Here is a 143,689-nt window from a genome sequence, read left to right as displayed (position 1 = left end):
AGATGCCTTTTGAAAAAAGCACTTTGGGGGAAGATCAGATTATGTTTACTCTTCATGCTATATTGTGCTGTGCTTTGTCCTTTTGTTTACTTTGTTTTTTTAGTCCTATGCCACCCTCCCAGAATCCCTATTTATGAGCTGGGCAGCCGTATAACTAGAATAAGTAAATGTAACTTCATTACCACACATTTAGGTACCTCTCAGAACGGGGTCTCATCGATGGCCGGGGCCCAGTTCGATTCCCTCCTGCCTACGGTCCTGCCGAGCGGGATGTCATCTACAAAACCTTCAGCCTGGATGGATGGGCTGGGCGCAGCGGCCACGATGCCCCCATTATTGCTTATGATGCCCTCCTGGGTGCTGGGAGCAGCTGGGAGCAGCTCTGTGGACGTTCCATGTTCCATGGTGGTGAGTGAAAACCTCCCCTGTAAAATGCTTGACCCTAGAACTAGCTGACAATGTGCTGTTCCAAACACACACACACACACACACACACACAATAGGTGTTAGGAGTCTTTATTAAGGCTTCCTTACCTTCCTTACCCTCAGGGCAAAGACAAAGGCAAGGCAAGAACACACAGCAAAGAAATGGACATGTCGTTCCCAGCATCATTTCGCTTCCCTTACTGAGCTAAATAGCTGCTTCTTGATGCAGTTCATCAAGAGGGGTGAGGCTGCCTCCTCCTGAGTAATCTGGCTGACCTTCTTTATGCCTGCCTCCTCTCAGGCCTATATGTTCTCTGATCTAGAGGAGGAGGTAGTTCTTCTTCATCTCCATCAACCAGCTGGATGCCCTCCCAACCCAAAGCCTCTGGGCTTCCCATCTGCAGCTGTGCCTCTCCTGTCTCTAACTCAGCCGGCTACTTGTCCGGTTTTTCCCCTGTGCTCAGCTCCTTCACTCCTGACTCATAGCTCTCTGCTACTGGCACATCCTTCTCTGAACTAGCATCTGTAGAGATGTCTGGGGAAGCATTCAGAGGAATTATTACAGCCGCTCATAATCTCTCTCTCTCTCTCTCTCTCTCTCTTTGTATGTTTCCCATGTCCTCCAGGAGACAGTGACTCCACAGGGGTGATCGCAGCTTGCTGCTGGGGCCTTACATATGGTCTCCAAGACATCCCATCTGGAAATCACATGGAACTGGAATACCGAGACAGGATGGTCTCTGCAGCTGACTCTCTCTATCGCCTGGCTTGGGAGCAGGGGTCTGTTTGAGAAGCCGTTCCCATATCTAATATCCTCAATTCCTGGGAAGGCATAAGCTGAAAACTTTCAATAGATTGAAAACTGCTGCTTTCAAAATAAATTGTAGCTGTATTCTGTCTTGCTTTTATGAGCAGCAAACAAGTTCGGCATCCATTCCTATTCTGACACAAGAATGCCAGCAGTGCTCTTATTAAAAATAAATTATCATAAATATATCTAGGTGCATCACCTTTATTAAAAAAGCTAATAATGAAGCCTAAAATTGCAGGTAACACAGGCAGAGGCATTACAAGGTGATGTTCATATTTTAGCATGGCATCTGTGCCTCCTTTTGAAGTTCAGGCAATCATGCTTTCTCATTTGTTTATTTTTTTATTTGTAGCCCCACAATTATTGCTTTTACAAAGAGGGCAGTATATTTACTGCCTTGAGCCATTTGTAAAAATAATGACAGGATAGAAAAATAACTAATGGTCCTCTCACAATAACATTCCTGTAAACTGACTTGGGTTGAGATAGAGTGACTGGCCCAATTCACCCAGATGGCTTTCATACCTAAGGAGAGAAAAGAATTCACAATCTCCCATTTTCTAGCCTACTGCCTTAACCACTAGATCAAACTGGCTCTTCAGTTTGGCTTTTTAGCCAGAGCCCTTTTTAAAAAAAATGTGCCTATTCATGAACTAAACAATTGGGAGTGTATTTGGAGTTCTGTGGTGTTGGCAAGTGTTAAAGCAACAAGCCTGGATGGGAAAGGGGAATATGCAAAGTATTTTAAGGATGTTCTGTCTTTTCTCTCATCTAATCAATATCTTGTTGCTTTCTGAGGCATCAATTTTACAATTAGAAACCCCACCCCGCAATAAACATGTTTTCACTTTGCCTGAAGTTCTTGTGATATGGGGGGGGGGGGAAGAGGCATGAAAAAGCTACTTTGCAAAATTAATGTCTCACAGGTTTAGAGATCACTTTCTTGTCATCCATGCCACTTTGGATGCCTGAGATTTAAAGGCAACACCTGGATCTTTAAACACTGGGCTGTTTACCAGACCAAAGAGGTGGCAGGTCCAACCTCATAAAACAGCCCAGGCTACAGGACACCTGAGCCAGCCTGTCTGAATAAACTTGCATAACAATGTTCATTGGCAAGGTTTCATTTGTCAGAGCTTACCCCTGGACTTTGACTTTGCTTGGACTCTGGAATAGTCAGGGCATTGACTGGCATGAAAAATGCTGAAGCAGCAGTAAATGGGGCAAAAGGAGGCAGGGCAGTTGCTGCAAAAAGCTGCTTGGAAGAGAAAACAGGAAATCTCCAGCATGGAAGATCTATAAAGAACAAATTGTTCACCTCTCCTCTTCAAAACCAGAATGCTTTATGTTCCTGAATCTAAAGCAGCTTCACTGGGGCATCCTACATTTTTAAAAATAAAAGAAAGCAAAGCTATAAAATGCAACAGTTTTGAAATATTCAATCTCTGCCTCAATTAAGAAGTGGTAAACTCTAAACCTGGTGTGCCTCCTTTTTAATTCCATTGTTTATCTCTGCTGTGTTTGGGGAATCTCTTGTTCATTTTACCAGTCATGATTTATATTTAAATCATATTTAAATTGAACCACTGCGACCCTTTTTAATATTTCCTACCCTCCCCCCACCATTGTTCAACCAACTTGCCAAGCCCTTTTGCTATGCAACTCAACTGAGAATGGAATGGCACAGTGAATGTGGCCGTAAGTTGCCTAATACTTGCACCATGCAGAGTACACCAACAGATGTCAAATATTCTCTTCCTCTCCCTTCTGTTGTATGAACTGTGTTCCCCAGGAGTTCTTACAATCTAGATCTGTAGCCAAAGATGCAGTGGGTGGGTTGGGCTTTCTCACATATTTTCTTAACTCAGTTGTACAATTAGAAATCTAAATAAGCCCTTTTTTAAAAAAAAGATTCCCTGACTTCCTTATGAACCTTTGGAAAGTGCAATGCAAAGTTTTCCCATTGACTTTGCTTGTCAGAAGCCAGTTAGGAAGATTGACTTTGGCAATCCCATGCTCTCAGGATAATGCAACCGTCAGAAATGCACAGTGGCTGACAAGTGCTGTAACCACAATTATGTGACTGTAGGGATGTTGCAATGGCCATTGTCTTTATTCAGCAGTCATTCTAACTTTGAAGGGTTGCTAAGTAAAGGGCCATAATTCAAAGACTTCTTGTATATCAGCATTTCAATACTATTGAAACTAAAAAGGTTTTCCTGAGTGTGGGTTATTTCCATATGGAAGGGGAAATCAACTCCTCCATCAATTGAAAAGTGGTCTACAGAGATCAGATTGATCGTCTACTGGCAAACCAGACAGTTTGGTATGACAATTGAGGTACTGGCCTAGAAAGCAGGAAAATGTTTTAGTCCAGAGTTTCTCTCATTTCTCGGTATCAGATAACTCCTTTGATCTGGAAAACCTTCTCTCTAATCTCCAAGGTATCAATGGGTGCTGTGATTGCCCAGTGGTGAGGGAAATGCACCTTGTGCCCTATCTAACAAAATGAAATTCAACATAGAGAAAAGTAGACTTTTACACTTAGGCAAGAAAAATCAAATGTACAGCTACAGATTAGATGGAACATACAGATTAGCAGTAACTGTGAAAGGGACCTTGGAGGACAGTCACTTAAATATGAGCCAGCCATGTGCAGCAGCAGCAGCAGCCAAAAAAGCCAACACAATCCTAGGTTGCATTAACAGAGAGATAGAATCAAGATCACGGGAAGTGCTAGTACCACTTTATAAAGTGAGAACAATTAACCAAAGGAACGGCTTGCCTTCAGAGATTGCGGGTACTCCATCACTGGAGAAGAGGCTAGACAGCCACTCTCCTGCTTGAGCCTAGGGTTGGACTAGAATGGTGTTTTTCAACCTTTTTTGTGCAAAGGCACACTTTTTTCATGAAAAAAATCACGAGGCACACCACCATTAGAAAATGTTTTAAAAAAATTAACTCTGTGCCTATATTGACTATATATAAAGTAATTTTCCCACGGCACACCTTACACTATATCACGGCACATTAGTGTGCCGCGGCACAGTGGTTGAAAAACACTGGACTAGAAGATCGCAGAGGTTCCTTTCAATTCTGTTATTTATCCATATTATTGTTTCACATCTTCAATGACAGCCCCAGGAATGAAACCATTTAACCATTTCAAGGAATCCAGAAGCCTTAGTTCCTCTCTGTTACATTTCTGTTCAAATAGATCCCATTTTCTTCACCAGAGACCCAGGATTACTAGACACACACAAGGGCTCAGCCAAGATGTTTTATTTTGGCACCAAGGCAGGCTTTTTTTAGTGCAGCCACCCTAGGAGGTGGCTATGAAGAGAGAGAAAGAAGTGACGTAGAAAGCTTAACCCCCCTGAGCCAAGATGGAAACTTAAGGCAGAAATACTGGACGCCTTTTCCCCTCCAGCGGTTGGATTAGAAAACTGTTCAGAGGATGATGGAATTCTCTGCAATCTGGTGGCTTTGGGAAGCATTTCAAACCCCAGATGGTCCTCAGAACAGGCACTGTCAATTTAATATGAAGTGTAAGACAGACGTGGCCAAGCAAAGGTTTGAAATAGCAAGGCATGTTGGGATTGCCAGCCCCAATAGATGGAATATCAGCTGCAGAACCAACCTAGTTAGTCCCCAGTCCCAGGAAACAAGATGTACATTTCAAGATTTCTTTCACAGAAGATTGCATGTGGTGAGAGTCCCAGAGCATTGGGCTCAAGGTCAAAACAAAATGTCTCCCCAAAAAGCAAACCATGATGAGATGATTGAAACAAACTGTGATGAGATGATTGAAGCAAACCGTGATGAGGTGATTCCAGCAGAACAATATCTCCAAAGGATAATGGCGAGAAGGGATTGACATCAGCACAGCATGATGAAATGGGGCACATCCAATCAAGCAGGAGTCTCTATGGACAGACCATGATTCTGTTTGTCCAGAGAAACAGATGATGATGGGAGATTTTGCATGATTTTGACTGACTTCTGGGATCCTAGGAAAGTAAGTCATGGTGATCAAAGGCATTGGTGATATCCTTCAGGTGGTATCAAGAGTTCCTCGCAAGGATAAAGGAAGGCTTCAAGGTTTAACTGGAGTCTGTGCAAGATACAGGAAGTTGTTGGAAGTTGCAGCTAGGACTCCACGGCAGCTGATGTGGGTGCTATAAACACCCCCAGGCAGGTCATTAAGTACCCCTGTGCTCTGGAAAAAAGAAGAAAAATGAAATTAGAAGAGCCTTTAATAAACTATTTTTCAGACCTGGCAACTTTTAAGGTATGTGGATTTCAACTCCCAGAATTATCTGGGGAATTCTGTGAGTTGAAGTCCATATATCTTAAAGTTGCTGAGCTCAAAAAACAGATGATATAGATAGATAGATAGATAGATAGATAGATAGATAGATAGATAGATAGATAGACAGACAGACAGACAGACAGACAGACAGACAGACAGACAGACAGACAGACAGACACATATATGTATACACACATATATGTGTACACACACACACATACATTCACATGTATATTAGCCCCTGCCATTTTCTTTGATTGACAAGCTCTCCTCTACTGAACAAAAGAAAGAGGGCAGAAATCAGCTGCTATCACTACATGTTTCTTTTCTTTGCAGTTTGAAGGCCAAATATAGCCTTTTAGGTTGCTGCCTTGGTGTGCATATTTTCCAATGAGACAGGCCAAGACAGGAATATCATTTAATTACAATTTATTCAGAACATCCTGATTAAAGGGGAGCCTCCCATTCAGATCCTTAGCTTATATTCCATTTTATAATTAACACATCAAAAAAAAATGCAAGAGGAAAGCTGATTGGACAGGATGAAAGCTCTCCTTTGCACAGTAAATCAACTACGTGTAGTCAAACATGTTACATCCATGTCCATTTAAATGAGTTCTGGTAACAAAGGGTGTAAAATTTAAGATGTTAATAAGAAAAAAGGTTGTTTGGAGTTCACGAAGAGACAAATCAGATACCAATTAGCGTTAACAAACTCCAGAACACCCTATTAAGTCAAACATGATCCTATCCTATCCTGGCCTGGGGAATTTATCTTTTCAATTTAGGAATGTTAGAAACCATCAATCTATCCACACAGCAATAGGATAAAAAGTTTTCCTACATTCCAGTCTGCAATGGTTTGGTAAACCTTTATCACAATTTTAAAAAGAGAGAAAAATAAATTAAAATACAATACAAAACAACTATATTAGTTAATAACAATACAACAAACTCCATGATGTTGATACCACAAAGTCCATGTTGTGTGGTCCTCAAGTTCCTGGAGACTAAACACAGGGTGCAAAAAAAGAAGTTCCATTCACACATATCTGCTAGTCATTCATGACTCTAGGGGGCAGTGTTCATCTCCATTTCAAATCTGGAGAGCCAGCGCTGTCTGAAGAAATCTCTGTGGTCATGTGGCTGGCATGATGAAACACTGAAGGCGCACGGGATGCTGTTACCTTCCCACCAAGTGGTTCCTGTTTTTCTACTTGCATTTTTACATGCTTTCGAACTACTAGGTTGGCAGAAGCTGGGACAATTAATAGGAGATCACTCACTCATTACGCGGCTCTAGGGATTCGAACCGCTGAACTGCCGACCTTTCTGATCGACAAGCTCAGCGTCTTAGCCACTAAGCCACCGTGAAACACCCGCCCTATTACAAAGCTAAGCCCTTTCCTGCAAGGATTAGCAAAGCTACCTTACCATGAGAATTCTTCTGTCAATGAGTCGACACAAGTTGTTCCGACTCCCACCAGCTACAATGTAGTCATTGCCAAGGAAGTGGCAAGTATATAACTGAGGGGAAGGCAAGAGAAAATTCTTCATTAAACTAATCAAAAAAGAACCTTATTATCATTTTTTTTGCCAAGAATGATCAGCTTTCAGTTGGCAGATGTGTATCAGTGATGGGTTTCAAATTTTTTAGAACCTCTTCTGTGGGTGTGGCCTGCTTTGTGGGAGTGGCTTGCTGGCCATGTGACTGGATGGGAGTGGCTTGCTGGCCATGTGACTGAGTGGGAGTGGCTTGCCAGCCATGTGACTGGGTGGGTGTGGCCAACTTGTAAAATGTGGTGAAACTCACTTAACAACGCTCTTGCTTAGCAACCAAAATGTTGGCTCAGAAACTCTGGCATTTGAAGCACGCAAGTCTTAAAGCTGTCAAGTTATAAGACTCTTGCACACCTAACCCTTTAGAAAACAAAAACCCCAGGGGTGTTCAAACTTGACAGCTTTAAGACTTGTGGACTTCAACTCCCAGAATTCCTCCTCTCGCTCTTCATCTGGATGTTATGCGGATGGACGGGGGGGGAAGGAGCTGGAACCGGTTCTAAACTGTAGGTTTGTGGAACCACTTCTATAGAAGAGGTTAGAACTTGCAGGAACCCACCCCTGATGTGTACCCTTAAAATCACACTGATACACAATCTAAATAAGTAGACAAGACTACATGATGGGGCGACAGACAGAAGAAACCAAGGCTGTTGAAATGAGGCATTCTCACTTTTACTCCCCAATCCTGGAAAAGAGTTTTCTTGCAAATATCTTCCGCCCCCTTGCTATTGCAGGACTGAGAACCAGCAGCAGAAAATACCAATTCTACCCACACTCCAATTGAAAGATTGTGGTATGAAACAGTCGTGGTGATCCCAGTGGTTTATAGACATGCTATATTCAAAAATCTTGGATGGCCCTTAGAAAATCTGCTCATTGGCAAATTTTCCATCTGTCAATTGCAAAAGGCCATACTGCTTGGAGCCACTACTATAGTATATATACCATATACTATGTTCAGAGGTGGTTGGTCCTGGTTCAGGCTGGATCAGGCAAATCGGTAGAAGCGGCGACGGGAGAGCTCCACCCACTCATCTGGATGCTTCTGCGCATGTGCAGAAACATTACACACACACATGCACGAGTGCGCCCGAACCAGTAGTTAAAAAATTGGCAACCCACCACTGATTATGTTGATACATTGCAATGCCCTAAGTTCTTGGGAAGAACTTGATGTGTAAGCAGCCAAAACCAGCTAAAGAGCTGGCAGCTGTGATTTCACATTGTTGGGCACGCAATCATAAAACAGCAGTCTGGTCTGGTTTGTTTTTCAGAGGAAGAAAAAAAATTGATTGGGCAGTGACCATTTATCCATCCTCCTTTTTCTAGGAAAATAAGGCCAGCATGGAAAACCATTAAGCCACTATTCCCATTACAAGAACTACAAGGGCTGCTGAAGTCCAAAAGCCAGGAGAAGGATAAGAGGACAGTTCCCTCTGAAGAGGAAGTGGGCTACGAGAGCTCCAAATTCAGAGAACTTGGTCTTGCACCACAGCTGGGGCAAAATGAACAGTCTTGTGGAAGAAAGGTAATGGTGTCAGATTACAGGGTTGGAGAGGTTTAAGGTGGAAATTCAACTTCAATGGATAATTAGAATGACAGAAAAAAATACTGCATAATGTATACTGTATACCTGCACAAGTCAAAAAGAGGGCTGTGAAAATATCTACAGACTTCCTCATATCCTGGACATAAATTGTTTCAACTTCTACCCTCCAAATGACGCTATAGGGAACTGAATACCAGAACTACTAGACACAAAGACAGTTCCCCCGCCTCCCATATACCATTACTCTGCTAAACAACCACTGTAATTCCCACAATATTGTCAAATAATTTACTAAGATTGCATTACTATTATTCTTCTCTTCCTTCCTAGTATCTATCTCTAACCACTTATGACTATAACCATGTTGCTTGTATCTTTCAATTTATATTGTTTTTATTTGTTTCCTAGTATGATTTGATAGCTTATTAGTAACCTTGACTATCACTAAGTGTTGTATCTTTTTATTCTTGATGAATGTATTTTACTCTCCTTATGTAAGCTGAGAGCATATGCACCAAAGACAAATTCCTTGTGTGTCCAATCACATTTGGCCAATAAAGAATTCTGTCTGTCTGTCTGTCTGTCTGTCTGTCTGTCTGTCTATCTCTATCTATCTATCTATCTATCTATCTATCTATCTATCTATCTATCTATCTATCTCTTATTCTTCACTTCCTTCCTAGTGTCTATCTCTTCCCACTTATGACTATAACCATGCTGCTTGTATCTTTCAACTTACATAGCTTTATGTGTGTACTAGTACGATTTGATAGCTTATTAGTAACCTATGACTATCGCTAAGTGCTGTTTCTTTTACTCTTGATTAATGTATCTTATGTACACTGAGAGCATATGCACCAAAGACAAATTCCTTGTGTGTCCAATAACACTTGGCCAATAAAGAATTGTATTCTATTCTAAATATTAAATCCAAGTGGATTTTGCAGTGAGAAGATAAGAGAAGGGGTTTCATGCGTCTTATAAATTTGGTGGTTTGGTAGCTATTTTCAGAAAGGAGCCCTATTGAAAAATGTATGATGGGTTAATTTCATTCTTCTCCTTGCTGGTTATAGTTTATGCGAAATGACCCAACACTTCTGGAGACCCCAGGCATTGAGAAATGTTGGCTTCGTCTGAGTTTTGGGAATAATGAGAAATAGTTCTTCAACCTGTGAGTGACCCCGAAAATCTTCTGGAATGTCCATTATCTTGCCACATGATTCAGCATCCCAAATCTAGGGTAGAGACAAAAAAATATGTATTTGTATTTCATTATCTGGTTTCTATATTGTATTTCCAGATTTTAAACCTATGGCTTGTCAGAGAAACGTTTTGTGAGTTGGTTTCTGAACATTTCATTACCAGGCTAGGTAACATCTGCAGCGGAATTTAGGGGATGACAGTGTCAGTGTTCTTCTGTTCATGAGCCGAGGTGGCGCGGTGGTTAGGGGGCAGTACTGCAGGCCACTTCAGCTGACTGTTATCTGCAGTTCGGCGGTTCTAATCTCACCGGCTCAAGGTTGACTCAGCCTTCCATCCTTCCGAGGTGGGTGAAATGAGGACCCAGATTGTTGTTGGGGGCAATATGCTGACTCTGTAAACCGCTTAGAGAGGGCTGAAAGCCCTATGAAGCAGTATATAAGTCTAACTGCTATTGCTGCTATTGCTATTATTATACGGGCTTCCGGTGTGATCAGTAGGTCTTGTGATGGGGAGGTCGCATCAGGTGAGGGTCATGTCAGGGGAAGGTCTTGTGATGGGTCAGGTGTGGGCTGCCTCAAGTGAAACATTCAGAAACCAACCCACAAGCTCGGAGAATGAACCTTTGCCCTCATCCTTCGCCCGAGCTACATATATTCATCCTTATTGCAAACCTATTCACCTATAATGCTAAGCAATAAATCATGCCTGACAAAGCAAAATGACAGGTTTTAAATCTCTAACCAATCTTAGTGTGATATTTAAATCCAATGAATCAGAGGTAGTATTCAGCTGGTTTGCACTCAATTTGGTGAGCCGGTAGGGGAAATTTGGCCTGGATCGCCAAACTGGTAGCGAATTCTGCTTGACCATACCCCATGCCCAGTTGCCAGTCAGTCACCCCACCCACCCGGTCACTGCTTGCTCACCCTGCCCACGTGGTCACTGCTTGCTCACCTTGCCTGCCAGCTTGATGCTCGCTCCGCCCATCCCAGCCCTATACATGTTGCCTTTGCTTTGTGACGTGGCCCAGCTACTCGCCTTGCCAGTCGCCTCCATCCCTTGTCTGCTCTGCTCAGCTCACCAAAGGTAAGTAAGCATGCTGCCTGCTCCCTCTTCACCTTGGGTCAGGGGCCCCAAGGATTTGCCATTCCCTGAGGCCTCAGAGCAATCGCCCGCCTCGGGTGGGGCAGGAAATGTGCCATTCCCTGGCTCCAGCCTTGCCCCAGAGTCACCACCAGCTCACCACCTGCTCTCCCTTTACCAGTCGCACACATCTCCCAGAGGTGGGTTGCTGCCAGCATTACTGCCAGGTAATTTTGCATGCACCGAAAATAGGTAGGTAGAAATTTTTTCCTACCTTTTTCTTTGGGGGTGGCTTGGTGGGAAGGGTCATGTGACTGAGTGGGCATGGCCGTAAGTGACGTCTAATTGGCCACTCCCTATCAGACACAGGATGCCCCTAGCCACGCCCACAGAACTGGTAGTAAAAAAAAATTGAATCCCACCAGTGCAATAAATGTACTGCTCATTCATGAATTTTATAGAGCTTATAGAATTACCTGAAATGTGTATAAATATACGACACATCTGCTGTTTAAAGGGACATTTGAATGATTCATATTACATCACATCTCATTTATCTTGAGCAGTAGAGTCAAACTGGAGTTCCTGCACATATATGTTTTACTATATAATGCAACAATAGAAAAGTGATCTGGGAGGATTCCCTGCAAATTCGTTTCACTCTGCACAAGGAAATATTGTTCTACGTCAACTTTGGAGCTTCAGAGATGTCTTTTTGCCACTCTTACCTGCAGGGTATTATGCCGCCTCCAGGATCCCGTCAAAATCTGTGAGCCCATTTTGTCTATTGACAGAGCATCCCCACAGATATGGGGCCCTGAGATACGCCTGTGAGAAGGGCAGAGCAAAGGAGGGAAAAATGTAAGAACAGAAGCTACAGGAGAAGAAACAATAGCTTAGAGAAAGAAAGAAAGAAAGAAAGAACGAAAGAAAGAAAGACAGAAAAGAAACAAAGAAAGAAAGAAACAAAGAAAGAAAGAAAGCAGAAATGGAAGATGGAGGAAGGAGGAGTGTGGAGAGTCCCCAAAGGATGAAGTAAGAGTACTGAATGGAGAAGTAGGGGAGATATTTAGGCCTACCGTTGCGAATGTGGAAGTTGTGTGCTCCAAAACTAGAAGGAAAAAAGGCAGAAAAAAAATGTTGTTAGATAACTTCACACCCTCCAAGGCCCACTTGATAACATTTCCCTTGCCTGATCTATCAACTATAGCAGTGGCCTCCAACCTTTTGGGCACTAAGGACCAATTTTGTGGAGAGGGGTTTTCTGTGGACCTCAGGGGCCGTGGTTTTGTGTGCTGCCTGCATCTCACAGAGGAGACTGTGCTTGTTTGCATGGGCCAGTTTCTGGCATTCTGCCGCCCAGTGCTAGTCCATGGCTTGGAGGTTGGGGACCCCTGACCTATGGAATGATTAATGGCGCCTATGATTCCGGGATGCATTTTAAGGTATGTCTCTTGAGACAAATTACACAATCTATAAAATACGTATACATCAGTGGTGGGATTCAAATAATTTAACAACCGGTTCTCTGCCCTAATGAATGGCTGGGTGGGCGTGGCTCAGTGGTCATGTGACTGGTGGCCGTGGCCAACTCAACGTCACTCACGTCAATGGGCGCTTCATCTTAGCAGTTACAATGTAGTAAGGGTTAATGGGAGAGGCAGTTTCTGTAAACAGGGCAATAAAGATTAGGCTAGAAATAACACCAGAATGTTTCCTTCCTGCCTTCCTTACAGGATTAGCCCTGTAAAGTGGAAAGAAACAAAAGGAGATTTTTTCCCCCAACAACTGGTTCTTCGAACTGCTTAAAAAGTTAACAACCGGTTCTCCCCCAATAGGTACGAACTGGCTGAATCCCACCACTGGTATACATCCATCCTTTTGATTTTTTATTTTATTTTATTCCAGTCCTAGGCTGCCCAAAGCCCAAAACTCCTTGTGGCCTGCAGAGATCTTCCTACCAAGTTGGCAAACCTAAACCTTACAGCTAAATTACCTATTTTGGACTACATGATTAAAAATTTAAAACCCCCCACTTTTTTCTTTTAATAATGTTACACATCTGTTGGAAGCCACCTGACCAATCTGCTGAAAAATCCAGCCTCATCCCCTCCAGAGATGGCACCACATTGCTACCCATCTGTCTGTAATCTTCACCTGATGCCCTTCGAAGATCAAATTAAAAAATATATATTTTAAAGATTCCCCAAAGTTGCACTCCCATAGTCCACACCTTTGGACCTTTTAAACATGGAATGGGGCAGGGGGAACCTAATCTTTTCCTTAAAAAAAATCCATACATCCCCCCCCCATTATAGAGACAAATGACTTATTTTTAAAAAGAGGCTGGGGGTGGAGATGGGGATATTAATAGCTGTGGTGGCACAGTGGTTAGAATGCAGTATTGCAGGCTAATTTCGCTGACTGCTAGGAGTTTGATCCTGACTAGGTCAAGGTTGATTCATCTTTCCATTTTTCTAAGGTTGGTAAAACTTGAATTGTTGGGGGCAATATGCTGACTCTGTAAATAGCTTAGAGAAGACTGTAGAGCACTATGAAATGGTAAATAAGTAAATGCTATAGTTATTGCTATTAAGCTCCACCCCAATCTTCCTATTTTGAATCAAACCAGGAGTCACCAACCTTTCGGATCTCAGGGACCACTAAGTTCATAATTTTAAATCCTGTGGACCACTAATATGATTTTTTAAAAAAGATAAATAGTATTTAGTGCAATATAAAAAATGCAAATAATTTTTCTGCGGACCACCAAAATTTTCTTGCGGACCATCAATGATCCACGGACCACTGGTTAGTGACCACTGAATCAAACCACCATGAATGAAGGTGGAGCAGCACCAATGGGTATTTTGCATATTTTCTCCTTGCATTTGTGTGCAAAATAGTGGTCAGCCTGGCTGAGGTTTTGGGTTGTTCAAACCTGGAGCTCTACAATAACTCTGATATTTTCAGGATAAGACACTACCAGCAGCCCCCCACCTCCAAATAAAAAAATCTGGGATGGGTGAAGTGAGAATTATTCCCAGGCAGGTTTTCCTTTTAAGGTATGTCCTGTAAATATTTTTATTTATTTTTCATGGGCCATTTTCTGTACTGGATCCTGAAATTTCCATTTGCCAATTCTCAACCCCATAACTGCTCAGCAGCACAACCCATGTTCCTGGTTGAGTCCCAGAGTTTCACCTGCACGGTGTCATCCCATCCTCCAGAAATGAATTGTTCATTGTTTTCTGGGAAGAAGACCAAAGCATAGACTCGGGACATATGCCCGTCCATCACAGTTGGGGAATCGCTGGAGGAAAAAGATGGATATAGTCAGCTCTCTGAGTTAGTCCAGATCAGGAAACCTAAGTTATGCATGCAAATACTATTTTTATCATAAGGCTGTAATAACACAATTTTGCAAATTTGAATGAGCTTGCTCCCTCCCTCCCTTTATCTTCATGTGGTCTACAGAGAATCTTGTCTGAGACTCAGGTTACCGTTCTATCCCAAACTCAGAGTTCCTTTGACCTCCAGTGACCTTTGAATGCCATGACCAATCAATCACATGGCCTCATGTGACCTCCAACCAGCACGACTTCCCACCCATGTCATCTTTGCATCATGTGACCTGTCAACCACACAGCCAACCAACCACATAACCACACAAGACCATTTAAAAGCAGAGGAGAACTGAAATGAGAAACTTCAACCAACGTTCTGCTGATGACTTTACCTACCCTGGTGACAAAATGTTCAGAAGCCAAACAGCGACTTCGGGGAACCAAACCAACAATAACAGCTACAAATATTTTCTTTTATCTGACTGTTGTCTTCGTTGGAGCTCTTCCTCCTGTTACTTCTGCCCATTACAATTGCACTTAAAAGCCGAAAACCATCCACAAAATTTCCTACTAAACTCATTATTTACCGTATTTTTTGGAGTATAAGATGCACCAAGATTTTGAAGAGGCAAATTAAAAAAAAAAGTTTTTGCACTCTGCAGACCTCCCCAAAACGGTCCATTTTTTTGTCAAAAAAAATATGGCATGCATAAGCTTTAGGAGGCTTATAGAGTGCTCCTGGGAGCTGCGGGGGACAAAAATGAGCAAGAAATGGCCCGTTTTTCACTTGTTTTTACCCTCCCCAGGAACACTCTGGAAGCCTCCTAAACACTCTGCATGTCCATTTTTGCAAAGGGGGCGGGGCTTCGGAAGGCCAAAAATGCTGTATTCAGTGTATAAGACGCACCCAGATTTTCACCCTCTTTTTTGAGGGAAAAGGGTGCTCTTATACTCTGAAAAATACGGTGCTTCTTACAATTTCTGACCCTCTCAAGAGCTAATATCAAAAACTTAATAGTGTACCTGGGCAAAAAATTCTGCACTTTATTCAAGGTCTGAGTGTCATACATGTAAATTCCAGGTCCTGCTCCACTTGTGAGAAACTTGGAGCCGGAAGGATTGAAACAAGCCGCGAGGGTTTGGTGATCTTCTGTGATGGTGCACACGCAGGTGTGAGTAGAGACATGCCATAGTTTCACTTTCCCGCCAGAATCTATGGTTGGGGGAGAGCTCAGAGATGTAATGACATTTATTCAACTGTAGAGAACATTCTTTTTCATAAGGCAGCAGAAGTCAAAATGGAGCACAAATAGGAAGACTCCTTTTCTGACTTAAACAACTTTGCAAAACATCAACAATTAGACGATCAAGAAAAGTACAAATGGCAATGCTAAATAGTTCCATTCTCATACCAAGCTAAACCAAATAACAGAATAACAGAATTGGAAGTGACCTTGGAGGACTTCTAGTCCAATCCCCTTCTTAGGCATGAACCATTTCAGGCAAATGGTTGTCCAATCTCTTCTTAAAAACTTCCATTGTTGGAGCATTTACAAATTCTGGAGGCAAGTTGTTCCATTGATTAATTGTTCTAATTACCAGGAAATTTCTCCTTAGTTCTAAGTTCTAAGTTGCTTTTCTCCTTGATTCCACCCATTGCTTCTTGTCCTGCATTGGAGAATAGGTTGGCTCCCTCTTCTTTGTGGCAGCCCCAGAGATATTGGAACACTGTTGTCATGTCACCCATAGTCCTTCTTTTCAATAAATTTAACATTTATTTTATTAGAAGGCTTAGTAATATTCAGGACAGTGCATATTCCAAACAAACAAAAATGAATACTGTGTGCACGAAGTTGCAGTCAAACTTCACCATATCAGAAAAGAGTTACTCACAGGTGGTGAGTAAGACGTCTCCATTGTGGGCAGGTCCACGGGGCATAAAGTGCAGCGAGGTAGTGGGAAGTCCTAGGGTTGTTGTTTCATTATCAGCAAGAATGTGATGAAGTGATCCATCATTGACAGAAAAAACCTTCAGCACAGGAGAGAAGACAAAAAAAATATATCAAGAATAAACCTCGAAGGCAGGTGAGAATAAACTGGGCACAGGAGAGAAGAGATATCAGGACGACAGGAGGTTAACAATTTACACTTGAGAGACCGCCTCCTGCCAATTACCTCCTTGCGACCGATTAGATCGCATAGATTGGGCCTCCTCCGAATTCCATCTGCCAGTCAGTGTCGACTGGCAACTACACGGAGGAGAGCCTTTTCAGTTGCAGCTCCGACCCTTTGGAACGATCTCCCCGTGGAGATTCGTACCCTCACCACCGTCCAGGCCTTCCGCACAGCCCTTAAGACCTGGCTAGCTCGTCAGGCCTGGGGATAAGATCACAACCTGCCCCCTCCCGAATATTGAATGAATGTTGTGTACTATTTTATTCTTATGTATTGTTTTATGTTTATTGTTTCGTATTTCCCCCTCCCTTATTTTATGTAAGCGGCCCTGAGTCCCCTCAGGGAAAAGGGCGGCCTATAAGTATTAATAAAATACTAAAAAATACTAAAATACAAGAAATGGATAATAGTCACTTAGCAACAGTATTATTAACTTAACTGCAGTGATTCACTTAACAACTGTGGCAAGAAAAGTCATAAAATGGAGCAAAACTCACTTAACAAATGTCTTACTTAGCAACAGAAACTTTGGGGTCAATCATGATCGTAATTATCTGTATACTGTTGGAGATCTAATTGTAATGATAATATGAGTCCATCAAATCACCATTCATTGCAATTCTGTGTAGATCTACTATGTTTCCCCGAACATAAGACAGGGTCTTGTTTAATTTTGACCCCCCCAATAAATACTTGGCCTTATTTTTGGGGTGGGCTTATTATTTTTGAGGTGCAGGAGGCTGCTGCTGTGTTGCAATAGGGAGGGTTTATTTTTGGGGAAAGGCTTATTTTAGCGCATGCGCTCAAAAGCCTGATCAGGCTTATTATCCGGGGAGATCTTATTTTTGAGAAAACAGGGTACTTAGATGCAAGTCCTTTGGAGTTTGGTGGTTTTACTCTTTGCTAAATATATTTAACATTGCAAAACTCTGATTAGTATAATTGGTTATATTTATTATCTCCTTTAGAATATCAAAAGTGGCGGATGAGGGGTTCTCTCTTCATTGTCAACCCCTTTGAGGTGATTGAGAAGAAGGCACTGGCCCAAAGTCATCTGATGGGTTTCCATACATCAGAATAAACTTGCATCTAATTTTCCCCACTCCTAATCCAACATTATAACCTAGTGTTTCTCAACCTTGGCAACTTGAAGATGTCCGGACTTCAACTCCCAGAATTCCCCAGCCAGCATTCGCTGGCTGGGGAATTCTGGGAGTTGAAGTCCAGACATCTTCAAGTTGCCAAGGTTGAGAAACACTGTTATAACCACTTCATCACATGAGCTCCTCTGTTGTTGTAAATTATCCTTTCTTTAGTTCTGTAATGCTTTGATGTACTCATGATTTTGTTTTCAAGCAAGCGTTGTGCAGAATGCTTTGAGCTTGCTGAAAATCTGTGATGATGGATCAGATGCCAAAAAAGAAAGGGCAAAGAATTTTGTAATCTCTGATCTCGCTCATCCTCTGCTTTTGATTTCCAGCAGGCAGAGGTGGGTATTCAAAAACTCTACCAGTGTTACAAGCCTGTTGCTTTTCAGATGGAAATTGAACTACACCTCAGCCTCTTGGAGTATGTAGCACACTTTGGAGAGGGAGCCAGGTAAGGTAAGGCCACTGAACATGGAAGCCAAAGAGTGTGTGTGTTTGTGTTTGTGTGTCAGGTGCGACTTCATTTAATAATCAGGAAAGAAACCACTCAACTCCATTTGATTGAAATTAAGTGTACTTTTACTAATTACAAATGAACAGTAGCGAAGCGAAGCTGAATCTGGTTAATTAGGTGTGAAAGCAAAGAATATCATGTATAATTCAATCCCCTCCCCTTGGCACCCCAGTCCATAGTCCAATTATAATTCACCCAACTGTCAGGTGGGAGATATCTTCAAAAAACATCACCAGGATGGAATACTGGACAGTTAACCTTGGCGGGAAACTCCCTTCCTCCGCATGCGCAATGAGATGGTCAGACCAGCGTCTAGAATCTTCCTCCAGCACATAATGATTCCCTTCCCAAATACCATGCCCCCACTCCCCGTTTCAACGGCAGCCGAAGCAGCAGCAAAGCAGAGGCTGACAGTGTGTGTGTGTGTGTGTGTGTGTGTGTGTGTGTGTTCGTGTGTGTGTGTGTGTGTGTGTGTGTGTGTGTGTGTGTGTGTAGAGTTAGGAAGGCAACTGCGGCTTTTCAATTTCTGCTTGGGAACTCTTTTTTTAAAAAAATATTTGTTTATAATATCAAATATAAAAAATACAAAAACAAATAGGAAAAATAGGTGAAGAGTGCAGAAAAGAAGGGAAAAAGAAAGAAAAAGGCATTGGCTTCTGACTCCCTTGGTACAGTAAAATAAGATAGTAAACATCAAACCTCAACTTTTGACTTTTACATAGTAGTATAAACTAGCCATTTCTAAATCAACAAATCTATCTAATTGGTAAAACCCAAAATCAAAGTTTCATTTTTTACCATCTCAAGCAGAAAGTCCAGAAATGGTTTCCAAGTAAAAACAAAAGTACTTTTTTTTTAAAAATCAAAGCAGTCTGCTTACTCCAACAACTTTTGCAGCCATTCTTCCATTGTGACGATGGAAGTGTCCTTCCATTTTTGAGCTGCGGCTATGCAGTTGAGATCTCTCTCATACACACACATATGTAACATATATGTGTCATATATGAAAAAGAGGCAGAGCTTCAGTTGCACGAGTGTGGCCGTGTTCTTCACTTTTTTGATTGCCCCTCTAGGGACAACCTTAGTTTCTGGAACTTTCCCTGCCTGACACTGACCTTAATGGCTCCAGTACGTAATCCTGCTGCAACTCTGGTCCCATCGTTATTGAACTGACAGCAGAGAAGCTGATCTCCACAGTCTCTGTTTGGGAAGGATGACCAAAAATATTCGCATTTAGTAGCTTTCCTCTTTTGTCGCTGATGATAATAGCAATGCTAAAATCCAGGAACCTCCCATTTCAAATTACAGAGGTTGAAAATCCAACATATTTGCAAGCTGTTCACACCAGATAAATAAGTCATAATTTTTTAAAAGGATTCAAATATAAGCTGAACAGAAAACAAAATAATAGCCCAGCCATAAACACCAAAGGAATAAATCAGGAAGTCAGGCAGAAGGTAGCCAGAAATCTAACAATGCATCAAGGTCAAACCGAAAAGCCTTGCCATGTCATAGCTGTAGGAATTGCCAGGAAGGGATGTTTTTTTTACAGCTGCTTCTAAAAATGCTGGCTTAGAGCAGCATCAGCCTGATCTCTGCTGAAACATGTGAGCCAGCGTTAAACAGTTTTGTACAGGAAAGGATGCTCCTTACATAAGGACACCAGGGATGGGTTGCTAGCAGCATTGCTGCTGGTTCGGTGTCCCAAAAACTTTGCTACCCACATGTGCACGTTTGCAAATAAAAAGGTCTGTGTATGCGCAAAACCTTAAAAAATGAAAAAATAAATAAAATTTTCCGCTGAAAATTGTTCAATGCATGCACAGAACTGAAAAACAAGATGGCAGCTCTATAGGGGAACCGGTTCAGGGACATGACAGGCATGGGTCGCTGCTGGTTCCAGCGACCCAGATCACCAAGTTACTACCTGTTTGGCCGAACCTGTAGGAACCCCCCTCTGAGGGACACCCCCACTTATCCAAAGCTTTAAACAACCAGCACTTTGACCTCGTCTCAGCCAGCTAGAAACCATCTGTTGATGGGAAGAAGAAAACATCATCATCACCTCCTTCACCTAGTTACCTACATTGTGTGAAGGAGCCGAAGATCACCAGATATGGAGGGGCTGCTGGTAATGGTATCTTGGGGTTGGGTGCTTGGCCCTGCAACGGACAAGCGCCCCCGGCGTCCAGACTGCATGGCCTGGGGGGTGCAGGTCTTCAAGGAGAAGGACAAGAAGGGAGTTAGACATTTTGCTGGGTTTTTACATTCCTATTTTCTCAACGGATTCCCAACATTCTGGGGGAGATTGAACAGTTCAGCCTTGGAGCATGCATGTTGCATTCAGGAGCCCTCTGAGTCGCCTTTTAAACCACAGATCTCTCCTTCAGTGCCACTACATTTAGGATAAAATACCGAGTTAGGTGAGCAAATATACTGTGACGCCAAATGGCTACCACCCTTCTTTACATTCCCTGACCTCCCAGGTGATTGAGCCAAGAGCCCTTTCCCTCATCCATGTCTTTAATTCCAAGTCAACCACTTGCCAGCTATGCAAAGTTCTTCCCATCCCAACATCCCCATGTCCCACACTCCCAACTGCCTATAAAGTCTCCTGCCCCTCATCCCTGCACCAGCCTTTCTCTCTCTTCCGCTCTCTTTGGTTCTATTCCAGCTCCTAGCAACCAATGAAGGAGAAGGAAGAATCTACCTGGTTACTATGACAGCTGTCAAGGAAGGATGAAGAGGCTCAGTGGCTGGACCCACAGCCTGCTGTCTTCTCCTTTGTCTTCTCCTACATGTGTGTGGCTGATGTGTGTGTGTGTATGTCCTGAGCGAGATGGTGAGTATCAGAGACTGGGCTCATCTCCCTTGAGATAACGAGATAACTTTACAGAATAATAAGAGTGGGAAGGGACCTTGGAGGTCTTCTCTGCTGAGACTCTGCTCAGGCAGGAAACCTTAGAGTTGCCGCCACCTTTTCTCCAATTTTAAGAAGCACACTTAGGGGTTGATTTAGGTCATGACTGTTCTGAAGCTCTCAAGGTTCAAATGAATCTACAAATTAGAGCCAATTCAGGTGCAGCTGGCCATAGCAGTATTTATGTTAGCACAGTGGTGGGCAGACTTTTTATGGCTAAGGGCCATGTATTTATATGCCAAGTGGACAAACCCTATTTCTTACAGCTCGGCTTTTGACACCATTTTGCCAGACATCCTTATCGAAAAGTTGGCTGACTTGAATTCCCCTTCTCTCACCTGTGATTGGATTAAAGACTTTCTGATGGACCAGTCACAAACCGTGAGAGCGGGGTCTTTCACATCCTCCTCCCTGAAGCTCAGCACTGGCTCTCCTCAGGGCTGTGTGCTCATTCCCTACCTGTTCTCCAGTGACGTGCAGTGAGGTTTATGGCTGGTAAGGCACTGACACAGGGGTTTCAAATTTTTTTAGACTTGTGGACTTCAACTCCCAGAATTCCAAAGCCAGGCATGCTCAGTTCCGATTTAAAGCGACAGCATTTTTTCTCCTTTGTAAAATAAGTTTTCCTTCATTCTTTTTCTTCTCCCTCCCCCTCCTTCCTCCCTCCCTCTCTCCCTCCCTCCCCCCTCTCTCAAACAGACACACGCACACAGAGAAGTTGGACCCTCTCTCACTCACTCACTCTCAAACAAACACAAACACAGAAGTTGGATTGGATATATTTTCCAATGACTTGAAAGCAGATCCTCCACTATACCCCCCCCAATTCCCCTGCTGCCTTCCGATCCGAGCCTTTGATTGGAGGTGGAGCCACATTGCCTTTTCAAACTTGTAATCAGTGAAGTTGGGTTTATATACTTTTATGCAGCTGTTTGTGTTTGTGTGTGTGTGTGTGTTCTCATTGTACACATACAACTGCATATCTTCCGATCCATCTAATATGATAATAAAGTTTGCATGATGATACCACTCTACTGGGTCTTATTACAGGAGGAGACAAATCAGTATACAGGGAAGAAGTCCAGAGGTTATCCACATGGTGCTCATAAAACAACTTGCATCTAAACACGAGCAAGACAAAGGAGATGGTATTAGACTTCCGGAAGCATAGAGAGGAACCTGCCCGACTTTACACCAAGGGGGGCTGTGTCGAGAGGGTTTCCTCTTTCAAATTTCTGGGAGTCTATCTTAGCCAAGATCTCACCTGGAAAAATAACATGATCCAGGTAGTCAGGAAGGCTCAATAGAGACTCCATTTCCTTAGGGTCTTGCAGAAAAATCAGCTAGAACAATGGCTGATGACTTCCTTTTACTGGTCTATGACAGGAAGTGTCCTTACATATTGTGTTATGGTATGATATGCTGGCTTGACAGCTGTGGACAGAAAAGCATTACAGAGGGTGATGAGCACAGCACAAAAAATTATGGGCTGTCCCCTAAAACCACTGGATGAAATCGCCAGGACCTGTTGCCTCAACAGAGTGAGGATACAATAATATAATACAATAGCAGAGTTGGAAGGGATGTTGGAGGTCTTCTAGTCCAGTGTTTTTCAACCACTGTGCCGCGGCACACTAGTGTGCCGTGACATAGTGTAAGGTGTGCCGTGGGAAAAACACTTTATATATAGTCAATATAGGCACAGAGTTAAATTTTTTTAACATTTTCTAATGGTGGTGTGCCTCGTGATTTTTTTCATGAAAAAAGTGTGCCTTTGCACAAAAAAGGTTGAAAAACACTGTTCTAGTCCAATCCCCTGCCTAGGCAGGAAACCCTATATTGTTTCAGACAAATGGCTATCCAACATCTTCTTAAAGACTTCCAGTGTTGGGGCATTCACAACTTCTGGAGACAAGCTGTTCCACTGATTAATTGTTCTAACTGTCAGGAAATTAGTTTCCACGCATTGCTTCTTGTTCTGCCCTCAGGTGCTTTGGAGAATAGTTTGACTCCCTCTTCTTTGTGGCAGCCCCTGAGATATTGGAACACTGCTATCATGTCTCCCCTAGTCCTTTTTTTCATTAAACTAGGCATACCTAGTTCTTGCAACCGTTCTGCATATGTTTTAGTCCCCAGTCCCCTAATCATCCTTGTTGTTGTTCTCTGCATTCTTTCCAGAGTCTCCACATCTTTTCTACATCGTGGCAACCAAAACTGAATGCAGTTTTGGAAAATCCTCAGGGATGATTTACACCCTGGTCAGCACTTTGTTATTCTCCTACCACCGAACAGGAGATATAGAAGCATAGCCAGATGAACAAATAGGCTGAAAAATAGTTTTTATCCATGGGCTATCAGACTTCTGAACACAACATAACACCACAGTTAGGTTTAATATGATAGACTCGCAGGGCCAATGCAACATGCAACATGTTCATACCGATAATATAATATAATATTACATACATATAGGTACATGGGAATGTGTGTTAGTTATTACTTCTTTGGGTTTAGGAATTCTATTTCTTTATTGAATTATTGAGATGTATTTTGTCTTTTGGGGTGGGGGGGGGCTACACCAAGAGATGCTCATTCAATTTCATTGTATGCATGTTGTGCATTGACAATAAAGGTTTGATTTGATTATGTGGGGTTTTCCTCTGAGATTTGGAGAGTGTGGAGGTTTTCTATATTTTTACACCTAAACTTTTTTTTAAAAATAATTTATACTGTGGTGGAGTTTTAAGTATGTATTTGGGGGGATGTGTGCTCTCAAGACATTGTTGATTCCTCATGACTGCCTGGACTAATCCCCACAATTTTCTTGGCAATAGTTTGCCATTGCCTCCTTTCCAGGGCTGATAGAGAGTGACTGGCCTACCCAGCTGTATTTCTGCCTAAGCCAGGACTGGAACACACACTCATCCAGTTTTTAGCCTGATGGCTTAATTGCTATCTATCCTTTTCTACACCATTTTAATGTTCTGGAAGCTTCCGTCTCTTCCATAATTCCTGAGAAGCCAAGCGGGTCCAGGCTGCCAATTTTCACCGCGTGGCCGATGTTAATCTGGGCAAAGGAGGAGAGATTTATTCTACAGATGTCACAGCCTGGAGAAGAACAAAAAAGGCCTGGATGGAGGAGGGGTCGGAAATGAAGGAGAGATGATCTCTTTCTCCCTCTATAAATCAGCCTCTTCAAAAGAGCCCTTTTTCCCCCGCTGCTGAAGATTGGGTGCCAGGCAGGCTGGCTGGGGACTTGGCGACTGGACTGGGACCCGCATCTCTCTGTACCATGCAGAACAGCTTGGGACCAGCATGCATCTTCTTGCGCAAGAACATTGCTGACAAGCAGAGGGTATGGGTCAACTAATGGGGACTGGGTCATAGGAATTGGTGGGGTAGCCCTACAGGTTAGGGAAAACGCACCAAACTGGACTTCTGCGTTTTTTTCAGTAAAAGCACAATTAATCAAAAGTGGTCCAGGGCAGGATTGTAATATTCCCAGGTTTCACTCCCTGCCATAGGAAAGTATTTTGTTTTTAATTCAGGATGCGCAATAGGAATGGATCACGGGTCCAAATTAGGCAGAAGACAGTAGAGGTATGGAATGGTGGTGGGAGAGATAGATAGATGTCTGGGTTTTCTTCAAAAGAAATCTAAAGAAACATTCCCCAACCTTTTAAAAATGTATTGAGCTCTGAGCCCCAAGCAATTTGCCCAGAATGATGGGTGTTGTAATTCAACTGTACTGTAATTCAACTGTGGGAAGACAATACTGTAAGTAGGAGAAGGTTGACCAAGATAATTGTATTTTACAAGTTATTGGTAATTGATTAATTAGATTTAATTTAGCATATGATGAGAACATGACAGAAGAAAAGTAAATATATGTACATATGTACATAGAGAGAGAAAGGCAGCTGAAAAAGACATGATTGCTAATGGTTTTATCTCCACTTGTGGCAAATCACATAGGATTTACAAACAATGGAGATGACAGAAATATAAGTTTGGTTCATGTGAAGTGATGCTTATCTTCCAACTTCTCTTTGGTTTTCTAGTTGGACGGCTTGTTCCAATCACTAGCAAAGTTTACAAAAAAAAAGCTGAATCTTTTTTACCTCTGTTGTAAGCATCTTGGTTTAGGCTGTTTCCTCAAATAATCTTCTTTATTTTCTTAATCAAAGCATCCGTAGTCTATTGCAGCCTGATCCACAATCAGTAGCTAGCAGATACCTGAACTATCTATAAGACTTGCTCTCCATTGCATTTATTCATCTCATTGAGGAAGGATCCAGTGAATCAGAAAGCCCAATGGCTTTAGCTTTTCCATCTCCTGATAGTTATTTGGGTTTTAACCTGCTATTTTGGAATACTGCTAATTTCTTGTCATTCAGTGCAATGTTTTCCATTGGCCCAGGACAAAAAAAAATGCTTTAGTTGAGTTGTTATGGTTGGGGTCAGTTGGATGGAGAGTTAAGTATAGAATTATGGTGACTAGGTCCTTGATTTCTCCAATTCCCCCCCCTCAAAAAAAAAGGGAGCAGTTTTTTTCTAAGTCTTGGCTTCTGAGTTCCTTGTTTATGTCCGTCTATTGCAGTGAATGTCTTTCTGCTATTTCTTTTTTGTTTTTTTGTTACAGCAACGTGAACTGAGTGGAGATGAAATTGAAGGTAAGTGCAAACTTCTGTTTGTACACATATATGATTCTGACTAATATATTAAACTAGTGCTCCAAGATATGCTGAATTCCTTTGGAAGGTTAGGAAAGATTGAAGAGACATCAGTAGCAGATAATCTTCCTTGAGAAAGTGTGCTCTCAGAACTCTCCTGGAGACTATTAAAAAAAACGAATAGTTTTGTGCTGAAATGAATTCACGAAGAGGGATGGTGAAGAAAGTGCCTTTCTGGACCTACTATTTGAAATCTAACTTATAAAAATAAAGGCAGAATTAGTTTAATTTTCTCAGTAAATGCAGCTTCAGTGGGAGGTCTCTAATTGGAAAATGGACATAGAATGCATGAAGCAAAAGCACATTATTAACAGTGTTTAAAACAATGAGATTCATGGGCTAGGTTGTTAAAACATGCTTGCTTGTGTAACAGTCAATCAATTAATGATGTTTCTGTGTCATTCTGCTCCAAAATGGCTCCAAGCTAAATACAAAAGGTTAACAAAACACAAATGATATTGCCAAGCATGCAAATCATATTATGGTTTATGTGCTGATCTGGTATACATAGTATGCTAAGGAATGAGCTCCCACAACACTCTGAAACTTAAATTACTCAAGTATGTTATGAAAACCCAGCTATGATTTTATTTGATTCTTTATCATCGTCGTCGTCATCATCATCATCATCATCATCATCATCATCATCATCATCCTCATGCAAAAACAGAACTCTGTGAAGCCTTTCAGGAGTTTGACAAGGACAAAGATGGATACATCAGCTGCAAAGATCTGGGTAACCTCATGAGAACAATGGGGTACATGCCAACCGAGATGGAACTCATAGAGCTGTCTCAACAGATCAACATGAATCGTAAGTGCTTGTTGGGAAGAATGAGGGAAACCTAAGTCTGAGACTCTCCAGATATCTCTGGACTCCAACTCGTATCAAGTAGCCAATACTAAGTGATGGGAAATATACTTCAACCACTGTTGGGGATCTATGAGTTCCCAATCATTGTCTTATCTTTGTGTGCAGTTGTCTCTGAAGGAAAGCTCCTACTTCGGGGCGCGGGGGGGAGCTGAAGGTTTTTTTTTTTAAGGGAAGTTACTACTGGCTTTTGGAAACCATGGTATAAATTGGTTAAGACTGAAAAGTCTGTTTCGGATCTACTGAACAACCCTGGCCAGTGATTGTCCTTCAGGGATAAATTACACAGGATGTTTATACATCCTGTTTAATTTGGCCCTTTTTTTAAATGAGCAAAGATCAGCTGCTGAAAGGGATGATTACAGAAGAAAGGAGAGATTCCCTTTTACTATACTACAAGTCTTCTCTTCTGAAACAATTATTTGCATTGGGAAGAAAGTTCCCTCCATTTTGTTCCCACAATAAAATAATGGCTAAGGGAAAATATTTTTATAAAGACTATAGCAAGTCCAAGGGCTTATATTAATTCTTTCTTGCCCCAGGATCCTATTCTCCAATTTTTAAGGGAACAATAATGGGAAACTTCTTCTGAGTTCTTTCAACAGTAGTTCGATTAGTAGATCACATTATTTCAAAAATAAAATGCATTTATTATAATTAATGCCATTCCTCTTTCCGATAGAAATGATCTCATATGGTCTCTGATCCAGGTGTTTACCAAATCCAAAACTAAATTATTAACATGATGCTTTGGGGCTCACTTAGGAAGTGCGAGGATTCAGAATTGATCTGTTTCCTATTATTTTCTCCCATATATTCTGAAAAAGCTTTTAATCAAGGAACTGAAGTAGAAAGCAAAATATCTAGGTGCTCTTGTTGGTGATGGTTTTTTTAAAAAAAAATCCACTTTAAGCAGTAAATGTCACTTTTCTCGTTGCAGTTGGGGGACACGTAGCTTTTGATGACTTTGTAGAGTTGATGGCCCCAAAACTGCTGGCAGAAACAGCAGGCATGATTGGCGTTCAAGAGATGAGAGATGTCTTCAAGGAGGTAAAAACAGATGGCAGGACACAGGAGTTAGATCCAGAAAGGAAAGGTAGATTAGATGGGCACTCCTTATCCTAAGTTTATTTCCTAATTTCTTGATCTGAGCAAAACTTCACCCTGACCAGCATCTTCTTATGGTTGTACAAACAAAATGTAAGGACAATCTACCCTTAGCCATAGTTTCTGCCTGTCTGGTTTTCTGTAGGAGACTGCCTCTTGTAGAGAGTAAAGAAAACGACCTTGACAGAGAGAAATCAGATCCATTCCCAGAGAAGTGAATAATTCAAGGCCACTTCAACCTGTGGGGAAAGAGGAAATGGCTCAGACTTCCCCTTAGTTCCTTCTTTGTGTCCCTCTATTTGGGATTTGTTTATTGTAGTGACGTGGTACCTGAGTGGCTAAGATGCTGAGCTTGTCAATCACAAAGGTCGGCGGTTTGAATCCCTAGCGCCATGTAACGGAGTGAACTCCCGTCACTTGTCCCAGCTTCTGCCAACCTAACATTTTGAAAGCACGTAAAAATGCAAGTAGAAAAATAGGAACCACTTTGGTGGGAAGTAACAGTGTTCCGTGCGCCTTTGGTGTTTAGTCATGTCAGCCACATGACCACAGAGACGTCTTCTGACAGTGCTGACTCTTCGGCTTTGAAATGGAGATGAGCACTGCCTCCTAGAGTCGGGAATGACTAGCACATATGTGTGAGAGGAACCTTTATCTTTATCTTTATTTGGGGAGGTGTGTGTGGGGGGGATAAAGCACAATCAGACTTGCAAGTTGCCATTACTATAGCAGATTTCATATTCTGAATCCCCTTTCAAGTTATTTTCTAAGTCGGGTGTACATAGTGGAGCTAACAGCTCCTAATGTGTTTATTTTTATAGACATAAATATAGGAGTCAGACTAAAGTTCAGGGCATATCAAAACACCCCTTTTAAGAACAGTCTCTCCAAACCATTGCTGAGGCTAATTTTTGATCCTATATGAAATTAATGTCCCCCTTAGGGGAGATGGAGCTGATGACATAGAAGAGGGTATGCTATGCCCAGCTCATTTAGTTGCTTTTGACTGATGTGAGCGTGCTCTAATCTACCAAGTCTCTTGTGGTGCGTAGTGACTGACAAATGTGGATGTCATATTTATTTCCTTCCTGGATGCTCTGAAATCTGTATTGGTAGGTGGGATGTGATAAATTGCACAGAGTGGCAGCATTGACCAAAGTGGGAAGGGTGTCTTCAACAATTTTAGCAGTTGTCATCTCCCCCTCCCCCAAATGTAGCTTGTCAGCAGGTTGTATGGATTATATGGCTTCCATATAAAGGTGAAGTTTCCTGAAACTTTTCTCCCAAGACTTGATCCACAGAATGGGGTAATAGAAGCTAACTTAGGTACAGACAATTATGTGACTACATAAGGGACTATGCTGCCTGAAATGGGTCACACACACCCCAATTCAGCTAGGGATGTGTTCACAGCTGTGGTGGCACTGGCTAAAGCCAGCTTCCAGCTAGCTATCTAAGCTTAGCATCTTATCCAGTCCTAACCAACATTTGAAAAGGGATTATTAGACATTTTTGTCCCACCAGTACAGGAATTTTTTAATCTCTGTATATTAATTGCCCTGTTAACACACTGCCTTGTTAACAAGGACAAATAGCAATTGGTTATGTGAACCAAGCAAATTAGTTCTGGTATATTTTGTGCTGCCTCTTAGACTAGATAATAGCACGCTCCATTGGCTATCTGGATAGATGTAATGCCTATGGAGGCCATGGATATGGAGAGGCTTAACTTCCTTCTCTCTTCCTCAATGAAATTGCTCATCCCAACATTCCCTTTCAAAAGTCTGAAAGAGAATTCCGTAAATTGCACTTCCAGGACATCCGGAGAAACCCAAATGGAACAATGTTTCTCAACCTTAACTGTTTGAAGGTGTATGGACATCAGCTCCCAGAAATCCCCAGCCAGCCATGGAAAGTCATCTTGGAGGCTCTAACCTTGTGCTGTTAAAATTAAATTTGCAAAATTTAAACAGGTCTCATTCAGCACAGAAAAGGATCATGCTAGCTAAATGGTGATATTTGTAGTCCATGCTTGGAGAGTGAAAATGGTCTAAGGAAAAGAAAAAGAAAAAACTACCAGAATCTTGATAATTAAATCTGTAATGTCACCTATGGAAAGTGGAGGTTTGGAAATTAATGCTTTTCCAGCTAAGATCAAGGCATCTATTTCCAATTAGCATCTGCCTTGTCACATATGTACGAAAGCTGTGTTCTTTCTAAATCACATCAAACAGTCCTACTGTTAATATAAAGTGGTAGGTGATCATAGTCAGTTTATGGCATCTGGAAGGGAGCAATTCCTGCACTGGAGGGTAATGTTTAATATGTTCCAGAAATCTGAGAAATAGAATAGAATAACAGAGTTGGAAGGGACCTTGGAGGTCTTCTAGTCCAATCCTCTGCTCAGACAGAGGGTTGTCCTATCTCTTACAAAATTCCAGTGTTGAAGCACTCATAACTTCCAGAGGCAAGTTGTTCCGCTGATTAATTGTTCTAACTGTCAGGAAATTTCTCCTCAGTTCTAAGTTGCTTCTCTCCTTGATTATTTCCATCCATTGCTTCTCGTCCTACCCTCAGGTGCTTTTGAGAATAGGTTGACTCCCTCTTCTTTGTGGCAACACCTTAGATGTTAGACCACAGCTATGGTGATTGCTCTCTCAAATGCCATTACTACATTGGTCCGCAGCTAGTCCTCCTTTTGGTTCTAATATAGAAAATATGCATGTATAATCTGAATAATTCTGGATCTTCTTTCCAGTTTGACACAAATGGGGATGGCAAGATCACCTTGATTGAACTGCGTCAGACCATGCAACGGTTGATGAGTGAGACAATGACCCCTCAAGAGATTAACGATATGGTGAAGGATGCTGACGTTAATGGAGACGGGACTGTGGATTTTGAAGGTGATATATTGCAATATAAGATTGATGGAAAGAGATTACAGGCTTAGGGAAATCAGGGTGAGAGATTAAAGTATTAAAGCTCTAGAGAGATAGGATTTAGAAGCACAGAGTGACAAGATACAGGCTTAAATGGGTTTGGATAATAGATTTAGAAATTTATTTATTGTGTTGTTCCAATTTCATGGAGATTGGCTGCAATTTCCCCCCACCCAGAGCAGATTTTTGAAGTTTGAATGACTAAGGTAAATATTATAGTAATATTTCTTATTAAGCTGTATATGTCTCTTTTCTAAGAGTTTAGTGTGTTCCATCTTTAAAATGTAAAAAACAGGAACATTCTAGTGGCACCCCAATCCATCCCCAACCCCTTTGCATTATAATTGTATTGAAAATATTTATTACCAGAGATCTGAACAAGAGACGAAGAGAGGGGGAAAAACTTTGAACTGACTGCTGATTGAGGGGTGATACGAGTTGAGGTTAGCAGTTTGGAAAGATTAGCCTCTTTTAGTAGAAAATCAGAAGATCACATCTTAAGATCTTAACATGAAGGCTCTGTGCATGTGCCATTTCCATAGTTTTATGATATAATCAAAGGAAATTTGATCTGTACCTAATCAGGCAACATCATAAATTTAGATCAGCTTATTATTCCTTAACAACTGCAAAAAGGGAGACCTTAGTTGCTTTAATTCCCCTATTGTCACATTCCTGACAGTTATGTTCATATCAGAGACAGAAACTAGTTGAGATCATTAAGCAAACTTCATGGATGGAGTAAGGATTTGATATTAAAACAACCTATTGTAAGTGTACTAATATTATCTCTCATGATATTTCCCTTACAGAATTTGTCTGGCTGATGTCACGCTGATGCAATCATCGGCCTTCCTCTACTTTCAAGGAGTGAAAATACACACCGCACTTTAAAAATAAATAAATAAATGCGCATTCTTTTAGTTCTTGAGTTTCAAAAACAAAAAAAAAGTATGCTTGCACAATTTGGTGTACCCTATAGTCATATTTTAATCTGCTTCAATAAGGTGGCTTGTGAAAATCCTACCTTTATTTTCCACTCAATGTCACCAACCAGAAAGGGCTGGACTGGACACCAAATCCTGTGTTTAAAATCTAAAGAGGCAAGGTTAAGAAAGTGGGCAGGTGCCTCCCAGAGTAGCCACCTTTTGAATTTCCCAGATGACAGATTACTCAAATGGAGATGTTCCCTCTGGGGAACAACTTGACATTCAGGATATTTTTGAATTATCTGATTTCCGGAAGACCAGGAGAACTGTGTTAAAAAATGGCCACCTGAAAGGTTAATGGGATGAAGTAGAAGTGTAGGATGAAGTAGTGAGAGAGCTTCCCCCTGCTTTATTCTGGGCCTCTTCATCTCACCAACTTGTCAACCAAGTTATTTTTGGACATAGCTTTACTAATATTCCAGAAGACCTGTAAAGTAGTGTCCAAAAATATCTCAGAGGACGGGTCAGTGGGATAGAAGAAGCATGTGAGTTTAAGAGGAGGGAAGCTTGCAGGGCATATCAGAGGAGAATATTCCTAGTTCAACCATTGTCCATTCCAGCAGTCTATCATCCAAGCTATTTTTGGATACAGGTCTACTGATCTTCCTCTTTCTTGGGAAAGGGCACACTTGCAGAATTCTTCTCTATTTCATTTCAGCTGCCAATTATCTCTAAATGGCAGTGCTAGCAGCATTTGGCAATTGCTAACAGCCCCTACAAGCATCCAATTGAATACACAAGATGATTTTGGAGATGCAAAAGGTCTTCATTCCTCAAAGAAATAAGGAACCAAGGCTGTGTAAGAACTCTTGTTGGCAGGAGCCATGGAAAGCCTGTAGGGCATTTATTTAGAACAGAACCGGCAACCCACAGCTAGAAAAATCCAGCTCTCATTTCTAGCTTGATTATAGACAGTGATAGTCCTGTTTTTTTTAAATTAAAGATGTATCACTTTTCTTCGGGATTGAAAAATGCATATTAAAAACAGAAACTATTGTATTGCAGAAGAATGCTAAATATGTTTGTATAAGAAGCCTATGTAATATCTGCCTGGTGCTTTGCAAAATACTGGTCAGGTATCAGTAGGCCAGTGCTTCTGTGGAAGCCATGTATCTGATCTCTCCTTCAAACCCAGTAAAAATGATCAAGGAACATAATGGAAAGAGGCAACTAGAGGAAAGGAGTCCAAGGTTGTGTTTGCAGAATCTGAGAGGGGCTGATAGGAACTAGGTAGAACCAACCCATGGCACTTCATTAAGAAGTCATCATGGGATGTTCTTACAAGATGACTTGGTTCAGAAGAAGCAAAACACTACTGATAAACTGGCATTGCCAAAGACAAATGGCTTCCCAGGAAGTTGGAGATGAGATAAAGGCACCATTATGGAAACATGTTCTCTAAAAATGATCATAGAATATCTTCAGTTAATCGTAAGGATGGATGGGCCCAAGGACTGGAGAGACCCAGAGTCATCTACTCTTGGCCATGGGAAGTTAACAGGTGATTCTAGCTGTCACACTCAGCCCAACCTAATCTGTCTTGAGCTGTATAATATGAACAAAAGACCTTGTCTAAACTGGGAAGTGAGGTTAAATAACTCAGTGTATGCAAAAGATTGGGGGAGGAAACAAGTAGATTTCTTAAATTCTTCCCAAATCATGGATAAACAACTTGAAATCCATATATAACCCCAAACCCTTTTTGTAACGTAAAATTACATTACTTAAGAATAGAATAGAATAGAATAGGAATAGGAATAGACTAGGAATAGGAATAGGAATAGGAATAGGAATAGGAATAGGAATAAGAGTAGAGTAGAGTAGAGTAGAGTAGAGTAGAATAGAATAGAATTGAATTGAATTATTTATTAGCAGGGTGTGATTGGACTCACAAGGAAGTTTAAACAAAACACCAATTTTCAGAAGTGCATCCTAAAATGGGGGGTTTTAAGCCTTCACTAAATGTCATACAGCCATTTTCTATTAGTATCCCTCCTGATCCCTATAAAAATGGTATTTCAACATCACTGCCATGTACCTACATCTATTTTAAAAAATGTGCAACTCCCTCAGAAAAGGATTCCTCTTCAATCCCTGCTTTGCAAATCTTGGCAGAACTCAGGGTTTCCTTTTCTCATTATCTTTCATCAGATCAGTCTTCTATTGTACTAATGTACAATAAAGTCTTCCTTATACAGAATTCTCTCAGGCTGCAAGTGGCGCATTTCTAACAATCCAACAACCACAATTATCAGTTGCCATTTGCAGAGGTCAGAAACATTGTCCAACAAGTCAAACGTGACCCTGACCAAAATGGTTTTGCATTTGATCCATTGCCCTAACGACAGGAATGAAGAGATTAAACGTAGAACAGACAGTTTGTGTAACTTGAAAAATATGGAAACTTTTGAAAAACTCTGCTGAGAACCTGAGCATCTGTATTTGAGTGTCATTGCCCAGGAAAAGCATGTGGGCCTTCTGATGTTCCCAGGACCTTGTTTAACCCGGCCTATTCCAAGGATTACAGCTCCAGGCTGGCTGGCTTCCATCAATCACCTTTTTGAGATTAAGAGCTGTGGGAACCAAAACAGCTGCTGCCACCCCTCCTTTCCATCCCATCAAATTATGAGGGAGGTCCAGAAGAGAAGCTGATGATATCAAGGGTAAGCCAAGGTAATGACTGTCCCTAGAACAGGAATGCTCCTAAATTTTTGCTTTTAAACTTAGCCATCACCTCACTGAGCCATTCCCAGATAATGAGGGATGCCCGATAAAGGAAGGATTTTTTCATTGGCATCCTCAAAGCCCACTTTCAACTCTTCTATTTATCTCAGCTTTAAAAAACAAAGTTACAGGTTTTCAGAAAAGGAACTTGGTCAACACAATTTTAATACAGTCCTGCTGTGGCACCCAGTTCTCCCTACATCACGGTTTTTCGTTGTAGCCCACTGGCAAGAGAAAAATCCCATTTGTCCTGATTACTGTCTTTAACTATTTTTAGGGGAAAAAAACAGCTGGTTTTAATCCAGTTTAGTGCTGCCTGTATGTGCGGAGATCTAGTTTGTTAATACCTAAAATTCATTAAGTCCATTATATAAGGGCACAACCCTCTTCTTTCTCCCACCCCCCCTCATTCTGCCTTGCTTAAACAGGTCAACACATATTCAAACTACAACACACATTAGTTAGGAAACAGCAGAAAGCTGCTGTCAAACATAACAACACATTAAATCTCTACTGCAATTGCATCACTGTGTAGGGTGACCAAGGAAACTGCTAAAATCAGATGGCAGATATAAAATGAGGAGTCCGCCCAAAAATGATTAGGTGACTGGAGGTTTTAACATACGAAGAATGGTTGCAGAAACTGGGTATGTCTAGTGTAGTGAAAAGAAGGATTAAGGGTGACATGATAGCAGTGTTCCAATATTTGAGGGGCTGCCACCAAGAAGAGGGGGACAACCTTTTTCTGAAGCACCAGAAGGAAAGAGAAGAAAAAATGGATGGAAACTGGAGAGGCAAACTAGAAGTAAGGAGAAATTTCCTAACTGAATGACTAACCAGTGGAACTGCTTGCCTTCAGAAATTATGGGTACTTCATCACTGGAGGCTTTTAAGAAGAGACTGGATAGCAACTTTTCTGGAATAATATAGGGTCTCCTGCTCAAGCAAGGGGTTGGACTAGAAGATCTCCAAGGTTCCTTCCAACTTAGTTATTCTGTTATTTTGAGTCAATCCTGGAATCAGGAAGACAAGGGAACAAGGCGTGCCTTGACAAATTGCATTCTCTCAAATGGTATAATATGCATTCTATAGCACTTTAAAACTTGTGGAAAGTTTTGCATTTGGAAAAAAATGGGGAGACCAGAAAGATAAGGCAAATTATTCCCACTTCTTCTCTGTTGTGGATTGCTTTCAATGAACTTGATTGTGTCACTGATGATTAAAAATTCACCTGAAACTCAACCTCAATTCCAACCTTGGAAAGTGGGAAATGGATGCTTGCAGAATGATTGCATGCAGGCTATTTCCATCTCTGGTGCAAACACTGAATTGCTATGTCTAAGATGGGCACTCAGTACTGTAAGCAGTAATTGTTAGGAAGGAAACATGCAGTTGAGTTGCACAATCTTAATATTAATCTTTACAATCTTATTTAAAAGTATCAGGGCACTGAACCTCCACCAAGCACTCCACAATTGATTGCCATCGCCAAGAGTTTCCTTAGCTGGCAAACTTGGTTATAAGCAAATAATCTTCAGTCAATATTGAAAATTCTTTTGAAGAAGAAAACAGAGAAGGAGCTAAAACACCAAGCTAATATAAACTAACCCATAGAAACCCATCTGGGATTTGGAGTAGATCAGTGGTTCTCAATCTGGGTTCGTGGACACGGCGGGGGGGGGGGCTATAATGTCATCACAGGTGGTCCATGAAGGCTTGAAGAAATGTTATGATTTAAATTTTGAGTCTTGGTGGTACATGATGATGGCATGTGTGGCACAAAAGATATTTAAAGGGGGTCCATGGTGAAAAAGAGGTTGAGAACCACTGTAGTAGAACATCAAGGCTTTCCAAAATCAATACTTTTAAAAGTATTATTAAAGCACTGTGATTAAGAAAATTTGAGGCAACCAGGAATAGACTTGACACTTACAACAAATAAAACACTAGATACTTATTCCATCTTTCTTTTTTAAATGGATCTTCTGCAATAGAAAAAGGAGTGGAAACCCCAGTAGGAAAGCACAGGAAGTTGAACAAATGTAATAACACAATATCTTAGCCTCCTGTTAGATCTTGATTTGGAAGCAACTATGATTCTAGAAAAAAAGGGACGGTCTTTAGTACATGCAAATTCCATCAGGGCCTCCTTAAAATCCGCCTCCACAGCTCCATGCGAAGGAGATCCCGTTCTTTTCGGATCCCGAGCAGAACACTCTGGTTCTCGTGAGCACGCCGGATCAGGTAAGGGATAACCTCTTCCACAGATCCATAGGGGATAGATTTGTAGATGGCAAAACCTGCTTGACCTACACTTGGCCGGAGGGTGAAAACCAAATTAGAGAAAGGAGGTGATTATATCACAGGAAGAAATGAAAAAATCATGAAGGGCATGGAACAATACTCACCTAATGCCAAGGACACTTGGTCACACATACCCAGCAGCTGCCCAAAGCTAATGGGTCCAGCATTTTTGTTGATGCCCATCTGTGACATCCTTAAGAAGATAAAACAAACACAGACACAACGATGGGCATGAATTTATTGTAGAATGGCATAAACTGAAAGCCAGAAGTCCCAAAAGTGCTCTTGAAAAAGCACCTTTGGGACAACTATGACCTGGAAGACAGAGAATCCCTATAGACATGTAAGCTAGAAGACAATTCTGGAGTAAGCTCATCGGCAGGCTTCTACTAAAGAGATGGATATTCCAAAATCTGCCAGTTTGGTATATGGCAAACAGAACGAATACACTTGTCTCCTATTTTTCCCACAACAGCAATCTTTCAAGGTGGGTTAGGCTGGGAAAGAGTGACTAGCCCAAAGTCACCCAGTCAGCTTTCATGCCTAAGGCTAGCCTAGAACTTAAAAGTTTCCTGGTTTCTAGGTCAGAGCCTTAACCGCTACTAGACCAAACTAATTCTCATGTTGCTGAATGTCAACCCTCAGTATCTCAGCTTGTATGGCCCAAAGTGACAGATTCTGAGAATTGTGACTCAACAAAATCTTGAGGGCTCTAGGCTCCCTCTGCTACTTTATGCAAATCACATAACCATAAATATCAGTTTCATTTTTTTTGTCCTAATTTCTCACACGTTTGAGGAGAGCAAATGACTATTTACTTGCCTTTAATGCGCACTAATGTTTCTCTGGTTATTTTGACCTTTCCCTCTCAGTTGTGTTAAATTGGAAAACATGTCAATCCTTGAGCACAAAGTTTGTTGCTTCTGGTCCAATCCTCTGCTAAAGGCAGGAGACCGTGTACCATCCTGGTCAAATGATTGTCCAGTTTGTTTTTCAAAACATCTAATGATGGAGCACCCCCCAACTTGGGAGTCCGGCTATTCCATTGATTAATTGTTCTCACTATCAGAAAATGTATCCTTACTTTCAAGTTAAATCTTTCTTTAACAAATTTCCACCCATTGGTTCTGGTGCTTTGTACAATAAGTCAATCCCCTCTTTCTGTGACAGCCCCTCAAGTCCTGGAAGATGAATGCCTTGTCAGTCTTCAGCTATATGGACAAATTCCTAGAATTCTGAACAATGTCACTACTGAGTAAACAAGGTTGACGCTTAGAAATGTGGAGGGCATATGACTTGAACCAGTGATCTAAATGAAATTTTTCAGGGTTCATAACTTATTGCCTTATTTCTCCTCTTCCTCTTTGCTTTCACTTTTTCAGTTTGCTACTTGTGTATGCAATTTCTTGTACAAATCATTTAAGGAAGTAGAAAGGGCTTGTTCACAGAATCATGCAACATCAATCAATCAATCAATCAATCAATCAATCAGAATAGAGCTGGAAGGGACCTTGGAGGCCTTCTGGTCCAGCCCCCTGCTCAAGCAGGAGTCCTTATACCATTTCAGACAAATGACTCTCCAGTCTCTTCTTAAAAACCTCAAGTGATGAAGCACCCTCAACTTCTGAAGGCAAGCTATTCCGCTGATCGATTGTTCTCACTGTTAAGAAGTTTCTCCTTAATTCTAGGTTGCTTCCCTCCTTGATTAGTTTCCATCCATTGTTTCTTGCCGTGCTCTCTGGTGCTTTGAAAAATAAATTGACTCCCTCCTCTTTATGGCAGCTTCTCAAATACTGGGATCCTGCTAACATGTCCCCCTTAGTCCTTCTTTTCTTTAGACTAGCCAAACCCAATCCTGTAACCGTTCTTCATATGTTTTTAGTCTCCAGGCCCTTAATTGTTTTAATTGCTCTTCTCAGCACTTTTCCACTCAATATATTTTTGTAGATGTTTTATTTGTAGATGTGTTATTACACTTTTCCCCCCTCACCTCTTTTTCGTTACTATACCTTTGTACAGCATGTGTCACAGAAGCTTCATTGTGTGTAGCCACAATCATCTCAAATCTTTCCTTGACTTGAGATACTTGGTCCAAGCCAAAATCCAGACAACGGCGGTAACTGTTTGCCAAGGAAAATGAAAGGGGTGGAGGGGGGGGGTAGGAAAGGGAATGTTACTACAGGAGGAGATTCTCAACAGAAATCATACAAGTAGCACACAGCCTGACATAACCAAGGCTCAAAACAAAAGAACTGTTCTAATGAGAAAAAAAATCCTCACCTTTCATTGGTAGCTTCCCAGCTTGGCTGTACAGGATCAGGGTACCCCTTTTCCTTTGCCAATTTCCGTTCTTTGTTCAGATAAGCCCCACGGACCAGCTTCACTCCAAAGCATACCCCCAGGCGTCCTGCAATGGCCACATCTTGCTTCAGGTGCTCCAAAGTGCCCTGGAGGAAAACTTAACTAGGTTAACAAACAAAACAACTGCTATGGAATGTTTTTAAAATTGCCCTAGCACCACTTAATTGTTCTGATGAAAAGAGCATTTTTTTATTTAATTCCCAGGTAGACGTGTGATGAAAAAAATACAAAGGAGGAGAGATTCTAGGAATAGACCAGTGGTGGGATTCAAATAATTTAACAACTGGTTCTCTGCCCTAATGACCATCTGGGTAGGTGGGGCTCAGTGGCCATGTGACTGGATGGGCATGGCCAACTCAAGGTCACTCAGGTCGATGGGCGCTTCACCTTAGCTGTTACAATGTAATAAGGGTTAACCGGAGAGGCAGTTTCTGTAAGCAGGTCAATAAAGATTAGGCTAGAAACAACACTAGAATATTTCCTTCCTGCCTTCCTTACAGGATTAGCCCTGTAAAGTGGGAAAAAAACCAAAATGAGATTTCTTCCAACAATCGATTCTCTGAATTACTTAGAAAGTTACCAACCGGTTCTCCCGAATAGGTGCAAACTGGCTGAATCCCACCACTGGAATAGACCCAGGGATGGGCTTCAAAAATGTCAGCAACAGGTTCTTGCCCGGATGCTGTGTGAGCATGGCCACCAGGACGGGGGGGGGGGATTTTTTCCTTCGGAAGTCTGGAAATGGGCCTGTTTCTGGCCTTCCGGAACTTCCAGGAGGCCCATTTTTCCCCCTCCCCGAGCCTCCGTGTGAGTCCTGCACTTTCCTTGCATCCAAAACGAACCACATGGAGACTCTTGGGAAGGGATGGGAGGGGTCAGCTTGGGGTGGGATTTGGAGGTTCTCCGAAGCAGCCATAATGTTAGCTACGGTTTCTCCTGAACCTGGGTGAACCTGTAGCAGCCCACCCCTGAATAGACCCACCTTGAGATACGCTTGATATGTATTCCAAATCCAAGGCTTTTGGGTGTTCCAAGTAGCCATCATTGCGATGGTGACTAATGTCAAGGCGGGATTGATGTAAGTGTATTCTGCATCTACCAGAACCCGGACTCCTTTTTCTACAGCATACTATATGGAGAGAAGAAAGGCCACATGATTCATACAGAAGACATATGATTGATTATCCTGCCTTCAAATACTGGGGTTGCTGAAGATTTTATTTAGTTCCATTCAATCCCCCAGAAACCTACTGAGATTTAAGAATATGTTATTGTATAGTAAAGAACCACAGATTCCTGAAGGTTCCTTTGCAAAGTCCAACGGTGAAAATAGACCTCTGTAAGGCATTTTCTCCCAACTATAGCGATGTGGAACATTATGTTGCAGACGGATATTTTCAAGCAGCAGCCAAAAGAATCAAATATGTGGTGTAAGAAGAGTTTAGAATTTCTAAATGCACTTGGTTAAAACCTGGGCTATATTTTGGTAGGGGACTTTCATCTTTGTTTCTGACAAAGCTACAAAAAAATTGTCCCTTTGCTCCCATCTAATGGTAATCTGGTTTTATGCATCCCAAATACAGTATTCTTGATCTTCACCTAGTTTTCCTTTACCTATTTCTGCTTGCTAAGTAACTGTAAAGGTATATTTGATTATCTGGTAAACCTGCTAATGTCTAAAACACAGACAGGTAATTACTGGTATGCCCTGCAAATACTTTGGATTGCAGCTGTCAGAATGACATTGGCCATTCTGGCTAGACTGGATAGTAGTATTTCTTCTTCTTCTCCATGCTGAAAAAAGCAGCCATCTCTGCATCTTTTCCTATGCGGTTCCCTTCTTTAACATATGTGATGAAACCATCTGTGAAACCTTGCTATATCCCCAAGTTTAATCCAGCCCATCCTGATTTCTGGATGGTTTCCCACCAGCTGATGACATTCAGAAAACAGGAGGGCAACACCAACTATTTTCCTTCACACAACTTACACCTATGTCATCAAGATATGTGGCAGCAACACAAAGAAAAGGTGGTAGATGCAGGATAAAGATCACAAACGGGGAGAGCAAATTTTATGCTGGAAAGCTCTTTGCTGATTCAAGAATGAGAAAGAATTCAATAGTGAGGAAAGGGCCCATATCAGCCATATGTCTCATCCTGTTCAAACCAGAAGTTCTCTAATTTCTCATTGCAACTGCAATCCTTTGTGATTCTACGGAGGAATTATTGAGTCTGTCATCTGCACCTCTATAACTGTCTGGTTTGGTTCTGAAACCTAACAAGACAGACACAGACTTCAGAGGATAATCAGAACTGCAGAATTACTGAATTACAGAACAATTACTGCCAGCCTGCCTTCCATTGAGGACCTGTACACTGCATGAGTCAAAAAGAGACCCATGAAAATATTTACAGACTCCTCACATCCTGGACATAAATCGTTTCAACTCCTACCCTCAAAACACCCCTATAGAGCACTGCTCACCAAAACAACTAGACACAAGAACAGTTTTTTCCCCCAAACGCCATCACTCTGCTAAACAAATAATTCCCTCACCACTGTCAAACCATTCACTAAGGCTGCATTACTATTACTATTAGTCCTCTCATCATTCCTATCACCCATCTTTTCCTACTTATGACTGCAGGACTGTAACTTTGTTGCTTGTATTCTTACGATTTAAATTGATACTGATTGTTTCCTGATTGCTTATTTGTACCCTATGACTATCATTAAGTACCTTATGATTCTTGACAAATGTATATTGTCTTTTTATGGACACTGAGAACATATGCACCAAAGACAAATTCCTTGTGTGTCTAATGACACTTGACGAATAAAAAATTATATTCTGTTCTGTTCTGTTCTATTCTGTTCTGTTCTGTTCTATTCTATTCTTCTGTGCATTCAAAATATTACCAACTTTTTTTGTCTTGTTTCTGAATCTGGGTTTTTGTATGATCTTGGGAAGGCTGACATCTGGCACGTCAAGGAATGGAATAGGGCCATTATCCCACAACTGAAAAATTCTGGCTACTGAAAAGGTCACAATCACCTTTCTCAATCAGTGAAATCAGGATAAACAAGTTTTTTTTTTTTAGCCTCTTGCACAAAAGAGAGAAGGGCAAAGGGATTCAAAAAATCAACTGCAACATACATACTGAAGGGACAGGACTGATCATGAGGTTGTGGTTGCCATTTTTTAAATGCTACTATGGAAGCTCATTCCATCTAATTGTAAGGCTAAGGTTGATTTTGATTGTTAATGTTTGGCAAGGAACATATAAGCCTCTGTCCAAAGGACAACAGCTGAGTTAAAACAATCAATTGGGCACAACCCAATTATTGGGCTTCAGTATTGGATCTGTTGTTGACAACTCAGGTTATGACTTTGCAATTTAATAGCAATAGCACTTAGACTTATATACTAATTCACAGCTCTCTCTAAGCAGTTTACAGTCAGCATATTGCGCCTAGTAATCTGGCTTCTCATTTTACCAACCGAGGAAGAATGAAAGGCTGAATCAACCTTGAGCTGGTGAGAATCAAACTACCAAACTGCAGTCAGCAGAAGTGGCCTGTAGTACTGCATTCTAACCACTGCACCACCACAGCTCATCAAGCTTTAATACTGTTGTCAGAACGAGTTATATTTTCATAACTTCATGGCCTAAACCAATGTAAATGTCATGGGTGAAACTTTAGTTGGTTTGGTACCTGTGCTACAGAATTCAGGCGCCTCAATGATTTTTGGAAATGTTGGTTTTCTTCTTGGGACAAGCAGCTGAAGGCAACTTCCTGGTAATGGAAGAGAACAGACAACATATACATTTAAAAAACAATTCTTTGTCCATAGAGAGAGTGAAAAGGATAGAATCGAAGCAAACAGGGAAACAGATAAGAAAACATGAAATGGGATCTGCTCACATGTCCTGACATGGCAGCCATGACTTTTTCGATGCTGAGGTCCGATATCCCCTCCTTGTTTTGTAAACAGAGGGTAATTGTTTTCTGTGAAGAGAGAGAATAAATCCATGCTAAATAAAATCAGAGTACTTGTCTTCATTCTCATCTCATACTGCAGAATTAGGAACCAAAATGATGACTTTTTTTATAGTCAAGGAAATATAGGTAGCCCCCGATTTACAACCACAAGACAGCCCAAAACTTCTGTTGCTGAGACATTTGTTAAGTGAGTTTTGTCCCATTTTACAACCTTTCCTGCCAGTTATTAAGTTAGTAGCATGGTTCTTAAGTGAATCTGTCTTCCTCTTGACTCTGCTTGTCTGGTCACAAAGTGTGATCACATCATCCCAGGACATAAATATGAGCCGTTTGCCAAGGGTCCAAATTTGGAGACCTGTTTATGGATATGTTGCAATGGTAGTAAATGTGAAAAACAACGTAAGTCACTTTTTTCAGTGTCTTTGTAATTTTGAACGGTTACAACCATTCACTAAACAATAACTAAACCGGGCAATAAGCAAATTGTTGAATATTACCTGTATTATAGCTTTGCAAATTTTTCACTTAAATCTCCTTCCCATAAGCTGAAATCTAGCACACTTACATCCTCTCCTTGTTTAATAGTCACATTTTATTCCAGAAAAATGGTCACTGAACAAAATACTCACTAAAATGACACTAAGGAGCGCCTACCATGACCACTGGTTGCTGGTGCCTCATTTATACAAAAGTTCTTTCTTGCAGCAGCTCCAGTGTGACTCTCTGACGTTGTTAGACACAGATATTTGAACATAAGTGATTGTAAAATTATTTTTTACTACCATTTACTAGCATTTAATACCACTGTATTTGTGAACGATGTCTGCCTCAGGTAGTTACTATATGAGAACTGACTGTGCTGGATTGGAGGTAGACCTTGCTTATCAACTGCCTTATTTACCAGCCATTCAAACTTACAATGGTGCTAAAAAAAATAACTTCAACAATCAGTTCTCTCTTTTATGACCATTGCAGATGTCCCCACAGACACATGATTGACATTTAAGCGCTTCACAGCTGACTTTCAACAAGCAGAATCAAAGGAGAAGCCAGCAGTAAGATTGCAAGTCATGTTATGTCTCACTTAACAACCCACAATGATTCAATTAATAACAGAATGGGAAATGACATTGTTAAGTCCATCATGGTCACTTGCTTAACGACCATATCACATAATGACAGTTCCAATAAGTGAGGACTATAGGGTTATTTTACCTAAAGTGCTGAATTTAGTTTGACCAGTTTAAAAAAAGGAATGAATCCATCATGATGTTTGTCAATTTTAAGACACACAAGCTTTTCACATGGACCTGTCAATTTCAGTTCTGGAAATTGAAATCCTTGTGTCTTAAACTTGTTAAGGTTGAGAAACACTGCCTTAATATACTTAACTCATTCAGCCGTTTCTGCTGGCAAGGTAACTGAGCAAAGATCATATTTTGGGCGAATACAATGCCTCCATCCGCTTTTTTTGAAAGAAATATGTAATATCCCATGTGTCCTTCCATCAAAAGAGCAGGGTCTTGGCTTCATAACAGTGATAGTGCCTCCTCAGCCAACTGGGACACAGCAGGCATGGTGAAATTAGCCATATCAGCCAATCCACATTTGGGAATCATGTTCCACCTTACCCTGCTTATCACTGAGCGCTCAATGGAGTAGCTAGTATTCATAGCTTCTCTTTCATTTCAGATTGTTTTGCTGGGAATGGGGAGCTGGGAGGAGTTGGTAATGCCAACCGCTTGGGTTGGTGTTTGCACACCAAAACTAATTGTGTTAATATTGTCTTCAAAGTATAAACTAACTCCATGCTCTCAATATGCTACTGCTTGAGGCATCCCAAAATACTCACACAGAGTTCAGCTGCCATCAGGGCTGTCACCTTCAGTTGCATCATGGGATTGGGGGCACCCCCCACTGAGAGATCCAGGCAGGTAATCATGGAGTGGGCATTCTTGTCGTACCACCCTTCCCTGGTGAGGAGAGAGCAGAAGGGTAGCACTGGAATCCTTTCAGATCTGGCTTTTGGTATTTCTTGTTGGTTGCTCACCAACTCTTATCTATCTAATGCCATCCTTTTCCTCTGGATTTGGTTTCATATGATTGCTATGCTAGTATGTGATGGAATATTGCACCTATTTGGGTGGTGTCAAGTTTAAGATGGGTGGACTTCAGTCCCCAGAATTCCCACACTGACTGGGGAATTCTGGGAGATAAAGTTCACCCATGGCCATCTTGCTGATTATTTATTTATTTATTTGTCCTGGAAAAGTTTCTGCAGGGTTTCTTTTTGGCAAGATTTCATTCATTTTCATTCATTCAATGAATGAATGAATGAATGAATGAATGAATGAATGAATGAATGAATGAATGAATGATTTCAGAAATGGTTTTCCATTGCCTTGCTTTTTTTAGGGCTGAGTTAAGGATTGACTCAAGGTCATCCAGCTGGCATTGTGCCTAAGGTGGAACTAGAATTCATGGTCTCCCAGTTTCTAGCCTGATGCCTTAACCAAAGTAACTGTCCTTGGGGGTATACAGACTAGGAACTCTGAAGAATCCTTATGACCTAGAGAAGGAAACATGGTAGGGAAGTCTGATTTATAATGAGAGAGGTGATTTATATTAATTAATGATGAGACTATGAGTAATACTTAACCAGGAAAATTCAACAGAGTTTCCAAATCTCCCAGCAAAAATCAAAATTGCTGGAGGAAGGTAAGGATATTCCTGCCCCCCAAAAAACAGGCTTTATTCAGCTGGTCAATTGGACTTGTGGGGCTTTCTTTTCTCTAGACTCAGAAAAAATTAATTATTCTCATTTTTTTTCTAGTTTTGAGTAACAGGGTTTTGTGCATTACATCAAAGCTTACAGTAGTCAAAGTATGAGAAATTACTCTTAACACTGATAACCACTTCCTCAAACAGAAAGCCAAGGTTATAGATATCTCTGTATGGTCTTAATACATACTGGAAACACCGGAAGAGGATGTATGAATCATGTTTCCCTTCTTAAGCTCAAAAATGTGTGACTCTTTTCACCTTTTCAGAAGACTTGTGAGCTCTCCATATCTCCATAAAACACCCCCTCAATGATTTACCACCCACAAACTGCCAGGTGGCTAATTTTTTTTGTACTGTAAAGAAACCTTCCCTCACTCCAATGTCCACCAGATGAATTGGAAAACATCTACCATTATCTGCCAGTTAGCAAATCCAGGAGATGATGATGGATAACGTTTGAAGAATGGTATAACACCTGAAATGAGATTCACTCTTTATTTATTACTAAAATAGTTATAATAACCGGAAATATTGTGGGGAATAGAGGCAAGACTTGGGAGAAGGGCGGCATATAAATCTAATAAACCTAAACCTAAACCTAAACCTACATCTACCAGTACAACTTTTTTTAAAAAAGAACTTGAATCAAAATGTTATGCCTTTATACTGTACAAAAATTTGGAGCTGCTGTGTGTATAACTCCCATGACCAAAACAGAATCCTAAGGATTCTAAAATAAATCCAAAATTAGGATCACATAAAATGTTCTCCCAATCCCTGAATTTACTCTCTTTCTGCAGATATGTATTCTTCTAGGTACAATTTTTCTCTTCTCCATTTTTTTTTCTAGAATAAGCTCTACTGTTAGGTAGATTAAGATTGGTGTCTAAAGTGACATATGTTTATCACCTCAATTGTTATTTATATCGCAACCAACTATTAAAGCTCAGGTTGTAGTGAAAAACACATCTGTAATAAAATTGAAATAAGATTATGTGGTCATCTGGTCAAGAATTGGCAGACCACTTTGCCTTATCTTTTTCCATCTGCTCAAAAACTGCTCTACTGCTAGACTAACTATCACCTCTTCCTTCCTTACCCTTCTTTTTCCTCTCCTACATCTTCTTCTATGGGGACAGCAAGGAGAGGCCGGACCCCCAAGTGTTGGAGTCTTTGCAGTGTTTCTTTGATCTCTTTGTGGGTCTCGCCAGCCACAAACTGCCCATACAAAGTAAGACGAAGTGCAGAGGTCCAGAGACGACGTCCCAGAATATGCCGAGTGAAAGAAAGGAGCTTGGAGGAAAAAGAGAAATAGAGGCTGTGCGGGCAATTTCCAGATGTGAAGCTGTATTTACTTGGAAAGGGAACCCTGAGTAAAGCTACCCGATTTGGCCTGAAAAATATCCAGATGATGGAAACAAAGAGAGTTTTCTACATCCCTTTTCCTCCATCTAGTGATTATCTGGATTTTTGTAGGCTCAATGGTGCAGTCCATCTTGAGACACCTAAAAAGTTAACAGATGGACTATAGATTAACTGTTAACAAATTAATTACTACAGATAATTTATTCCAATAAAGATATAATTTGTGCATCTGGACAATGGACTTTAGTCCAAGAAAAATGTCTACCAATTGCCGTTTGTTAGTCTTTAACACCAATTATTAACCTGCAATCTATGCAAGAAGTTGTCATAACTATCTTTAATCCTTTGTGCAAGTGTCACAAATAATTTATGACTTATTCTGCACAAATTACTGCAAATTACAATTTATTCTAAAAACTATTATCACGTCCCCAATCAATAGAGCACTCAGTTTAAGCCATTGGGGGCAAATTCCAGGGTCATGCTCATGTGGAGATACAAGGGGACTTCCAAAACTTAAACCAAGTTACATGTTTATCATTTTAACTGATCTCCTGATAAGAACATTAAAATTATTCTCTGGTACAGCCTTCCAACCACACATCATAGAAACCCAAGATTATTGATGACAATTGAGACAAAATGGGTTATGGGTTAGATCAGGAGTCAAAATCTCACCTTTGGTGCTTTCTGCACCAGCCATGGAGAAGAACAGAGAAAGAAGACCAGCAGTCCACGACTGAGTTCCCACTTGGTCTTGAGGCGGAAAACCTTCCCATCATCCAGGTTCAGTGAATTAGAAGAAGATTGGGGTTTCTTTGAAGCAGTTTCGGGGATTGTCTTGGAAGATGAGGATTTCTGGGTTGTCACTTGGGGGCTCCAGAGGGTTAATACCCTCCGGTGCATGAAACGAACCCCACAATGCAGCATGCCACCAGCTCAGTCTGAAGGGCACAGTGCCACCTTTGAGAATGTAGCATCTGGCGTTTATCCCATTGCGTATGGGAACAAGCTGGAAAGATGGGGAGGGTGGAGGAAAGAGTGCAAACACAGCCCAGTAAGGTGCAGTTTCAGCACATTATTGGGGGTAAGTGGGAAGCAATTCACTAGGGCAGAAAACCTGCTAAGGAGAAGTCATTCATTAACATGAAGATTCCTGGCATTTCAACCTTATTGGCTTATTCTATTCTTTTCTGCAACATGGTAGTTTCCAGATCTGTTCACTTTCTATAATTCCCAGCAATTATATTAGATGGGAGAATATGGAAGGTGAAGTCCAAAACACCTGAAGACCACAGATTAGGGAAGGCTCCTGTGAGATTCAGAAGGAGCTTGACAAATCTGAACATTGGGCACTATCTAATAAAATGAGATTCAATGGTGAAAAGAGTAAGGTTCTACATTTAGGAAAGAACAACGAAATGCACAGGTACAGTATAGGTGGTATCTTGCTCAATAGTAGTAACTGTGAAGGGATCTTGGAGTCCTAGTGGACAACCATTTAAATATGAGCCAGCAGTGTGCAGCAGCTGCCAAAAAAACCAACACAGTTCTAGGCTACATTAACAGAGGGATAGAATCAAGATCACGTGTTGATATAAAGTGTTAATACCACTTTTTAATGTCTTGGTAAGGCCACACTTGGAATACTGCATTCAGTTTTGGTCGCCATGATGTAGAAAAGTTGTGGAGGCTCTAGAAAGAGTGCAGAGAAGAACAACAAAGATGATTAGGGGACTGGAGACTAAAACATATGAAGAACAATTGCAGGAACTAGATGTGTCTAGTTTAATGAAAAGAAGGACTAGGGGAGACATGATAGCAGTGTTCCAATATCTCAGGGGTTGCCATAAAGAAGAGGGAGTCAAACTATTCTTCAAGGCACCTTCTTGTTCTAACAAGAAGCAATGGGTGGAAACTAATCAAGGAGAGAAGCAACTTAGAACTGAAGAGAAATTTTCTGACAGGACAATTAATCAGTAGAACAGCTTGCCTCCAGAAGTTGTGAATGCCCCAACACTGGAAGTCTTTAAGGTGTTGGACAGCCATTTGTCTGAAATGGTATAGGGTTTCCTGCCTAGGCAGGCGGTTGGACTAGAAGACCTCCAAGGTCCCTTCCAACTCTGCTATTGTATTGTATTCTAATTTCTTTAGAGTGGAAGTTAGCACTGATATTCCTCCAGATAGAACCAAACTATATTCCAGAGCATTTCTTGTCATTTGATTGCCAAGAATCAAAAACATTTCATATGAGTTGATTCTCAAGTATTTATGTTTTTCATATTTTTCTGTTTATCAAGAGCACAGTGGTTAGAATGCAGTATTGCAGGCTAACACAGCTCACTACAAGCAGTTCAATCCCGATCGGCTCAAGGTCGACTCAGCTTTCCATCCTTCCAAAGTCAGTAAAATGAGGACCCAAATTGTTGTGGGAAATATGCTGACTCTATAAAACACTTAAAATGGCTGTAGAAACGGTATTTAAGTTTAAGTGCTATTGCTGTTTATTATCAAAGGATTCAATTATTCTCATGATAATTTGGATCCTATGCATTTGGAATTCTGTTGTACCTTTTCCCCCATTTAACTCCATAATGTCCACAAACTATTGGTCCTCCAAATATGGCAGATAAGAACCAATGTCATCCTCTCTAGCCATCTGTGGAAAATGCTCTGTTGATAGCTATTTTATGTAATGGAACATCTGCTATTTGTCTCATTTTATCAATTGTCCATGAAAACCAAAAGTGGAACTGTCAAATGTACATACAACCATTTGAAATTTAAAATGTTTTGGACCCGAGATAGCTGTTGAGTTTGAAACGGCTTGTTTTGACTTTGCCAGAAATGTTCTATACTGACCATTTTTTTGTTGTTTGTTGCAAAGTCGATCCAACTCATTGCGACCCCATGGACAACCTTCCTCCAGGCCTTCCTGTCTTCTACCATCCTCTGAAGTCCATTTAAGCTCACACCTACTGCTTCAGTGTGACGCCATCCAGCCACCTCATTCTCTGTCGTCCCCTTCTTCTTTTGCCTTCCATCTTTCCCAGCATTAGGCTCTTCTCCAGTGAGTCCTTCCTTCTCATTAGGTGGCCAAAGTTTCTGAGTTTCATCTTCAGGATCTGGCCTTCTAAAGAGCAGTCAGGGTTGATCTCCTCTAGGACTGACCGGTTAGATCATCCAAGGGACTCGCAGGAATCTTCTCTAGCACCACAGTTCAAAGACCTCAATTCTTTGGCGCTCAGCCTTACTTATGGTCCAACTTTCACAGCCATACATTGCAGCTGGGAAAACCATAGCGTTGACTATATTTTGTTGGCAGGGTGATGTCTCTGCTTTTTAGTATGATGTCTAGATTTGCTATAGTTTTCCTCCCCAGGAGCGTCTTTTAATTTATTGGCTGCAATCCCCATCTGTGGTGATCTTGGAAGCCAGGAAATAAAATCTGTCACCACCTCTATTTCTTCCCCATCTATTTGCCAGGAATTGAGAGGGCTGAATGTCATGACCATTTTAGAATTTTTCAAGCTCAGAAGACTTCTAATAAGACCACAAGATCAGTGTTGTTTTGTACCCAGAAGACACAAATTCAAAATGTTTCACTCACTAATAGTCAACAGAATTGGAGGAACACCAGGATGAGAAAGGCTTGCTGCAAGCAGAAAGATGCTGCCTTTAGAATAGGGTTTTCCAGCGTTTATGCCATTTTTAAGATGCATGGACTTCAACTCCCGAAATTCAACCCTAAAGAATCTGATCACTACATTTCAAAACACCTTTTTTAGTTTTTGTTCATAATAAGAAAACAAAATGTACAACCAAAAATGGAAACATTCAGCATTATTTTTCCAATGAAGGTCGCTGAAGTGATAGAACTTGCTGAGATGGCTATATTCAATTTTTTGATTAAAGAAAAGACAATATGTGTTTATTGGTATGTGAAAACCTCTTCTCGACTTACGTATGAAACAGAAATGAACATATGATTAATGATTCTGATAATTAGAATATAGAAAGAATTATATTGCAACCAGTAAGAGGTAAATTTATCATTGTACTTAAAACTATTGTAAATTTTAGAAGATACTTCTTTGTATCTTTTATTTCTTGCACTTTTAGCTTTTATTTTTTTTCTTACTGTACAGCATATTAGTTTGTATCAATTTACAGGTTTTAAATTCTTTAATAAAATTATACAAAAAAGCCACACCCATCATTCAGTAACCATTACTTGAAAAAATTAGAAGGACATCTTGTTTTGAAAAAGCAGAGAACCTTGAAAATGGGGCAAAATTAGAGGGAAGAATATGATTTTGGCACTCTAGGGCAGGTGTCAAACTGACTGATGCGAGCCAGATATATCACGCACAGGCCACACACCCTGGTTCCACAAAGGCAAAAATGTTGTGTGTCACGTGACGCGATTGAGTTTGACACCCGTGCTCTATGGCTATGTGTGAATGCCAGGATCTCATGCCAGCTAAGGAAGTGGCCATTCGGTGGGCAAAAGGCTCAAATGGCCCCAAGGCAATAAAATTCAAATTACACATGAAAGCAGTTGAGTTTTGACCTAGGAGATGTTGAATTTATAGCTGACATTTTTCTAAACCTATTCTCTCAAGTATACTGGAGCTGCAGTTCAGTGTTGTCGATCTTAATATCCATGTTGGTTAAAGATTCCAGATGTCACAATCCCAATGTGTGAATGAACTACCTCCCTCCCAAGGCAGTTAAAACTACCATATGTTTCAAAGTATAAGACGCACCAAGATTTTGAAGAGGTAAATTTAAAATAAGTTTTTGCACACTGCAGACCTCCCAAACCCTCTGCACGCCTGCAAAGTGCTCCTGGGGGCTGGAATGCAAAAACAAGCAAAAAAAAAAAAACAGGGCCCATTTTTTTGCCAAAAGAAGGGCATGCATAGCCTTTAGACGGCTTGTAGACTGGTTCTGGGGGTTGGGAGGGGCAAAAACAAGCAAAACACAGCCCATTTTATGCTCATTTTTGCCCTCTCCAGCCCCCAGAACCACTCTACAAGCCGACTAAAGGCTATGCATATCCATGTTTGTGAAGGGGGCGGGGCTTTGGGAGGCCAAAAACGCTGTATTCAGTGTATAAATCGCACCGACATTTTCCCTTTTTTGGGGGAAAAAGGTGCATCTTATACTCTGAAAAATACGGTAAATGTTATACACTCACCATCAAGAGCTAAAGGAGCACCCCATTATCAGGATGCTTTCTTGGGGGTGGGGGGTGATTGTCCATTAAGAAAACACACTATCCCAAGTGCCTGACTCTCCACAGATGTTCTAGAATTCTTTTGGCACTTATTGGAAACTCTCGGGAGCCTTAAGTGTTTAGTAACAATATTTTAACACATTTACTATTTTAGTTTTCATTATCCTTTGGTTTTGAATGCTTTAAAATGTTTTTAAAACAGCTTTGGCTGTTTTGCCATCAGTATACATTACACTGATAATTTTTGAAAATGATGTTTATTAGGGAATGTGTTTCGTATTTTAATGAATTCTGAGTTTAATAACTACTGAAAAACTTGCTTCAAGCGCAGTACAAAAATGTTACAAGCAAGCAGAAATAAATGGCTGAAACACACACACACACACACCCTTTCTCTAGGATGAGTTAGTAGAGGCTTTGGAAAGGCCTTAAATGTTTACATGGCTAGTATGTTGTGGCAAAGGCAACAGAGACAGCAGGAAAGATAGCGGCCATTTGGAGTGGACAGAAAGACAAAGCCCGTGTCACTTTTCCTTGTATTGTACAAGCATATGGATGCAATAAATAAACGAGTGGTGCTTAATAAGTAATGTGGATGAAGCCTAATACTGTAACAGTTGGACTTTGACTAGAGACTGCAGTTTAAATCTCCATGTGAACGAGGGAAATCATTAGATGACTTTTTCCACCAACAGATGGCTGCCCCGCTCACAAGACTGTTGTCTGCTGCTAAATCAGCCACTCACCAACAATCATCCAAATAACATAAAAGCTGTGAATTTCAAGGGAGTTGCTGAGGATGAGTCTGCATGACGAGTGAGAGAGTCTTGCTAAGACAGTAACTATTTTCCCAGAATTTTAGAGCCAACTTGTTAAAAGGCTGCATTGGGGGGGGGGGGGGGGGAACCCTGCAATTTACAATATGGTTGCCTCCCTGCTAGTCCAGAAACAATGGCAGGTAGCAAAACTATTTTAAAGCCAAACAGGCATGCTTCACACTTATTGTTTATTTAGTTTCAGATACATTCAACACAAGCAATGCTCCAGCAACGGTTATTTGGGGTTGTTTCTTCAGATCTGATTTTTGAGAACACCACTTTTAACAAACCTTCTCTGAGGAGAAGTTCCTTGTCTTCAGGCATTTCTGATCCTATTAAGACTGAAAATGAAAGAAACCTCAGTCTAGGACCCCTTGCTACGGTCATCCTTTCTTTCCAAGGTTCAGGTAGTAACTACTAAAGGTTGGGAATGTAATGGAGCCTGATGATTCACATTCATTAATTTATCTGGGCTGTTCCCAAGGACACTAAATAGACTTCCTTTTTAGCAAGTTTTGTTTTATTGGTTCACATTATGGTCACGGTATCCCCTCTCTCTCCAAATAAAAGTGGCTCTTTTATTTGGAGAAAGAATAAAATTGAATAAAAGCGGTTCTAAGTTTAGTAGTTGCTCTGACGTTCTTGCTGCCGATATCCTCCCCGACGCAGGTAGCCCCCTTCGTTCTTACGATAGCCATCCTTTTGGTCTGCAAGATAAGACATGAGCCGATTAGGAGGTACCAGCAGAGGAGAAAACAGCAAGCAAAACAGAAACGAATGATTTTGTAGCAAAATATGGACCAGGGACAAGGAAACAATAAATGGCCATCGAATTAATGTTCTGACCTAGGCTTCCCAAGAAGCAAACTCCTTGTCCCGACAAAAAAACATTTTATTAATTTATAAGGAATTCTGCTCATTCACATCCAGCAAAGTCTTTCAAGGGAGGATTTACAGACACAGACCTTATCTGGCTTGGAGAGCTGACAGGCCAGAATCTGCAAAACCTGGCAAGGAATCTTCAAGAGTCATGAACCAATTAAGCGAACTGTCTCCTGAAACTCCGCTCCCCTTGCTCCTCTTTTATTTCCTCTGGGAGGGGCCATTCATCGTCCACCTGTGGCCTTACTCCCAAGTCGACCCCTTTAGCTGTTCCTTTGTCTGGCAACTCTGCGCATGCGCAAACTGGGAACAGGCTCCAGCTGTTCATCTGCCTCACTGATGTCTGACTCTGAAGGCAGCTGACAACTGGCATACGGCTCTGGCCCCCTCTCTGCCTCCGACACAGAGCCCTCATCAGATCCTTCCCCAGACTCCAGGACTGGCCCACGCTCCTCCCCAACTTCCTCACTGTCTGAATCTACAGCCAGTTCTCTGGCTGGCCACAACAATAAATATCATTTCGGCTTTCGAGGTTTCATTGGGGTAGAGGGCAGGAAACAAACGGAACTGACTGACTAAGGGATATTAGAACAAGATGGACTTGAATCCTGTAATGAAAAGAAAGGAAGTTTCCTGCCCTGATAACAGGGAAAATAAAACACTTAGTAAAGGAAACTTTCAACGTATTTTCAGATTGTGTTCTACAGCCGCTGAAATATTTTTCCCTTTGTTAAAAGGGTAGTTCAGACATGAACGTGTTTATGCGTTGTGCCTATATGTAACAGTTAATAGAATGGAAGAAAAATAAGGCGCCAGCAAAAATAGTTAAGTACCAGGGACACCAGGGCTTTAACTTACCCCGAAAGTAGCCACCGTAAGTGCCTTGCTTCTGGTCAAAGACCCTCTCATTGTTCTCCACAAGGCTGCCCAGCTTCTCAGCCAGCTGCAATGCCAGGTTTTGTTGGGTGGTGGGCTCTGTTCGATGCATCACAACTGTCTGGGTTGGCTGATCTAAGGAGGCCTAGAAAAGAAAGGCACAGAGCAGCTTGTACATATTAGAAATCTTTAGAAAGAGATTCCTTTCCTATGTTGTGACTTCCTACTTCTACCAAAATGAAATTTCTACACAGAGCATGAAACTGACTCTGACCTGAATGCTGTATTTCTCCTACCCACCACAAGGTTTTGATTCAGTCTAATTTCCCCTTGTTTAATGGGGTATTTGCCAATGCAGGTAGCCCTATACTTACAACTGCAGGTAGTCCCCGACTTACAACAGTTTGCTTAGCGATCATTTGAACCTACGACACTGAGAAAAGGACTTATGACCATTTTTCACACTCATGTCCTTTGCATCATCCCTAAGGTCATGCGATTTAACATTCGGATGCTTGACAGCTGACTCCCATTTATGAAAGTTGGAGTGTCCCGGGGTCATGTGATCGCATTTTGCAACCTTCTGACAAGTGAAGTCATCCAGATGCACTTAAACAACTATGTTAATTTAACAACTGCAGTGATTCACTTCACAAAAGTTGTAAAATGGGGCAAAACTCACTTAACAAATTTCTCACTTAGCAACATAAATTTTGGGCTCCATTGTGGTTGTAAGTTGAGGACTATTTTATTCTTTGAGTCAGCAAAGCTACAATGGCTTTGCGGACTAAAAGAATAGCCTCAGCAGTGAAAAAAGTAACTTATAATTGGTCTGGCCACTTACAATCCCTGCAGTATTCTGGGAGCCATGAAATCAAAACTTGGGAAATCTGGCATGCATTTACAATGGCTGTAGCATCCTGGGATCAGATGATTGCCACCTGCAACCTTCCCAGCCAGCTTCTAGTGCCAAGTCAATGAAAATCCAGATATGCTTAATGACTGTGATTCACTCAACACCTGCAGCGATTCACATAACGACTGTGGCAAAATTAGTCTTTAAATCAAACGCAACTCACTTAACCGCCTGCTTTGCAATGGAAATCTCGGTCTTAATTGTGGTTGTTAAGTCAAGGACTACCCATATAACTGTTTAATGAGGTTGTTCTTGATGATGATGATGACATGTGGTATTATTACAAATTAGGTCTGTGACTAAAGATTCTCTCTGTGTGTTTTAGCTCTTACATAGTCTTGTCTTCTTGAAGCTGGTGCAGAAACTGTCTATGGATGGATGGGCCTCTTCCTGCTATTCTTTGAAGCAGGTCATTCCTCCTGCCCCTTCCTCTTGATGCAATTAGTTTCTCTAGCTGCCCCAGCCTGCCTTACACAAAGTTCTCACCATCAACTCTTCATTGATGATCATCTTGCTAATGATGCTGTGCACAGTGGGCAGGTCCAGCTCAAACATATCGGACAGGATCTCCATGCTAGGAAGGTGGACCATAGAAAGCAGAGAATTGTGAGAGTCAGCTATTTAGGATTGATAGATTAGCCTCTTGCCAAAAAGGAAATTTATTGAGAAAAAAGTAGGACGGATGGGTCTGCAACTAAGGACCAGAGTTACACTAACCACCAAGTACTGCACAGATAAGTCAGATAATTGAAAGGGAATTCTGAAACCCGTTGTCCACAGTCAACTTTCTTATCAATAGAATATATGCAGTCCCATATTCAGGGCCATATTCAGGGCAAAGTGCTACTCTGCAGAAATGCCATCACTGTCAACCATGGACCTCTTTCCTCCTCCGGACCCCCAATATGACTGTACCTGATGGAGTCATAAACACTGCTGTATGTGAAGAGATAGGTTCGGAGAGATTCCTCTTGGATCTTCCTGTTGGGATGAGGACGAGAGAGAAAAAGCAGCAGCAGCAGTGAGAATGAGGTATAACAGCCTCTCTCTACTTAAATTTCTGTCCCCAAGATTTTATCCTTCAAAATCACAGATACATTTCAGGTCTCTAAATTTCCACCCCATCTTTGCTGCCACCGTTCCAGTAATATATTGGAGCAAAACTGGAAATAGTTGTGCTTTTCCTAGAACTATGGGAGGCCCAAAATCAATAATAATAGATGGCAATTCTTCCAAGCTGCGTTATTGTTTTACACCTCTATAGAGAAAATCTTGCCAGATGGAGGGCTCTATCTGCACCTAAAATATACTCCATGAACTGTTAGGGAGAAACTAAACACCCTTTTCTCTCACATGTAATATCCAGACTGAGTTGTCTCTTACACTTCAGAAATGCAGCCCCTCCCACCTGGGAATCTCCCACCTCATTACATTCCATCGCATCTATGACTCCCTTCTCTCACAATATATCCCTTTTGCAACTGACCGGACAAGCATGTTGCGCACTTTATCAGCCTCAGGAAACAGATCCCAGACTTTTCCATTCATTTTCTCATTGACAATGAAACGGTGGCATGTCTTCCAGTCACCCATCTTCATAGCCTTGGATGCTGCTACAACGTGTTCTCTCATCGATTCAGGGGGGCCTGAAGCAAGGAAAGAGAGACAGGTGGGGAAAGATGAAAAGGATGTTCCTCAAATGCATTAGAGAGAATTTTAATTATCTAAATGGATAAGCCACAATCCCTTAAGGAGAAAAAAGTATTACATTGCTATTCCAGAAAATGACCGATTTCATGTTATAAAAGAATTAAACCATGTATTTAACTATAAGGAATAAGCAGACTCTGTTATAAAAGCAGATGAGTTCCCCAAATATTAGTTGATTTATAGATTAAATTTGTCAGAGGAAAAAAGCTAATTTAAAAAAACCATGAAGGCTTAATTCCCCCCAACGTACCGTGTTTCCCTGAAAATACAACAGGGTCTTATATTTTTTTGACCCACGAAATATGGCCTTGGGCTTATTAGGTGACCATGCTCACGAGCAGCCACCAGGCAAACCCCCTCTCCAGCTAGGCAGAGCACCCTTCACTGACCTAGGGGGTATCCCTAAGGCGCCAAGCCATGTGGCGCTCTGCCCGCCCCCCAGCTCCCGCGGCTTGGCGCATAATGCTCTATGGTTATGGTCAGGCTTTTCTGCCCATAACCATAGAAAACACTCCTAGAGCGGCCGCTGCTGGAAGAATCGGAAGCAGAGTTCCGGAGTTTGGAAGCCAGAGAAGAGGTTTTGCTCGGAGCTCGGCGGCTGCTGCAAGGACAGCTGGCCCAGGGCATGGTGACGCTTGCACAACTCCCCCCTCCAGCCAGGCAACCTAGCGATATCCCCAACCTAGCGATATCCTGAAGGTGCCAAGCAATGTGAGTGCCTTTCTTCTGCCTCCCCTCCCCCGGGCTTGGCCCTTTCGGGATACCGCTAGGTCGGTGAGCGGTGCTCTGCCTGGCCAGGGTGTGTGTGTCTAGGGGGCTTATTTTCAGGGGGGGGTGTTAATATTTTTGCCCACCCGAAAAATGTGGCAAGGCTTTAGTTTCAGGACATGTTGTATTTTCTCCGAACATATTACCAGTCAGGAAGGCTAAATATTTCTTCCAGTATCAAATGATGGTTAATGTCATACATTATATCAGAGCAGAATATAGTTTTGTTTTGTATTCACAGAATACAATTATTTCCTTGGTAAGCTGTGGTTTGTGGGCTAGCAATCTACCTCAACTCAGCCACCATGGTTATTCATATTATAGGTAGTTCCTGACTTAAAACCACTCAGTAGACTGTATCTACTGTATCTCTTACTAGTACTTTCTGGGAAACACAAATGGAATGACAATGTTGCCTTCATTTCGTCCCTGTTGGTTTCTATCTGTTTCTGGTTGGCAGAACCAGATTCCCTTTAATCCTCTTAGATGTAGATGTACAACAATTTTGTTGTATTTATTTTGGACAATGACAATAAAGCCTATAATAGATGATGGTTGGAACTGCATCTTTGGGGGGTAAATTAAGCATCCTTTGGACCGCTTACCAAGAAGAGGCTGGCGCTCGCCCACCCGCAGCTGATGGTGGAACTGCTTGCTGATCATTCGCCGACGGGCATCAAACTCATGAGCAGCCATGTAAGGGATCTCAAGCAGCATGGCAGAGACCAGGTAGACACACTCCAGGAGTTCCAGGTTGATGTGCATGTGGAAAGGAACCTGCCGGCGCTTCTCGATCTTCTCTTGCTCCTGGTTGCGTTCTTGCATGCTACGCATCAGGAGACCCTGCCCCAGCAGCTCCTTCGCTCTTCCGCTGGACTGAATGTCCAGCAAAGCATTATGAGCATCTTTGATCAAGCCCTGGCGGAAGGCACAGATCCCCAGCTGAACCATCGTCCGGTTATACAGGATCTGGGGGGGGGGGGGAACAAAAGGGTTTGAAAAGGCGAAACTATCAGCACCTTTTTTCCTATTATCTGCCCTCGGATCCCATGGAGAATTCAGCAGCTGCTCAAATAACTGATTCTTATTGCTGCCCTTCCACAGTACATATTGTCAAGCAGAATTTTAAGCTTCCCTCTCTCCTAGGCTGCTTGGTTGAATGAGTTTTGTTTAGAGGAAGCTGTGGCTTGCCCCATTGGAGAGGTAGTTTGCCTCCAAGCAGACCAAAGAGAATAGGACAGCAAAAAAGTCTGCTGTCCATCCAAACTCTGTGCTATCACCACCACCACTACCATCAAACAGGCAAGTTTAATATTGGTTCTCAATGGCTACCAAATTGCTTGTTCCTCTCTAACCTGCACTGGAGGGTCTGCATGCTGGATATTATCTTGAAGGTGGCTCATGAGCATCAGGTCACGGGCCTGGTACCAGCGATCATGCAAGGCATGGTGATAAATATGGCAGAGAATGGCACAGGTGCGGATCCGGTCTGTCCGATCCTTGGCATAGATGAATTTGCAAAGGCGCTCCATCAGCACTGCAGAATCTTCCCCCTCGTTTTCTGCTTGGTCTTGTTCAGACTGAGAGAAGCAGAGAGTATAAATTAGCCCCAGGATCAATAAATCACATACTTCTAATGCAAAGTGTTCGACTTGCAGTCTCAAAGCTGCACGCAGCCTTTTAAAAGCACTCTTGAAGGTTTTAGCCAAACTATGATTTGTATTTTGTTTTGCAAACATATTTGTTATTTTTCATAAGTGAACATTAAAGTACAAACTGACATGAAATGGGGGGGAGGGGAATAACAGGACAGAAGAGTGACAGAAAAAATATGTTGAACAAATGTAAAAGTGATCTTAAATTCTTTTCAATACAAAGGTATTATATAATGCAACATGTCTCTAGTTTCAATGAATATCCAGTATTTAAACTATTTTAATCTAACATATAGTAAATTGTCATATATGAATAAGCATACATTAAAAACCCCAACTTTAACCCCAAGCACAATATTTCTCTGGTCAGATCAGACTGAAATCTCAAATTCCAAAAGTTCCCTTTTCTCCTTATCTTGCAAGAAATCTAACAATGATCCCCAAGTCACAGGAAATCCAAAGTCTAATTTTTAATATAACAGGAGGGGGGGGAAAGTGTATTTTTACCAGTATGGTCCTTGGTCACAAATACTGCACACAGCTCTGCCCTAACAAACCAATCTTTCTCTAACCTCTGCTTTCCTCTTGGGGATGTCTGAGCTTGTATCGATAATGTTATTTAGTCTGGTGATGAAATACCTGCAGGAAAACCACCAAACTCAGAAAATATCACTAACTCAATAGTTAAATCCCAAACTACATATAAGCTCTACTATATGTTACTTTCGTTTGCCAGTGAATACAAAAATGCTGCTTAGAACAAACTGTTTTTGTTACAGTTTAACATTCCGGATTCCCAACAAGGGAATTTGTTATATGATTGGAGGACTGGCCTCAAATGCTGGACGCTGTGGCTTTGTAACAGAATGTTTAATTCTCAACTTTGGCAACTTTAAGATGTGTGGATTTCAACTCCCAGAATTCTCCAGCTATCCAGCTAGCATGCTTAAAACTGCCAAGGTTGAGAATCACTGGTCTATGAAGTTTCCTAGAAACCGATTTCAAGGTGTTATTTTTATTTTATAAAGCTGTATGCTTTGTAGGGCATAGCTTCCAAATCCAATCCCCAGCATCTGTCAATCAGCAGAAGGTGATGGTGATGTGGAAGCACTGACCTAGACAGGCAAATTTCTCTCTCTGGAGAGGGAAGATCCTTTGCAAACCAACTACAGATGTTCCTTGCCTACCAGAGGGGCCATCTTACCTTGCTGTCTCCTGCTGGGCCTTGCTGGCGCTGGTGAGCCTTGTAGTCAAACTTGTAATAGGTGTGGAGGATACAGCGCAGGTAAACACGGCAGATCTCATCCGTATTTGTCTTGCTCTGCAGGTAAGTCTGCACCCGTTCTATGATCTTGCAGACTCGGCCCTCGTCCTTCAGGTGGTCCACATATTCTAGGAGAAAAGTACCACAAATGCTTAGCTCGGTCATTTACAAGAGGTGAGGGTGGAAAGTTTCCCTTGTTTGATTAGGTGGAATCTGGCAATGCAGTCCTGCAAAACCTCAACTCCCCATCAGCTTTCATTTTGGTGGATATGGAGAGGTGGTCAAAATATGAGTGGTTTTTACACCCTTACAATTATGTAATTTAAAAAAGCAGAAACAGGAAGGCCCTGGATCACCAAGCCCTTTCATGCTGACATATAACCTTTTTGTTATCTACAATGGAGGCACAATGGCTCAGCAGCTTAAAGACGCTGGATTTGTTAGCTCTCTGTATTCCAGCATATTATTTAGGGCATTATGCTGATTCTATAAATTGCTTAGAGAGGGCTGTAAAGCACTATGAAGCGGTATATAAGTCTAAGTGTTAGAGCTATTCTTCTGTAAGCAAGGCATAGTAACATGAAAAAATAAGGGTGAATTTCAACTTTGCAATTTAACAGGCTCCAAATTTCTGAAGAAACCAATCCTCCTCTGTCTGGTTAAAAGAGGCAATTCTGTTGGAGAAAACATTCAACAGGAGCCAAATATTCCTATTATCAGGCAAGGTATCCCTGTCCCAACCCACTGCCCTTCATTACCTCCACTTTCAATGGATGCCCTTCTTCCCTCACCTCTCAAACACCACTTTGTGATGGACATGTTGGTGTACAAACTCACTCACCTTGAGAATGGGGGTCTGTGTTCTGCATGATTTTCACAAACTCCTCATCCATCCGCTCCACCAAGGTCAAGATGCATCCACGTATGCGAAAGGGCTGGCCATGGAAAGGCAGAAAGGAAGGAGTGGGGATTAGGACAAGCAGACTCATCTTAAGCTTTCTCCAGTGTGGAACTTTCCTACTGGACTGAGTTATTATCACCATTACTCCCAGTTATAAGGATATGGAGGTGATCGGACTGTCCATGCAGCATTCTTGGGAAAGTGGCATAAATAAAAACACTTTTTTCCCCTTGGTCTGCCAGTGAAGCAGCATCCTCTTTGATCTTTGCAGATTTCATTCAGCCCTCCCTACAAGTACCGTATTTTTTGGAGTATAAGATGCACCAAAGTTTTGAAGAGGCAATTTAAAAAAAAAAAAAAGTTTTTGCACTCTGCAAATCTCTCCAAAACGGCTCATTTTTTTCCACCCAAAAAAGGGGCATGAATAGCCCTTAGGAGACTTGTAGAGTGCTGGGGGCGGGGGCGAAAACAAACAAAAAATGGTCTGTTTTTTCATTTCTGCCTCCCACAGCCCTCAGGAGCTCTCTGAAAGCCTCTTACAAGTTATGCACGGCCATTTTGGTGAAGGGGGCAAAAATTGCTGTATTCAGTGTATAAGACGCACCCAGATTTTCACCCTCTTTTTTGAGGGAAAAAGGTGTGTCTTATATTCTAAAAAATATGGTAGTCCTCGATTTATGACTGTAACAGAGCCTGGAATTTTCATTCGTGTATCATGATGGTTGTTAAGTGAGGCATCCTTGTGACCAACCTCCTTTTATGTTTTTTGGGATGGTCATTTAGAGATTCCATTCTCTGCATTGGGTGCTTTTTTGCCAAAACCCAAAAATTAACATCAATTTCTAAGGGGAGGGGGGAGCCCTTTGTAAATCATGATCACATGACCATGGGATGCTGCCAATAGTCATAAATGTGGGCCAGCTGCCAAGTAACCAAAATGTGATCACATGACTACAGGGAAGGGCGGCAGCCATTAGAACTTTGAATCCAGATTGTAAGCACTTTTTGGGGGAAATCCATCTTAACTTAACAGGCGCTAAGCAGCCAGTCCTAGGTTAAAGGCTACCTACATAATATATAGCTGGATGATTGATAGGTGGGAATGCCCTACAGAAACCCACCTGCTCAGGGTTGTCCAGGTTTTCAGAATCCTCTGCAATGTTCTGTCCAATGTCGATGTCGTTCGCAAAGAGGATGTCCAGCAGCTCATCAATGCTACTGAGACATTTCTGCCACATCTCTGGCTGCAAACAAGGAGAATGAAGAGGAAATCATTAACAACCATGCTACAGGTAGTCCTCGATTTACAACAGCTCATTTAGTGACTGTTCGAAATTACAACGGCACTGAAAAAAGGCACTTATGATCATTTTTCACACTTGTAGCATTCCCATGGACACATGATTTACATACGGATGCTTGACAAGTGGCTCATATTTATGACAGTTGCGATATCTCAGGGTCACATGATCCTGTTTTGCAACCTTCTTACAAGCAAAGTCAACGGGGAAGCCAGATTCACTTAACAATCGTGTCACTAATTTAACAACTGCAGTGATTCAATTAACAAATGTGGTAAAAAAGTCATAAAATAGGGCAAAGCTCACTTATCATATTTCTCATTTAATAACATAAATTGTGGACATGATGACTTCCTGTATTATAGGAATAAAACAACCAATCTTCCATGTCACATCTCTCACAGCCAATGTGGGCAAGGGACAAACTCTTGTGGCACATTGGAATTAATTAATTTCCTTTCTTATTCCCCCATACCTTCATGTATGTAGCTAAGTTGGGGTTGTAATCATACAAAGAGGCAACAATGTTGAACTTGATTTTGAGGTCAATGGCTATTCCCAATTTGTTCTCTGCTGCAATTCCAACCAAAAGCTGCAGAAGATCGATCTGGGCAGCCCTGTGGAGGATCACAAAAAGGGTAGAGAGTACTGTGACAATAGGTGTGAGGAGATGGCAGATTATTATTTTCAGTTAGTTCCTCAAACTCAGTGCAGCCCATTGGACTTTGTTCTAAAGCCTTTCACTTAACCATTCTTAACCATTATGAGCCATGGTGGTGCAGTGGTTAGAATGCAGTACTGCAGGATACTTCTGCTGACTATCAGCTGCCTATAATTTAGCAGTTCGATTGTTGCCAGCTCAAGGTTGACTCAAACTTCCTTCCTTCCGAGGTGGGTACAATGAGGACCCAAATTGTTGGGGGCAAGATGCCGACTCTGTAAACTGCTTAGAGAGGGCTGTAAAGCACTGTGAAGCAGTATGTAAGTGCTACTGATATTCTAACCATTGTATCTCATCTGTAACTCCCAGAACACCATTATGTCATTCCAACAGTGTTCAGCAACAAAAATGACAATTTTGAAAGGGTTTTTTTTTTTTTTTTGCTCAATTTGTAAGTTTCGGAGTAAATTTAAAAGAAGCCAAAGCGCTTGTCCTTCTAAAAGTGAACATAAAAGAGGATGGAAATGTTTGGCCACACCCCTTCTTATGCAGAAGTCCTTCTCAAACTTCTCTAACAAGTCAAGAGGCTGAATCATAACCTCAATCTGGAACATGTGGCCCCTCCCTGTCTAGTCTGGCCTGATGCAAACAAGCCACAGCAAATTCTAGACACAGGCCTTAAGCCCACTTCCACGGTGTGGTGATAAAATGGTCAGCTCCCCATTTCAATTAGCCATCTTTTAACATGTCACAAGTTTATAAGATGCACCACTGTTTCTTGAGATTGGATAATATAATAAAAACTGGGGTTAGTTCCAAAGGTGCTTTTTTAAGAGGACAATGGACTTCCTTTGTTTTTCTTTGTTTCGTTTTTGTTCTCTGTTTTGTTTTTTCCTTGAAGACGTTTCGCTTCTCATCCAAGCTCTGAATAAGCTTCTTAGATGAGGAACAAAACATCTTCAGGGAAAAACAAAGGAAGTCCAGTTGCCTCTTGTAAAAGCACCTTTGGGGCAACCATGGCCTGGATAACAGAAACTCCACAGACATTTTGCTGAGGCTAGTCTAAAACACAAGTAAGTGTTGCTCAATTCCTTACTATCCCACTGATTAAAGAGGAAGTCTGCTTCAGTGCAAAGCACGTTGCCTTGTGTATTAATGTCCACATGAAACTCATAACTGACCAGATCGTTTCAGAGGAAAAGATTTCAATATCAGGCAAGGTGGACTTTCTCTGTGTAAATATTTACTGTCATCTCAGATTTGCTGTTTTCATAATTGACTTCTGTACTTTCGGTCTTGAAGTTAATTTGCCTGACTCCCTTTTCTTAAAACAGATTTTGACTGAGGAAAGGGAAAGGGAAGGAGAAAGGAAAGAAGGATAGGGAAGGAAAGAAAAGGGAGAGAGAATGAGAAAGGGAAGATCAAAGGATTGTGTTATTGTCAATCCTTCGATCTTTCCTTTCAAGAATCTAAACCAGGTGTGTCAAACTCGATTTGATTGAGGACCATATCAGGGTTGTGTTTGACCTGGGGGGGGGGAATGTGGAGGGGGGGGAATTGCCAGCTTGGTGGACTCCAGCAGGCCTGTCAGCTAAAACGGTGTCTGAGAGGACCACACATGGCCTCCCCGAGCTCCATTTTTTGCTGGCACAGGGCTGCAGGAGGCCGTTAGCAGCCAAAAATGGAGCTTGGGGAGGGCCGTATGTAGTCCTCCCAACCAAATTTTTGCTGGCAGTGTCACCAGCTGCAGGCCTTGGGTTTGACACCCTGATCTAAACCGGATGCCATCTGAGAAACGACCTACTTATTTGCCTCCCAGAAGAAGAAAAAAGCAAGCGGTCAATTTGGGGATGATTTCAGTTACTCTTTCCCAGCAATGTTAAGACGTCTTTGTCTCACCTATCAGTGCCTTTCTTCCCACGAGCTTGTAGAATCTCGTTGAGTTTCTTCACTACCACAGCATGGTTGATCTCTGTGCCCTTAGCAAACATCTTTGGCTTTTCCTACAGGGGGAGAGGGGACAAAAAGGATAAACTGCCAAATTCCTTCTATTCCCTCTCTGTCTAATCTCCTGGATGGAAATAAAGGCCACTGGCAATGCCTCACCTTAACCAGAGGGACGCCTCCTTTGACTTGTTCCCATCCACCGCTTTCGGGATCTTCATCGCTTTCATACCTTTTGGATTTACGGTCTTGTTTTTTCTTTGCTTTATCTTCTTTTTTCTTCTCCAGAATCCTCTTTTCCTCCTCTGTGCCAACTCTAATTTTGGAGGATTAAACGTATCAGGTTTTTCCCCTTCAGGTGTGATTCTAAAATCTTGAGCTAGCTATACGACTTAATCCCAGAAACATTGTTGGCTTTGAATACTTTCTTTCCATCCCACAAATTGCATCTGAATCCAAACCTTCACAAGCGAGATTATTTTACCCCAATAGACCAAGATTTCCCTGCTATCTACCTACCCTTGCACAGAATACTGGTCTGCTAAGATCGGAATCAACTTCTAATAAATCAAGTGATATAACTTTAAACCTGTAGGAAATCTCCAAGTTTTGATACCAATTCTAAATGATATCATCGGCACAGTGTCCTATGTCCCTGTTGCTTAATGACAGCAATTCCAGCAGTTCTGGTTGCTGTCATGAAATGAGGACTGCAGTCATTAGCAGGGACCTCATATGATCATGACTTCCAAATTCCTGCCAGCTTCCCCCGACCTTGCTTTTGGGAAGGCAGCAGGAAACCTGGAAACCGTGATCACATGATATGATTCCCACACTGCAGGGATTCTACAATGATCAGCACTCCAAGGACCCATCGTAGGCCCTTTTCATTCACTGTGGTGGCAACTTTGTATGCTCCTTGAAGAAACTGTCATAACCCAAGGACCGCCTGTGTAGAACATGCACACTGGTTAACTCTAAAATTTAAGGAATAAAAATCCTGTAAAAAGAGCTAAAATTGAAGAAGGCGGGGCTTAGCAGTGAGAAGACGGACTTTCAGGCTACTCCTGAAACTCCTCTATTCCAAAGCATTTGGATGGTCCCTTTTTGGACCCAAGCTGTCCCAGAGAGACAGTGAAAGGTAGGAGGAAATCCAGTGGTCCCAGAGATGTTCGCAAAAGTCTCTGGGGATCGGGAAAATAACCTCCTTTGCCAGTGACTTCCGGATTAGCCATAAGGCTAACTGAAACTGCAGATAGCTCTAAAGAATGTCGAAAGTGTTTCCAGCTGGTAAGATTATTTTATTACTCAGAGAAAAACAGTGTGCCTAAAAATTCAAGCTAATTTAAATTAAAGAACAGAAGAATCTAGCGGCGATTTTGATCTTTTTATTGGTTTTTGGACGGTGGTTATCCTACCTTTTAAATGTTTTAAATGTTATTCACACGGACAAAGGATAGATTACTCCAACATCTCCTCTGATCCTCTGCAAGCGGGCTGTAAACCAATTCACTATAATTTGTTGTTTACAACTTGACACTTTTATTGCTTGGCTGTATTGGTCTAAGATCTGATAAGATTGTACAGCTCCCAGCTGCGTTTATTTGTAAATACCTCAGAGCTCTCAAGAAAAAATACTAATTGCGTACAAACATGGCGCCTATTCAAGCGTCTATTCAAATGATTTTTTCAGCATTACAGAAATTATCTGCTACACAAGATAGAATTGAGAGAAAATTGGATTATTTGGTGTTTTTAGCAACAAAATATGAGGAAAAAACTTAGAATGTTCTTCAAATACAAACTAAGGATGTCAGAGATAAAGATTCTCAATTTGCTAATATCGGGGCAACTGGTTTACTTCTGAGGGAGAAAAAGATGGAATGTCTGAAGGGGAAGCAGCCACACAGAAGATTTACTTCAAAAGACAGGGCGCAGAAGGAGTGAGAAGCATTAAAGAATTCATACTTTATGAAATACCATCTGCAAAACATTTGATACCACCACTGAGAATTAAAGACAAGCTGATAAAGGAAATAAAAAGAGGGCGGCAGCATTATATGAGAGGCACCATAAACAAAAAGGTGCAAAGATTTCTTCGTATGGACTTGCTCATAAAGATGTTTGGAGAACTGGACCCACGAATGGCAACAGATTTAAGGCTGTTCTGTTACTGGAGAGACACAGGCTGATAGATGGAAGAGTATAATTTAAAATTAGCTAAACCTAGTTAAATTCATTTGTAATAGGTATAGTTGAATAATAATTGATAATGGTAGTAATGTATATAATGTTGAGTTGCTATGATAAATAATAATTGGATATGAGAAGGGAAGGTTAGAAATATCTTTGGACTATATATAAAGGTTATTAATCACAATAATTATTATAAAAAATAAAATAAAATTATATACAGTTAAATTTTAACTAATAGGGGGAAAATGCTATGATATAGGACATAACTAAATAAAGGAGAATAATAATAAATTATATATATGGAGGATGAAATTTTTGGTATTAAATATTATGGATGTTTAGCTAAAACAGGATATGAGGATTTGATGTTAATGGAGGATTTTATAAATAAGTAAATGAAATGCCAGCATGTGGTTATGGATTAAATCTTTGGTATAGTTAAGGATGAAGGATGTTTAAATAACTGTAGTCAATTAAAAGTGGAGGTATGATGATGTTAATATAGTAAACATTTGAATTAAGATATTTGAATTAATATGAATTAATGGAAGAGATGCACAAAAACTTGTAACCAGCTGATATACTTTTTTATAACATATACTTGTGTTGTTGGTTTTTTTTTGCTGTGTGTGTGTGTTGTTTTTTTTATTGTTGTGTATATACATAGTGTGTCTGTGGGGGGAAATATAGTTAGGATAAACTAGTAAGGTAAGGGAGTAAAAAATTGTACTAAATTATATCTGAGTTGGCGGAAGTACCATCTCAACATAAAGGGATGGTAAACAAAGCAACCCAAACCGTATATTACCTATGAAATGAAATAATAAATGTATAAGAATGATAAATTGAATTGAATTGAATTTATTTCATTTATATGCAGATATAAATGAAATAAAACATCTGTAACCAAATGACATGCTATATGTGATGATGGTTTTTTTCTTCTTCTCTGTTTTGTTCTTGTTCTTTTTTGCTTTGTTTTTTTCCCCACTGTTGTGGGTATGTGTTGTTTATGTAACAAAAAAAATAAAATAATTTAAAATAATAATAATAATAATAATAATAATAGTAATAATAATAATTTTATAATTATTATAAATAATAAAAAGCACTGGAATTACATTTAAAACAGTTAAAAATTGACAAAATCACCATCAGTCAAATGCAAAAAGCCGCACTGCTTGGATCTGCACGCATATTACGAAAATACGTTACGACGTCCTAGGCCCCTGGGCGGGGCCCGACTAGTAACCAATGCCAAATCCGGCAAAACAACTGGCCGCTGTGATACAATTGTATAATAATTAAAAAAAAGAGCTAAAATTATCAACAATCTAGGTGATAAAGTCTGGCTGAAGGAGAAGGCAAGGATTTTTCTTGTAAGTAAAAAATGTGAGAACCATGGTGGATAAAAATTGATGATTTTTTAATAAAAATTTAAAAATTGGGTTTTTTAAATAATTTAAATCAGATTTTTTTTATTTTTATCAAATTTATCTTAATAAAATGCTTTTGGAGTAAAGATCTATCTAAAGACAGTTTTCTATTTCTATTTAGTTTATTCAGCATGAAATGGAGCTGAGTTATATAGCATGAGGCTGTATATTCTGCAATATTTACATTTTTGGTAAACCCATTCAATGAATCCAAGCTCTGCAAGCTAAATAGGAAACCTTTAATTTGGTTTGCAAATAATAATATTAAAGATTCTAACTACCAGCAAGAATGAGTCCTTACATTTAAAGAGCACCTGTCATTTCAGACAGATTTGAAAGCAGAGACATCTTTAAGGAGGCCTCCCCTCCTGTTGACAGCAGATAAGAATAGGCAGCTGTCTGTTAAAGCAGATCTACATTTTAGGCAAAACCTTCATTTTGACTTATAGTTGAAAAATGGGCCTAACTCTATCAATGTAGGCAAAATATGATTTTGCTTTTGTGAACCAGTTAGTAGCTTAGTTGCAACCTGTGTCATTGTAAGATTTCGGATGTTCTTCAAAAATAACAGGTAGAAAACAAAATTGTAATAATCTAACCATAATGGAACTATGGCATAGGTAACTACTGCCAGACTTGGCAGCTTAGAAGTCAGAATCACAACTACTATCTCAATTTCTTGATCCAAGTACTTCCTGGGTCTAAAGTATCAGTCACTGATATTTCACACCATGAGGGAAACTAAAAAAACACAATAATTAAGCTTTTAAGATGCCTGGTTATACAAGAGGGCGCAACATAAACCACTGGGGCTACTGGCTATAACCTCGAACATCTGCCCTTGAGAGACATAAGCACAGGCATAGAAGATTAAAGGCAAAAGATTAAAAAACAACAAGATAAATATGATCAGCTGGGCCTGAAACTTCAGGAGCACAGCTATACACAATTAGTCCTCACTTAAGAACCATTTATTCAGCGACCATTTGAAGTTATGACAGTCCTGAACGAATGACACACGTATGCCCGATCCTTGAAGTTATGGCTGCTGCAGTGTCCCTGCGGATATGTGATCAAAATTCTGGCACTTTGAGCCTACTAGCAGAGACCAAAGCATGTTATTACAAACCCCTTATCCCTCCCCTTTTGGTCACCCTGCACTCTGTCATCCTGCTACAATGCACCCGGCTGTTCTCCCCCACCCCCCACCCCGATCTTTGTTGTCTTCTTCTTACTGCTGTTCACAAATTGAGCCTGGACTGGCATGTCGCCAGGCAACTCTGTCTGTGGAAGGCCTCCTTCCTGAGGCTGTGTGCAGCCTTCTCATAAGGCTTTAGGAACGTCATAGGAAGACGACCTTATAAAGAGCAATGCCATGCATGCATAAGCAATGGAACCAAGCCAGTTGGGAGTGGCAAGGATTGCAGAGCACAGGACAGCTTCTGCATCCTCCCACTGCCAGCAGCAGTTGCTCCAGGCTGGTTGCATGTGTGGCATCACAGAAGTTGCTTTCCCACCTTCCCATCCCCAGCAGCAGCCATCTCCGGTCTAGTGGCTATTTCTGTGCCCTTTGACCTCTGGCACCAGCCACTTAACCGCCTGGGACTCCTGCCTTCCTGCTGGTTTCCCCATTGAGTGTGCTGTTGGAAGCTAGCAGGAAGATCCAAGAAAATCCTTGCTTAACAGCCTAGGGTAATCGATTAACGACAGCAATGGGGACTGCTATGATTGTGGTCACTATGGGATGCAGTCACATCACTACAACTGCAATGCTGAGTGACTGAAATTCCAGTCCCAGTTACCATCATAAACCAAGGACAACCTGTAAGGCATGATGACACTTACACAAAGGTAAGGTTCCCACCTCCCCTTGCCTCTAAGGAATGTTGTCCTTACTTCTTAAGGAACTTTGAAGCCAAGGAGGTGTATTTGCCGTCTTCTTCATCTGACTCTGAATCAGATTCCGAATCCGATGAGCCCCAATCTTCATCATCATCTGACTCCTCTTCTTCCTTATCTTCATCCTGTCAGAAAAATATATATGTATTAATCCAGCAAATCATCTTCCAAAGGAATTTTCTGCCAAAGTACAGCAAAGTTCCTCCTAGCAGAAAACTGCTTTGTCTCTAATAAAATCTGACTGACATACATTAATCTGTCTGAGAAAATATGGACATTTCTGTCTTATGTTCCTAGAGAGGCTTAGATTCTCCTACTTTGAGGGAAGCCATAAAATCTTTCTTAGAGGCTCTTTCCTGGAACTCTCACCTCTATCTTTTTGAGAAATTTGCTGCGACTCTCAGGTGCTCCTTCTTTCTTTTTCAAAAAAGCTGCTGCGCTCATTCCATCATCATCACCATCTTCACTTGAGGAAGAGGATCCTGAAGGCGGAAAATGGAAGGAACCATTGAGAGGGGAGATTTCACACACCAAATCATAAAAACGCCTGCTCAGGACAGAGGGCACCCTCCAATTGCATGGTTCTTTCATCAACACTTACCCTCTGAATCATCACTTTTCTTGTCCTCATCTTCATCAGCTGATAGTTCAGGATTCTAGGAGAACATGACCAATATGGTGAGATCGTGATATATATTATTCTACCCTACCCCATATTACCCATACGGACTTTCTTGCCCATTGCAAACAAGGCTATTCAAGTCCTCCCTTCAGCCAGAATCTACATGTTTGCTGTTAGTGTGAATATGGACAACCCATCAATTCCCCACAGTAGTTGTTGTAAAATACATCTCTGCAGCATCTCCTCCATACGTCAATACCTGGCGATGAGCAGTTATCTGGGTTTCATAATCTCGATTGTACTTCCGGATCTTCTGGCGGAGAGTACTCAGTGCTTTGGCATTGTTCTTGTTCATTTTTTTCTTGCCTTCCTTGTCCTCCCAAAGCTACAGAAGACAAAATAATGCATATGGAGAGCAGCACTGGTTGCTTTCTCAGACTGCAATACCTATTTCATTCAATAATTACTCCCCTAGAATCCGGCAAATATTGTGCATACAGCATTGGCTTACATGCCCTCTTATCATCAAGGTGAGTTCAGAAATGGCAAGTATAAATGACTATGGTGATAGCATTTTCAAATGCCCAACAGATACAAAGCATTGAGTTTGTTACACTTTGGGATAGCAGAAGAGTTCTTTCAGGCCAGAGCAATGATCACAAAAAGGCTTAAAACTATGAAAGAAAAATTGGGAAAATAAACAAACCAAACTATCAAAAACATACCAACTCCAAAATCCAGAGAGACACTAAAACTACTATTAATTGATTAGAATTAAATGAACGTGAAGAAAGATATGGAGGGATATAAATGAGCCAAAGAAGTTCTATCTCTTGCTATAGCTACATAATCTCTAAAAGCAGAGCTCTGATGATGACCTTATTTCAATTTGATATCCACCAGATGCTGCTCTCCAATTTCCATGACTTCCAGCAGCACTGATGATCATGGTGGTCGAGTATCATGCACAGTAGATAAATGCATTGGTAAATAATGGAGGGGCTAATTAATATAATTTGATGATAACAAAAAAGGCCCATATATGAGTTGGGAGCTCTGACTGTGCACCCCAGTGTACCAGAAGTTTAAACAGCTTTAGAAGAAGCTTTTCGCTTTAGTTTTCACAATGTATAACATAATGCCCCCTTTTAAAACATCAACCAATGTTACTTTCAGATGTATTGGTTACCACTCACCTACAAAGGAAAAATGATTAGAACACCATGATTTCTAAACTTTCTGAAATGTTTCATGACTGCACTATCTATATTATATTGTAATTAATTCATTCTGAACCAGCAACTAGCTAGAAACAAAGAGACAGGATTAGAGTCAGGAAAGATTATCTTTACATGTTTGCCTCAATTCTGAGGTTGACTATTATGTGGCCTGAATCAAAGACTTTTTGGAAAAAAGAAGCATAGTGGATCTTCTGGATGAGATATCATCCTATTTCTTTTGTATCACAGGGAAAGCATGTTTCAACACATTACAGAGGCACTTTCCTGATAAACAAATTGGAATGTGTAATCCTTTCTGATCAGAAACAAAAAACAAAAATCAAAAATGTTCTTGTCTATCATGCTCTCCAGCTAATACCTCATTGAGATAGTCCTCAAGATCTGCCAAGATGCGGATATAAAAGTGAGGCACTCCTTCCTTGTCGACAATACTCTTGGCCTTTCCATAAGCCTTGCCCAGCAACTCAAATTCCTCCAGACATTTGGTGACATCTCGGATCTTCATAGCATTCCGGATTGTTTTGATCAAATTGGTTAGTTCCTCAAATCTGGCAGACAGGAAAAAGAGGACAAACAACAATTAAACCAGGGGAGTGAAGAGAAAGGCAAAATAAGGAGATATATAGTATTTAGGACATGAATAAAGGCTATGGCCTCAAAGAAGGCTATGGCCACCAAACCCAATGTAAACCAGCCACCAACAGGATAAGGCACTTTCCAGAGATTGAAAAATATAATTTTGGTTCAATCCTCCAAACTTTAAGTGCCCTTCTTCTTCCAGTATACATCACCTTTTGTCTTTAGCACTACGCACAACTCTCTTTGTATCTTCTTCATCCTCACTCAGCATCAAAGGCCTACAAGACAAGAAGGAAAATAGTTGATAGATATCTATGAGTAATTGACAGAAGAAACTGGAAGTCAGAGGAGAATAAGTTTAAGAGAGACATCTTATGCCAACATTTTAAAAAAATCACCAAGAGGATTGTTTTATAATATATTTGAATGCATCTTTACAGGGATGCTTCAATAAGTAACATTAACACCAGAATATTTTTTGGCTATTTTTAATTGTGGATGAGATTAGCTTTTGCAGTTCTGCAGTTAATGCTATTCAGAGATTAGACTAGAAATGCAAATTGCAATATCATATACTTTCACTCAATAGCCTGAACCAATATGCAAAATTTGTCATAAAAATCTCACTCTGCCTATTTTACCCAATCTAATTATTTTCTAGGAACCTAGAACCCACCTCTCCAATCCTAACCATCCCTATATATACTTACTGTTTCCCAAAATTGCCTCCAACAGGCTTGGTTACTAATTCATCTCCAGAGAGCGACGATTCTGACTCACTGTCTGAGCCAGTAGTAAAAAAACGTGACATGGCAACAAGTTTGGATTGTAACTCAAGTACAATTTCTGACCCTAGAGGAAAATATAAAGATTGAAAAGTCCAGTGAGTATATAGCATTTTCATATTCATACAGCTATTTCTATTGATTTGAAAAATGTTTGGAATATAAATTATGTTTCCATTCTTTGATCCAGAAAAACTTTACTTGTACAGAAAAGAAATGTTAGATGTAACTGAACCATTATATGGATGAGATGTCTAATGCTTGAGATTAGGTATGAAGTCTAGCCAGCTAGTCCACTCACTTTTGATATAATCAATAAAACAATTCCACAATTACAATAGACAGCCTAATACAGACTTATCACAATAACCAAAGACAACCCTCCCATCTCTCCTCACCAAACAAAATAAAAAACAAACAAAAAAGCCTGATGTGACACTGCATATCATTGTCATTCCCAAGGAATCTCCTTCAGAACATGTTAAGCACTGTCCTCCCCTAATTTTATAACTTTTTTTAAAGCCTTAGTAAGGCCACACCTGGAATACTACATCCACTTTTGGCCACCACAGTACAATAAAGATGTTGAGCCTTTGGGAAAAGTGCAGAGAAGAGCAACTAAGGTAATTAAGGGCCTGGAGATTAAAAGATGTGAAGACTTGTTGCAGGATTTGGATTTGGCTAGTCTAGAGAAGGACGTGGAGGGGGCATAATAGCAGTATTCCAGTATTTGAGAGGTTGCCACAAAGAGAAGAGGGTCAACTTATTTCCAAAGCACTGTAGGCAGGACAAGAAACAATGGATGGAAACTAATCCAGGAAAGAAAAAATCTGGAATTAAGGAAAAACTTCCTAACTGTTAGAGCAACTAATCAGTGGAACCGTTTTCTTCAGATGTGGCTACTTCATCACTGGAGATTTTTGAGAAGGGGCTGGACTGTCGCTTGTCTGAAATGATATTTAGGGTCTCTTGCTTGAGCAGGGGATTGGACTAGAAGACCCCCAAGGTCCCTTCCAGCTCTATTCTGATTGAAGGCTCTTCCACCCTTTGGCTGAAATGTTTACTGGGAGTCAATGACATTTTTAAAAATGTGTCTTCTCTCTAGCCTGATGCCAGCCAGCTATATTGGACTTCCTCCCACAATCCTTAGGCCCCTTGGGAATCGTAATAGTTGAAAACCAACACATCTAGAAGAACATATGGTTGGGGAAAAGTGATAGGTAATCATTCATAACAACACCCATTACTATACATAAACTTTACTAAATATCGTGTCCAAAACCCAACTAAATAATATTTGAAACCAACCGGTCACAGAAAGGCAAGGCATGCAGGAGAAGAATGTACTTTGCCTATTTCACCCTTTTACAGATCGCTCAAATACTCTACTGTCGCTTCCCCTCCACCACCACCGCCACCCTCCAGCTCTTCCACCCATCTTCCCCTTCGCCTCCTCCGGCCTCCACCGCCGAGCAATCGGCCTCAACACGCGCTCACCTCGGGCCTTGCCGGGAAAAAAAGCCTCACACCACGCAACCACTGGGCAAGCGCAGGGCCTTCACGTCGTCGCGTCCGGGAACGTACAAATAAAAGCTGCAGGAAGTCTTTGTCGCATAATCGATGACTTTTTCCGCTCATAAAAAAACTCCGTTCCCTGGCGACTTCCGCTTGCGAAGAACCACAAAGTTTTGACCATAGAGTTGCAGCCTCAAGTAGAGCTGTACCGCTCTAGCGCCCCCTTGGAAGTTGATTGAAAGGGGCCGCTTTCAAACTTTGCCGGAAGTTTATGAATGTGTTGTATCTTTTAGCTATCCGCGCATTATCGCATTTTCTGGTAAATAATTACAACACTTTTTTTCACATGGATTTTCTGATTGAATCGGAATCCCCCTCTCCGCTGTCTTTCATCCATATTGCGTCACTTTTTTTACTTACACCCTCCCCCCCCCCAAAAAAAACACCCCAACCTGGGTACCGTATATTCACTGATATCAACGCACGTTATTCAGTAATTCATGACAAAAATGATATTTATCAGTTTATTCGATTTACTCGACAAAAAAAGTATACAAACATAACAGTTTTTAAGCAGCTACAGAAAACTATACTTTTGGGGCATATTTTGCAAGTCCCACATTTATATAACTGCCTTCCATTGGAAAGTTAGCAAAAACTAAGTTAAACTATTAATTATTAAATGTACACCCCACTAATCACGTGCATACATTTAAATTAAAATAAATGTGGTTAATAGAATTTATTCCACTGTATTCAATGTTCCCTTCCATTACATTAAAAATATGTATAATGTATCCATGCCCTTGGGATATGAACCAATTATAATTATTAAGCTAAAACAAAAAAGACTCATTATCTTCAGTGCCATTTAAACAAAACAGAACAAAACCAGCATAGTTATGAGAGGTTTCGCTCCTTGCTTACTGAAACAGATTTTGAACACAACAAATGTTTAATACTCATCTGTATATTATACATTTCATAGAAACAATATATCTTGTGTTTCAGCAAATTAAGCCCATTAAACACACTGATTGCAAATATGTAGGAATCTTGTGTTGCAATTGGGTTGCATTTAAAGCATGCTTTATTGGAATTAGTGAATATTGCAATTTAATAACTAATTTATAATCTCATGTTTATTTGGCAAAGTTCTCTAGAATGCCAGCTAGTCAAGTCTGTACTAACCCACTACTGTATATGTGCCTTTGGTTCTGGAATATTACACTCATTTATTTACAATTATTATAAATGGTTGCAGATGGAACTCACTCGTGCAATATTTAATTCCCATCTTTGCACATTCAAATTAAAGACATTAAACATAACAGTATAATTATATAGGCCAAATCAATAGGAAAATGGGCGGATGGGGGCAGGAATTCCAGAGTTAGTGAACTGTAACTTCAGTTAATAAATGTCAGGTTCTTTTGCTCATTACAGGTAGTCCTCAATTATGACCACAATTAAGTCCAAAATTTCCACTGCTAAACAAGACAGTTGTTAAATAGGTTTTGCCTCTTTTTACAACTTTCCTTGCCATAGTTGAGTAACATGTTTGTTAAGTGAATCTCACTTCCCCACTGACTTTGCTTTCCAGAAAGATGCAAATGGCAATCTTATGACTCCAGGACACTGCACCTGCCATAAGTCAATTGCCAAGCATCCAAATTTTGATTGTATGACCATGGGGATGCTGCAATAGTTGCAAGTGTGAAAAATACTTTTTTCACACTTTCACTTTTTTTCAGTGCTGTTGTAACTCTGAACAGTTGCTAAATGAATTGTTGTAATTCCAGGACTACCTGTAATTACATCAATTACTGCAAAATTATTTCAAAATTTTCTTCAACCATGGGGAAATTTCATTAATCTCCATTGGCATAAGTCTTTTTGCTGTTGTTTTTAAATGTCGGATATTTGATCTATGTTTCCTATACAGCAGGATCCCAAGCAAGAAAAGCCCCATCCATGCACACACAGCATCCAGGCAAGGCACAAAATCACGTCTTCCTGCTCCAGAAAGAAGCACCCTCCACAGAACTGTTCCCTGGCACTCAAAAGGTGTGTGTGGGGGCACTACTGTAAAGTGACAACTACAAATCTTAGCTAGTTCTGAGAACAGGGAAGCTGCTACCAAAGGAAGTACATTTTCTGGAAGCTAAATACTCACTTTGGAGTATTAAGGGTGTTTACCTTAGAGAAACTTCAATGTCAGTTTTAACACAGTGTCGTTGGACTGTATCTCTGAGAATCCAGTCATTCACATTAGAAAAATTTAGCCCAGCTCTATCCTTATTAATCACAAGAATCCAGAAATCAGTTGGAGAACAGTTTTATTTTTTATTTAGCTGGCATTTTCTCTCTTGTAACTTCTGCCTGTAATTCCAATGTCTATTTCCAATTTTTGCTCAGTCATTTCAAATAATCACAGAAGTCCACAAATGTAAACTTACTAACTTTATCGTACTCTGATATAGAATAATCATTTAGCAACAGTAACAGTTCTCCGACAGTTTGCCTTACTGACTAAATTTAGAAAGCAGCAGATCGTGAGCATTTGATTTCTAACATACTCACTTATGAATAAAACATAGAATCTCTTTTCTCTCTCTCTTGAATCCAGTTATTTAGAGAGGCATCTTCTGAACTGTTTTCATTTCACTCTGTTCTTCATTAAAAGTATTACACCTTTGAGAACTCTATAACATGATTCCATCCAACAGCAAGTGCGTTTTCCTACTTTAACCCTGCTAAATCCTATACAATGTGAAGAGGAAAAAACACAACTGGGCTCATTAAAAAGATCTAATTTCCCAAATCAGAATGTTCAGGAAATTAAGCCAAGAGGATAAATTCCTAGCAACTTCTGATACTCCTTTTTTCTTGTGCTTGGAGGTCAGTCAATACTAATAACACCCAGGAGTTTCCCCTCCATACAGTTGGGCATCAGCCTACTGAAGAACAAAGGTGAATTATACCAAGACAACTGTTGATCCCGCTGGAAAACAGACTTCAAGGAAGGTGACAGAAATAGTTGTGCACAGGGATGGCAATGGCCCCTGAAAGCGAGATACCCAAAGTATCAGCTATGCAAGCTACTCCCATGGCAAATTCTCGATGTTCTGGCTTGCTCTGCATGTAAGAAAAGAGGGGGGGGGGGAGGAATCATATTTCTTTGCCATGACACTGGATGTATTGAAACAAGTTGGATAACCAAATATCAAAGTCTTCAAAGAAATTAACTGTTCCTTTCAACTTCAGGATTGCCCCCTAGCTGAAATGCCCAGTTCTCCCCATTTCCAAAACAAGTGATGAAAATATTTGTTGTTTCCTATACTAGTTAAAGAGGACCATTGAGTTTGTTTGCAGAGAAGCCCTGCAAATCTTATAATTCATATTTTATTCTAGGTGGGAGTACCTTCTGGTTAAGAGCCACAATTTATCATCCTTTAGCCAGCTGAGGAAAAGGCCACTATGAAATAGACTAGATCTGGGAAGTTACTTTGATGGGTGGTTACCATATTTTTCAGAGTATAAGATGCACCGGTGTATAAGATGCACCAAGGTTTTGAAGAAGCAAATTAAAAAAAATGTTTTTTGCAGTCTGCAAACCTCCCTAAAATGGCCCATTTTCACAAAAACAGGCCCATTTTTTTGTCCAGAAAAAGGGTATGGATAGCCTTTAGGAGGCTTATAGAGTCCTCCTGGAGGCTGGGGAGCATTTTTGCTCATTTCTGCCCTCCTCAGCCCCCAAGGAGCACTCTGAAAGCTTCCTAAAAGTTATGTACGGCCATTTTGGTGAAGGGGGCAGGGTTTTGGGAGGCAAAAAATGCTGTATTCAGTGTATAAGATGCACCCAGATTTTCAGCCTCTTTTGAGGGAAAAAAGGTCTGCCTTATACTCCGAAAAATATGGTAATTGTGAAAGGCTATATTTAGAACCTATATTACAATTTTGATGTGTTTCCTAATTAAATTTGGGTGGGATGATGTGGGCACTCTCTTGCCAGTGTTAAGATATTATGGTCAGCAGGATGTCAAGGACTATGAAAGAAGGGCAATGCAGTGTCATAGGATGCTTATTTGTTCTACACATTTGAGCATGAGATGCTCTCTTCTATCCACCCAACATGTAACTGATCTTCCATCCTTCCAACCCCAGCTCTTGCTTCTTCCTTCAAACTCACCTCTTCACTGACACAATGGAAAGTGTTCACATAGCCAGCTCCTCCCAGCAATCCCTCATACAATATCAGCACGAAAACCAAAAAGATACTGGGTAGAAACAAGTAGCTCACGGCAAATAGGAGAAACACCATATTCAGGCACTAGGGGAGAACAAAAGAAAATTAGCCTGGTAAAATGGTAGCAATTTTCGGGAAGCCAAATCATAGACAAGACATAGTTTACGGTGGCAGGTCACAGATTATTCCAATAGAGGCTCGCCGGTTCTCTTTTGCTTTTAATCAGCCTTGCTCTCAGGTTTTTAAAATCAAATACCTTTCACAGATATTAGTAGCTTATGCCCCTGATGAATACCTCTTGATTGATTCTGACAGCTATTCATGATGTTAATGGAATGCTGAATTGTTTACGCTAGTCAGATTTTGTTATTTTTATTCATTTGCCTGATGCAAACCACCTTGAGCCTATGAAAGTATGCTGAATGTAAATAATTCTAATACATAAATACAAAACAAGTGGGAGGAATGGAATAAATCTTACAATCAAGAGAGGAGCTGTTTTAAAGAGATGGGAAGGAATCATTACATGGAGAAGAAGGGGAAACATTGGTGAGCAGAATTTTTTACCTGCAATATAGCCAGAACCCATATTTTTCGGATCCGTATACAACTGGCAGAGGAACGGGAAATAAAAACCCCTGCCTGATAGAGCATCTGATACCTGCAAAAAGACAGAAAGAATTCGGCTTAAGCCACAATATGGTTGGTTAAATTGTTACTTCTATATATGAATATACTAACTGTAAATATTAAAAAATCCTCCAGAAGTCGCACAAGAGTTTTCACATCTAGAGGTAATCCTTAACTTGTGACTACAATTAGGACCAAATTTTCTGTCACTAGACAAAGCAATTGTTAAATGAGTTACTCCGGATTTTACAAATGATTTTTGCCACAGTTGTTAAATGAAGAACTGCAGTTGTTAAGTGAATTATGCAGTTGTTAAGCAAATCCAGCTTTCGTATTGACTTTGCTTGTTGGAAGCTGGCTGGGAAGGTTCAAATGGCGATCACATGATCCCAACTGATCATAACTATATGCTCATTGCCAAGTGCCCAAATTTTGATCCGGTGACTATAGTGATGCTACAATGGTTGTTCGGTGAAATGACTGGTTGTAACTGATTTTTTTCCACTGCCATTATTGTCAACCCTGAAGCTGACTTAACTAAAGACATTTTTGACAGCTTCAGCATTGCCACACTGGAGCTGAGGGATAGGGAGGGGGGATTTGAGATAATTGAGATTCTGTAGCCAAAACAAAATATTTTCTCTTTAAAACCAAGGACATTCTCACACCTAGTCGGAGGAAGGCAGAGTGATGTCACCTGGCAGCCAGAATGCACTGTGATTGGACCATGTGACTGATTGTTTTGAGACAATGGGAAAGGTTTGACTTGTAATTAGGTGAAAACTGCGGAAGTCTTCAGAGTCAGTTTTAACCAGATTTGTGCCAATATGATATTTCCAATAAAGCTACTCTTTGAGGAATCTATCTGCCTTGGAGTTTTGCTTAGCATGGACTTGTTACTTGGAACCCTGACAGCTGTCACTTTGAACAATTGCTAAACAAATGCTTGTATCTTTTTTCTAGCCTACCAACTCTTCTCACTCAGTTAGTAATTCATTTTTTCTCCACAAAGTAACATCCAGTTATCTTATTCAGTGTTGGATGAGGCTAATGGGGGGTTACAGTCTAACATTTTGAAAGCACCAAACAAAAAGTAGCTATTTTATCACTTTGCCACTTACCAGCGATATTGTTGGGGATGATTTAAAGTTGTGTTTCGAAAATACAACAATTCAAACTGGGGAAAAAACAAGGCAGAGAGTCAATGTTAAAAAGAAAAAGCCTCAAAATTTTTTAGAACTTCTTCTGTAGGTGTGGCCCGCTTTGCTTGCTGCCCATGTGATCGGGTGGGAGTGGCTTGCCAGCCATGTGACCGAGTGGGAGTGGCTTGGCAATCATGTGACTGGGTGGGCATGGCCAACTTGTAAAATGTGGTGAAACTCACTTAACAACGCTCTTGCTTAGCAACCAAAATGTTGGCTCAGAAACTCTGGCATTTGAACCACACAAGTCTTAAAGTTGTCAAGTTACAAGACCCTTGCACCCCTAACCCTTTAGGAAAAAAACCCCAAGGGTGTTCAAACTTGACAGCTTTAAGACTTTAAGGTTTATATAGGACTCTTAGAGGTGGGTGGGGCGATTGGTGAGCCAGCCAACGGCGGGCGGGGCAAGCATGGTGTGGACGGGTGGGGGGAGGGAGCTGGAACCGGTTCTAAATGGCACGGTAGATTTGTGGAACCTCTTCTATAGAAGAGGTTAGAAGTGGCAGGAACCCACCCCTGACCAACATCGACTACCAATAAAGGAATAATTCCACTCACCAGACCCTGATTGATGAAGTATTCGGCAAAATACACCACAGACAAGGGAATGAGGTATTTTAAAAGACCCTGAAAGAAACAAAGTGAATGAGTTCATTGTGTGAACAGCCAAATTGTTTAAGAAACCATCAGGCCCTTCTTCCTACAAGTAACACCATCATCAACCTAACCATAATTTGGAAATATTGTGTTATGCGTGAATGTTTGCATATAAATAACATGCAGATACCGCAAGAACTGCTTCTGAAAATTCTTATAAATTAAAGCATTAAAATGTTAAAGCCAAAATGTACAGGTAGTCCTCAACTTACAACCACACTTGAGCCCAATATTTCCACTGTTAAACAAGACAAATTATCACATTTTATGTCCTTTCTTGCCACCGTTGTTAAGTGAATCACTGCAATTGTTAAGTTAGAAACATGGTTGTTAAGTGAATCTGGTCTCCACATTGACCTTTCTTGTCAGAAAGTCACAAAAGGTGATCATCTGACCCGGGACACTGCAACTGTCATAAATATATGCTAATTGCAAAAATCTGAATTCTGATCATGTGATGTTGCAACAATATGAAAATTGGGCATAATTCACTTTTTCAGTGACATTGCAACTTTGAATGATCACTAAATGAATGGTTGTAAGTCAAGGACTACCTCTGTTTTAAAGTACCAAATCACATGGATTACTTGAAGTTACAGGAAAAATATATTCATGTGATACAGTTACAGTCCATGGACAAGGTTGAGGTGATGATGTATTAAATTTGTATAGCACTCAACTCTGAGTTAATAGAAGCAGATGTACTTCAGAGTTATAAATTTAGTAAAACACATTATTTTTGTTGTAATCTAGGCCTTGTGCATGAAGGCCTAGATTACAACAAAAATAATGTGTTTTACTAAGTTTATAATTTAGTGCATGAAAACCTTGTGCATGAAGGTTACAATATGCATGATACATGTATGTATGTATGTATGATGCTGAAACCTATGTTATCACAGAAGATTGCAACTATAAACCATAATAAACCATCACATCTTAGGTATTTTTGATGACAGAAATATGGGAAATTAAAGGTATAATTGAAAAAAACATGAGTTTGAAAGGCAAGAAGGTTGATTTCCAATAGAAATTAATTATTTGTATATTGTCCATCTACTGTTCCCAAAATGTGTTTTGATCCAGTCTCTGTTTATTATTAAATTTATATCATTTGTTTTTTGTTCGGGATTGAAGGGGAAATACATGGAGTGATCTCTCCTCATACTTTTTCCTCACAATTACATGCCTGTGAGTAAGTTGAGCTGAGAGGAAACAAGTGACCCAAATTCACTCAGGGAGTTTCCATGACAGAAATTGAAGTAAAACTTGAGCCTTTCTACTCCTAGTCCAGCGGGCCTCCTTCTGGTTTTTTTAAATCCTCTTTTTCAAATTTAAGATACTTCTAGGCTTTTACTGCACAACTGCCCTATCTTCTTCACTAATATTTATAAAATGTATTTAAGTAATGTTCTTTCTTCTTGCCTTTTGCTGCCATGTTTTTAACCCATCTCTTTCCAGAGAACAATGAGTCTGCTTATAGGAAGGAAGTACAAGTGCTGACATTGTGTGGTGTAAAGAAAATAATCTTACACTTAACACCCAAAAAGCCAAATAACTTATAATTGACTTGAGGAGGAAGAGAGATGTACATTTACCATTGTACATAAATGGCAAGGAGGTGGAGAGGGTTGGTAGTTTAAAATTTCTGGGCATTTATATCTCAGATATAAATCCCATCTCATTCATGGACCATGAATGCTAACATGCTTGTGAAGAAGGCATAGAAGAGGCTATACTTCCTGAGAATGCTAAGGAAGATAAATCTATCTCAGCATCTATTTCTATCCTACTATCACAGCACTATTGAGAGTGTCCTGACATGCGGCATTCTTGCATTGTATGGGAGCAGCTCTGCAGCAGACAAAAAAGCTCTACAGAGAATCATTAAGACTGCCCAGAATAACACTGGGCTTTAGCTACCAGCCCTGGATGACATCTTCGCATATTGCTGTTTGAGGAAGTTGCACAACATTTTCAGAGACTCTTCCCATTCTGCTTTTTAGACTGTTGCCTTCTGGCAGAAGGTACAGAACAATTAAAACTAGGGCCACACGTCTTCTGAATAGCTTTTATCCCAGAGATATAATTGCACTCAACAATGAACTAAAGGGCCACCATCAGTGAGCTATTGGACAACACCACTTAGTCTGTTGTGTGAATGTTTGGGTGGTTTAGGGGCAGGGAATATTTTTTTGGTGGAAGGGGGGTGTTTGGGGATTGTTATGTGTGTTGGGCCTGATCTCTGAGTGTTATGTGAATTTTGTTGTATGTGTAAACTGTGTATATACGTACAATGACAATAAAGTAAAGTAAGTAAAGGAAATCTATGACGAAAAGATTAAATAGCTGTACAATATTCTTACAAAAGAGATCCTCCTAAAAATGCTACACGTATCAATTGTTCCCTAGGCACACTTAACATTGGTCCCCACTTAACCACCTACAGGAACCACCTATTTACACTTGCACAGCTCAAAAGGTCCTTCCCACTTTCTCTAAGCAGGCTTCTTACCTTGGCCACCTGTTCTTTTTCCTGCAAGGTGAGCTGAGGTTTTTGTATCACTGGAGGAAGGAGAGAGTAATTGAAATTATAATGACAGTGTGTTTTCCTCTGAGAAACACACAAAGCTGTGGGGAAGCCCACAACCAAAGAGTGACCTGATGTTAACTGAGTTAGCATTGACTTATGATCATCTGCTTAGCAACTGAACTTGTGATAGATCTACTTCAGGGTAGGGGGACTTATGAACTGGATTTGAAGTGTTGCCACTGTTCGAGGCCCCTCGATGATGTGACCATATTTTGGGCTCCTACAAACCAAGTTGCATTTGCAGCTGTTTGCATCATCCCAGTCATGTGACTGCATTTTACGATGCCACCATCATTTACTTCCAGTTTTCATCAAAATCGCACCCATCACGAACTATTTATTTGCTTAATGACCATGTTTACATAATAACCAAATTTATTCACTTAACGACCATTGCAAAAAAGATGAGAAAATTAGGTTGGTCATTTTACGACCATCACAAATTATAATTGTGATGGGCAGGCTCCATTATGGTCGCAACTTGAGGAGTCTCTGTGTTTTGTTTGATTTGGAACAAGGGGGTTTAAAGGAATTAAATAGTCTCCCTGAGCAACAAAGGTTTAATACCACCGCCACCCTACGCCCATGTGTTGTGTCTTAAAAACCTACAACTCCCCCTCCAAACATTGTGGGCACCGAGCAGGCCCTTCAAAAGAGGCTTCATGGTGTGGATGCAAGCAGTTTGCCCATAATTAATTTAAAAGATGACAAGGTTTGCGATAAAATCATTCCTACCTTTGGCCTGAGCAGAGGGCGTCCCAGTGAAGGATGCCGCAGGGGCATTTTTCAGAGAGAAAAACATGCATTAATGGAACATGCTTTCCACTTCTGAGATCAGGGGAGCCATTCACAAAAAAAGTCACTTACTTTGAGGGTGTGTCAACCTGTCCCCGAGAAGAGGCTGTTGAATCACAGAAGGGGCACGTGGCGATTTTGGCTTGCAGACCCCCCAGCCACAGCGAGGGGCTTGAGGAGGGGGAGCCAGCAGGAAGCAATAGCTATGGAGGTGGAGAAGCAGGGAGATGGTCATGGATCATAACAAGTTCCCGCCAGGTTGATATTACAGTTGTTATCCCCAAAATAAGCCATAGCTTGCTTGTGACTAGCAAGAACACATTACTTTAAGATTTCATCAGATTGTTCGCTTATTGTTATTATTCTCATCAGCTCAAACAATGGGAAGGATCCTTTTTGTGTCTAATGTCACATTTAAAAAACAAATGTTTAAAAACCAAATGTTATCCAGTGCCCTTCTTCGAGGGCACAATGGGTGGTCCAGAAACATGAAATATAAATAAGAGAGAGAGGGAGGGAGGGAGGGAGGGAGGGAGGGAGGGAGGGAGAAAGTAAAGGACACTTCAGTGGCAACTATAGAGGGGGTAAGGGAAGAATTTCTGGTTGATTCTTTGTTCCCCATTTTCTGGGGTAGGTGCAGGTAAAACTCATTAATGTAGTTATTAAGTCTCTCTCCCCCCCCCTTATTTTTCCTTGAAAATGGATGCCTGTCTTGAGAGGGTTGGCTGGGGAATTCTGGGAGTTGAAGTCCATGCATCTTCAAGTGGCCAAGTTTGAGAAATACTGATCTAAGAACTGCAAGCCATGCAGGCTCTCCAATCCTCAATTAAGGTGTGAAGTATAAATTAGGGAGACTACCTAAAGTTCTATAATCTTAGGAACAGTTAAAACAAACATTTTTGAAGGGGATGGAGAAGGACTGACGTATATTCAAATGTAAAAAAGAAAAGAAAACAGCATCTTCACAAATATCTTCTCATTGTTCCTATCATGCATCTCCTCCCACTTATGACTGTATGACTGTAACTTTGCTGCTTGAATCTTTATATTGATACTGATTGTTTCCTGGTTGTTTATTTGTACCCTATGACTATCATTAAGTGCTGTACCTTATGATTCTTGACGAATATATCTTTTTTTATGTACACTGAGAGCATATGTACCAAAGACAAATTCCTTGTGTGTCCAATCATACTTGGCCAATGAAGAATTCTATTCTATTCTATTCTATTCTATTCTATTCTATTCTATTCTATTCTATTCTATATGATCACTACTACCGGTACAAAGTGGTGATGCTTTTCTGCTTCTTCTTAAAATAACTTTTCTTTATAATAATTCAATTTTATGACAGACCCCAGCCAATACATTCAACAATATAAAATTGAAATACAACTAGATCACGTAATACAGAATAACACTGTAACTTTTGTTTCTATGTAATTACATTTCATTCTTCCCTAAATTGAAGCATTGGATCTAATGAGCATCCAAATAAAACTTTGCAATTTTCTGTGAGATTCTAGAACCTTGGTTGGCAAACAACAGCTAGCAGAAAAATAATTTCATTGACCATTTTGTATTTTGTAAGCTATAGACTATAACGAAGTGCTACAAAAAGAAGCAAGATGAACCAATATTTTTGTCACACTCTCCCAAGGACACTGAGACTTGCAAGATTGTTGTCAGCATTTCAAGACAGTCTACATCAAGAAATCCAAGTTATGAACACTAAAACTAATTTTATTATAAGATTATAATAATAGAATCTTGCAAGTCAGAATGTGCCTCCTCCACTCCTGCTTTTATGTTCTACAAAACAAGGGAGGGTTAATTCTGTGACTTTTCTCCAGTTACATTCCTGTTTGGTATTTAGATTTATCAGATGTTGTGTATATTGTGGCTTTTCCTCCTGTCTCTCAAGGTTATTCTCACATCCCATTGCAGCTGCTGCCATGGGTACCCATCAGTGGTGGAATTCAATTTTTTTTTACTACCGATTCTGTGGGCGTGGCTTGGTGGGCATGGCAGGGGAAGGATACTGTAAAATCTCCATTCCCATCCCCTTCCGGGGGAAAGTTACTGAAAAATCCCCATTCCCTCCCGATCAACTGGGACTCGGGAGGCAGAGAATAGATGGGGGTGCGGCCAGTCAGAAATGGCATTTAACGGTTCTCCAAACTTCTCAAAATTTCCACAACCGGTTCTCCAGAACTGGTCAGAACCTGCTGAATACCACCTCTGGTATCTTCCTGCTTCAGAGGACTTTTTTGATTCTGGGTCCAAAGTACAGCACATTCATATATTTCATATGCAGTCAATATCCTGCTTCGTGCTTCATTTTATGCTTTCCTAGTCACCATCATTCATTCATTGCCCATCTTTATTATTTCCATAAATACTCGTTCCTCTTCCTATTTTCCCCACAACAACCACCCTGTGAGGTGAGGTGGGCTGAGAGAGAGTGGCTGGCCCAACGTCACCCAGTTGGCTTTTGGCTAAGGTGAGATTAGAACTCACAGTCTCCTGGCTTCTGGACTAGTGCCTTCACCACTAGACCAAACTGGCTCTCAATTTGTCTTCTTGACAATGTTTTCACCTTTCCTTTTTTTGCATCTGCATGTGGCTCTCTTTGCACACCCTGATTTTAGACCTCACCTGGCCAGCATGATAACAGGAACAATGGTCATAAAGAGGAGAGTATCCTGCGGAGACAGGCCTATCTGGGTCAGTCCGAGGTAGGAAAGGGCCCCAATCAAGCCAGCCCCACCTGTTCCAGATGACCAGGCAGACACTACAGCACTTGTGGGAAGAGAAGCAAAGGAAACAACATGAGTTCGAGAACTTTTTGTATACAACTTCCACATAATCACTTCAAATCTAACCACAGTTCTTGTAAGCAAAAAAAATAAGGGATTGTTTGGCATTAGATATCTTTTTAAAATGATGCATATATCAGAGATAGTATTCTATTTTCTTCACTACCGGTTTGGTAGCGGAAGTGTACAGAAACATGCACAGAAGAGGGAGCATGCGCAGAAGGTCCTTGATGACATCCGTGACCCGTCAAAACCGCGGTCCACTAAAGCACGCCCGATTAAAGTGCGTACCTGACGTCATCAGCAGCACGACAAATACGACCGCGGAGAAAAAAGGGCGCTTTAAAAAGCGCTTTTAAAGCAAGCTGATTCACATAAAGGTAAGGGTTAGGTTTAGGTTTAGGGTTAGGTTAAGGGTTAGGGTTAGGTTTAGGGTTAGGGTTAGGTTAAGGGTTAGGCTTAGGGTTAGGTTTAGGTTTGGGGGGGTAGGTTTAGATTTACGCGTTAATTTTAAGTTTACCGCTCACAGCGTGCTGTTTTCGTCGCGCTGTGATGACATCACGTACGCGCTTTCGTCGAGCGTGCTTTAGTCTACCGCGGTTTTGTGGTGGAACCGATGACATCAGGGTGGGTGGGCGGAGCCTCACGCCACCACCACTACCGGTGTGCCTGAATCAGTGCAAAACGGCAGCATACCACCACTGGCATATATACACTCTAGAGATGCTCATGCTTTACTAAAGTAGTTTTTGAGTCAAAAGCTGTTCAACATTTCTCATGAGCATACGTTATCCAGGTACTAGCCAATAAGAACTCTGTTTAATTCATGTTTCTAAGCTCAATCTAACTAGGTTGGATACATATAGCTTATTTTTTCCAGAGAGAAATACACATCTTATGACTACTTTCCAACCAGACTGTTTAATATAATACATCTATCTTCTTTAAATCTTATTAACAGTATTAAGGCAAAGAAAATGTCACCTATTAACATGCAGAAATGTATTTAATAGTCTCAGCAGTTCAGTTTAACATCAAAGCACATGTGAGTCCAGTCACACTAATAAATAATTACTGAGTTCTGGTGACTGCAAAGTTTATCTATAACTGCTCCTCTCACTTCTCTCCCACCAAATGTTTCTGGGCCCAATTAAGCATAAAACTTTCTTCAAAGAAAAAAATAAAACTAAGATTGGGTAATGACCTCTGAACTCTGTTACACAGCCTGCCCAGCCAGTTAGCAAAAAATATTTTGCTTGGTTCACTATATGTATCCTATCTGAATAATTACCTTTTTGGAAGGGGAAATAGTTTTGACTATTTACAGCCTATTCTGGTGTTTTGTAAGTTATCCAAATGGTACATATTTTGATGGCTGTTAGATATCTCTTCCTGCCATTTCTGAGTACCAAACTTGTAAAATTAATGCACCATATATATAATCATATAAGCAAAGATCCACAAGATCAATTCCTAGTAAAGGGTTTGAACCACTCAGAATAAAATCTAATATTTGAGGAGTCTCAATACAGTAAGGGCAAGATTAGTCAGATGCTAGCACCTGATGGCCAAAAATACCATACAGGATATACCGTGTTTGTGTATATGAAGAGAGTGGTGTCTATTTGCTAGGAGGGTGGGGTGAGGGGCTGCATTTTTGAGACCACCAGCACTTTTATTTTTCAGTTTTGCCAGTGAGAATATATGATTTGACTTTGGGATTCCAAATCCAGTTCCTGCCTTCACGCTCATTTTCTTTTAAGGAAGTTACTTAGTCTTACAACAAAGTTGACTCTCATGACCATCACTTTGTGAAGGTGGTGCCCCTGACAGTTTCTCAAATTTTCAGTTGGATCTACAGGCCCAGAAAAGCTGGGCACCTCAGCAACAAAGGCTAATTTGTTAAGCAAGCAGGAGCTACAACCTAACTCTTTTGTAAAGTGTCATTCGCCATCCAAATCAGTGTTTCTCAACAGGACTTCAAGTCTCCAAGGTTGAGAAACACTGATCCAAATCCTACAATTGCCCTTCTCGATGTTTACCTGTTAAAAAATGATGTGAGTGCCAGGAATGTTATTTCACCAAGACCAGAGGATATACTGGCAAGCACGACACCTATAGCAGTGAGGAGAAAGAAAGGAGACACCACACGTAAGCAACCTGTCCTATTGTTATCAAATCTCTGAACTGTGCAGAAGTCAGATCAGGACTGGGCTTAGTTTCTTCTGTCACAAATCTATCAGTTGTATGCAGTATGTTCATCTCTGTGCTAGTTTTACAACTTCAGAACTTTGGCAGAAATATTTAAAATATACACATATTTTACTGATTATTTGTTTTGCCTTTTGGAAGGAATACTTCTACTTGGAATTCCGGTCAGGTTTCCCCTTCTTTATTATACTCTGTTCCATATCCACATTCCCTTTTTAAGGAATATTCAGCGTTCTTTTCAGGGATAAGCAAGACGTAGTTCTGGAGCTGCACGTGGCTCTTTCATCCTTTTGCTGTGGCTCCCTGTAGCTGGTTGGCTCCACAATTGATAGGGCTTTTAGTAGGAGAGGTAGAAGAAAAAGAATGCCGGGCTAGGAAGAGACTCTATGGTGGGGGAACCGGACTTCTGATCGACTCCAGAATTGAAGGGGGGGTCCAGTTAGAACCTTTGTGGCTCTTTGAGTGTTTAAGGTTGCTGAGCCCTGGTCTAGTTTGATATTTTGGCTTCTTTAAAATATATATATATATATATATATATATATATATATATATATATATATATATATATATATATATATATATATATATATATATATATATATAAAAATCTTAAGATTTCTCCAATCATTTTAACTACTTCTATTTTATTTTATTTTACTTTCGATGTGTAGCAAGTAATGACATGATAAATCAGTTACGATAAACCACAATTCTAGTATATCAGGACAAGTAAATTAGGGTTATTGATGGATCAAAGCCAAGTCTGTTGCTTTTGGTTATAAATATAGTCAAAGGGACTTTGGTGTTGAAAGAAATGGCTTGAGTTGAATGGCAAACGCACTTGTTTCCTCCAAAATTTGAATAATCATCTGTTTTAAGATTATACACACATGAAAACGATACTCACCCAGGAGGCTTTGTGTTGTGCTGGTGGAAAAGGCCACTAGTAAAAAGCTGCCCCAAGCTGAGGTGACACAAATGGCAACACGCAAGCTGTGGAGGGAGAAGAGGGGAGGGGAGGAGAGAGGGAGAAAGAGAGGGGGGAGGGTGAGGGAGGGAGGGAAGAAAGGAAGGAAGGAAGGAAGGAAGGAAGGAAGGAAGGAAGAAAGAAAGAAAGAAAGAAAGAAAGAAAGAAAGATTAGAACAAACTACCAGGCAATAAACAAAGGGATTGTTTCTTATGCATTTCCTTTCTCCTTGACTAAAATTTCCTAATTCCACTTATTTCTTACCTTGATATAAACATACAGCTTTCTCCAATAGGAAAAAAGCACCCATAAACACATTTTCTTCAAAAGGCAAATGTAACCCCTGTATAAGCAAATCATACAATAGGTCAACATTCTCTAGAGCAGTGTTTCTCAACCTCAGCAAATTTAAGATGTGTGGACTCCAGCTCCCAGAATTCCCAAGCTAATTTCTGACTGGAGAATTCCGGAAGTTGAAATCCATACAATGCAAAATTGCCAAGGTTGAGGAACATTGCTATAGACATTGATTTCCAGGTATGTTGGAATACCTTTATTCGTACTACCAGTAGATATGGCCAGGTTGAAAAAGAGAGCCCAAGACACTGATCCTTTTTTTGAATGCAAAGCATGACAATATTGTACAGCTTTTCCCGTACATCAAGAATATTCTTTTTAATGTAAAGAAAGTTTCCAGTAGGAGTTCAGGCAGGGGTGAAATGCTATCGGTTTCACTAGAACCGGTAGTAAAAATGCTACCGGTTTGCCCGAACCGGTATTTCTAAGGATCAGATGTGACACATGATTTATATTAGCTAGAATCATCGGATTTCCTGCTTTTTAGATTTAGCTAATCTAAATCACCTGGCACAGTGGATTCCCACCCCCTCGGTGTTCTACCTATCTTTGTAGGCACGCTCAGTAGCAGGCTCATCCTATTTTGACACTCTGTGCATGCGCGGAAGGTCCTGTGCATGCGTGGAAGTAGTGCGCACTGACATTTGCGAACCAGTAGCAAAGGTAACTTGATTTCACCCCAGAGTTTAGGTATAATATTTAGTCATTAAAATGCTAGCTAGGAACCAGGAGATTTTGAGTTCTAGTCCTGCCTTAGGTATAAAAATCAGCTGGGTGACTCTGGGCCAGTCATTCTCTCTTAGCCCAACTCACTCCAAAGGATGGTGGTTGTGTGGAAAAAAAGGAGGAAGAAGCCTTGAGTAACTTATAAAAGTAATGGCAGGATAAAAAAGTTTAAGAAATAATAATAAATAAAAATACCTTCCCTTCTTTTACCTGCAATGATATGCTAATTATTTTGCACCAGTGCAAACTTACCCATATGGGAACAAGTGGATGCAAAAAGGAGCACTGAATTTGATGAAGAGAGTTGGCAAAATGTCTGCCAGCAGTACCGCCTATACAGGATGCAAAAAAAAAAAAAATGGTATCAAAACCTCAAAGCACCTCGCTCCTTCCCCTGCCTGATCTGGCTTTTACACTTACCCCAGTCGAAATGGTGTTGCAATCATACCCAGAAGTATTGGTGGTGGTATTCTCTGGAGAAGCACTGGGGGGAATCTGAGTAGAAAGCAAAAGACGATAGCGTGTGTTTACTCAATAAAGTTCCATGAAATCAGCAAATCTCTGATGAAAACACTCTGAAATCTCATTACATCTGACAATCTCAAAAGGTCAACATGTTTTGTGGCCCGTCCAGCTGCCAGCAGGGCTAGCTGCGGAGTCAGATGAGGAGGAGGTTGAAGGAGAGCCTTTGCCAGCTTTGGAAGACTCTGATAAGGAAACAGCATCGGAGGCAGAGTAGGGGCCTCCCCAAGTGGTGACGCAGCTATCTGGGCTTCAGGGCCTGAGCTGAATGAGGGAGAGGAACCGATGGGACCCATCCCAGATGCACGTATACACAGAGAGAGGAGAGGAGAGCAAAGGAAAACAATACTCCGGCTCTCAAGGAAAAGCAGATGTGGACACTAGTCAGCCCCTCCGTGGCTGGGAAATAAACAGTAGGGGTTTGGGAGTGGCCAGCAAGTGGGAGTGGCCAGCAAGCAATTCAGATTTCAAGCCAGAACCAGGTCTGTTGGGACTAATTACGTTTGGTTTTTTGTTTATCCATGTGAATAAAAGACTATTCCTACCCTGTTTGAAATAGGGGTTGTGTTTACTCATGAGTAAGCAGCTTATCATTATTTGCTGAGGCTGGGTCAGAACAACATATTTAAATATGTGTATGTAAATACAGGTAGTCCTCCACTTACAGCAGTTCATTTAGTGACAAGTTACAATGGCATTGAAAAAAGTGACTTAAAAGTCTTTTTCACATTTACAATCTTTGCAGCGTCTCCATGATCATGTGATCAAAACTCTGATGCTTGGCAACTGGTTCATATCTATGACCATTGCAGTGTCCAGAGTTTATGTGATCACCTTTTATAACTTTCTGACAACTGGGTTACCAATTTGCCATCTGTGGTTAAGTGATTAACTTAACAACTGTGGTAAGAAAAATCATAAAATGGGGCAAAACTCACTTAACAAATGTCTCACTTAACAAGAGAAATTTTGGGTTCACTTGTGGTCATAAGTCGAGGACTACCATGCATACATATACAAGAGTATCTAGATACTGTAGTACAAAACAAACTGGAGGGGGGGATTCTATGGATCACTGGAAGCCCTGAGTTATATCTTCCTGAATATTGCATGAGAGAATTCTAAGATACAGAATATAAAAAATGCCAAGAGTCTCTTATCACCATCTTTGACATAGTGCCTCCACTCCGAGCTTGCTGTGTTTAATACAGATAATCCTGGACTTACAACCACAGTTAGGATCAGAATTTCTGTTGCTAAGCAAAGCAGTTATTAAGCTAGTCACATTCAGTCTTGCAACCTTTTTGCCACAACGGTTAAGTAGATCACTGCAGTTGTTAAGGGAATCCAGTTTCCCCTAGTTTGCTTGTGGGAAGCCAACTGGGAAGGCCAGAAATGACAATTACGTGATCCTGAAATGCTGCGACCCTCATAAATATATGCTGGTTGCCAAGTGCCTAAATTCTGATCATGTGAGTGTGGGAATACAGTGAAGGTTGTGAGTGTGAGAACAGCTGCCACTTTTTTTCAGTGCCACTGTAATTTTGAATGCTCACTAAGCAAGTAGTTGTAAGTCAAGGACTTATTGATCCAGATAACCAAAGTCAAACAGCTCTCTCTGCTAAGACATTTCTGCCAAAATGTATTTTCTACCTCACAGGTAATCTAATAAAAGGGACTTCAGCCTTCTCAGTCTCTGGTTATTGGCTCAACTGGTTGAAACTAATAGGAGAAAAAATCCACAGATAAGCAGTCCTGCTTTATTTCACATTTGTGTACTTCCTTATTCTTTCATACATTTTTTCCCTTGTACTTATTTTCTACGTATTTATTTCTTCCTGTAACTGACATTTTCTCTTGATCTGTTCCTCATTCTGCTTTTACACAAATATACACACAGACTTCTTCCTTGCACACTCACCGGTGCAGTCCCATTATGGTCTGGCACCTTCTGATGGCTGAGGATGTCATGAGCTGCACTCAGCATCACCACGTAAGCAAAATTGTTGCAAAGACCAAGTAGCCTGTGTGAGGAGACAATTTAGGAAACATGGAGGTTACCACATATGCATACATCAGTGTTTGGGTTCCTAAAATGTGTTAACCTATAGAATACATACTTAGTTGTGGCTTACTGGACTGTAAGAACCCAAATATTGTGGTTACTGCAGTGTTTTTCAATCTCAGCAACTTTAAGATGTGCGGACTTCAACTCCCAGAATTCCCCAGTCAGCATGGTTGACTGAGGAATTCTTGGAGCTGAAGTCCACACATCTTAAAGTTGCTGAGATTGAAAAACACTGCTTTACTGTATAAACTTGGTTGCAATCGATCCAACCAATTGTGGCTTTTTAAGTACTAAGTGAACTATGTTTTACCATAGTGTGAACCATATCACTGTTATCATTTTGTTCATTTTTAATTCTATTATATTTTTTATTGTAATTGCAGGTCCCACTTTCTTTCACAACACAGCTCAGATGAATGTAAACAGGGTTCAAACACTGATTAGATTCAGATCAGTTTAGCTCTGTTTGTAGCATCACTCATTTCTTCAGACTATATAAAACACTATCGCCACACTCAAAATTCCCCAAAGCTTGAATGCATGCAACGTAATGCACGCCACTAGTTGTACAAAGTGCGCTGCAAATAAATTGGATGACGACGACCCAGTGGAAGAGGAGGTGTAAAAATATCAAGTTTGTAGAAAAGATACTTAGAAAATAAATGTGGGCACAAGGCAGAAGTGCTTAAGCTGATGTGCTATAACATGAAAAAGAAGCTAGTTTTCACACAGCAACAGAGGTGAAAGTGGTAGTAGTAACAACTGAAGACATGCTATTGTACATCCTGCATCTCCTTGAACCAAAGAATTAGCGTAAAGGAATTCACCAGAAGCCCGCATTGTTTCTCCGCTGGCTGCAAGCATCCAGGGTGGCTTCGGATTCCGCAGAGTGCACCACACTTTCATTTTCCTCTGTTTGTGGGGGGAGAAGAAGCACAGCTGTCAGAAGTGAGGAGACATTGGGGGGGGGGGGGTGAGGGGGAAAATCTGAACATGAGAACAAACTCACCCTCAGAATCACCCGAGGCTTCCTGCCATCTGCCCCCAGCGTGCTCCATGGCATGAGGCAGAAATCAGAGCACAAGAGGGATCACCTAATATTAAAAAGGGGGAAGAAAGAGGAGGAGCATGAATGCACAACAAATTTCTGGGACTTTCAGGGATGCATCGAGATGATCCCTCTGGCTTGTGCCCCACCTCGTCCCGTTCATCCCTCTGGCTAAAGCTGCGCCGCTACCTTTAAGAAAATGTTTCAATTAGACTTCTCTGCAAATCTGAGAGGGCAGAAGATCGGAAAAACTGAAACCGAAGTTGTAGGCACGGCAACCCTCCTGCGGCTCCTACTTCCTGGTTTGATAGCACTTCCTCCTGCCACGCAACGTCCTCAGCTGGGCTTTGCTGTCAATGGCGAAGCCGAGAGCGCGCACAAGAGAACCAGGGAAAGCCGGCTGCGCGCTCCGGTAGGCGCAGGATGGCTGCATTGAAAATACCCTGCGAAACCCCCGTTAGTGTTGTTTAAAAGAGAGGGGGGTATCTGCTATCCAGGAATTCCGGCAGATGTTGATGCTTTTAAACAAGTTTGCCCGAGCCTTACATGCCACATGCCTGCTTATTCACCCTAAAAGATGCGTGGCGGTGAAAGGATGTGAGTTTCCTTAATGTAGGTTTTCACTATAGTTGGGGTTTTTTTGGGGAGGGGGGATTTCAAAGTGGCGAAGGGCGGGGGAAGGTGTAAAACCTGATTTGCAAACCTGATTTGCAATACAAACCTGATTTGCAATACAAATCATCATTATGGAATTGCTATAAAGCCTATACTGAAATAGTAGCTTCTCCCTGATGTAGTGAGTATCATGTGTTATATTATGGAAAGTCTGGGTTAAGTTTCACTCAGTCTGAAACTTACTGGGTGATTTGGGATTTTTAGATCAGAATGATCATGCAAGCCGCCAAGATATTCCCTCTGACACTCTGGAAGTGAAAGTTGGTCTTTGAAGAAGTAGGATAGGAAGAATATTGACACTTTTGGACTTGGTTGTTGGAGAAGACTCCTGAGAATAGAAAGCCAGAAAACAAATGATCATCAAATAAATCAACTCAGAATTATCACTCATGGCACAGATGATCAGGCTCAAGTTATCTTGTTTTGGACACATCAAACGAAGATCTAGCTCTCTGGAAAAAGCTCTAATGATAGAAGAAAGGTAGAAGGAAAGAGAAACTGAGGACAACCAGCAAGGTAGATGGATTCAGAGATGGTGGTCTTTGGGAAGTTTTGAAAGATTGTCATGGATAAAATCTACCTATGTGGTTGCTAGGGATTGAAAATGATTGATGGCACATAATCCATCATATGCTTTTAGGAGAAATACACTAACACAGGATAAAAATGCAGTCCATAAGGTCCCACGTAGGTTGAAGTTACCTATTCAAGAAAAAAGTCTTCTTGATGTTATTGTAAACAAGGTCTCATATCAGTTTAAGGTGAAACTGAGAGCCACTTCAGTTTTAATAAACAATGACTCGGCTATAATATCCATAAACAATGAGATAATTAATACAGTGATGGCTCATAAATAGGAGTAACATGTTTCGTAAAACAGGATAACCAGCCTTCCCAATACTGAAGTGGACACTGTGCTCTTAACTATTTCCAGTGGGTCAGTAGACATGATTTTAAGTATCCTGGAATTAATTAAGAGTATTCAAATTCCCATGGTGTTCATGTAGGTATGCTTCTACCATGTTTTTTTAAATAAATTGTTGTCATATTTAATGTTTTTAACTGTATCTCATTTGCCCAGAGCCACATGGCAAGTAGGAAGCTATATAAATTGAAAAGCACAGTACTGCTTTATTCTTTTCACAATACAATTGGGATTACGGTGGTTTTTGAACTGAGATCAGCCTTATAGTCTATCAGCCATTCTTGGTACTTTTCCAGAGGTCAATTAAACAACACACTTATTTATGTTAGAAAAAATCCACTGCTTTGCCAATGAACTCAGAATAATGCATTCCACAAAGGTTCAGCCATTCTTCCGGTAACTTACTCAATTCTGAAACCATTTCTTCTTGTGTACTTTTCCACCTAATAATACACCATTTTGGGACCAGCTCTGGATCTGATCTTATGATGTCACTGTCTCAAGGAACTGAGTCAATCTATTTCTATCTCTTTTCATTTACAAGAAACCACAACTATACTGAAATTTTATTATGAATTGCCGCAGTTCTGCAAATCCAGTATGTTGGCAGGAATTTGTACTTCTCTCTCCCCACCCACCCCTCTGAAATTCATTATGTTCCGGGAGTTTGTATCTTCTGTATGCAATGTTCAGAATTTTTCCACCACTATCACCCAATCTATATCAAGATCCTAATCCAGTGCCTATAGGTGGTTGGGGTCTGACTGGGAAGGAACAACTCAACCCTTGTGAGACTGAATGTCTATGCATATAGAATTCTTTATTGATTAGACTCTGGTGCATGAGCTCATAGTGATAGATCATTATCATAGTCATTGTAAAAATACATTCATCATAAAACATTAGATATAACAGTGATACTCATGGATACTAAATAAGCAATTGACATAAATCATACAAGGATACTAAGTAAACAATATGATTCTAAGATACAAGCAACAAAGTTATAGTCCTAAGAAGATAGGGAGATAGGGAATAGGGAATATGAGACTAATGGTGGTCTTTCTAGATTGGGGTAGTCAACCTTTTTATACCTACTGCCCCCTTTTGTATCTCTGTTAGTAGTAATTTTCTAACCACCCACCACTTCCACAGTAATGGTGATTTATAAAGTAGATTTACAGCAAACCCCTACCACCCACCATGAAAGCTGGAACGCCCACTAGTGGGCAGTAGGGACTAGGTTGACTACCACTGTTCTAGATAGTTTGACAGAGTTATGCGAATTAGTTGTTCAGCAGAGTGATGGCATGGGGAAAAAACTGTCCTTGTGTCTAGTTGTTCTGACGTGCAGTGCCCTATAGCCGTGATGGCTAGCCTACGGTACATGTGCAGGAAGTGGCATGCGGAGCCATCTCTCCGGCTGGTCTTTGCATTTCAGGGGGTGGGGCGAAGGAAGACATAAATAAAATAGTTTCAACCATCTATTTGTGGGAGATTTTGAAGAATGTTTAACTAATTCGAATACAGTTACAACTTTATGGAAATTATTTATTTATGGAGATTGTTACATTTCCTCTAGTTTGTGGTTGATTTTGACTATGCTTGATAGTGAGTGATTGTTCAGATGCTTCTTGTTTCTGTAGGATATGCTGTGCTTTTGTTCCTTCCACAGTTATGCAAAGCCAGAACAAACTATGGCAAACTACAAGGCAAAGGAAGAAAAGGATGTGGTCAAACACTTTAGTGACGTTAACTTCCCTTTCTGAGGAGAAGGGGAAGCCACTCTGTACCTTCTCTCCAGCTACCCCAGCAGCATAATGGAGTATCTTCGATCACTTTTTGGGAGCTTGCAACAAGCATTGGTTAGTGGAATCCTGTCATCTCTCAGGCTTGGGAGGGATCCAGAATTTCCGGCTTATGTTAAGTGGGTTTTCTGGCTTCCTGTACTAGAAGTACCTATTAAGTGTTTCTTTCTCTTCACCCCATTTTCAGGATTTTGTTTCCTCATTTACTACTTACCTTTTTGGAAATGAACCTCATCCAGGAGCAGAAGAGGTAGGAAGTGGAAGGGAGATGAAGGAGTCCAGAAGCCACCATGATTCTGAAGTGGAGACAACATACTCCGGGTAACAAGAATCTCATGTGGAATAATTGTTTCTGTTGGAGTAGAATTATCTCTGACCTGCAATTGGACTTATTTGTCCTTACCCTCCTGCTTTCTTCTGCAGGGATGTTTCTCCAAGGGAGGAATTGAAGGTCACTGAAGGTCCTTTCACAGCGGAGGTAGGTGTTGGTTAAGAGGAGGTGGAGAAAAATCCTTCTGTGCTCCACCTTTCCTTCAACAAAGCCCTTTCTTTTCAGATACCCCTACTCAGTGAGGAGATCCAAGGAACATCAGAAATTGTGGTTACTGGTGATCAGGCAATGGAGTCCTTTCTCAGATCTTCCAATTTTCCCAACAGTTGTGAGGGACAGGAAAAATCTGAACAAAAGTTCTCAGGTGACTGAAACTTCTGGAATGTTGGTGATGCTATATTGTGAGGGAGATTCTATTGGTTCTGGGTTTTTTTGCTAATGGATTTTTGTTATTCTTTCTCTATGGACTTTAAAACAGCATAGATGGTAACATTAAATTAAACTAGCATTTGTCTTTCTGCATGCAAAAAAACTGTCAGAGAAAAACATAAAATTTCTGAAAGACACAAAGTGAAGTAATTACACTTCAGTTTTGGTCAACACGATGTAAAAAAGATGTGGAGACTCTAGAAAGTGTGCAGAGAAGAGCAACAAAGATGATTAGGGGACTGGAGGCTAAAACATATGAAGAAAGGTTGTAGGAACTGGATATGTCTAATTTAATGAAAAGAAGGACAAGGGGAGACATGATAGCAGTGTTCCAATATCTCAGAGGTTGCCAAAAAGTAGAAGGAGTCAAACTATTCCCCAAGGCACCTGAGGGTAGAACAAGAAGCAATGGGTGGAAACTAATCAAAGAGAGAAGCAGAACTGAGGAGAAATTTCCTGACAGTTAGAACAATTAATCAGTGGAACAGCTTGCCTCCAGAAGTTGTGAATGCTCCAACACTGGAAGTTTTAAAGAAGAGATTGGATAACCATTTATCTGAAGTGGTGTAGGGTTTCATGCCTAAGCAGGGGGTTGGACTAGAAGACCTCCAAGGTCCCTTCCAACTCTGTTATTCTTTTGTTCTATTCACTTAAAGACATTGGAAGAGTATACATTTAAAAATGTTTGAAAAATTAACATAACTAAAAGGTACTATAATGAAAAGTTGTATTAAAACATCTCTAACATTTTTAAATTATAAGGAGACATGGGCAAAGACGCAGTATTAGCAGAAATGGCCAATGTTTTCCTACAATTTTTCTTCAGTGTTTATAAATGTATTCAAAAGTCTGCTGAACTTGAAAGATTGCCCTGCTAATGTGGATTGTAAAACAAGCTTGCACAATTCCCAGAGCTGTATACTTCCTGTCCTTGTCTGTGTGTATGTATAGGAAGTTGTTTTTCAGTTGTGAGTTTTGCACATGATCTGAAATATCTGATTTTATTGACAAATCCCTGTGACCTCTATAAGGGGCTAAATGGTTTTAGACCAGTTTATTATTCTATTTTATCATTATATAATTTAATAGGAATGGAGAATCTAGATTTCATAGTTTTCACTTGTAATCAGTTTCTCATGTTGGTTTTCTCCCATCATTTTCTGAACATTCTCACATACAACCCATTAAAGAGGAAAGGATTAAACAGCACAATGGTGTTTCATCACAGATAACAATAGGATCTGGGAGTATCCTCTTTCTTTAGCATTGCATTTATCTTAATTTATATTTTTCTCAGAGAGGACACCAGAAATGAAGGGTCTCTGTCATCACTACACAAAAACTGGAGATGAATTAGGTTAAGATTTTAAAAAAATATATTTGAGGGAGCCACATGGCTTAGTAAGGTCCAAATTCTTCACCAGTATCATTGATTCTCAAGCTATGTGATTCAGCTTACACTGAAGAATGCTGAAAATTATATATGCATAATTATATTGGCCAATGTATATGTATGTGCATGTATACCACTTTATTACCATGATTTGACTTTAAATTGTCCTCTGTAATTTCAGATTATCTTGTGATTTGACAAAATAAATTGTCAAATTTTTCTCTCTCAGCTCTGAATTTTTTTTAAATGAATGTATTAGCTTGCTTGAAAAGGATAAAATAGGGTTTTTTTCATATATAGCAAGAAAAACATGTGAGAGAGGTGATTTCTATCCTTGGTTGTTCTCTATGGTATGTTCTTCGACTCTTCTTGAGTTGGCTTTTGACTTCCATAATTTTCAACTAACAGGCTTTTTATTACACTAGCTGTGAATTATGTTAAAAGCTAACATACTTGGCTGGGAAAGGCTAATATGAAGCAATTATCATGTTTTTAAAATGCCCAGAGATAGAAGAACATTTATTCTATATTCTGCTTAATTAGGACAGTATTAATTGGCCATACTAAATCAGAATATTGAAACTACTTGTATGGGTAAAAGGAGCAGAGCCCCAGTCGCAGAAAACTGCTTTAAATTCTTACATGATCAGTCTTGGGGGGAAACCTAAGATCACTTATATTCTTTCTTACTTTTGTCCCACAGTGTCTTCTGTATGCCTCAGTGATACCCCTGAACTAGAATCAACAACACCTATGACTGACAGCATCGAACAGTTCCCCTTAGAGGCACCAAGCATGACTGGGAGATTCTATCAAAGAAAATCTGAAGAATTTGCTTTGGTGGAAGTTGCACAGGAAGACATGACAGAAGAGTTGGAAGATGCCATTTGTAGTCAATATTGTAGTCAATATTGTAGTCAATTGAACCCAGATGAACTTTTGGCAGAAAGAAGAGAACTTGGGCAAATGGAAGAGGCAAGAAAGACAGAGATGAGTCAGGAAGCAGAACAAGACAGAAATGTATTACCTGAAGAGATTGAGCAAGAAGCACTAAATTGGGCAGCATCTGTAGAACAAAAAAGAGGGCTTGAAGGGACAGGGTGGACCGGGGAGATGGTTCAAGGTAGTATGGAAGAGACGGTTGAGATGGATAATCAACAATTGGAGGTTGGGAAAGAGCAGGAAGAAGAAAATGTGGGTGAGAAAGTGCAGGGAGAGATAAATACAGCAACACTAAACCAGGCAGAGGATAAGGTGCTTGAAGAGGAAAGAACGGTTGGAGAAAGCCATCTGTGGGATGAAGAAGCAGAAAAAATCACAGATGATCAGGAGAAAGAGTTGGGAAATATGTTGTGGAATAAGGGAATTCAGCAAAAGCTCCTAGATTTAACACAGCATAGAGAGGAAAAGCAGAGAGGACAAGAAGATGCAACATGGAGTAGGGGGACTCAGCAAGGTAGACTGGAGGAGATGGCTAAGATGGCAAGAGACCAGCAGTTAAATGTTGAGAAGGAACAGGAAGAAGATACAAGAGTGGATGGGAACGAACAGGTAAAACCAAGTGTGGCAGCAGAAATTGAAGGAGACCAGGTGAAGATGCTAGAAGAGAAAAGGAAAGGTGAGAGAAGCTGTAATTTGGAAGAATGCTTAGGAGGAACTGAAGAGGGGAAGGAGAGAAAGCTGGATGAAGATGAAAGAGAACTAGAGAGAATCACTTGGACAAATAAACTTCAGTATGATGCACTAAATGTTGCAATAGTGAAGACCCAGGATTTAGAATCTGGGGAGGAACAGAGAGAAGGCATAAGGCTGGACACAGACCACCAGATAATGAAAGAAGTAGTAACAAAGAACGAAGAAGTTCAGCAACCACTATTGCACAAGGCAGAGATGGAAACAAGCCAGAAGAAGGCATTAGAAGGGGAAGCAAAGGAGAGAGATTTATACTGGGAGCCCAAAGAAACAGAGATTATGATAAAGCAGGAAAGCGGGGCACCAGAATTGGAAAAGGGGGGAAATTGTAAGCAGGGAGATTTATCTGAGAAAGAGGAAAGAGGACTAGAGGGAGTCACTTGGACAGATAAATTTCAGTATGATGCACTAAATGTTGCAAAAGTGAAGACCCAGGGTTTAGAATCTGGGGAGGAACAGGGAGAAGGAATAGAGCTGGATGCAGACCACCAGATAATGAAGGAAATAGTAACAAAGAATGAAGAAGTTCAGCAACCACTACTGGACAAGGCAGAGATGGAAACAAGCCAGAAGAAGGCATTAGAAGGGGAAGAAAAGGAGAGAGATTTATACTGGGAGCCTAAAGAAACTGAGATTATGATAGAGCAGGAAAGCGGGGCACCAGAATTGGAAAAGGGGGGAAATTGTAAGCAGGGAGATTTATCTGAGAAAGAGGAAAGAGGACTAGAGGGAGTCACTTGGACAGATAAATTTCAGTATGATGCACTAAATGTTGCAATAGTGAAGACCCAGGGTTTAGAATCTGGGGAGGAACAGGGAGAAGGAATAGAGCTGGATGCAGACCACCAGATAATGAAGGAAATAGTAACAAAGAATGAAGAAGTTCAGCAACCACTACTGGACAAGGCAGAGATGGAAACAAGCCAGAAGAAGGCATTAGAAGGGGAAGAAAAGGAGAGAGATTTATACTGGGAGCCCAAAGAAACTGATATTATGATAGAGCAGGAAAAGGAGGAACCAGAATTGGAAAAGGGAGGAAATTGTAAGCAGGGAGATTTACCTGAGAAAGCAAAGACAGAAGAAAATCTGAATCAGGAAGTAGAAGAATCTGTGAAAAATGAGATACTTGTTACAGGGAGAAAACAGGAACAGCAAATGGAAGAAGAATGGTGGGAAAGTAACCAGGAAGAACAGCCCGAGTTATTGGTAGGCACTTGTGGTCTTAGTGTAGACATGCTGGAAGTGGCTGAGACTACATCAGACCAGTCGAATCAACTGGGAGAGACCACAAAGAACCTGGTGTATCCAACTTCTCTTGATACAGATCTCCTGGCTGGACCCAGAGCTTTCCCACATGATGTAAGCATAATTACAAAGCAAAGGGGAGCATGAACATAGTCAGGAGATTGAAGTAATCATATCCATCTCTATTCTGCAGGTCACAACACTGGATAGCAGTGCCCAGAAGGAACGGGTGTTGCTACGTCGTAAGAGCTCCATTCGACGAGCACCCAGCTTGAAGAAACCAAAGATATCAACAGAGGCTCCAACAGAAGAGATAAAGATGGCTGAAGATGCTCCATCTTTATTGGAAGTACCAAAGAGACAAAAACCAAGATTGTCTGGGTAAATCTCACCACCGCATCCACTAGTAATTGAATAGGAGATGTTAGTTTTGTCATCTTGAATTTTGTCTTGTTGAATACATTTTATTTATTTCATTTTCATTTTCATTTTATACAATCACTTATATACTGTGCGTAAAAAAAAAAAGAGAGAGAAAAAAAAAGCCCAACATGACACTTCATTCCCCCATAAACCCTCTCTTCTCCCCCTCCAACTTTCATTTCACCCCTCCAGCATTCCCCTCTTCTACTTCCCTTCCCCCTCAGACATCTCCCCCTCCCTCCATCTCACACTCCTTACATTCCCTCTCACTCCCTCTTTACTTCTCCCTCCTCTTTCCCTCTTCTCCTCGCTTTGGTGTATCCATACATTTCAGTTTGTTTTTTTTTTGTTTTTTTTTTATTTATTTTTTTTAAAAAATAAAAATAAAAAAAATAAAAGAGAAAAAGAAAAAAAGAAAAAAGAAAAACGAGCCGCAGTATACAAGTGAATTCTTATTGTTCTAAGAATTGAAACTGTAATTCCACCCTCCCCCCTCCCCCCTATAATCCCCCCTCCCTAACCCCCTTACGGCTTCGCAGGTCCCATACCCGGCATAATTCTTTAACAAGCATTTGAGTATAATAAGGCCAGCTAACTTTAAAATTAAAAAAATAAAATAAAAGTAAAGCCAAAGAAAAAAAAAAAAAGAGAATAGTAAAAAATACAAAATAAAAAAAAACACACACACACACAAAAAGAAAGGAGAAACAAGAAGGGTCAATAAACCCACTACGTTAACACAGCTTCCCATTATCTGTAAATCTTAAACAATGTAGCTCATTCCAAATTTCGGTTATTTTACTACTTGCAGGGTTTCAAACTGTATTAGAGCCAGGTAAGTTGATCAATTAGGATTCCCCAACTAAAAGTCTCATTGCTTTGTCTATCTATTCAGACCTTTAATTTATCTCTTTTTTATCCGAATATCCAAACCTTTCTATAAAACATTAAACTCAAGTACTTCTTTCATTTTTCATTTCCAACACCTCCCTTTCTATCCTTACCCACCTCCACATGTAAATTTTTTTACCTTCCACCCTGCCTTTATCCATATCCACATATATATTTTATCCGCATCCATTGCTCCTCCCATATTTACTCCACTTTCCTGAAGACTCTCCGACCAATCTTTCTTGACCTTATATTGAAATAGCAACTCAAACAAACATCAGCTTGCATTCTAGCCCCAGGTAGTCTAATTAAGCTTTCGCTACCCTTCCCTCTCCCACGCGCCTCCCAACTCCGTTCGTCCCAGACCACAACTCAAAAAGATCGCAATCTCCGCTCTCCTCGCCTAGGAAAATAATTCATGCGCAATTTGAGTTAGAGTTCAGACAAATCTTATATACAATATGTGTCCACAATCAGCAACGCTTCTTTCAGTCTCCATGTCTCATCATCGATATACAACTTTTCCATTTTATCCCAGACGGAAATCATAAAGCTTTAAGAACATCGCTAAGTCTTTATTCTTTAGTCTTCTGCCCTTCCGGAAGAGGAAAGCAACACCCTCTGCCTTGTAGCCACGTGTCTCGCTGTTTGTCTTCTCCTTCTCCTTGTCTCTCTCCAGGTCCGGATGAATCAGGAAGTCCCGCCTTCAGGGTCTCGTAGTAAAATTCTCGGGCTTCACAGACAGAATTAATGCGGTGTTTTTGGTTGCCAAATGTAACTGTAATACCAGCTGGGACTTCCCATTTGTATGGAATCTGAGAGTTTCTGAGTTCTTCGGTTAAGAAAGCGTACTCTCTCCTTGTTCTTAATATTTGAGATGGTATCTCTTTAAAAACAATCAAGTCCTGTCTATCAATTCTCAACCTGTTGCTGTAAAGCCTCTGTATTATCTCATTTCTGGATTCCCTTGTGGTAAAGTATATAATTATGTCCCTCGGAAGCTGTCGCTGTTTTGCTACCCACGAATTCTGGCGGTAAATTCTTTGAATCTGCCAATCAAAGTTAAATCCCGGACTTCCCACCAAGCGGCTGAAAGCCTCAAAGAAAATCTGTTTCAAATTCTCCTGTTGGTTTTCACGCAATCCTCTAACTCTTATGGCAAAGGCAGTCTTATTATAATTTATCATGACAAGTTGTTTTTGAGCATTTTCAATTTCCTGTTGTAACGTTTGAATTTTGGATATCAAATTAAGATTAGTTTCTTCCAAAAGTTCCAATTTGTCCTCCGTTTCAGCAATATAATCTGTCATGACTGTCATTACTCCGATCATATCCTTCTTTGCCTGAGCAATTTTAGCATCAAATTGATCATATAAATCCGATATCAGTTGATTAATTTCCTGTCTGAAATCATTAAGCGTTTTGAGAAGAAATTCTTGTGTTAACAAATCTCCCGTGGAGGGTGTAGGAGGCAAGGGTAGCGGCTTCATAGCAGTTTTTGGAGATATGTTATTAAGGAAGCGCTTCTGTTTAGATTTGGGAGCCATTCCAGAGTAAAAATAAAAGACAAGCAATCAAGCGAGCCAAAAATCAAAGTCTCTGCTCCCCTCAGTTAATCTTTTAGCAATTAGTACGGAGAAGCCTTCAGGAGGGTAGGGCTGACTAAGTACGTCACATCAAACACAAAAGCTACGAGATCGCCATCTTGTGACGCAGCTAAAAAGAAAGGGAGCCTTTTGCGAAATTGAAGCTGGTATTTTAGATAGTAATAGAAGAAATTCCTCAGGAATGGTCCCCGCTCGGATTGACTTTTAAATAGCTTAGCTTTGTCCTGGGGGGGGGGGCAATCTGCCTAGGGCTGCAAAAAAGGCAGCGCGGAAAACTGGCCGGAGTAAAGGCTCAGCTAATGTTGAACCTCTTCTCCATTCACAGCAAAAAAAAAGCTATGAATTACAAAGAGATCCTAACGACTGACCTTCTCCCTGCCCCTTTCTGCCAGAAAGGGGAGATATCTATAGATCTTATAAGATATACGAACCAGAATCCTGACAGGAGCTTCGTTGAGCTCCCGACGGCGGCAGGCTCCTCCCCCCGAAGCCTTGAATTTTGTCTTAATCTACTCATTTATTTTGCTTTTCTAGGTTTGGGCCTATGCACCCCAATATGATGGCTGAACTTCAGATGCGCCTGCAAAAGCCCAAGTGACTTGAGGTTTCAAGAGCTTTATCCGTGACCCGTCAAAACTGCGTTCCACAAAAGCGCGGTCGACGAAAGCGCGTATGTGACGTCATCACAGCGCGACGAAAAAGATCGAAAAATTGAAATAAAAATTAAATTACAGCAAGCCGATTCACATAAAGGTAAGGGTTAGGTTTAGGGTTAGGGTTAGGGTTAGGTTAAGGGTTAGGGTTAGGTTTAGAGCGTTAGCGTTACGCTTAGCGTTAGGTTAAGGGTTAGCGTTAGGTTTTTCATTAGGTTAAGGGTTAGGTTTAGGGTTAGGTTTAGGGTTAGGTTTAGGGTTAGGTTTGGGGGGGTTAGGGTAAGGTTTTCGCTTTATTTTTACATTTTTCGATCTTTTTTGTCGCGCTGTGATGACGTCACATACGCGCTTTCGTCGACCGCGCTTTTGTCTACCGCGGTTTTGTGGTCGAACCAGCTTTATCAAGTAATGAACTTGCATGTTTTTGGCTCTGTCATGGATCAAAGCACCCTAACCAGTAATTTTGAAAGCAATGGAGGCACCATCTCTATGTTCTCTAAAAATTGAATAAATTAGACATCCATTCTAAATTAAATAGTTAGTGAGGAAACATTGTGTACCTTATGAATGGAAAATCTGAGAAGTATTGTGAGAATATCTCAGCAGATCTGATATCTTTATCTCTTCACCTGAAATGAGGAACTCCAGTATAGCTTTCATTCTATTCATACCATACTTTGGAAAAACAAAGTAATTAGGTGGAAACGACCTAACAATTTTGGAAGGTTATCTTTACATTCCATTATATGGTATGGAGTCTATCCCCAACATGCAATCAATTTAAACTCAATCTATATTTTACAAGAATTCAGTGAAACTGAAACATGTCTGAAGAGATTACTGTGTGCTGATTAATGATAAGGACTGAGCTATTATGATAGTATGTGGGAAAGAGTTTGGAATACTAGACCAAGAGATACTGCTAAGGGAGCAATCAGATAAGAGACATTAGAGCCCTCATCTGGATAGTAGGCAGGGCAAGGGGCTCAAAAGGGTCCGTCCCTAGTTTCTTGGGCTATAAAGGAAACAGGAGAGATGCAATTTCAAATGTATAAGATTCTGTCAATGTAGCTTTACAATGAAGTATAATTAGCTCATATGGTTGTGATTCCTATCTGGTTTACCCCGTGAGGCCAACAGCTACAGTTTCAGAGGAGAACTGGCAGCAGATAGCATATAGTGTATTTAATCTTTAACTCGTCTGTCAGAGTTTTCCCATGTTGCCACTCCCATCACAGTCTTTCTCCCTACCCAGATTAGGATTTAGGCAGAAGATTGAAAAGATAACAAATATCTGATTGATCTGTATTTTTACTTCCAGAAGAACATAGAGATGCTTATAGGATTTTCTTCCAGCAAGTTTTCACCCAAATAACTTGGCCTAAGCTTGAATGTAATGCACTTTTGTGGAAAAGGCCTCACTTGATATAACTACTTATTTTTGTTGGTCTTGCAATCATTTATTTCTCAAGTGTGAAAATGCTGTTCTCAGGCCAATGGCTACAGGACCACTTTCCTGGACCCAGTTGAAGACATTTTTACCTGTTCAAGCTTGGGAATGATGGTTTTATTTTTACTGTACTTATTTTATTCAACTTTAATTGCTACTTTTCATTTTGTTTTTTCACCCATAGTATTTTTACTTTTAATTGGTTTAAGAATAAGGTGAAATTCTTAATATTTAAGTTTAATTGTTTTGTTATCTTTTATTGTATTATTGCAACATAGTGAATGTAAATACCATAATGTATTATTAGTGCAATAAAATAAAAAGTTGCTAGCTTTGGCAGTCAACTGCCCTTGAACTTTTAAATAAATCAGTAAAATGCAGTTGTCAAACCATTTGCAGGAAACCTTATCAGTAATTCCTCACAGGGAAATAATGAATGAGTGTTTTGTCATTTGCAAGTAAGCATTAGACAAATGAACCCTGGGTGGGTGGGGGGAATCTGCTGGATCCCTTTGAGGTCTTCAAATTTCTCACTCATACTTGATGGAGCCCAAAGGAATATTGTACTTAACTGTTCCAAAGTTGGAGTTGATTTTCCCTCTTAAGTGGGCAATAGCCCATGGTAGTTTTCAGATGAATGCTATCATTCATCCATCCATTCTGGTGTGGTGGTGATTTTGGAGGTGGGGTCAGTTTGGCATCTATTGGCCACTTCAGGCTGGTGAAGGCAGTCCCTATATCCTGAGAGCCGAGGTGGCGCAGTGGTTAAATGCAGCACTGCAGGCTACTTCAGCTGACTGCAGTTCTGCAGTTTGGCTGTTCAAATCTCACCGGCTCAAGGTTGACTCAGCTTTCTATCCTTCCGAGGTGGGTAAAATGAGGACCTGGATTGTTGGGGGCGATATGCTGACTCTGTAAACCGCTTAGAGAGGGCTGAAAGCCCTATGAAGCGGTATATAAGTCTAACTGCTATTGCTATTGCTATGATCCTATACAGTATCTTCCAGAATTGTTCTGGTTTGGGCAAAAGGAAAGTCCTCTTTACATCTATCTCTTTAATCTAGAGGTTGGGAGAGGTGTTGGTTCCTTCATTACCTCCCCAGGATCTGGGAAGAAACTCACAGTGGTTTTGAAGGAATTTTCTTTTCCTTTTTATCTGAGAATTTATTTGAAATTTTTCAATTGAGGTTCACTAATTGGAGAGTTGATATTTGAATTTTCCATCCCAACATTGAATCTGGCATCTTATTTAAAGGCAGTGCTAATAATGAAACTCTTTCTGAATATTTCTATAAAGTCAAAGGTTATAAGTGTAGCGCTACCCTGGCAAGGGGCGCTGGAGTCTGGGTTCTCCTGGCCCTCTTTGTATGGCTACCAGTCCAATCTGGGCCCTCTCTGATGCACTTTTATTTTTCAGGGTCACGTGATGGGGTGGTGGTTAGCCTCCTCTCAGCAAGCAGGTCACAGATAGGGTGGTATTCATGTGGCTGGTTGGAGCTTCTTCCTCTTTCTCTATCTTCCCTTTCTCTTGAACTGCCTGCTAAGCTCTCCTTCCACAGCCTCTGCTCCTTCGTTGTTTTCTCTCCTTGCCTCCTTTCACTCAAACTCTTTTCTCCCTCAGGCTTGTCCCACAGAAGCCTCTGTTATCCTATTCCCTTATTTTCCTCAGGCTTGGCCCACAGCAGCCTCTGCTATACTATTCCCTCCCCCCCAAGGCTTGGCCCACAGAAGCCTCTAACCTATTCCCTTATTTCCTCGGGCTAGGCCCCCTTCCTCTCACTTCCTCTCTCCATGCTTTCCCCCAGCAAGATCCTCCTTCCTCCCCTTCCACTCCTCCTGTCTCCTTCCCTTCCTCCCAAACTCTCCATTTATAAGTATAAGTAAGTATAAGTATAATCTTTATTGTCATTGTACTTAAATACAACAAAATTAGTTTTAACCTCACTGGTGCAAAATTATAACAGAAACGAAAAAAGAAAGAAAAAGAAAATAAACTAGCGTGTGCATGAGGTGATTGTGGTTGTATTTAAGAGTCTGACAGCCGAAGGATAGAAACTATTTTTAAACCTGTTTGTTCGGCTGGCCATGCTTTGATGTCTTCTGCCTGATGAAAGAAGTGCAAAGAGACACTGACCAGGGTGTGAATCATCTCTGAGTATCTTTCTTACTCTGCTAAAGCAGCGAGACCTGGCAATGTCATCCAGTGGTGTCAGAGGGCAACCAATAGTTTCTTGTGCCAAATTGATCATTCTCTGTAGTGCCTTCCTGTCCGCAGCAGTTAAACCAGCATACCATACTGTAATGCAATATGTGAGGACACTTTCTATGGTGGACCAATAGAAAAAGGTCATCAGCCGTTGTTCCACCTGATTTTTTTGCAGGACTCTAAGGAAATGAAGTCTCTGTTGGGCCTTTCCAATCACCAAAGACGTGTTGTTTTTCCAGGTGAGATCTTGACTAATAAGCATTCCCAAGAATTTAAAAGAGGAAACCCTTTCCACACAGTCCCTCTCGATATACAGTGGGGCAGGTTCCTCTCTGCGCTTCTGGAAATCTAGCACCATCTTCTTTATCTTACTAGTATTTAGATGTAAGTTGTTTTTTGAGCACCAAGCAGATACCTTCTGGACTTCTTCCCTGTACGCTGATTCATCCCCTCCAGTTATGAGACCCAGCACTGTTGTTTCATCTAAAAACTGTATTATGATAGATCAGAGGATATGCAGTCATATGTATACAGTGAGTACAGGTAGGGGCTGAGCACACAGCCCTGAGGGGAGTCTGTGCTGAGCTTCAGCATGGAAGATGTAAAGGACCCAACCCTTACTGTTTGTGGATGATCCGTCAGGAAGTCTTTGATCCATTCACAAGTGAGGAGAGGGAAATTCAGTCAACTTTTCAATGAGAATTGCTGGTAAGATGGTGTTAAAGGCCGAGCTATAGTCTATAAAAACCATTCTGACATAATTCCCAGATTTCTCAAGGTGGCTCAGTGCAATATGTAGAGCGTTGGTGATGGCATCCCCTGTCAAACTGTTGCTTCTATAAGCAAACTGGTGTTGATCGAAATTTTGTGGAAGACAGTACCTGAGGTGTTGTAGAGACAGTACCTGAGGTTGTAGGGTTTATTCCCTCCCCCCTGCTACATAAGCATAGATCTCAGCATTAGAAGGACAAAGTCTATGGATTATGGATAAGAACCTATCATATTTTCTGGACTGTAGAAAGGAGTTCTGAGAGGGGAAAGATAAAAGAAAGTGGCCAAGATTGAGGACTTGGGAAAGGGTGAAGAGTTTTACAATGGAATTGCGGCCAAACAAGAAACCTGTACCAGGTGAATTCAGCTATCAACAGGAGATTTCCTTTTGCTGATGAATATGAGTTAAACAGATATAATGCAATGCTATATACTGCTTAAATATATTGACATTGAATTTTAGATTTAAATACAGACTAATTGACTAATCAACTATATGAAATGACAAACTCTCTTTTAATCAGCGAAAGATACCACCAATAAATCAGGCAATCAAATTTAACTAAAATAATACTTTTATTAACAAAAATTTAAAAGTATGAAATGACCAGTTCAAGCTTAGAAAAGCCAGTATCATTCAAAACATATAGTTTATACCATATGCATATTTACTCAATCTGTTTTAGAAAATTTAGGAATAGTTTCTCCATAATCCACTGGGATTATATATTATATATCTTTCTGTAGATACCCTCAAGATTCTCTGGCCCATTTGAGTAAATAGCCATTACAAAAATAGATAAAGTAGTAGCCACCCATATTTTTATGGATAAACACAATATTTGAAATTCTGTGCAAACTAACGGGCAATTCTTTCTGACCTTTGGGGGGAAAAACATCTACATTGTCATGAGAAAGTACATTCATTAAACAATTGCTCATTTGAACCTGTCAAAACACTGCTTTAACAAATAAGTTAAAATAATAAAATATTTAGAAAAAATAAATAGATATATAAATTAGATATTTTAGATAATTTACAGAACACTGAGATACTGGAATCCCGGTATCTTAGCTGTTTGGAATAAGGTGATGGAGTTTAAAACAGGAAATGTTAAGGTTAGAGACTCTTGGAAGGTAAAGCCACTTTCGGCACCCTCATCCTGAGCATCAAAAAATCTCGTGCAACTCGAACCAGGAAGCTTTCAAGAGAACGAAGGACAATATATACTTCTTGGCGGTTCGCCCATTGATTGCGTTTTCGAAGGATCTGAGGAATTGATATAGGCTGGGTATCAGATGATAGGCCCCAAAGTGTAATCTATAAGAAAAATGAAAGCTGAGTAACACAGCCAAAACCAAAGGACAACTTTCCCTCATCTACACCCCCTGAAAAAAATGGTAAGCTACCTGGTAATCTACTTGATGACCAAGATCTCGGAGGTTAACATCGATATCTTCAAACTGAGAGAAAAATTTGGAATTTTCTTTGATTGCTTCAAACTTCCTCAGCTGTTGAACTAACTTGTGATAAAATGAAATGGTTTTGGCTATCTGCAACAGGCGGCTGGCATCCTAGAGAAATATTAAAATGCAAACAAAACAAAGTCAACCATTGAGGTACGTAAGCATTATTCTCAAAAATAGACAGCTCTGAAAAATGTTAGAGACATGATTCTGCTCCCTGCCATCCACCTCAACAAACATACTAAGAATTGGAGACAGGAGTAACAGGATATTGGTATCAATACCCCCCTGTGGGGAGGTAAATGAGTAATGAATGTCATGTCTCTGTTTTGGGAGATTGTGTACGAGGCCTACATCACACAGGAAAGCGGTCTACATGACACAGGAAGGCCAGGTATTTGGGGATGATCGATAAGTTGGCGAAGAGTATAAAAGACTGTAAACAACTGCCCTTCGGGGTTCCGATTTTGCTTGACCAATCACTCCTGAACCTAATAAACCTGTCCCTCTGACAAAGAACTGGTCTTGTCTCATTTTCTGCTACAACAGCACCTTAAAAACCGACATGCTGTGACTTTTGAAAGATGAGATCTGTCCTATCTATACTTCAAAAATCCACAGGGCTATTAAATGGTGACAGAGATATTGAAAATTAATTCATTGCTGGACATCCAGCATTTTTTGTAGCCCAAATTCACAAAGCTTAGCCTGGGCTCAACCTGGTATATTTTGTGATTGGTGCTTGTAATAAATTCCACTCTTTCTTTTAATGGCCTTTGGGAGAACTTTGAGAATTTTATTGCATAGTACAAAATGCAAATATTATATACATATACTATGAATGAATGAATGAGTATGTATGTATGTATGTATGTATGTATGTATGTATGTATGTATGTACTGTGTGTACTGTATATATTCATATTCTTACCGAAAGAGAGAGCCATGTGTGAAAATCAAGGCTGGCTGAGGGCAGGCGCTCCAAGTGGGAAATATGAGGAACCTCAACTCCAGGTAAACGGTCGAAAAGCTGGAAAAAGAGAGTGAGTATCACTGTAAATAGATTTTCAACCAACCTTGTAGTAGATCATTAAGAAGCATATAATACTTGAGTAGAGAATGGTATGATTATTGAGTAACTCGGAACTATCACTCCAAGAATGTTGAACCACAATATCTGCTTTTTCCTGCTGAATTCCTAAGCTAAGTGAGATAAAATGCAGAGAGCCAAGATTCCAACAGTTAACCAATAGTTAACCCAAAGGAAAGGTTTGGGACATGTGATATTAAAGCTCTTTGTCTTTAGTCAAATATATTTTCCAAAACTCAATACCTGGTTTAAACACAGGTTGCCCTCTAGTTATAACCATAATGGAGCCTGCCCATTATGGTTGCAAGTTATGAGGATCGTAAAAGGTGTTGTTAAGCTAACATTGGGGTGATTAAGGAAGCACATTTACTCTGGGTGAATTTTTTCCAAAAACCAGATACAAATTCTGGTTTTCAACAAAAACATCATACAATGCAGGCACATGACTTCAGGATGGCTCTAAATACAGGATGGCTAGTGAACATCCAAAATTTAGTCACTTGGAGTCTGGATAATTGAACTTTTAATTTGGGTCATAAACAGCTTTTTTCAGATCTGTCATAATTGCAAACAGTTGCTTAGTGACCAGTCGTAACTCAAAATCTACCTGTAACAGTGGTGGCTACAGATATTTACAGTAATTCCTGGATAGAAAGAGAAGCCCTGTTTTATGAACAGCAAGCTTTTTTTTATAATTCAATGCCCAAAAAAAAGCATATTTGAGCTGTTCTTTTCAAGGTGAGCAATATACATTGGCTTCTCAGTCTCATTTATTGAGTCTCTCTGCATTATCCTACATTTCACATTACTAACGCTCCTAATTTCACTAATTTTACAAAATAGAAAAGTTCCAGATTTGGAAAAAGATTTGATGGAGGAAGCGGCAAAAAAAGCCAACTCAAAACTTCAGTTTTTCTACCATTCTTTTAAGACGCTGAGATACATTATGGATTCGTTCTGTCTGATTTTAACAAAATCCTATGTGGTAAGATTACCAGGGAGACACTTTGTGAAGAAGCCGAAATGGAAAGTCCTTGACTTATGACCACAACTGAGCTCAAAATTTCCACTGCTGAGCAAGATAGTTGTTAAGTGAGTTTTGCCCCCTTTTGCAACCTTTCTTCCCACAGTTGTTAAGTAAATCAGTGCAGTTTTTAAATTTTAAATTAGTAAATGAATCCGGCTTGTCCATTGACTTTTCTGATTAGAAGGTCACAAAAGGTGATCACATGACCCAAAGACACTGCAGCCATCTTAAATACATGCCAGTTGCCAAGCATCCTAATTTGAATCACATGACCAGTGGGATTCTGCAATGATCAAGTGTAAAAAATGGTCATGTCGCCTTTTTTTTGCTGCTGTTGTAACTTCAAATGATTAATAAATGAATGTTTGCTTTCTCCCCATAGATACTCATCCAAATCTTAAATTCTTCAGAAATTTTTCTTGCAAGAGCTTTGCCAAATGAGGCAAGGCAGAAAATAATTAGTGAAAACCCAAGTAGATTATATAGTGGTAAATACACTTTCCCAGCAGTTAAAATTACCAGCTCAACTATAAAAATTTAGAAAGTCAAGGAATGCTGATAAGTGGAGAAGAGATACAGGTTAGGTAAGGAGATCCTCAAGAAAGTAACTCCTTGGGGATAATTATGTTCATGGTATAACTGCTCCTTTGGCATTTCAAACCCTCATTATCTTTGTAGTTTTGCTCTAGTACAGCATTTCTCAGTGATAATGTCTTTAAGTTGTGTGGACTTCATTTCCCAGAATTCTCCAGTCATTCCCTGGGGATAAGCACTGGAAATGATGAAAAAAAAAAGCCTGACAGAGAAGGGATGTGAATGCATAGATAAGAAAATGAAGAAATATTGTGCAAGAAAAAGAAGCGCACAAATTAGTGTTCCTTCACAAAATGTTATATCAGCGGCCTCTAGGGGCCTAATGATAATAAATACACAAAACATATGGACCCAAAGGTTGAATTTTTCCAATAGAAAAGACTTCTCCACAGGAAAACTCTGACTTTGAAACAGTCTCCAATGGCACCTATTAAATTGACTTTTGGGTGCAGCATAGCACTTCTCTCAATCAAATGTTATAAGAGGAAAAAAAACACCCATAAAATTACTGTGATTTTATTTCCTGCACCCAAATTTAATTTTTGACCATGAAATTTCACACTCACATTTTATTCAACTTTCATTTAGAAGACAGGATGATAACCACATTTTAAAAAATCTATTACTTAGATCTTATTGATCAGTTATTACTAATTTGGCCAATTTATTAACCAATACATGAAGTAATATATTTAAAACATCTGTTTAGTTCAGTGAGGGTGGAAATTTTGTAAGTTTCTCCATTTATTCTCCACATGTCCATATGTGAGATCTTTGAATGAGCCTGGGCCAATCATTCTACCTCGGCTCACCTTACAAGGTTGTTATTGTGGGGGAAAGAGGAGGAGGGAATGTGGAATATGATACTTCGAACCCCTTTACAAAATGTGGAATATGAATCAAATAAGCCAGAAGTGGCACATTGTGCATGAGAGTGAGCAACGAGAGAACTAAGATTCTACGCTATCCTCTGATTAAAACTGGAATTTTCAGGAGGAAGAATTTTTCAGATTCTAGTTTCTAGAGGAATGGTAAAAGTTAGCTAAAGAGCTAAAGAGCTATGCAAAATTTCTTTTCTCTCTCTGTTTGTTTTAAATAATCTTTTTCCTCTGGGGTTTTTTGCTTTTATATAGGATTATTCCTTATATGCTTTCCACGGATTGAGACCTCTTTACATCACAGTTGCATCTAAAAGGGAGCCACTACCAGGTCATCATCCTCATCTTGGGGTCTTCTCGGAACTTTTCTTTCTTTCTTTCTTTCTTTCTTTCTTTCTTTCTTTCTTTCTTTCTTTCTTTCTTTCTTTCTTTCTTTCAAAATTTGTATTTTCCTATTTATATCTTCACTGTCCCTGTAATTTTTATTTCGGCGGTTCATCTGTCTCTGATTTAAATCACCCAATATTTTTCTCTTTCCAATCACTGATTATTTCTTTGAATAATGGGACTTCCAGTTTTCCCTTTAAAAAAACAAACAAAACCCATGGCTCTCTATGTTTATTAGGAGAATGGCCTATCCCCCCATAGAGAAATATGGACTGATTTTCTTAGTACTGTATCTCAACATTACCGAGCCAGGTGGTGGCATAAATTTTATTTCCTTTTTACAGGTAGGCCTCAACTTGCTACCAGTTCCTTAGTGACTATTTGAAGTTACCACAGATTTGAAGTGCTGACCGTCCCCTCTCTCTTGCCCATAATCACATGGCTGCACTTAAGGTATTTCGCAACTGGCAGGCATTTACAACCATTTGACATTTTATAAGTTTTAACAAAAGCCAGCATTTACTTCTGGTTTTTAGCAAAACCAACCTATAGGAAGTATTGGCTTGCTTAATGACCATGACATTTGCATAACAACTGCCACAATTAAACTGGTGGTGTATGCAGGACTGAATGCAATACTCTAAGTAAGGTCTTACCAAGGCAGAGTAGAGCAGAATAATTATATATTGGTAGCAGTAATTATTCCTAAATTATATGAGGTAGAAGGCAGAGTTAGAGCATTGTCGGCAGCAGATTCGGACAGTGAGGAGGTTGGGGAGGAACATGGGCCAGTCCTGGAGTCAGAAAGGCTCTGATGAGGGCTCTGTGTTGGAGGCAGAGAGGGGGCCAGAGCCGTATGCCATTTATCAGCTGCCTTCAGAGTCAGACATCAGTGAGGCAGACGAACAGCTTGAGCCTGTTCCCAGTGTGCACATGTGCAGAATTACCAGACAGCTAAAGAACAGGGGCCGACTTGGGAGTAAGGCCACGGGTGGACGATGAATGGCCCCTCCCATAGGGAATAAAAGAGGAGCAAAATGGGAGTGGAGTTTGCGGGAGACAATTAGTTTGCTTAATTGGTTCGTGACTCTCATAGACCCCTTGCCAAGTTTTGCAGATATCGGCCTGTCAGCTCTCCAAGCCAGATAAGGTCTGTGACTGTAAATCCTCCCTTGAAAGATGTTGCTGGATGTGAATGAGCAGAATTCACAGTCAATTAATAAAAGAGGGGGTTTTTTTGGTCTGGACAAGGAGTTTGCTTCATGCTCTTGGGAAGCCTGGGTCATAACAAGCATTTAGTTTTGGCATGGGGTGGGGGAGAGGCTCTGAGAGAAGGGAGTTGAGAGCTCTTCCCTGGGTATGCAGCCTTCCTTCTGACCAAATCACCAACTTCTGTTTGCCATACAAGGGATGGAAGCAGCCATTATTCCATCCTTAGTGACATTTATTGATTTATATATATTTATCTATTTTTCACATTTCTGTTTGGCTAGACAATAAAATCCAACTAAGGAAAATACTTTTGATACAACCTCTGTAAAATAATAAAATACCAGCATCCAAACATGTTACTATGAACTATCAAAATAAAGTAAAGATGACATAATAAAATCAGAGGAAGTTTCTTCAAAAAATTCCCTCTTTAAGAAGCATTCAATACATATGACAAGGATGGGATATGATTTCTACTGGAAGCTTGTTCCATAGCATAGACATTGCCCCAGAAAAGCAGAACTGTCTTGCTTCAGTTTCCCAATGTGGTATCACTAATATATTCTCTAATCAAATTCACTGAGCCTATATTCATTGGAGCAGGCAGTCCTACAAGATACACAAGTGTTAAACTATAAAATGGTTTATAGGTTAAAACCAATATCTTGAAGTATTTTCAGAAACTGATAGTAACCAATGCAAGTCCACAAATCAATGTTAGACACTCCCAAGAACAGGAGTAAACACACAGGACTAATTGTAGTTTGCAAATAATTTTAAGGGCAGTCCCAAATAGAGTATATTGCTATAGCCTTAGAAACAATGATAATTGGTTAATAAGTTGGACATAAAAAAGAGAATGGAAGAACTAATTCAAAAGTAGGAGCTGCCTTCTCCTTGGGGTATCTTTTAATTCATCTCTGCTAACTTCCGATCTTTGAGAAGATAGAGTAGTAGACTTACATAGTATCTTGTAAGATCCTTTGTTTTGCGAAGTAGTTGTCGTGAGAGTTTTAAGCTCATGCTAAATTCTTTCTGCAGATCCAGTTTCTTTTCAGGGGTGGTCTCAAGTCCAGATCCCTTCTCCTCTTGGAGTCCAACTGAAGGGGCAGCAAGAAGGATGTCAAACTTGAGAAGGACTTGAAGGAGGAGGAGGACAACTGTACCTAGAAAGAAGATTGAGACAGTTAGAGAGAAAGTTAGAGAGAAACATTTAGTGGGAAAGTCAGTAACTTTGATGCTAGTGTATTTAAGCCAGAATGGTGTACTTATAAAACACTAGTGTTATCATCGTTGTAAGAAAAATAGATATACATTCATATCATATACTTTGAAGATCCTTCTTTTTCTGCAGAGATAAACCTCAGTGTTTACATGTTTACCACACCTGTATATTGAACCAATGGGGAACAAAAATATAAAAAAATATGAAGAAATCCCCCACCCCTAAATCATTCAATCCACAATCTAAAATTAGCTGATTCATCTTCTGTTGGGAAGTGAGTTTTTCCCATAAAATTCCTGCTACAGCATCTCAGGAATAATATCTTCATCCCAGATTTGATCTGCAGATTTGTCATGCGGTCATCTCATCATTCATACAGGGGAAATCCATTTGAGGGGAATTTCATTTTGCATAGATGCTACCATACAGAGACCTTTTCAGTTATGTTGAGGTTTTGGTTAATTTCTTTAAAACCGTAACTGAGATATTAATAGGCTGTGTCTGCATATGCCTCAAAGCAAAGCTGAGAAGCTGCTAGGAAAATCAATGGAACTAAGAAAGATGTAACCCAATGTTGAGATGGTAGCTACGATAGCCACAATGAAAACATTAGTTTAGCCTTTCCCAATCTGCTGATCAAAACATATGCCTGACTACAAGTCTATTTAGCCTCAGCCAGAATAAGCATTTTGGGAGCTTTAATCTGAAGCAGTTTAAGAAAGTCTTGGATTACAGCAGTGGACACAAGTAGAAGGTCCTTGATCAAGTGTTCAGTCCTCTCTAAATCTTGATGCTCATGCTTTATTGTTTTCAGAAGGAAATGGGAAGGCTATATCTCAATCATTCAATCAGTTACAGGTGATTATTTTGTAGAAGACTCTGTTGCATATGATAGGAAGTCCAAATGTTCTTTCTTTCTCTGAAGATAAATGATAGTACAGTAATGAAACTGACACCAGCCAGTGAAAAGAAAAACTCAAAGAAATAGTGCAAGGTTGGAAGATATGGAGAGACCTGACCCATCACCAAGAATGGGACTTGACTAAAGGGATATCATCATCATCATCATCATCATCATCATCATCATCATCATCATTATCATCATCATCATTAGTACAGTAATAAACTAAATATTCTTGAACGGATATCTATTATTATGTATATTCTCCTTTTCCTCCACGAAAACTCAATTGTGCACATATAGACTGGTGATACCCTGCAGTCCAGACCTGCCATGTCATTAGAGCAAGTTTATAATAAGGACATCTGATACATATTCTGAAGTAGGTGGAATAGTACACATTATCAACTAAACAGACATCTCCTGTAACATCATTATGTCCAAAGGCTGAGATTATCTACCTGCTCAACTTTGGTATTGGAGAAGACTCCTGAGAGTACTGTAGACAGCCAAGAAAACAGATCAATGGATCATCAAACAAATCAATCCAGAATTCTCTCTCAGGACTCAAATGACAAAGCACAATTTATCCTAGTTCAAATACATTATGGGGTGACCCAGCTCTCCAGAGAAGATTTTAACACTGGGGACAGTAGAAGGAAAGAGATGACCAGGATGACCAGTGATGACCAGCAGCAAGGTGGATGAACTCAGGCACTGAGTACACCATTGAAGGACCAAGTTATGGATAGATCATGATGTGGAAAAAAATCTATGTTTGTGGTTGTTAATAACGTGATGGCACATAATCAACCAACTAATCCAGGATATTCCTCTGTCTCGTTAAGCTTGAAATACATATCGGAGTTTATATTTCACGTTATACCAAGCTACGTCTTTTAAAATGTAACATAAAACTGCAATCTTAGGTGCTGTACACTCCTTTCAGCTAATGTGATCCTGATGATACCTCTTCTTGTCATTGACTCATCCAGGCTGGCTTCCATGGCAAGAAACACAAATAAGCATCTTTTCACATAAGAACAACAGGTAAAAGCATTTTTTCCTTTCTTATCTTACCGCTTGGGTGCATCCTGAGGCTTTCCACTTTGTGGGGGGATCTCTGTTCGCCTGTTTGAAGAATCTAATCCTGTAGCCCATTCTGGGAGCCTTTTGAAGAAGAACACCGGCTTTCATTTTCGTGGGACACAAAATGTCCAAGATTACACTGCAGTTTGGAGTTCTGATTATCTGGTTTCAGGGGCAGAAAATCCCTCACCCCCTCCAGTTATTGTTACTAGAGTTTCAGGGCGGAAGAGTAACGTATTGGAAGAGTGAATAATTTTTTTTTAAGTTCCCCTTTTTTTTCTGTGAGGAAAAAGGAAATACGTCCTTGATCACGTGAATAAGGTCCCCCTTATCCTTTAGATTCTCTTCTCTCTCTCTCTCTCTCTCTCTCCCTCTCTCTCTCTCAACATGGACTTTTCTGAAACCACCTACGCATTTCAGTTTTGCTCTCTGTTTACTCCTAGTGACACCCCCTCCTTTCTTTCTTTCTTTTTTGCTAAATAAATTTTTATTTTAAACACATAAGCACATCAACAGAAACAAACACATAACGTAAAAACAACTTAGGAACAATAAGTTCCACCGCATATCATACCGCAGTTCCGAATCGGTTTCTTTGCAGTTAGTGTTTTCCCTACTATACATTTCTAACTTGCATTCATAATTTCCTTGTTCGTTATCCATTTTTATGTACAATTCTTTATTTAATTATACTTAGCTACTTATGACCAAATATCATTTACCTATATTATGCTTTATATTTTTACTGTCATTTATTCCCTCCTTTCTAACAAACTATATTAGTAAAAAGTGCTGTGATTCCTAGATCAAGTTTCCCCAAAGCAAGCTTCCCATGCCATGCTATCTGGCATAGATCCTTTATATTTTTGGCTAAAATTAACAAAGGCACCACACATCTTACTAAAATTAGAATAGAATTCTAATTCTTGAGTTGGAAGGGACCTTGGAGGTCTTCTAGTCCAACCCCTTACTTAGGCAGGAAACCCTATACCATTTCAGACAAATGGTTATCCAATCTGTTCTTAAAAACTTCCAGTGTTGGAGAACTTCTGGAGGCAAGTTGTTCCACTGATAAATTTTTCTAACAGTCAGGAAATTTCTCCTTAGTTCTAGGTTGCTTCTTTCCTTGATTAGTTTCCACCCCTTGCTTATTAGCAGACCTAAAATTATATGTAGCATATTGACATTAAAAGAGATCTTGAATGTCATCTCCCTACCAAAACCTACACCATCGTACAGATCGGCTTCTCATCTCAACTGATGTTTTTTTAAACAAAGGAGGCATAAAGAGATAGTCCTTGACTTATAACAGTTTGTTTAGTGACTTTTCGAAGTTACAACAATACTGAAAAAAGTGAGTTATGACCATTTTTCACACTTGCAACTGTTGCAGCCTCCCAAAGGTTACGTGATCAAAACCAGATGCTTGGCAGTGGACTCGTGTTTAGGCCGTTTCCTGTGTCCTGGAGTCATGTGATCCCCTTTTGCGACCTTCTGACAGCCCTCTCTAAGCGGTTTACAGAGTCAGCATATTGCCCCCAACAACAATCCGGGTCCTCATTTTACCCACCTCAGAAGGATGGAAGGCTGAGTCAACCCTGAGCCGGTGAGATTTGAACAGCCGAACTGCAGAACTGCGGTCAGCTGAAGTAGCCTGCAGTGCTGCACTTAACCACTGCGCCACCTCGGCTCTGACAAGCAAAGTCAATGGGGAAGCCAGATTCACTTAACAACCTTGTTACTAATTTAACAACTGTAGTGATTCACTTAACAACTGTGGCAAGAAATGTCATAAAATGCAGCAAAATTCATTTAACAAATGTATCACAGCAACAAAAACTGTAGGCTAAGTCGAGGATTATCTATATTGTTTTAAGTGCTTATTTGTACTACAAATAACTAATACAGTATTTCAACTGAATGGAATTTGTTTTTATCTTCGATAGGGTTTGTCTTTAATTCATCTTGCAAAAATGTTATAAATTACATAATTGGGATATTAGGAAAAGTAGAATATTGCCTGAAGCAAAGCACCCATGTCAGAATGATGACAGAATGGTGATTAAGTCATCGTACAGCTGTCATTATTTACTCCTTTTTGCTGATGCCCCTTAGCTTTCATCATTATCTTAGCCAAACACATTATGAAAACTTCCAACTTTTTCTTTACTGTTCGCAACTGATTCTAGCTAGTTGTGAAATTAATACTATTGTACAATAGTTTGCATATTCTATTAAGTGTCCGTTTTTGGTATTGGAATGTAGACTGGTTTCTTCCAATCGTTTGGCCAGTATGATGTTTTCCAGATTTGCTAGCACAGATTGGTTAGAAAGTTTACTGATTCTTCGCTGTTCTTTGTGATTTTTCTATGGTATTCCATCAATTCCTGTTGCCTTCTATGTTGTTAATGACCAGAGTACTGATTTGACCTTTCTAGAACTAGAGATTCTTATAAGTAGGAAATATCTTCTGAGATAACTTGGATGTTGTCATCTCCATTGAACTGCATTTCAGTATATTTCTTCCATCTTCCTTTGATCTCCTTTGAATCCTTTGACAGAATTAGTACCTGTCCATTAGCATTCTTTAGCATATCAATTGGAGATTTGCTAGTGAAACTGACTAGCACTGGAACACAACAATTAGAGCACAACTGCCAGGGCAGGACAAGGACAGGATGGGTTTATTTTTGCTTCCTGACATAAATTATTGGTCATGAGATGATTTTTTTTTTAATGTGACATTTCAGGAAAAATTGTATCTATGAAGAAAGTCTGACTAAAATGACTTTACAGATAAGCAACCACATTCTTCAATCTACTGATTTCCAATCACCAAGGGACTTTCCTTTAGTTGCTCGTGATCACAGACAGTTCAGTCCAATCCCATGTTCCGTGAAGGATTCTGGTTTAAAGCAAGCAGAATCTTACCTTTAAAGCCCTACATGGCCTAGGACCTGGATACCTGCGAGACCGCCTATCGCCACATACTTCCCAACGGCCGATAAGATCGCACAGGGTGGGCCTTCCCCGAGTGCCATCAACCGCACAATGTCGGCTGGTGGCTCCCCGTGGGAGGGCCTTCTCTGTAGCTGCTCCGACCCTATGGAATGAACTACCCCCAGAGATCCGGACCCTACCCACTCTCATGGCCTTCCGAAAGGCTATCAAAACCTGGCTATTCCGGCAGGCCTGGGGCTGTTGACCTCATGACTGATGTCCAGCCCTGACCAGATTGGGCGCATGATGTGGTTTTGAATCTGTTTCCTCTGGTTTTTTTTGTTGTTTTTTTAAAATTTATTTTCTGTAAGCCGCCCAGAGTCCTTCGGGATTGGGCGGCCTATAAATTTATTAAATACAATACAATACAATATACAATGTGCCTTCTTGCAGGTTAGACTTTGTGACCTGTACAATTTGATTTTGTGACCTATACAGCAGAGAACAAGTCCTTTTCAGATGGATAGATTGATGGATGAAAGGTACAAAACAGATGGACAGCACAAAAAGCAGGAGGATGACCATCTCTTTTGTAGGAAACAGAAGTACTAGAATGCTACAATATCATATTTTTCCAAATTTTAGGAACTGTGTGTTGTTCTCATTCTATAAACACAATTGATATTTCACTATATTGTTTGCTATGTGCCCTCTGAACAGCAATTGAACTTGAAATTATCTTTAATGTAATCTCTTATCTACACACACAGAACCTATTACAACAGAATGTATAGATCTTTTCCCATATGACTCTATTTGGAGGAATGATAGGATTAAACTGTATTACTTATTGTTTATTAATAGACTTGTCTTAGCTATGCAAAAATTTAGAGATGGTTATCTCAGTAGAATGATCTTTGTGTTTCATGATGATTCATCACAGAACTGAAACTGGAACTGGGTTTCCCACTTACAACCCAAAACCTCTAGTTGCCATTGTAGAGGAATAAATGATTACTACAAACCTACCAAGAAAGTTAGAAGCAGAACGCTGACTTAGAGAAATTTCTACAGATCGTTTTTAGGAACCTGCTACTAAAAATAATGTTTACAAGAATGATGTCCTGAAACCATGACTTAAATCAGTCCAGTAGCAAAAGGCTCACACAGAGGAAACTTCCTGTTGCATCTCTTAATAACCACCGATGTTCGTACATGAAAGTAAATGAGTTGGGCTCAGTGTGGATTTAGTTGATAGAAGTCTGCAGCATGAATTTTTCAGAAGGACCAGTACACATGAGAAAAAGTGTTACTTTTTTTTTTCCTTTTCGTCTAAAGTCTCAATAAAAGCTGTCTTGGTAAATGGTAAATGAAGACATTTAGTACAGGAATACTAATAGCAGTTGAAGGTCTAGTTTTGATCTGGATCATATTCCAGCTAGCATAATCAATGATTCAATATAATATACCTAATCTGGTTAGAGTTAGTGTTAAGGCTGTCCTAAACATAGCAGCACAGTTAACTATTAATATCAAATAAATCTTGATTTGACCTTTAATAAAGCAAAAAAAAAATCCTGCTTATAAAATCTCCCCTGAATCTATGATTCAGGAGATTCATATGGTCATGAAACTCCCTTATATTTATGTCATTAAGGAAGATTTCAATCTAATTTTCAGTTTCTTTTCAGATGCAAACTGGCAGCTTAGTCATGATTTCAAATGACCCAATCCATCAAAACATTTCACTGGGCTGCAACTATTACTTTTCAAAGGAGAGTCATATTACTATTGTATACATAAGAAATACTTCATTTTCAATTATATCTTAGTTCAAATTTTTTGATTGGGCATCAGCCAATATCTTTGGCCTGAGGAGTATAAAAATGTTGTAAATAAAGAAATAATACCAGCTTCCCCTATTTTGACTCCCAGATCCTTCCAGAAGAATGGGCCACTGATACAAAACCCTGGAACTGAAATACATTATGAATCAGATAGTAATCTACCATATCAATGAATTTACCAAAAGGTTTGAATTAATCTGTACCTGAGAGATCAATCAATATCTATACCAGTGTCATCCTTGAGCTCATTTCTTTGAAATAACTTTTCCAATAAATACAAATGTTTGGAATCTGCTCCCTGAACTCAAGATCTCTCTGAATGCTGAATTCATGACTAAGCTGCCAGTCTGAATTGGTTTACCTAAGCCATGGTCTTTTTCCAGGACTGACCTTTCTTTTCTATCTAGCAAGATTTCCACTTCTTGTTCCTTGCATATCTTCAACTTATTGTCCACATAATTTGCTCCTTTTATTTTACAGTCCAAGACTAATATTTAAAAGAAGATATTGAAATGACTTCAATGGATAATTAGAACTGCAGAAAAAAACAATTGCTACCAACCTGCCTTCCATCAAGGACTTGTATACTGCACAAGTCAAAAAGAGGGCTGTGAAAATATCTACAGACCCCTCACATCCTGGACATAAATTGCTTCAACTTCTACCCTCAAAATGACACTATAGGGAACTGCACATTAGAACAACTAGACACAAGGACAGTTTTTCCCTGGATGCCATCATTCTGCTAAACAACTAATTTCCACAACACTGTCAAATTATTTACTAAGACTATAGTACTATTCTTCTCATCCTTCCTAGTAACTATTTCTTCCCACTTATTACTATAACCATGTTGCTTGTATTTATATTGTTTTATTTGTTTCCTAGTATGATTTGATTGCTTATTAGTAACCCTATGACTATCATTAAGTGCTTTAACTTCTGATTCTGGATGAATGTATTTTTTTTTCTTTTTTAACACTGACAGGATATGCACCAAAGACAAATTCCTTGTTGTCCAATCACACTTGGCCAATATATAATTCTATTCTATTCTATTCCATTCCATTCTATTCTAAAAACACATACATTATGGATACAGAAAAACATGAAGCAATTAATAGGGAAGAAAATGATAAGTGAGCACCTGTATATCCTAGATGAGTTCAAATCACCAGGACCGTATGGATTACATCACAGGGTTCTGAAGGAACTGGCAGAGAAGATCTCAGAACCACTTTCTTTCAGAGATCCTGGAGCACCGGGGAACTGCCAGAGGACTGGAAAAGAGCTGATGTGGTTCCCATATTCAAAAAAGGAAAAAAAATAGATCCAGGAAACCTCAGACCTATTAGCCTGACCTCAATACCAGGAAATATTCTGGAAAAGATAATCAAGCAACAAATTAGCGAACACCTAGAAGTAAACAAAGTAATAGCCAAAAGCCAACTTAGGTTTGTCAAAAACAGATCGTGCCATATTAATCTTATTGCATTCTTTGACAAAGTGACAGAATTACTGGAGCAGAGGAATGCCGTCAATATAGGACTGCAAGAAGGCATTTGATAAGGTAGACAATAACCTACTACTAGATAAAGTAGAAGAATGTGGGTTTGACAGTATCACCACCAGATGGATTCGTAACTGGCTGATCAACCATACTCAATGTGTAGTCTTCAATGGAACTGCATCTACATGGAGGAAAGTATGCAGTGAAGTACCCCAAGGTTCTGTTTTAGGCCCAGTACTCTTTAACATCTTCATCAATGATTTGGATGAGGGAATAAATGGGGAACTCATCAAATTTGCAGATGACACCAAGCTGGCAGGAATACCCAACACTCCAGAAGATAGGCTTAAGATACAGAAGGATCTTGACAAACTTGAATATTGGGCACTATCTAATAAAATGAAATTCAATGGTGAAAAAGAGTAAGGTTCTACATTTAGGAAAGAACAACTAAATGCATAGGTACACTATAGGTGGTACTTTCCTCAATAGTAGTAACTGTGAGAGGGATCTTGGAGTCCTAGTGGACAACCATTTAAATATGAGCCAGCAGTATGCAGCAGCTGCCAAAAAAGCCAACACAGTTCTAGGCTACATAAACAGAGGGATAGAATCAAGATCACGTGAAGTGTTAATACCACATTATAATGCCTTGGTAAGGCCACACTTGGAATACTGCATTCAGTTTTGGTCGCCGCAATGTAAAAAAGATGTGGAGACTCTAGAAAGAGTGCAGAGAAGAGCAACAAAGATGATTAGGGGACTGGAGGCTAAAACATATGAAGAATGGTTGCAGGAACTGGGTATGTCTAGTTTAATAAAAAGAAGGACTAGGGGAAACATGATAGCAGTGTTCCAATATCTCAGGAGCTGCCACAAAGAGGAGGGAGTCAAACTATTCTCCAAGGCACCTAAGGATAGAACAAGAAATAATGGGTGGAAACTAATCAAGGAGAGAAGCAATTTAGAACTGAAGAGAAATTTTCTGGCAGTTAAAACAATTAATCAGTGGAACAGCTTGCCTCCAGAAGTTGTGAATGCCCCAACACTGGAAGTCTTTAAGAAGATATTGGATAGCCATTTATCCGAAATGGTGTAGAGTTTCCTGCCTAGGCAGGGGGTTGGACTAGAAGACCTCCAAGGTCCCTTCCAACTCTGCTATTGTATTGTATTGTATTAATAGCGTAAGGAAAGCACTGAGTGATCTCTGAAAGCCATGGCTAGTCTTAAAAATTTAGTAGCCTTATTGGAGATGCAGCCTAATTATAGCTAAGTAAGAAAATTAAGAGTGAAATAAGGAATCCAGGTTATGTCCTATAAAAATTTTGATTGGATAGCTTCCAATCTAAAAGCATGTTTAGAAATATATCATGGGCATAAATTTACCTTGAATAATTTGATAGCTGTTCCTACATAGTTCTTACTGTGAGGACAGGCATATGCAATAATGGTGAAAGATGCTTTTTGGACTCTTATAATGTGATTATTTGCTTGATTGATCCAGTGATGATTTAAAGTATATGCCTAGATACTTAAAGGTGATGACTTGCTCAATAGGTCTATTATTAATCTAGGTAACCAGGGATGTGAAAAGCTTCCTGGAAAATAGCAAGATTGTTAGCAATCTCCAACCTTTCCGGTTGTGCAGACTAGTAGGGGGGATGGTTCTGCACGCACATGTGCTAGCCCACTACTTCTGCAGTACGGTTCTGAATGGGCTGTGCCCTGGTAGTAGGCCACAGCCTGTGCGTTGTGGACCCCTGATCTTACCACATTCTCTAGGTCAATAGAAAGATGATGCTTTAAAGTATCTAGATAACTCGGTGCAGCCAGCTCAGCAGAGCCAGCTCACCCCTGCCAAATTGCCTCTGCCAATTTACTACCACCAACCCAACGCAGCCAATTCACTGCAGAGACAACTCGCAACAGGCAGCGAGAGGGAGAGCAGGGCAGGAGGGTGGGCGAATGGGCCTGCAAACAGGTGGGCAGAGCACAGAGTGGCAGCAGTGGCCAGGGGCTTCCCACTGGAGGGGGAGATGAATGGATGGGTGAGTGAGCAAGTGGGTAGAGCTCAGAGCAGTGACGGCAGTGAGGCTGTGAAAACGAGGTGCCTTGGCTTCTGCTGCTTCCCCCGCTGCCTTCCTTTCACACTGCTGCCACTGCCACTCTTCCCACCTGCTTGCTTACCTGCCTGCCCACCCTGCTCTTCCTTTGGCTGTCCATGGAAATTGTTCCCGCAGTGAAATGACTGTGTCGTGTCATCTTGCAACGACTTGGCAGCAGTGAATTGGCAAAGGCAAGTTGGTAGTGGCAAGCTGACTGCAGTGAGCTAGCTGTGCCGAACTGGCCATGCCGAGTTATCCCATTCTGTCTACCCAGATCGACCTGTGCTATGGAGAGAATAGCTGCACCATCAGCATAGAGAAGGACGGGAACCATGAGCATTGAACAAGAATGGGAAATTTTGGCAAAAACTTCAAGCATATTATTAATATATAAATCAAACAATTATTTGCTAGACTGTAGCTTTCCTTTACATCTTTTGGGATAGATATAGGCTTAGTGAGATTTCCTTTACAATTTATTTATTTTTTATTATTCTGAAAAAACTCACTGTAACCCATATACCCTAATGGGGGATTATATAAAATATGCATGGACCGCTACATATTTCACTAGTCAACGTCATCCTTTCCTTCCCCTCTACAGTACTGACATTCACTTCCTTGAAATACCCAAATAGTGAACAATTGTACAGGTGTTTACGACAGCTGTAAATGTCCCAAAGTTGCTTTTTCAAGAGGCAACTGGACTTTTTGTTTTTCTCCTAAGACTTTTTCACTTCTCATCCAAGAAGCTTCTTCAGCTCTTACTGGATGGTGGAAAATGGATTTATACTCCTTGCACACAGCTTTGCATTCTTTTAGAGAGTCATTGAGGCCACCTGTAGGTTTATCTGTGTCTTTTGGGTCATCTGAATAGTTCAAATGGGTATGGAAGAAGCTTCTTGGATGAGAAGTGAAAACAGAAAAGCCAGAAAGTCCAGTTGCTTCTTGAAAAAACACCTTTGGGACAACCGTGATCTGGATGATTGAGAATCTCCATAAAGTTGTGAATCACATTTTAAATTTTCAGCACTATAATTATAGAATCACAAAAAGTTTCTCGTGACTGTGTTTTTCGGTAAGTTGTAAAAGCATAATATCAGGAATTCTTTGTTTTCTAACAGGGACATAAGTCATTTACAATGACAAGATTCATAAGAACAGTTAAGGCACATTAAGGTATAATGGAATTATCCTAAGAGAATAATGATTTAGACATGAATTACTTGGCATTCCCTCACAACTCAATCTGTAACATACCCACGCATTCAAAGATTTATGATTCTGTTTTTTCTCCCTAAGAGATTCTTCCAGCTGAGAGAAAAACAAGCTTAAAACCAGAATGATTACTCTGCACATTTCAAAGAAGATTATACTTAAAGCAGCCTAAACCAAATTAAAACAATTTAGAAAAAAAGTTACTGCAACAATTTCATAAAATGCAAAGCCTTCATCGTATTATTTATTTTCTTTACAGATCAACCTGCATATTATAAGAACATTCAGTTTAACCGAAGGAGAAACTTGGGAAAACAATCTTTTTTAAAAAAAAAACAGAATTTATTACCCAGTTATCCCTGATAGCATTATGTCACATCAGTGTCGTGGTTCAAAGCTGTAAACTTTTCTTTCTTTTTTTTCTACAAATTACATAAAATGTATAAGTAACATTTATAATGAATTCTAAGAGTGAGATGGGCATACCTAAATTTGACAAAATAAAATAATAGTAAATAATAACATTACTTACTATACTGCATGCACTGTGGTACAGACACCTTCATATTTTTAATAATGGTTTTTTTGGCACCGATGGCCAAGGCATCTCCCAGCATACAGAAGAAAAGATAAAAGGTATAATCCATCCATAATATAATTAATTGGGGGTTCAGATCCAGAACTTTCCTGTATTCTGAGAACACCCAGCACCTCAAGTACGGTAACTAAGAAATTCAATAATCTACTGTGGACCTTGGCACAATCCCCACAACACCAATCTTAGTTTCTCTTTCTTTCTTTCTCTATATCCTTGGACCTCTGACGTCTTGTTTGTCAAGACAGTTCCAGTTTACAGAAGTCTCCATGTATTTTTTTGCTGATAGATGCTCGTTAATGAAATGTTGTATCATGCTTTTATGTGATTTTTTTCCATCCCAAGCAAGTGCATTTCCCTTTCTATTGCTGTTATGGGAGTACTCTTTGGTCATTTTCTGTCCTCGGATATTCAATGAAGGCGGAGACAAAGTATATGTTTACATCAGAGGTGGGTTCCTACCGGTTCGCACCGGTTCGGTAGAACTGGTTGGTCAAATCTACTGAACCATTGAGAGGAGGTTCCACCGGTGGACTCAGAAGTAAGTTCCGGAACACATGTAGAGAGGAAGGAAAGGTTGGCTTTGGCTAGTGAAATATGTAGTGGTCCATGCATATTCTATATAATCCCCATTAGTGTGTGTGGGTTACAGTGAGTTTTTTCAGAATAATGAAAAATAAATAAATTGTAAAGGAAATCTCACTAAGATGTAAAGGAAAGCTACAGTCTAGCAAATAAGACTGCAAATATAGTATCCCACCCACAATCTTTAAAGTAGATATTTCATGAATGCAGGAAAAAGGTGCCGCTGCTTTAAAAAGTATCAAGTAGATGCTGTGGGCTTTACATTCCTATATATTCAAAAACAGTGCATAGCCCTAACAAACATTATTATTTAATGAATTTAAGTTGTTGCCACTGTTTTGAAGTTAAATTAAGATGTATGGATGCCTCTTTCTTTTCTGTGTAATTTATACCTCTATCTTGACTGGGAATGCTGACATCATTTTGGCCATTCCCACCCAGTCACATGGCTGGCAAGCCACTCCCATCCAGTCACATGGCTGGCAAGCCACTCCCACAAAGCAGGCCACACCCACAGAGTAGGTTCCAAATTTTTTTGAAACCCACCACTGATTTACATAACTCTCTCCAATGTGGGTTTTATTCAAATGGCCCAACCTAGCTACAGTAATCCATGCCCTGATTACATCGTATTTGCATTCTTATAATGGGAGTCTACACCCAGAACTTTCAACTGTTGTAAAGAGTAGCAAGCAAACTGCTCATTACATCCATATCATGTTGGTCTACTGGAGTCCTCGTCTCCTCCCTTGGAGAGTGACCATTTGCAGTTGCAATGATGATGAAAAGTAGCCTTGTGACTGATGCCTTCATTTATGACCTTCTCAGATTTGTAAAAGGAAAGTCAAAGTAAGATCATAAGAACAGTTGCAACCATGTGATTTTTTCACTTAGCAACCACTTCATTTAACAAATGAATTGCTAGTCCCTTTTGTGGTCACTAAATGAGAACTATATTATAGAACCTCTTGTTCTGCATGCACACAACTTTGTTGTTGAATGCAATTCAGTAATTGATTTTGACATTTAAAACCTAGGGGGGCGGTGCTCATCTCCATTTCAAAGCCAAAGAGCCAGCGCTGTCCGAAGATGTTTCCTTGGTCATGTGGTTGGCATGACTAAATGCTGAAGGCGCACAAAATGCTTGTAACCTTCCCATCAAAACTGGTTCCTATTTTTCGACTTGCATTTTTTTTAACATTATTTTGAATTGCTAGTTTGGTAGAAGCTGGGACAAATAACGGGGAGCTCATTCCGTTACGCGGTACTAGGGATTCAAACCGCTAAATTGCCAACCTTTCTGATTGACAAGCTCAGTGTCTTAGCCACTGCATCCCTTAAATTTGATATTTAAAACTTCTTAATTTTTAAAGCTTAGGATCCGGCTATCAAAGGGTCTACTTAAGTCAATAAAAATAGGAGAAATTATTAAGTTTTACAGGAAAGCTCTTCAAGGAAACTACCCAAGACAACTTTTTCCTACCTGAGTAGTTTCCAGATGTGGGGACTTCAACTGCCAGAATTCTCACCAATAGGAAATTCTAGGAGCTAGAGATCACATATCAGATCCGTTGCCCAGTAGGGAAACCCTACCCTAAGACTACCATGCCTCAGCTGCAAAATCTGAATAACCTTTATGTGATCATAAAATGTTCACTTTCTGGTATTCCTTTGCTACCATCCAATGGTATTCCAGAAGTTTGGAAACCAAATACAGTAGCTCTAATATTAGCACTTTCAGAAATTAACGAGGAAAGGACTTTTTCCAGCAAAATGTATCTCCTTCAGAGCTGCAGTTTCCTTCCAACCTATGTGCTCGGAATTCAAATAACAAGTTTCCATATAACTTGGACTTTTAAATTATCTTGAGTGTTTTATTGCTGCTTTTATGAATTTATGATGGCTACATAGGCATGTTCATAATGCATTTATTATTTTATTCTTAGGTTTACATGCTGCCGACCAGCAAGGATATTAGGTGGTGCACATAATTTTCCTTCTTTGGCATTTCCTCCATAACTACAAGATTCACTGGATTGAGAATGACTGACTGGTTCAAAAGTTACTCAGTTCAGTTACTAAAGACAGTTTTGATCTTGGTTCTCCTCTTGCTTACAGAGATTAAACATAGTTGGTAATGATGAAAGGCAGATGAACAATATACAATAAATGGGGAAACTACAGATTATCACAGTTTCAGAAGACGGGTTATTGCGTTGATTGTGAATTTCCCTTCTTTTTTCATTTAATGAAAAATAAATGTTCACAGAATTTCAGACATCAACATGGTTGCTTACAAATGCTGGTAGCAGTTAGGTGACTTCATAAGTGATAACTAGTGCTCCTCCAAATATTTATCTCATAACGTTTAATCAGCATGGTCTCAGTTCACACACTATTGAGTAAAGTTGGCTGAGTCACCATCCAACAGATCTTAAGGGCCCCATGAGGAAAAGCAAGGAGATCAAAACCACTTTTTAAAAGAAATCTGACAGCTGATTTTCACATCAGATGAGTCTGCCACATTCCTGGAATTTTACAGAAAGTCCATTTGTTACAATCTTTTCTCCGTTCCTAACCACAACGATGCCAAAATCATAGAACTTGCTTTGTGACATCACAGTACAAATTCTACTCTTTCATAATGGCATTGTAAATGTATGCAAGCACAACACGGCATGTGTGGTGATTGTGCATGTTTCATCATTCCCCACCTCACTAGTGTCTATGCTGCTACACATGTTCAGCAGGGACGTACAATCAGGGGAGGCAGGGGAGGCAGAGCCTCACTAGTGTCATGATGAAAAGAAAAGAAAAATTAAAAGGAAAAAGGCTAAGGTAGTTGCTGCCAGAATCACAGTGGATGACTCTGCTTAGTGCTAACTGCAGGGGGAGGCGAGAGAACTACGTGTCTCCTTTGCATAAAGAATTTTTCGCCTTTTAACCCTTGCTCAGAGTTAAGCAAGGGTTAAAAGGCGAAAAATTCCTTATGCAAAGGTGGCATGCGGTTCTCTCGCCTCCTGCTCTGGCAGCAGCAACTCTTGCCTAAGTTGCCTTTTTCTTTTTACATTTTCATCATGGCGGACAAGAGGAGAGTTGAAATCCTCTGGAAAAGGTATGTGGGTCGGAGGGAGGGGGCATGGGGGAGGAATTCAAAATTATTTGTAAGTAATTGTAATTTGTTTTATTATAAGTAATGTGTGTGTGTGTGTGTGCATGTGTTTTACCCGCCTCTTCTGGTGCGCCGGCTGGCACTTTTTTATTTTTTATTTTTTAAAGCCATGCCGCCGTGCCTCACCATATAGCGGGTCCCGTTGTTTAAAGTGCCAGCGCACCTCCCGGCCATAAAGCAGGACATGTTTTGCTCTATGGCAGGGCGAGGTGGCATGAACTTTAAAGTGCCGGCTTGCCTTCTGGCCATAAAGCAGGTCCTGCTGTATGGCCGGAGTGGCGGCATGCACTTTAAAGTGCCATGCGCCGGGCTGGACGAGTCCCGGTAGACGGGCGGGAGATGGCGCAGGTGTCTGGAGCCCCTTCTGTCACCGTCCCTGAGGAGCCACCGCCACTGCCTCACTCCTCCTTGTCTTCACCGCACGTCACTGATGTTCAGCAATAGACCTGTAAAACTGCCATAAAGCAGGTGACTGTAAATAATGTTGTGTACGCATAGTTCATTCACAAAAGATCATATAAAGCTCCATTATTAATTATACTAGCAATGGGCTATGCCAAAAAGGTGTTTTGCATAAGCCACTTACCCATAATTAATTTAAATGTGTTTAGAAAATTAAGTAATTTGTAAGGCACATCGAATCATAAACTAATTACATGGAGTAGATTTGCACAACACACTAATTGAATGTGGCTCATCATGTTAAGCAACAGAATCACAGAGTTACAATAAAGCTTTAACACCAAATAAAATACATATTACAACATTGAACCTAGCCCTGTTTGAAGGTAGGATTCAGTGCTGGTTGCATGCAAAGCAACAGGTTACACACACACCAAAAAAATGGTGTATTTCCTATTGCTTTGTCAAAATTTAATTAAATCAATGGGCACATATAATATGATATTTTTTAAAAAAAATTAAGGACATAGTTGTATTTTCACAACCAGCCCCCTCCACCTCTGATAGCAATTAATATGTTTTTGACAAATAAATACTCAGATAAATAAACGACACTATCTCATGTATATTCTACCAGTGGAGGAACTGGTACCAGTGACTTCCTGGAAATTCTAGCACCACAGCCTCTGGAGAAAACCCAGCTGATAAGAATCAGAAAAATAATGTAAAAACAAAATAATTATACCCATTGATAGAGAACTTTGATACTGTGGTACAGAGACCAAAGATATTATATCTCTCAGTAAATAAATCATGCAAGGTATGAAGGACCGGGAGAACTAAGGGGATTTTAGTTAAGTAATCCAATGGAAAATCCCAAAAACAGACAGCAGAAACCAAAGGCAGCTTCTGTTACTGTTTAAGTATTACTGATTAATGGGTAATATTAGCACAGCTCATCCTTGAGTGATTCTCTGCTCTTTATTCTATCATACTATATGTCATTCCCACCAGTGGTGGGTTCCGGATCCCATTGCAGCCGATACAGTGCAATGGGGCCTGGCATCCACCACAACGCATGCAGTACACACGCACATGTGTGCAGTGCACGCATGTGTCCTTATCTCCCGTGATGCCTCCGCGATGCTCCAGCTGCTCAGCAGAGCGTCACTCAGATGCCATATGTTCCGTGCATGTTTGTGCACCACAAACGCAGTAGTCATCCTTACCTTTCACAGAGGCACTGAGTTTTATAAATATGAGCATGATAGTGTAGAATAATCATATCCAAGGATCAGTGGTGGGTTTCAAAAAGTAGGGTGGGCGGGCACGTGGGCCCTCCGGAGCACCATACCGGAAAGGTACCTGATGCTCCTGGGAGGCACCAGTACGCCCGTATTGGGGCATACCATCTGCAACCCACCACTGATTTCCACCCACTCAACTTTCAGCATCCAGGAGGTAGCTGCCCTATTTTTTCTTTATTTATTTGAAAAATAGGTTAGCTTTGCAACATCTTGCAGCAGGTGATCTCTTTGCTGGCCCCAATTGTGGCTGCCTCTGGAGAAACAGGCAGGTTGAAGCTGAAATACACTCAGGCCACTATGCACAAAGCCGGGTGCTCTGGCATCTTTTTGTTGTTGTGGTTGCGGTTGTTTTACGAGCAGAAAAAGAGAAAGTAAAACCTGCAGCAATAATTAACCCATTTCCTAGAGCAGCCTGAGTTTCTCAGCAGGAGTGGGAAGAGTCCCACTCCACCCACAGAGCTTACCGAGTTTCTCAGCAGGAGTGGGAAGAGTCCCACTCCACCCACAGAGCTTACCGTCAACAGAGCCTGGAGTGGGAATTGAATGGTTTGGGTTCTCCCTGATAGTTCTAACAGTGTTGTGGTGGGTGCAATCGTCAAGCAGGGGATTTTTTTTTCTAATGGAGTTCAAGCTTTTAAAAATTGCACAATACAGTACCGCATTTGGAAGAGGGGTGCAGTCAGCTGGCAGGCTTCCAGTTCTGCAAACCTAGTGGAAAGATTTAAGCAGTAGATTACAGGATTTGTGTGTGTGTGTGTGGGAATATCGTGGTTGAATGTAGTCCCACTCAGTGGAACAGGAACAAGACCTATCAAGTCAGCTAATGTTCGCACCTTTTTGGCTGAATGAATGAAGGGTATTTAAAAACCAGGCAGCCCAAGCACTGTTTAAACACAAGCCAAAATAATTAAATTGCAGGCATTATATAGAAGAAACAATTGCAAAGAGAGTGACAGATATGGTGTATGGAGAGCAGAAGAGCCAATAATTGTTTTTGGGAGTTGATGGTAAGATGAATTGATGTAAACAATTAATAATACAATACGATGTTGGCTAATTAATAGTATACATGTGATTTGTATATTACGAAAATGAAAAAAAAAACTTTATATATATATCGCTGTAATGCAAGTCACTGAAAAGATGCGGTGTTTAGGGCAATATAGATTTGGTGGAGAACAATAATATACCAGGGTAAAGCAGGGCAAAGATTTATGTATGTGTGTGTATGTGTGTGTATATATATACCAACTATTCTCTGCCTCCCGAGTCCCAGCTGATCGGCAATGCCATGCCTACCATGCCTACAGAACCTGTAGTAAAAAAAATTGAATCCCACCACTGGTATACTTATACCATCCCATTTTGTTTTATCACTTCCAATCATCCTTGTTTCTTTGTGTATACCTTGACTTTTCTTCTTTAAACTTACCTCCTTTTGAAAAACTAATAAATACTGCCGATCTCTAACTTCTTTTCCAAGAGAATCTATTCTCTTCAAGTTAAAATGGCGGGCTGTGTTCTCCTTCCTCCGCTGAAGTCACACAACGTTTTCATGAGGATTACAAACTAGTGTGTTTGTTATTATGAACCATTGCATTTAATTCGTATTTTAAAAATGTAATAGGCTTTACAGTAGTCCATTCATAAGTACAGGTTGTAAGTTAATGTTCTTAACCCAGGCATTGCCTATACTCCTCTACCAACTTTCTCACATTCATTTTCATAATAACCTGTTGAAAAGCAAAAAAAAAAATGTTCTGTACGGCCCTTGCCTAGCATAAGGCCACATTCTTGCAAAAGCACTACATATAGCCAAGTACAGTATCACTTTCCCCCCTCAATCTAGTAAGTAAGGAATAGAAACATGCACACAAAATATAGCCAGGATAGTACAGTGGTCAGAATGTAGCATTGCAAGAAAACTCTGCCCACAAATTTCTATCTGGATTTCGATTGTGACGGGGCTCAAGGTTGACTTAGACTTCCATCCTTCCGAGGTCGGTAAAATGAGGACCCAGGTTGTTGGGGGCAATATGTTGACTCTGTGAACTGCTTAGAGAGGGTTATAAGCACTGCGAAGTGATATAAAAGTCTATTGCTATAGATGTGCTCTCTCGCACATAATCCATGTAGTTATTTGGCCCCATAGAAAATGTATTATATAAATTAGATTAAATGTTCTAATTGGTTGCCATTTTCTTATAATCATTTGTTTGATGCATGACTTTTAAACATTCCTATAGGAACATTTTATCCTGAAAAAAACAACATATTGCAACTATCTAAGGGACCTGACTTTTGGTATACCCTGTGAATCACATTCATCCAAGCTTGTCTATAACTCCAGGACTGGTATAACTTCCCCTTTCCCCAAAGATTGCTAGTAGTAGGAACTATCTTTATTTTCATCCATTTCCAGCATCATTGACTTAAATCCTGTTAAAATATTCATGACTGGGAGAGACATGGGAAGAAGTTCAATGAATAGGCATAGGAACTAAGTCAGCCAATGGGAGCGTAAACAGATCTGAGTCTGTGCAGAGAACTGAAACAGAACCTTAAGCAGTCTGCTGCTCTGAGAAGTAAACTACCAGTCTGTTTGGGCATGTCTGCTGAAATGAAACTAGCTGCTTGTGTTTGCCTGTAACTCTCCTGCCTTGTGTTTACTTGGAAGAACCACCTGTTGGTATTGTACATTTATTCATCTATTCTTATGTATATAAAGAATTTAATGAATCCAGCTGAATCAGTTATCTATGTGTGCTTTCTGGATTTGAATTTTTGCCAAAAACTCTGACAAATCCCTCTTCCTGTTTACTGCAACAGAATAGCATCTCAGTGGTTCTGAGAAATCAGTGAAGCAATATTGTATGGTTTGCAACTGGGTCTAAGGGGCTTAACAGTTAACTATACCCAATTTAACCTACTCTTTAATAAGTTAATCATCCTCACATGAGTCTCTGTGTTTCTTGGCTTTGGAGGCTTAAGATGTGTAGACTTCAACTCACAGAATTCCCCAGCCAGCAGGTTGAGAAACACTCTTCTAACTTCTAGGATGGACCATGAAAAAAAGAATATGTCCACCTGGCAGTCAAATGATTTGGGCCAACGGAACCTGAATGCCAAGAAATAACGTGGGAGCAAAACACCTACAATATTATTCAGGGATGGCTCAAAAAGAACAAAATACCTGTAGCTCAGGAGGTTCTTGGTGTTCTCTGAGCTTGAGTGTTTGCCTGCAGGGGTTTCATTACCTAAATAAGTAACAACAGAAATCCTCTCCAGAGCAGGCCTGCCATCAGTTTACACCCTGTTGATTAAAGCCCAAACACGTTGGGCAAGCCATGTGGCAAGGATGCCAGACCACTGCATCCCCAAACAGCTCCACTATGGTGAGCTGTCTCAAGGAAAGCGATTGCACGGGGGACAAAGGAAGAATCCTCTCGCAAGTCCCTGGATATTGATACCACCTCCTGGGAAACCCTAATACAAGATCGATCGACATGGTGCACCTTGATCCACCAAGGTCTGCCTGACATTTAAAGACAGGACAACCATAGCACAACAGAATGAGGCACTACACAAAAGCCAGAGCTGCAAATGCTGCAATAGTGGTACCAACACCTCTGCCCAACATGTGGCAGAACATTCCATGCCCATATAGGCCTTACCAGTCACCTGCAGACACACCGTGGACAACCCACAACCCGCTAGATGTCAAGGTCCATTTCAAAAACAATGGACAAACATCACCCTCAAGTAACATCAAGTGGGCTAGTGTGAAGTTTGCTCCATTAATACAGAGTAGCTTGCCTTGCCAAGGTGCGGTTTTCTCGATAGTTCCCATTTCCAGAGAAGCATGGATTACCACCAGCAAACAATGAAGCTGAAAGTAATACCCTAATCAATATAAACAAGGGACAAACTGATCCGCATTGTTAGTGTTATCTAATTGGGTAACAAAGCATCTGCAAGCAAACAACTAACCTCAGAGAGCACCAAGGACTCCATCATTGGGGATGGTTTTAGCACTGGTGAGCAATTAGAAAACTTGTACAGAAAAGCAAAATGTAAAATGTGATTGGTTGCTGTTTTCCTCAATCAGCCATAAGAGGGAGCCGGAATGACTGTTAGCTCTCTGTTAGATGCTGGGCTGATCTGATTTGAGTGTGTTGGAAGCTGGCTGTTAAAAAGTGCTATTGTAAGTTTTGCAACTGGTAGCAAACTTTGAGGACCAGACTGTTTGTATGATTATGGACTATGTTATTTGGATTATCCCTTAACTGAAAGACATTAATGACTGACTGTCTTATCTGTGTATGACTTGAACTGTTTGATGGA

At 40.3% G+C, this 143,689-nt stretch overlaps 7 protein-coding genes across 11 annotated transcripts in view; 3 read left to right on the top strand and 4 right to left on the bottom strand.

Annotated features, from left to right (window-relative positions):
* Positions 1–2,089, top strand: part of LOC116522220 (protein ADP-ribosylarginine hydrolase-like) — a 17,390-nt gene extending 15,301 nt beyond the window's left edge. Inside the window, exons 7-8 of the mRNA XM_032237003.1 lie at positions 194–408; positions 1,053–2,089. Of these exons, the coding sequence (XP_032092894.1) occupies positions 194–408; positions 1,053–1,216 (379 nt within the window). The 3' untranslated portion in view covers positions 1,217–2,089. The remainder of the gene's footprint in view (positions 1–193; positions 409–1,052) is intronic.
* A 22,135-nt stretch (positions 2,090–24,224) lies between these two features.
* CABP5 (calcium binding protein 5) lies at positions 24,225–31,542 on the top strand. The gene is made up of 6 exons (XM_032238146.1): positions 24,225–24,406; positions 25,694–25,724; positions 26,455–26,598; positions 27,596–27,705; positions 30,521–30,668; positions 31,517–31,542. The coding sequence occupies exons 1-6, from the start codon at positions 24,344–24,346 to the stop codon at positions 31,540–31,542; spliced, it is 522 nt and encodes a 173-aa protein (XP_032094037.1). The 5' UTR covers positions 24,225–24,343.
* Positions 31,543–36,556: 5,014 nt separating this feature from the next.
* On the bottom strand, positions 36,557–48,169 carry PRODH2 (proline dehydrogenase 2). Its single transcript, XM_032236252.1, has 10 exons — positions 47,918–48,169; positions 46,974–47,167; positions 44,943–45,063; positions 43,013–43,096; positions 42,803–42,883; positions 40,065–40,211; positions 39,002–39,168; positions 38,731–38,841; positions 36,826–36,914; positions 36,557–36,726 (listed from the first exon to the last, which is right to left on the bottom strand). Exons 1-10 carry the CDS (start codon positions 48,167–48,169, stop codon positions 36,557–36,559), a joined length of 1,416 nt encoding a protein of 471 aa, XP_032092143.1.
* Positions 48,170–53,801: 5,632 nt separating this feature from the next.
* On the bottom strand, positions 53,802–76,539 carry LOC116522146 (eukaryotic translation initiation factor 3 subunit C-like). The gene is made up of 21 exons (XM_032236834.1): positions 76,433–76,539; positions 74,861–75,002; positions 74,363–74,428; positions 73,930–74,119; positions 72,590–72,715; positions 72,310–72,364; positions 72,078–72,190; positions 71,706–71,833; positions 66,340–66,493; positions 66,133–66,236; positions 64,048–64,189; positions 63,393–63,515; positions 62,212–62,305; positions 61,311–61,498; positions 59,807–60,031; positions 59,057–59,420; positions 57,460–57,619; positions 56,889–56,954; positions 56,460–56,547; positions 55,040–55,202; positions 53,802–54,006 (listed from the first exon to the last, which is right to left on the bottom strand). The coding sequence occupies exons 2-21, from the start codon at positions 74,959–74,961 to the stop codon at positions 53,921–53,923; spliced, it is 2,736 nt and encodes a 911-aa protein (XP_032092725.1). The 5' UTR covers positions 74,962–75,002; positions 76,433–76,539; the 3' UTR covers positions 53,802–53,920.
* Positions 76,540–78,772: 2,233 nt separating this feature from the next.
* On the bottom strand, positions 78,773–97,620 carry CLN3 (CLN3 lysosomal/endosomal transmembrane protein, battenin). Its single transcript, XM_032237002.1, has 16 exons — positions 97,485–97,620; positions 97,257–97,341; positions 97,075–97,159; positions 96,101–96,203; positions 94,078–94,152; positions 93,910–93,989; positions 92,514–92,599; positions 91,438–91,510; positions 89,235–89,378; positions 86,649–86,779; positions 85,704–85,753; positions 83,090–83,158; positions 82,451–82,506; positions 81,267–81,360; positions 80,643–80,783; positions 78,773–79,588 (listed from the first exon to the last, which is right to left on the bottom strand). The coding sequence occupies exons 2-16, from the start codon at positions 97,303–97,305 to the stop codon at positions 79,469–79,471; spliced, it is 1,356 nt and encodes a 451-aa protein (XP_032092893.1). The 5' UTR covers positions 97,306–97,341; positions 97,485–97,620; the 3' UTR covers positions 78,773–79,468.
* An 8-nt stretch (positions 97,621–97,628) lies between these two features.
* APOBR (apolipoprotein B receptor) lies at positions 97,629–109,398 on the top strand. Of its 5 annotated transcripts, none has more exons than XM_032237001.1 (9): positions 97,629–97,892; positions 98,175–98,486; positions 100,571–100,760; positions 100,891–101,024; positions 101,127–101,181; positions 101,260–101,398; positions 103,560–105,907; positions 105,987–106,174; positions 109,249–109,398. In XM_032237001.1, exons 3-9 carry the CDS (start codon positions 100,716–100,718, stop codon positions 109,310–109,312), a joined length of 2,973 nt encoding a protein of 990 aa, XP_032092892.1. In that variant the 5' UTR covers positions 97,629–97,892; positions 98,175–98,486; positions 100,571–100,715; the 3' UTR covers positions 109,313–109,398. The 5 variants fall into 5 exon arrangements, with proteins under 5 accessions (XP_032092892.1, XP_032092889.1, XP_032092891.1 ...); XM_032236998.1 differs by having other exon boundaries at positions 97,629–97,907; XM_032237000.1 differs by lacking the exon at positions 98,175–98,486.
* Positions 109,399–113,779: 4,381 nt separating this feature from the next.
* On the bottom strand, positions 113,780–123,668 carry IL27 (interleukin 27). The gene is made up of 5 exons (XM_032236251.1): positions 123,656–123,668; positions 121,413–121,615; positions 116,193–116,291; positions 115,205–115,369; positions 113,780–115,115 (listed from the first exon to the last, which is right to left on the bottom strand). The coding sequence occupies exons 1-5, from the start codon at positions 123,666–123,668 to the stop codon at positions 114,915–114,917; spliced, it is 681 nt and encodes a 226-aa protein (XP_032092142.1). The 3' UTR covers positions 113,780–114,914.
* Positions 123,669–143,689: the final 20,021 nt, after the last annotated feature.

This window comes from Thamnophis elegans, chromosome Z (assembly GCF_009769535.1).
Source record: "Thamnophis elegans isolate rThaEle1 chromosome Z, rThaEle1.pri, whole genome shotgun sequence".
Taxonomy (NCBI): domain Eukaryota; kingdom Metazoa; phylum Chordata; class Lepidosauria; order Squamata; family Colubridae; genus Thamnophis; species Thamnophis elegans.
The sequence above is the reverse complement of the archived record's forward strand: the minus strand, read 5'-3'. Positions and strand labels throughout refer to the sequence as shown.

Bases quoted from the DNA above. Each gene is read 5' to 3' on its own strand.
- CABP5 (XM_032238146.1), top strand. From the start codon at position 24,344: ATGCAGAACAGCTTGGGACCAGCATGCATCTTCTTGCGCAAGAACATT. The intron at 25,725-26,454 runs GTAAGTGCAAAC...ATGCAAAAACAG, and splicing joins GAGTGGAGATGAAATTGAAG to AACTCTGTGAAGCCTTTCAG. The intron at 26,599-27,595 runs GTAAGTGCTTGT...TTCTCGTTGCAG, and splicing joins TCAACAGATCAACATGAATC to TTGGGGGACACGTAGCTTTT.
- PRODH2 (XM_032236252.1), bottom strand. From the start codon at position 48,169: ATGCTGCATTGTGGGGTTCGTTTCATGCACCGGAGGGTATTAACCCTC. The intron at 42,884-43,012 runs GTGAGCAGATCC...TTCCATTACCAG, and splicing joins TGGCTGCCATGTCAGGACAT to GAAGTTGCCTTCAGCTGCTT. The intron at 40,212-42,802 runs GTACCAAACCAA...CTCTCCATATAG, and splicing joins GCCTGAATTCTGTAGCACAG to TATGCTGTAGAAAAAGGAGT.
- LOC116522146 (XM_032236834.1), bottom strand. From the start codon at position 74,961: ATGTCACGTTTTTTTACTACTGGCTCAGACAGTGAGTCAGAATCGTCG. The intron at 72,191-72,309 runs GTAAGTGTTGAT...TTCCGCCTTCAG, and splicing joins GAAAAGTGATGATTCAGAGG to GATCCTCTTCCTCAAGTGAA. The intron at 66,237-66,339 runs GTGAGGCATTGC...CTCCCCCTGTAG, and splicing joins GAGGCGTCCCTCTGGTTAAG to GAAAAGCCAAAGATGTTTGC.
- CLN3 (XM_032237002.1), bottom strand. From the start codon at position 97,305: ATGGAGCACGCTGGGGGCAGATGGCAGGAAGCCTCGGGTGATTCTGAG. The intron at 97,160-97,256 runs GTGAGTTTGTTC...CCCCACAAACAG, and splicing joins AGCCTCGGGTGATTCTGAGG to AGGAAAATGAAAGTGTGGTG. The intron at 85,754-86,648 runs GTAAGTGACTTT...TCCTTCCTCCAG, and splicing joins CAGGTTGACACACCCTCAAA to TGATACAAAAACCTCAGCTC.
- APOBR (XM_032237000.1), top strand. From the start codon at position 100,716: ATGGAGTATCTTCGATCACTTTTTGGGAGCTTGCAACAAGCATTG. The intron at 101,025-101,126 runs GTAACAAGAATC...TTTCTTCTGCAG, and splicing joins GTGGAGACAACATACTCCGG to GGATGTTTCTCCAAGGGAGG. The intron at 101,182-101,259 runs GTAGGTGTTGGT...CTTTCTTTTCAG, and splicing joins AAGGTCCTTTCACAGCGGAG to ATACCCCTACTCAGTGAGGA.
- IL27 (XM_032236251.1), bottom strand. The intron at 116,292-121,412 runs GTAAGTCTACTA...CTCTTTTTCCAG, and splicing joins AGGATCTTACAAGATACTAT to CTTTTCGACCGTTTACCTGG. The intron at 115,370-116,192 runs GTAAGAATATGA...ATATTTCTCTAG, and splicing joins ACACATGGCTCTCTCTTTCG to GATGCCAGCCGCCTGTTGCA.